Below are 121,896 nucleotides of genomic sequence, written 5' to 3' on the forward strand. Positions count from 1 at the left end.
TCTGCGTTACCTGCCTTTCTGAATAAGTGTTTAATGTTTCCGCATATTACTACAGGGAGGGGAAAAGGTAGGGTTAGCGCAATTTTCCAGTTCCGGACAACTTCCCGGCTCAGACAGAAATCATAAAACGCTGCCCGCTGTACGCAAACAACACCATACAATTTTTCCCTTAGAGTGAAGTTTCTTAAGGGTACCTTCCACGAAACAGCGCTTGTTGCAACCTTAGTAAATTGTGCGTCCAAATTTCTCATAGATATGCTGAAATAGGTATTGGTGTGACTTGACGCAGTACATTCTGCAACTTTCTCTATGCAAAATGACAGGATAACACACACAGGTTCAATGCAGCTGCACCTTATTAGGGGATATATATATATATATATATATATATATATATATATATATATATATATATATATATATATATATATATATATATATATATATATATATATATATATATATATATATATATATATAACAAAGACCTTTTATATTCTCTCTTGAAAATGCAATAAAGCTTGAAATCTAAGATCCTCGTAAACAGGCTACAAAAAATATTTCGACGCAAGGGGCTCTGAAATACATGGTGATCTTAATGTGACGGGCACTTTTTACGGCAGCCGTACATTCGCAGGCATATAGTTAAATGTTTGATATGCAGCTTTAAACTATATCATAAACAGCTTGGTTGTATTACTATTATATATATATATATATATATATATATATATATATATATATATATATATATATATATATATATATATATATATATATATATATATATATATATATATATACATTTTCTTCGATGGATGCAGGTCATCAACCTACCAAGCAGTAGTAGCAAGAACTTGAAAAGGTCCAGTGATTTTTCAATGCTGCTCAATTTTGCTTGTTTACAAACCTTTTTAACATGTCGCCTATTTAAGGCCAAAAGTATTATAAGCTACAAGCTTACCAGAATTGCTCCCCAAGCGTAGCTATCTGTCTATTCCATATGAACCAGAAATCCAAGAATCCGTGCAGCATCAGAAGCATAGGACGGTCTGCTCGGACATCTTCGCAACCTTTGGTCACGTAATGCATGGTGATGTTCTAGAGGGAATGCAGCATGGCCATCATGTAAATGTCAAAGCCTTGTGAGCTTGATACTAGAGCATGTTTTAGAGGAAATAAATAATTCTTGACACTCACAATCTGCAAGCGCAATGACTACAGCGTGAAGAAATGGCGCAGCACAAACGCTCGTGATGTGCCCTTTCTGGTCGCTGTCGTCTTGCCGCCTGTGTTTGATAAGCATGAACAAGTTCTTACGATCTCGGCTTTTCGTTTTTCATAGTTTTTATAGAATGGTACTTTTGAATACAAATAGCGCTACACTTTATTGCAAATCTCAGTATTGGTAATTATTCATGCTATTTTTATACACCTAGCTTCAAATATTGTCTTAGTCTGCACTGCGTCGCACGAGACGCCCGGAAGCGGGAACGCGAACTTTCTACTAGTTTTTCTTTATTTGTTCTTTTTTATTTTCTATTACGTGCAGATATAATAATAACACTGCACATGGTCTGCATTTATGTGTGTAGTTTTTTTTAAGGCGTAGCTTGTTTTGTGGCTGTTTTTTATCGCACGTATTTTTTGTGTCTTTTATCTTCGTTCACGTCGCATTTCTTGCTGTTGCCCCGCTGTTTTATTTAAAAGCTGATTTGTTGCTTGTAAAATGCCCCTGTGGGCTTTATGACTTTGTCGTTTATCATAAACATCACTACACGTGCAACCCTGCGCGGGTCAAGCGGCCAACAAAAACTTTGAAATGCGCAGCTTATATGGTGGCTTTTAAGGCGTCTCATGTTGAAGCTTAAAACGGATACTTGCAAGATGCCGCTATGCTTTTATTTAGGTCGGCGTGAATCACTTGTACTGTGTGACACGCATAATTTGCTCATCAATTAAAATGGTTCTCTTAGAGCTCCATGAGATTAATGTATAAAATCTGCGAAAAGCGTGTAGTGACGCCTCATTCGTGACAAGCAATTCAAGGGTGGCTTCATGGAGCTCTGTCCGTGCACTATGGCTCGATGTACGCTCAATCTAGCCCCCGCCCGCTAATACGAGCTCCGATAAGTTCGAACATTTTTCTAGTTTCATAGAGTTCCATCGAATTAACGAGTGTTTACTGCATAATAAAAATTCATAGCACGACGTCAGGGTATGACAAGCAAAAATGACATGTCACAACATTAAATCTCTGACGCGTATCAAGCACAAACCATGACCTTGTCACCTGCAGTTCAGAGTTCGTTTCATCGATCTCATATATGCTAAAATATGCTTCATATTAAGTGAGCGTGTGACGAACATAAATTATCATACAAAGAACATGACTTGCATCCCGTTTAAATTATGATTTTGCCACCCGCATCTATGTGTTGTATACGTTGTAGGCCCGTGTGCTCATATTTGGGTGCACGTTAAAGAACCCCAGGTGGTCGAAATTTCCGGAGCCCTCCACTATGGCGTCTCTCATAATCATATGGTGGTTTTGGGACGTTAAATCCCACATATCTATCTATGTGCTGTAAAGTGATTCTTTCGCTAGCTTCATATACGGAACAATGACATTGCATGACATGGGAGTGTAATACAAGTAAAGTAGAAGCCAGAATAATAAAAAAAAATTTCGCAGATCTTACGTACCTTGAAAATCGATCTCATGCGAAGCATTAGGATGGAAGGTGACTGTGTTGTAATTTTTTTATTGAGGGAAACGTTACGAAGTGGCGCTAAAAGTATACACAAACGCAGGCACAGACTTGCGTTGAACAGCTGTCTATGTTTTACATAACCAGCTGTTTACAGCCGCGTAACGACGCCAACAACAACGTGTATATTGGTTACCCTAGAAGCAGTAATTTGATATGAAACACTGGTGCTCGCGAGGAATGGTAGCCGTAGAGACTGCTACATGAACCAACTTCAGTGGATAAAGCCTAACTTCTGTTCACGTCTACTCCATGTGATGGCTATGTCATAGGAGTACATGTGTAATGTTTATTAAAATGTATAGCCAGAACTGCAACCTCAATCTGCGCTTTACGAATGACAGTTGAAAGTGTGGACTTGTCCTGGCACTAAGTAATTAGAGGCAAAGTGACACATGGTGGTCTTGAAAACGCTCTGTCCTGTCCATCTGTACCTTTCTGTTTCCGTATTTCACTTTGCGCTAGATAAAATGCAAACATTAGCATATATTTGAAATAGTAGTCAAGAGACGCGGTATGGCTTTGTGGTAGAGTACTTGATTGCCACGCAGATTTCAGGGGTTCGATTCCTGCTCGAACCCTCTGAATTCGTCGGGTCAACGTAGCCGATCTCAGTTTTTTTAACACTCTCTTGATAAAACTATTCATTTCCGTTCTTCTTGTTCCTGGGTAGATATAAACTGTCCATAGTCTGTGCGCATACCCGTGTACCTGTGGCACATAGGCGCCAACAGAATTCTGCCCCAGGGCTGGCGGATAGGGTTTCATGACGTAAGCGACGGGACTGTGACATTATTAAATACATGACCAGCGAGTCAAATCGGTCAATCCATCTAACCCTCCCGTAACAATTTCGGTCTACCCCAAGAAAAGGTGGTCCTTACGAGAGCACTCAGACGAATCGATAGATAGATAGATAGATATATAGATAGATATTGAAAGTGCATGCAGTACGCATAGAAATCCTTCACATTTATAAATCATGACATGCATGTTCGGCAAGTTAGGATCTCGTCACCGGTGTCTTTTTGTTCTCTTGGTGGATTAACTAGGCTTATATACAGTAAAAATTTGCATAGCATGATGTCAGCTCATTACGAGCACGAATGATTAGTGACAATCTAACTGTCATAGATGACGTATCACGTAAACATTGAACAAGCCACCTTCGGCTTTGTAATGCCACAGGCGTTTCGTTCATTTAGAGTACAATAAAAGAAGCCTGTAGCTTGTACGTTAACCCGTTTACGTTAACGTTTTTCCAGATACCTGAAAAAATTTGCGCAGGCGCGGCCTTCATGGAACGTACACTTTTACGGAACGTGAACCGCGCACCAAATATGCTTAATTTGTTCGCCCCTGTCTCATAAATCCACCTTCTTTCGAGGCTATTCGCGATATCAATTTAAGGACACTCTAGCCACCGAGGAAAAATAAGCCGATGTGCAAAAGATCGCTTCAATTGTTTCAGCAGGATTGCTTAAGCTCGATGACCTCGCATGGCGAAGTCGTAAGCGTAAAAGGCCCCAAGCAGGCTGTATAGGTAACGCCATCTAGCTGGGCTAAGATGGACTAGGTTATCACAATATTGTTATTGCGGAAATATCGTGCATTTTACTTTTGTTTTTATTGCCTTGTAGCGTCATAATTACGAATGAGTGGTCTTTTTAGCAATTTCTGCCTTCGAAAACACTAGGCGAAAAAAAAAGCGTATTCATTTCTGTGGTTGTGAAAATTGGTGGCACAAGATACCGACGCTATCACCCGATAACACTGCACCTTTACACTACTTGGCGTACATTTGGATACTTTACGCTAAAGGAAACTTTTTTTATGGTTTTGCTGCCGCGACAATCCAGCCTTATCTAAATCAAATATAGTTCAAATGAAGTTGTCTGCATGTTGTAGTTTATAAGTTTACGTACGTATACGCAACGGTTTCCGTATGGAATCTAAATCTTTCCTAAAAAATTCAGTGTTATAACACGGTAAACGCGATCTGGTATTGCGGTAACATGGTAACTTGAACATGTATACGTACCAGATAAACCATAATGTTTGCATAGAGAGGCACGAGCTTATGTGACTAATGAATAACATATAATGAAACGAATTCATAATTACCGTTCATGATCACCGCCTCCTTCACGATACGCCGATTCCCAAAGTGCGGGATATCTGAAGGAATTCTCGTGTATGCTGATGTGCTAACTTAACGGCTTTGTTGCAAACTCTGTTTCACTCAAAACTCATCCATAGCTGTTTGGCTCGGGGCTTAACAAACAAAACCTATCCAAGACCTATGCTGCTGTTACAAAATAGTGTTTTAAGAATAATAATTTTCTCTCCCATTTATTAACCTGGCAGCGTTCTGTTAAATTATCTTCATATTATCTCATTTATGGCGCTAACAATTTATAAAATACCTTCCCTAGTTCACAAAAAAATCTACAAGAACTTTGCACTACGCAACTCCATATTCAACGTGCCGCGTGCAAGCACCTGGCGAACAAGTAACTTCAACTTCCTTTCTGTAACAATGCTTCCTTTCTGTCTTCCTTTCTGTAACAATGCTTATGACGAACGATTGTTAGCATTCTTCAGAGCTGTCACCTGGAACTCTGTGCCTCTAGAAATAAAACCTATGGCTATCTTCAACATTTCATGTAAACGCTTTTTCTTGTCAAGGTAACTGTAATCACCTTCACATACGTACATTGTACATTGCTGAATTTTCTATCTGTATAAGGCCAATCATTTTCATGACCAATCGTGTACGTTGCTAACTTTTGTGCATGTTCTGCATTGGACCAGCTACTAGCCACGTAGGCTACCGGTCCAAATAATATGTACGCACTAATTGTACACATGTCTTAATAAGCTCATTCGGATATTGATTTAGGGACGCAAGTGTTAGTTCACTTTTGTCTGTTTTATGTATTTGACACACCCGTTGTAATGTAGAGGACAAAGAGTGTCTTCGGCGGGTGATACATCAATGAGCTATAATTATATGCATGACCCACCAAGGAGGCCTTGTAAGCACTGAGAATCTCGTGTTATCTTGGCCGACTGAATCACTCGAGAGCGGTACAAACATCTTTAATAAATGGAAGCAGCCGTTATGTCGCAAGTTTCAAAGAATAATGGAAACCTGTATGGTGAGCGTTTCTAAACTAAGTGTTTTAGTTGTGCACCTGTAGTGGAACAAATTTGAGTACAACAAAAGAATTTCTCCTGGAAGAAATTCGCTGTGAGAAATTTCTGCAAGCAGCCACAGTTGTCAGCGTTGGCTGTGTGGGGCAACAATTTTCTGCTGACTCATTTCACAGCAGGCGACGCGATATGTTCATAAAAGTATATACAATAAAAAACATATGTGCAAGACGTGATTGCGACCACAATCGCCTCGCGCTTATTCATAATAGAGATATTTTTTACCGGCATTCAAGGCCAGCTCAGAAGAGCTGCACTACGGTTGTAGAAAGTCGCGACACTTGCTAAAAAAAGGATCTCGGAAAGCGTGTTTCAAAACAACATTTTAGCGCTTCAAGCGATGAAGGCTCGAAGAAAAGGAAATGATTAAAACGCAAGTAGTTGTCATCTATTTTTTTTTTCAAATAAAAAAATTTGTGAAAACAAGACACTGCTGCAAAAAATTACGGTAGTGTAGACAAAAAGCTCTACAAGAACCTTGGCCAGACGGGCATTTGTTTGAACTGTCACGCATATTTGTAGCGTTCACAAAATAATGCTTTTTTGTAACGCATTGTGCTGCATTCACTTCATAATAATGTCATATGGCGACGCCATCAGTGGATGGTGATTTTTAACTGTCGTTCATTCCACCATTTAATTTTGCCTTTACACGTTGGATGAGGCATATAAGACTTTCGGCGTATTAAGGTTGCGTGTGCTGCCGCAGTACGGATTACTGTTGAGAACTATGTCGAGTTTTTTCAAACCCTCTGCTCTTGCTTTTGTTGACATGACGCTGGTGAGACAGTGAAAGAGCAGAAGCTGTGTTGTGCAGTGGTAAACCCTAGGTTACGTGTGCGGATGAATGTACCACACAAGACTAAAGACTGCCGTTTAACTAGGCTTAGTATAGTCTCGAAAGTTATAACGCACGGCATAAGGAATTCTCGCCTGACGTTATGAAATCCCGTTTTTCTGCCATAAACTGCATTATCCTGCACAATATCCACACAGCATATAGCGCTCTTAAACGGCACTGTGCTGCTGACAAAGATAGAAAGTTAGTTGAAGGGAAACAAAAAAAAAACGTAAGCTGCCCAGATGCGAATGTATGCTATATCTGTGTTCTAGTATATAGGAAGTATTTTCCTATATACATGCTGCATCCCTAGCGACACTCGGCTGACAATGGTAACGAAATCGCTGCAGTGCTCGGAACACTTCAACCCACCACGTATAATTGGTGGCTCCAGCTTTGGTGGCAGCTGGTCGATGTGATTCTGCACTTTATCTTGATTGGCGCGATTGCAGCAGTATATAGTACAGTGCGCTAAGTTGCCTGGAGCGTTTATTTCTCTTATCTAGCTGACGCCAGGCACGGTGTTTTTTGCGGCAGCCAGTGCGAGCTACTGCAACTGGCGCCGCTACTGGGTCAAACAGCGATTGTTGACAGAACCTCTCTTTGACGCCCTATATTTTCACCTGCCATTAATTACGCACCACCAGCTATCGTCCAGCGAATTGACAAGGTGGTCATTCGGCGCAACCCTTGTCGCTCTTCAGGGATGAACTGTACCGAATGAGCCACCTGGGCAAGCTTATGTCGTTGGCTCAAGTCAGCAGAACAAGGAATATAATGGTCCTTGCTTCTCACTACCACGGTGGCGTGAGATTTAAACGCACTCTTAAATCAATCAGCGACTACTTATTTTAGGGGCCGCAAGCATATATAATCCCAAAACCACCTAGTTATATTTCGCCGCCAATTATCCACACTACAACGTTTTCTACGCCTTTCTGTTACCCAAAGCTTTGAACTAGAAGAACCTATCCTCCGGCACCATCATCATCTACCTTTCCAAGACGACGTCGGTGATTGGAATGAATACTACAGCATTCTTCAACACCTAATGTTAACCTAATTGAAATCTAACCACCCTTTATGCGCGGTGCGTCACCCACAAAAAAGACGGGGTCTTTAAGGTAATAAGCTAGTCTCAAACACAGCGAAAGACTCACTAAGCGTTAATTAAACTGTCAACAACTCATCCAAATTTCAACTGTGTTTTTTAGAATTTGTGAGAGAACCATCTCACAATATACCTTTACCATCTCTCGTTCTGTTCTTCAGCCAGTCTCCTTCACACGGCGAACAGCAAAAATTTGTGCAAAGCGAAAAGAAAGGCGAGGCCCATATGTAACATAAATTGCATCCACTAGGAGGGTACACTTATAATTTAAAAAGAGGCACTCCCGCCGATAGGCGGTGCTCTTTCAAGCCACATGATACATTTGTCCAAGCGTAAGCTTCAGGACGAGGCTACTACAGCGATAAAAATGTATCAGCTAGCTCAGCTTCATTGAAAGCGAGCTTCTATCTTCTGAGAACAAGAAGAGGAAGTCAGCCTTGTTGGTGAAACGCAAATATATCGTTTACAATAATACGTACGAACTGCAAACGCAAAGGCATGTTAATGCAGGCATTGGGCTGAACAACAATGTATCAGAGGGGCTTCAATAAGTCACTTTTGGAAGCGCTGCTGTTATATGAAGCACAATAATAGTTTGAAATGTTCATTTGTATGGCCACGTTATGTCTTTCAATAAATACTGCTTCGCTTAAAGAGCCTTACTAAAGAAACGCTGAATTTCTGATGGTTTGAATGCAGTGTCATTAAAATGCATTTCGAAATGTTAGTACGAAGCATGAAAAATGAGTGTGGTCCACTCACGCACCTGTGGCTACGATGACATCTCGCTTATACCAAAGTGCGGAAATGTTCTTTACCCAATTAAAGCCACTGTCCTTGATAAGTCGATGTGGTCGGAAAAGCTTATGAGCTTCCATACTAGCAATCACACTTGTTACCTTTTCCACGGAAGAGTGCTCTCATTTACAAACTGTGACATGGTCGCCAAAAAATTTCGCAGATGGAATGGACTGATACGCTTTGCCTTCGTCACAATAGTCTCTGTTGCCTATTTTCGCATATCAGAAAGATACCTCGGATGGTTGGTCAGTTGAATCAGAAAGTTTATCTGAACATAATAAATGGATTAGAACAGATACTACGTGGGGACATCATGAGAGTACATGACGCATGATGCATTCAACTTATACTTGAATAACATTGCTAGAAACTTCAATGTCGCGTTCTATTGCAAATAAAATTAGGGCTCAAATGTGGTACGTACGGTAAGATTTGAGTATGCGTGCCTTCCATACGTGTCGTTCGTTAGGTCTGGTGGTTCTGTCCGGTTTTTAGGAATAAGTATCGATTGTCCGTGCAAAGCAACTTGAACCTTCACGTAAGTTTGCATCCAGATCCACATGCTAGATGTGATCGCAGCGATGATTATTTTGGCGACCGATGGAGACACCATGTTGTAACAGTGCAAGCAAGCGTTTCCTGGAAACAAATGATAACTGCAACAAAAAGAAAACAAATGTACGTATAATTAGGATGTTACTTCAGTGAGTTTAAGGTAAGAACTGTTCCTAGCTACAGTGGTAAGTAGATGAGAACAAATAAAAAAAAATCACAGCATACCCACGAGGTGAATGATGACGAATGGAACGAAGCTCTGTGCAGAAGGACGCATGGTCGCATGGACGGACGCACGGAGAGACATACAGATGCACGGACGGACGGACGAATGCACAGACAGACGCACGGGTAGACGCATGGACTAATGGATGGACCATGGGACGCACGGACGGACGGACACTCTGAGTACCAGCGTCTCACATCGTTTCACCACATTTTGGATGGATGCTATGAGCCTCTCCTTCATAACGGGCTGGTGATATGTGTGCCACCAGGCTCGGAAGAAAAAAAAAACGAAAAGAAATGTCTCTTTTTATGTTGGCCTAATGCCTTATCTACTTTGATTAAATTCATCCGATTATAACACAGAAAATTAGAAACTTGTGTTCCACCTCTCTGCCTTTCTGGCTGAATGACCTCATTCTCCCACTATTTCTGCCCTTTATCTCTACTGTTTTGCCACTTATACTCCAACAGTCTCTTCCTTACCTCTATCGCGGTCGTGTTCAGCTTCCATGTTTGTCCCTGAAACCCAAAGCCTCATGGAGGCTTTTACCCGCAGGTATACCCGGGTGGATATCGGCGCATTAAATCAGAACATGTTTCATCGCTCGGGGTGCTTTCAAACGCGTAGTCATGAAGTGAGATTCAGTAAAGAAGAAAAACAATACACATGCTGTTGCGGAATTAAGAGAACGATGCATCATGTTTTATCGTTTTGTTAAGTTCCCCACAGCATGTTTATTGTTCTCATATACAAGTCTCGCCATCCAGCGGACACTCTCAGGACTAAACGAGATACGACGGCATGGGACGCATGACCCACGGTGTAAGAAGCTTCGCCTCTAAAAGGAAAAACACAACCCTGACGTGTTCACTACGTCCCAACAAATGTTTGCTTAAAAACGAACTTTATGAATTATTCCTATTTGACGAACAAATGGGTGCCGAATTTTTGTTTAGTTAGGTGGAAGAGACGACATCTGTTTGATCGCGCACAACAGGTGGTGTTGGTCATGAAATGCATACGGAAGATACTTCACAATTTGGGTTTACGACCCGCCGCTGAAATATGGCAGTTCGACAATGCGTAACGCGCATTGGCATACTTAGACAGGTCATGTAACTGGGCTAGTTTCAATAGATTATCATGCGAGCATCGCGAACGGCGACAAACAGAAGAAGAAAGGACCGGAACAAACTCTTATTTTACAGCGTGAGTGGTTATCATGGCAAAACAGCAGCCAATTTCAGCGGAATTGCGGTCCGCCGGCATGCATCACATCGGCCGCGTACATTAAAAAGAAAAACAAAACAAAAGCAAAAACAGGGTTCATGCAGGATTTCAGCTCAAGAATTTCGCGAGGCAGGCACATGCTCCACCACAAAGCTATGCTAAAACTTGAATATTTTTTTTACTACATAAGCGTCATTTATGGCGAGCAAGCGCGTTGAAATGTAAAATATTACGTGATAGATGAATAAAACCAATCAAGGCACTACACTGTGTGAATTGCGTGGTGACTGGCTGTTTTCAACCATATTAATCATTACAAAGAGCTTGGTGAAAAGTCTTTGTTAATGTAATTTGGCGCGGACAACGGTTGGGGGAGGGAATTCGGGGATTCAAACTTTTTTCAGAATTTGCAATTTTTGTAGATTTTAGAATTTATACACGTACGTAAGGCACGAGGAAATCCCGCCTCCCCGAAAAATTTTTTTTTACGTTGCTGTCATTCACATAACAATAAGAATGTGTAATGCTATGTAGGTGCGCATAAAGTCATCAGAACGCACAGCAGATGACTATTTATGTCATTTAATGAGATTACTTACAGCGTAGTGAGCCCTCGCAACAGTTCTTGTAGTAGGTGTCGTAAGAGTGTGCGGCGAGCTTTATAGGTTTCGCCGCCAGCTCACGCTCTGATTGGTCATGTGCAAGTCCTCCAACCGTGCTGACTTTTGCAGCTCTGTCCTAACCTTTCACAGAGCATCCATAGTCCCACAGCGTCCCTGTCACGGCAGCTGTAATTCTTGGTTTGTACTGTACCACACAGTTTCAAACACTTATGTCAACCAACGCACGCCCCAAGAACGCGTGTTAACCTATCGAACACGAACTTTGGAAGAACCACACGAATGAACGAATGTTGCAGTAGATAGCGGTGGCTGCGAGGGGTTTAACTGCTTTACTGTAAATTCCAAATTAAACACGAAAAATCACCTGAGTACACCTTCCAGAGAGAGGAAGTGTCGCGAAGGCTGAACCCCCCCCCCCCTTCCTTTAATTGGAAGGACTGCAGATTCTCTTCGCACACTGGATATGCAGGTGACCTATCTCTAACTGGTCAAGCAATCTAAACTGTGTCACGTCTGTTCTTCAGCATACCAACTATATGCGCGTACAACATCAGTTATAATTTTTGCTCGTACTGATTTAAGTAGCAGCAGTGAAGCTAAATACTGCTTCACTCGGCTGGTGGGTGCCAACTGCTTTTGTACAGTAGCATTTCAGCCTGCATTACTCTAGAATGCCATGACAAATCAAGAGAAAGTGCATAAAAATAATTTTTGTGTCAAGTAACACTGACTTTCATATTAAAAAAAAAAAGCGAAGCTACGCTGCATGTGAACTTGGGAAGTATTCGTTAGATCGGCTGCTATATTTCTTTCTGCAATTGCTATAATCGTCTAGCGATCAATCCGGTACTCTAGAGGAGAAAATGAGCCACCGTGGCACATATGCAAAAGCCGCTGCTGCCCCTTGCATTGCGCAAAGCGTCGTTCCGGAAATCGCAGTAGGGGAGTGAATTTAATTGTGCTTTTTAAGTAGCAAGGTATATAGTATATGCCTACAGGGCGAAGCTAAATATGCATTTTGGTTATTATAGTCAAGTATTACGTGATCGTTAATTATATATGGCCTGACAAAAGCCGCTACTGCAGCGAAAAAGAAGCTGTTGGCCCGAAAAAGCTGTAATTAACTGATCATGTGTGTGCACGACATGGGTGTACGAAGCTTTGTATGGTTATACAGTAATCTTTATTATTAGAGCCGTATCGCACCCAAGAATCCTGAATTCGAGGTTGCTGAATTTTTTATATAGAAACCTAAAGTGACAAAGAAGCACATTTTAAATGCTTACGACGAGAAATCTTTATATAGGCGCCATACAAAGATACATGCTATCGTGATTATATGGACCGCTACTGAACTCAGTAGCATTATTTGCTGTTACATTTCAAATATTCTTGACCAATGTTCTCCCCAAAAGTCATAACTCTTGCTCTACTGGGCTACCCTTAAGGGAAGGCCTCCCAAGAGTTTCGTTAAACAAGAGCGAATGAAGAGGTTCAATTGCACACCTCAGGTGGGGGCACCGTTCCTATTGTTAAACGCATCCGAGTCCTTGGAGTGATTATCGAATCCAACGGGGTGAATGGTGAGACTGTAAACAAGCTCTCTAACAAGGTCACCAACGCCGTCAGACGTATCGAGCGAGTCACAAATAGAAGAGGTGCACTGAAGGAGGCCAGCCTCATTAGACTGGTACACTGCTTTGTCGTTTGTCACATCGCATACGTAGCTTCAATGCACAACTGGTATAAAGGCGAAAAGAACAAGACTAATATCATCATCCGCAAGGCATACAAAGTCCCTCTTGGCCTACCAGAATCTGCCAGCACTGAGAGGTTACTCCAACTGGGGATTCATGGATGAAATAGCGGAAGCACAGCGAATCTCAAACCTCGAAAGGCTTACTCTCACCAACGCGGGAGCACACATATTACAAGAGTTGGGCATCACATATCACCGACAGCATGTTAAGAAGGTGGACATACCTAAGCAAATTAGAGAGAAAATATACGTTGCCCTGGCTCCAAGAAACATGAACCCGATTTACAACCTAGGTCGCAGAAAAGCCAGAGGAACACTTCTACTGAAAAACTATTGCGACGATAAAAGCACGCGTTTCACTGACACCGCATGCTATCCGGACAGGCGGCGTTTAGCTATCGTTGTGATTAAGGACAACGCACGTAGCTAGCATGAAGACCTGACACCCGGAGATATCTCAAGAAATGGCAAATTCTCTGGCTATAACTGACCCTGAAACTCAAACTCTGCTCAATGACTGACGCTCAGCAGTACAAAATTTCGCTAAAGGTCAGATTTTCGACTGAAGCCCTTCACGTACCGGTGCATGCCAGCCATATTTCCCAGGCTACCTTGATCTGGATCCCGCCCATATGGGTGAAGCCTGCCCGCCCTTCTCCAACCTCAACAAGGTAGCGCCCTCCACCGCACGCGATGCAACAAACCGTGCAGGAGGTGATTGCCTTCTTGAAGAGTACGCGGACTGCGATCCGCTTACGAGATACAATGAACTGACCAAGGCGTTCCACTTGGCCCGCCAATGCTATCCTTCGCCTCATGACAATTTATTCAGAGCCCGAGCGGTTGCCTGGCGACAGTTGCAAACGAGCATTTATCCTTATCTCCTAATATGTCGCCGAATATACCCCGATATATAGCACCAACTTCTGTAAGGTCTGCCAGACAGACAAAGCTACGCTAACACAAATGCTCTGGGCATGCGAGGCTAAAGCGAAGCATATTATTCCCGATGTTCTTTCGGTGAGGTGGGAATCCGCTCTACGTAGCTCCAAGCTCGCCGACCAACTCTGGGCAGTCCAGCAGGCCCGTGAAGCGGCGGAGAGTCAAGCCCTTGATGTCCTTACATAGAAGACCTGAGCCCGGACCACTAATTTGTCGGACTATAAAGTTTTTTCACCACCACCACCATGCAAATATCTGCTAAAGCGATGACAATGAAACACTCGCCCGTGCTACTCCAATTCACGTGTAAACGGGAAAATATTACTCTGGCAAATACACTAACAACGTCGACACTTGAGCAGAGCCGGAAGACACTCACTTAAACTTTTAGGATAAAATGTGTGCGTGTGACTGAAAATTATTCACCATAAAAGTTGCTGGCTTTCTGGAGGTCATTTCCGGTTTCCTAACAATACAAACACCATCGTTATCATCATGAACCTGACTATGCCTACTGCAGAGAAAAGGCCTCTCCTATGATCCGCCAATCAACACGGTCGTGTGCTTTGCATCACCATAATATACCTGCGAACTTTTTCAATTTCAATGGCCCACCTAATTTTCTGTATTCCCTTCGTGTGTTGGCCTTCAATGAGAATCGAATCAATTACGAATAATGACCAGCGGTTACCCTGCCTACGTGTTGCGTGCCCAGCCCATGTTCATTTTTTCTTCATAACTTCAACAATTATATCATTAACCCTGGTTTGTTCCCTGACCCACTCTGCTCTATTCCTGCCTCTTAAGGTTGCATTTGTAATTTTCCGGTCCATCGCTCACTGCGACGTCCTCATTCTAAGCTGAACCCTCTTTGTAAGCCTCCATGTTTCTTCTCCGTAGGTGAGTACCGGCAAGATGCAGGGAGTATATACCTTCCTCTTGAGAGTAAGTGGCAGATTAACATTCATGACTTGAGAATGGTTGCCGAATGTGATGCACCCCACTATTATTTTTTTAGTTCTTTCACTCTTATGGCTCGGCTACCCGGTTGCTTCTTGTCCGAAGCAGACGTTTTACTTTACAACTTCCAGCGTTTCTCCACCTATCGCAAAGTGATGTTTTTGCTAAGACTGGTGCACATTACTTCAGTTTTGTGCATAATAACTTTCAGACCAACTCTCCTGCTTTCTGTGTCCACTTCAGTAATCATGAGCGGTAATTGGTACCCTGAGCGACTCATCAAGGCAATTTCATCAGCGAATTGTAGGTTACCAAGATACCCTCAATTAACTCTTATCCATAACTCTTCCCAACCTAGGCTCCGGAAAACCTCCTGTACACACGCAGTGAATACCATTAGAGAGACCGTGTCTCCCTGACTCACACCCTTCTTTATCGTGATTTTGTCGCTTTCTTTATGAAGAACTATGGTGGCTGTAGAATATCTGTAAATTTCTTCAAGTATGTTTATGTAGAGTTCTTCAATGCCCTCATTTAGTAGTGCCGTTTTACTCAGACGACACATCTGCTGATGTGTCGTCTGAGTAAAACGCCTTCTCGTAATCTATGAAGGCTATGTATAGAGATTCGTTGTATTCCACGCTTTTCTCTATTACCTGATTAATATTGTGATGAGCTAAACTGACGGGTAGTGGGATACTAGCAGAGGAAAGCCGCAGGACAGAAAACGAGGAAGACAGAGATATGTGGATATGCTGGAAAGATGGCTAGGTGCAATCGGCATGACCTTAAATGTAAATAAGAGTGCAGTATTAATATTCCCGTTAGCAGATCCCATCTCAATTTCAATATGTTATAAACAAGAGCCCATTCCGCAGGTGGAATCTCCTAAATATTTGGGAGTAATTTATATAGCAAACTTAAACTGGACTGCCCACATAGCATAGCATCTAAAGCACGATACGTCTTAGGAATTCTTCGTAAACTGAGCAGCCGTCGATATGGTCTACGCAGAAGCACAATGGCGATGATATATAAAATGTATATGTGACCAATGCTAGAATTTCGGTGCGTATTGTTCTCAGGTGGCCCTCCTTACAAAATAAAGCCTATGGTTATGCTTGAACTAGAAGCCTTGAGATTTTGTCTAGGGCTTTCTAGGTTTGTAACAAACAATGTTCTGTATTAGGAAGTACGATTACCTACGTTGCCTTGTTGTTTTCTTATCCGAACGGTTCAGACGTTTCTGTAATTTTATAGCCATGTGCCAAGACGATCTGAATATGCTTTAATAAATGACCCAGACACCTTTTTTCTTGCCCATTGGCTATGGTTTCGAACACCTCAGATTAATTTTGTCAAGAAACAACTAGATAGGATAAATGTAAAAATTCGAGATGTGATTGCGGCGAAGGTTACAAATCAAAATCTTAAGATGGAATTCGATGAGATTTTCTCCTCTAACCCCAAATTGCAATCCTATACGGTCCTAAATAGCCGACTGTACGATTATCTTGCACAAACAAAAACGAATATTATTATAGCCACAGATGCTTCAGTAATGTATGAAAAGACAGGTTTAGGGGTACATACTCCCATTGGCTTGACTGGTCTTTTTCATTGAGACTACCGGATTTCACCCCCGTTTTCGAAGCTGAATTGTTGGCAATAGTTCTAGCACTGCAAAAGTTACTTTTGAATGCCTATAACGCGATCATAATCACGGATTCTCTGTCAGTACGTACGTCGATTACGGCGTCAACAAAATCGATGGCCTTAAAGACGATCCTTATGCTAGTCCTCCTCAGCTGCAGCTACTGAAATTAGTATGGGTACCTGGTCATTGCGGCTTAGAAGTGAATGAAATCACTGACTCTCTAGCGGGAGCAGCATTGGAAGGTCCAGTACTATCAGTCCTTCCCTAAGTGGCCACTATAACTGCGCCAAGATACGGAAAACTTTCGCTTCGTGCAGACGCTATGGAAGCAATAATGTCAACACCAGAATTTACTCACTTGAGATTTCCGTGGAAAATTCATTGGTCTCCCACAAGACTGTTGAGAGCCATAATAACCAGATTTCGATGTCGTGTCTCCCCGTTAAATTTCTATTCACATAGGGCTGGTCTGGCGATATCACCGTTACGCAACTTTGTTCAGAGTCAGAAACAATAGAGCACTATTTTTTCTCATGTCGCCCATACAAATTGCTCAGAAAAAGACTTTTACACATCCCGTTCGCTAGCCTGGGGCTGAACTTCACTGTAGAAAATATACTTTCCTTTGGTGCTTCCCATGAGGGCTTCAACGAGGACGTATTTGATGCAGCTCGCAATTACCTTAGTGAAAGTGAAGAATTAAGCTTTTAATTGTGTGATTATTAGTCTTGCGGAATTATTCCAACAGAAACAGGCACTTTGTTTATCCCCGCTAATTTCTTTTCAAGCTAATGAATGCATTGTCTGATCTGAACGAGTGACAAACAATTATTACACTCCTTTGATTCTACCTAGGGTGTCTTTTCTTTTCTTTGTAGGGTAGTTTTGATATTGAATATAAAAAAAGTCTCGCTGAATTAAGTCATCGATTCCTGGCCGATCCCCCTGAGTGGGTATGAGCTATGGCTATGGAATAATCATCATCTTCATCAGAGCAGTGGTGCTGGTGGCAATGGTTGCGAAATTAATCAGCTCCAAGCTGAAATCGATGCCCTCGAATGGAAAAGCCGCTGCCTTAACCTTGAATTTCATGGCATTAAACAGGCAGAAAAGGCAAACTTGATTTACAAGCTAAAAAACTTGCCACACAACTTGCGCTTCCACAACTATCGGCAACGACGTGTCGTGGTTCACTGCCTACCGTCCAAGAAAGATAAAATCCCCGGCATTATCTGTCACTTTACCAAGCAGGCTGATAGGGTTCAGTGGTGGTTGAACCGAAAGAAATTACGTGACAGGAATGATGTGATCTTTATTAGGGAAAATGTGACCAAACAAACACGTGCTCTCCTGTTTGAAGCAAAAAACTGGGCCAAAAAGGCAATGTACAAGTATGTGTGGCACAACAACGGTCGGGTACTTGTTCGCAAAGCCGACGGTGAACAGGCGGTGGTGATATCTACCCTAGATAATCAAGATAAACTAGGCTAAAAGCCCTGTAATTTTCTAACTCAATGGCAGACACAAATGTTGAGACCTATGTTTTGCCCCAAGTGTGTGATCAATACATCGGGAAACCATTCCTCATATCATTTAAATGGTTTCACCTGAATATTCATTCTGTAATAAATAAGAAGCCCGATCTTTGTTTGTTCCTTGAACAACCCAGTTTTTCATTTGATGCATTATTATTGACAGAAACTTGGTGTACGAATTATCTTGATGTTTGGCGCCCTCTATCCTACAATACATTTTATTTAAATCGTTCCTATTCACGTGGTGGCGATATATGCATCTTGATTAAGGAAGCATTTACTTGTGAATTACTATCTGAACTTTCTGTCACTACACATGACTGTGAAATGCTGTCAATTAAAGTGCAAAACATGGTATTGACTGTCTGCTACCGTCCTCCCAGTGGTGCTAGAGCTCAATTTTTTAGTTATTTTGAATCAATTGCAGAGTTCGTAAACGAAAGTCGTTTTGATGTTGTGTTTCGTGGTGACATTATTATTAATATGAAGAATGACTCTCTCAAGGAAAAGCTTGATTTTTTGTTCTTGGTAAATGGCCTAGTTAATGTAAGTAATTTACCCACTAGAATAACTCAACATTCCTAAGCTTCAATCAATATCTTTTTCACAAATATTTATTCTGCAAATGTGAAAGCAGGTGTTTTCGCGTATGATATAAGTGATCACCTACCTATTTTTTTGTTGCAACCTACATATACGTAGCAAGAGTCCAAAATGAAAACATTTTGTCCAGAGAATTACAGAAGAAACTTTATCACGATTTCGTAGTCAAATAGAACACACTTCTTGGGAGGAAGTGTTGAGGTGTTGTGACGCAAATAGGGCGTACAAAACCTTTCTTCGTATTCTTAAACCTATATATGAAGCTAGTTTTCCGGCCATTTGCATGAAGCAAAGGCGGAAAATTCGAAAGCCCTGGATAAGCTCCGAGCTTCTTTCCGGAATCGAAGAGAAGAATAAATTGTACCACAGATTCATTAAAACTAAAGACTGTTTGCTGTTTCAACAATTCAAATCATGCCGTAATCGCTTGGATAAGGATATAAAGAAAGCTAGGCGTAAGTACTTTGTAAACTATTTCACCACCGCTGCTGGATGCTCTGAGCTTATGTGAAAAAGGCTAAACACTGTGTTAAATGTAAACACCACTCCTAAAAAGATTACAAAATCAGAGGTAAATGGTGAAGATCTCTCTAGTAAACTGTCTGCAAACGCTTTTATTAAGCATTTTGTTAGCTTTGCAAACATTCCCGTTGGGAAATACAATGTAAATAGCCTTCCTTACATTACGTACACATTTTTTTGAACCCTGTAAATTAGCCTGAAGTGATTTTATAACTCATCACCTAAATACCAGTAAAGCAAAAGACATAGATGGCTTCCGGATTAAACCCATAAAGCATGTAATTGATCTATTAGCACCTTCTCTTTCTTAAAATTTCAACCTGTGTCTAAACCAGGCTGTCTTTCCCTGCAGAATGCAAGCTGCACGTTTGACGGCGTTATTTAAAAAGGGTAATAAAAATGACATGGGTAACTATCGCCCTATATCTATTCTTCCAGTATTTTCAAAAGTACTTGAAAAATAATTTTGAATCGATTTACTGAATTAAAAAAAAACATAACTTTATAACACCATTTCAATTTGGTTTCCGCAAAGGTCTTAGCACTGAACTGGCGTTATTGGCTTAAAAATACTTGATAATAAAAGCACTTAAGGAAAGTAAATTAGTCCCAGGAATTTTTGTTGATTCGCTAAAACATTCGATCTTATAAATCATACCCTTCTTTTAGAGAAACTGTTACGCTATGGATACCGCGGCAAGGCGGCAGAACTCATAAAATCGTATCTACAACATAGTATTCAGCGAGCCGACATAAACCAGGATCTCTCTAGTCCCGTTGCCGTGTCTTCAGGTGTGCCACAATGCAGTATCTTAGGCCCATTCGTTTTTAATCTCTATATTATTTATATCATTTGCATAAACCTTGAGAGAAATTTATAATTTACGCTGATGATACTAGCATCTTTTTAATAGGGAATTCGGCTGATGAATTAATAGATGAAGCCAATTTAACCTTACAAATGTTAGACGAATGGGCACCTCAAAACAGTTTCAAATTAATACAAATGAAAGAAATGCTATTTTATTTCGTAGTAAAAATCAAAAAAATTATAGGTAATCAAACTTTCACAGTAAACGCCTCTCCTATCGCCCTCGCATCCAGCTTTAAAACATTAGGCGTCGTCTTTCAGGAAACATTATGCTGGGATGCACATGTCGATTGCCTAGTAACAAAGCTCTCTCAAGTGACAAGTATTGTTTACCGCAATTGTCATATACTGTCACAAAACATTATGGCTAATTTCAACAGTTTGTTTCAATCCAGACAGAACTAGTGTAATTTAGTTTGCGGCACCACTACACAAGGAAATCTACACAGAATACACGTCCTACAAAAAAAGTTCTTACGCACAATTGAAAATGTGCCAAGACATTTCCACACACTTGCGTATTTCTTAAAATATAGGATACTTCCAGCCACAACACTATATGATTACCGTTTGTGTAAAGCGTATAAACAAGAGTTAAAAACCAGATCATATTTTCTTATGCACCTTTCCAGGTTACAAGAAAACACCCCTGTATATGCAACACGTAAAAGGGAGTACTGGAAAATACCGACAGTGCGAACAATATATTGTTACGTTTAAAAGAGACTGGTAGACGTTGAAAGGGGCCGTTTATTAGGTCGTCAGGGGCAGCTCAGAAGCGGCCGACTGGTTAAGGATCCTCCTGATCCTCTTCTTCCTCTCTCGCTCTGGGCGACCAGTGAGTTCCCCGTATACGCTTCTTTTTCTTCGTGCATGTACGCAACATTCCTCGCCGCGCAGACGAAGGCCGCCGGACGAGTCAGTCGAGTTGTCGTGGCGTGTACAGTTTCAGGCGCGCAACATGAACCACTTGAGTTTTGGCAGCTCGTCGACCGCTCGCCGTGAGACGAGCTATTACATAGTGGACCTGTGTAAGTCTGTCGACTAGAGTGTACTAGAATGGGGGAGTGGGTCCACTGTGGCCGGCGGCAAGCGGTGCGGGTGAAGCAAAAACGGCGGAAAATTTGGTGGCGCTGCAGTAGCCTTCTCCTGAAGTGACGTCAGTTTCGGCGGGAGCGTGCGAGTCGTGCGGCGGTTCGGGCCGCACGACGCGCTGGCGGGGACGCTGAGCGCTCGATGTTGTCGTCTGCTCGACGCGCCGTCGTCTGTTCGATGCACCGTCGTTCGTGCGCTGTTTTCACAATTTGTCTCCTGGTTCTTTTTTTACACATTATTAGAGACAAAAACAAGTGACATGAAATAAAATGTATGCTTTTTTTCGTGAACGCGTAGGTTTGTATTTCCCTTTGAGCAAAGCCGTCTGGACAAAGAATACGCGGCAGACGGCACGTTTGCGTGCGCAGATATGTGTCTGCTGGTTGCATAACGGAGCGTTCCAAGCTGCTTCAAAAGATTAGAGGATGAGCACGTCTAGGCGTAGAAATTACTGTTGTGTCGTAGGCTGCCAAACCGGATACAGCAGAGTTAAAAACCAGCCCAAGCTCTCACTCTTTGGAGTACCTCAAGACGAAGAAAGACGCCGGCTATGGGACCAGAATCTCAACCGCGCTGATCGGCCCTTGCAAGTCACCGATGCCATTTGCGAGCTGCACTTCGAGCAAAAATACATACTAAGGCAATATGTACATATTATCGAAGGCCGAGAAGTATATATAGAGCGGGGAAAGCCGGAACTTCGCAGTGATGCTGTACCCATAATTATACCTCATCTCCTGAAGTGTCCTGACGAGCAGCCCACACCGGAGCAGTCAACGAAGAAGAGAGCGGCTTCACCACCAACCTGTGAAGACCAGCCGTCAAAAAGAACTGCGCTGCAATCAGTTGAGCCGCAACTGAGATTTGAAGATTGCGAAAGTGCGAGGCAAAGCGACAACGCATTTGAACTTGAAGACGTTGTCCGGCCAAACGACCACTGGGCAATGCACAAGTTTCGTCATTATGACGGAATTGCTTATGTTTCGGCCTCCCTAAGTCGTGAACTCGTAAGCATCGAAAAGACTGTGCTCATGAATTACGGTACCGACCGGAGTGAAGTGATTTGTCGGACATATGTTCGGAAGACGCTGATCTCCGAAAAGGTCGCCTATAACCTTGAAGATGCCAAACAAGTCCTGGACTGCGCAGAATCTCTTCACCCTTGCAGAGGAGCAGGTAGGGCGAAGGACTTCACCTATGACGTTCTTACGAAGAAACTGGAGCAGCAAATCTCTCATTCCGACGGCCTTGTCTTCAGTGTCACGTGCAAAGGAGCGGTTAAACAACAAGGTGAGTGCGGCAAACGTTTATTGAGACGTCACTTGTAATTGTACAATTAATCAATCAGTAACCTGTTTAATGCTAGAACATTTGTGTGGCCCCTAATTTTTGTAGTACTCATTAACATTTACGAAAGAATAGTTTGCCTACAGAAAGTGAAAGTGCATAAATTGCGTTTCAAACATGCATGGTAAAAAACTGGAAGCTCTTCATAATTTTTTTCTCGTATACTTCCAGGTTCTTCATGCATTTCATGCAAGTACGTGAGGAAAGTAATACTCACCAGAAAAAGCTACCTAAAACGAAAAGAGCGAAGAAACTCAGTCTCCACCAAACTGCGGGTCCTGAGTCAGAGAAACAAGCGGATGGCGACAAGGCTGTTGGACATTGCTGGTCGTCTCGAAGAGATGAGGGCAAACAATGCGAATGTCGCGGATAAAATACTAGAGGATAAAATATCGTCACTACCGCGAAAGCAGCAGGCAAGTGTTCGCGCTTGCTTTCAAGCTGCCAAACAAACCAGCAAGCAGGGCATGCGCTACAATCAGGAGTGGATCCTCGAGTGTTTACTCATGAAACTAAAGAGTCCCCGGCTTTATCAGCACATCAGAAAGAACGAAATTCTCATGATGCCCAGCAACACTACTTTGAAAAGATACTTGAGGTCATACGAGTCGGCCTTCGGTTTTAATCAAGCAGTAATGAACACTCTAAAGAAAAAAACCGCGAGCATGTCAGACCTCGAAAGACACGGCGGACTATTGGTGGACGAAATGAAATTGTCAGAACATTTCAATGTGACGGCGTCTGGCCAGATTCAAGGCTTCGTGGACCTTGGAGAATTTACGAAGCCCGAAGACAAGTACCAGCAATGTGATCACGGCATGGTCATCATGTTTGTGCCTTTCGCTGGAAAATGGAGCCAAATTGTGGGCGTTTTTGCGACAAAAGGAAATGTGAGAGGAGACATTTTATTGAAAATTCTCATGGAAGCTACCATCCTCGTGGAACAGGCGGGCTTGTTCGTCGACCACATCACTTGTGACGGAGCCCCCTGGAATCGAAAAATGTGGAAGCTAGCGGGGGTGTCGGCGTCATCGAAGAAAATAAATGGCGCCATACAGCATCCTGTCGACGAGATGAGGAAATTGCACTTTATCTCCGATTTCCCGCATCTGCTAAAATGCCTCAGGAATGGTCTTCTCCAGAAAGGCTTTGCAACACCAGACGGATTGGTACGTATAGATTCATGGTTGACATTTTACAAAGATTGTGTTTTTTGCATACATTGCATTACCTCAACCTATATTTCTAGGTGTCTGTGCATCCGGTTCGGGAGGCGTACCTTCTAGACAGAAGTGTTAGGACACTGAAAGTTATGCCCAATTTGACCGAGACGCATCTGGAACCAAACTCATTTGAGAAGATGAGAACCCCTTTCGCCTTCCAACTATTCGGTCCATATGTCCTACGGGGCCTGGCCTTCTACAAGGAGGACATCGAGAGAAGGTGTGGCAGCATCGAGGCAACTCAGCTGTTCTTCTCGTGAGTTGCGCCTACGTTCCAAATGAATTAAGTGTAATCGTAAACATCTCAAACGCATGATGAGCGCTCTTCTGACATACATTCTTTTTGTTTATTTTGCAGGAAGATCCAACGACTGATCACCGTGATGACTTCCAGGTTTCGGGCCGAAGCGCTGAGACCAGCTTCTACAGACGTGGCATTCCTGTCCAATTTTCTGGACTTCCTGAATGACTGGGAATCATTCAGTGACAACAAGCGGCACTTTCTCAGCGAGTCCACTGCCATAGGTTTTAGGGTCACTATAGCAAATACCCTTTCATTGCTGAAGTACCTGACAGAGAGCGTTGGATTCAAATATCTCATGACATCTCGACTTAGCACCGATCCCGTGGAACATTTCTTCGGCATCGTTCGCCAGTCAAGTGGCTGCAACGCGCACCCCTCTCCGGATGAGTTTCTAATAACCGTCAACTGCTTGTCCTTTTATAACTTGGCGCACAGTGTGGACAGCGCAAACGCAAACCCTGACATGATAAACGCTCTTGTCACTGTGCATGACAGACAGGGTCTAAAGGTCACGCACAAAAAAATTGATGATCTTATATCACAGGGAAAACTTGGCGAGGTCGAAAGCACGATTGCCACGATGCCAGAAAAGTTTGCTGACCACATCGATGTGACTTTGGAGAAGAGTGACTCGAGACTCATTTACTACACAGCAGGGTACGTGGCCAGAAAGTGTGTATTGAAGTTGGCATGCGTACAATGCAAAGAAGTGCTTCGGTTTGAGAAAGCTGTCGCGGTTGCTGAACAGCTCCCTTCGCAATTCACGGAGCAATGCGACTGGGGTGGACTTCTGTACCCCTCACGACAGCTGTATGATTTCATTGCCTCACTTGAAAACTTGTTTACTGAATGTTTCAGTGTTTCCATGTTGCACACAGATAGCATCTCTGACATCCTTTCATTGGTGAAAACTAATTTTCTGAACTCGAAAGCGGTCGGCTGTCCAGACCACAAAGATGCAGTGAGCACAAAGCTCGTTTCGTTCTACGTGCTCACTCGCCTTCACTTCTTAGTGAAGGGAATGAACAGGGAAAACGCTTCGAAACGAGCGAGAGCAAAACACTTAAAGCTTAGCAGGACAACATAGAGCCTGACGTTCCTTGAGCGACGGTGTCGAAGTCTTTCGATGATATTTATTTTGTTTTTTATATTTATGCGAAAAGCTTGCGCAGTCAATTTAAAATAAAATATTTTGCGCATATCACTTCTTTATTGGTGTCTTTCAGACTTCCTATCTATAGGTGAAAACACGTTCATGTTTCGAACAAATGTTTGCATGGACACGTACCGCAGGCACGAAGAGAAAAGGTAAAATATAACATATTTCATTAATACCTACAACGTATACCAGCACTAGATGCCGAACAAAAACTCATCATAAAACCACCGCGACGGACGTGCGTCCGCCCTATAAGTCATTTCCTACGAATAGCACAGTTGCCGTCCGATGTGACTAAACTTCCTTTGCCAACACCCTCACGTAATCGCAACAGGACTGGTTCAGTTTTTCAATAATATCACGCGTCCCTAACGAATAGCTGCAAATTTGCAGAAGGGTTCGCATACTTTAGCTTTAATTCTCGTGATAACAGCTGGTAACTTTAGTCTTGCATCATATTCAATTTGCTGCCGTGAGTCTAAATTTGCACCAAACGCAAACTTACTTATATATCCCAGTTATATTGACATTTTTAAAAGCATCGCAGTTAATGCTCATATTACACTTTCGATGCGTACGTTTTCGCAAAAGCCAAATTCAACTTACGCTCTTGATTGTAAACAATTACCGTGGAAATCACGGTACTTGCGTGCGTGACTACCTATACGAGCAGGGCGTTTCGCAATATAAACATTTAGATTTTGTTGAACTGGCGCGGAAGCACGGTGCGACGCCGTTCACGGCCACGCACGCACGAACGAAGCAACAACGCTGCGAGACTGCGCCAGACGCGCGAGCAGCACGCGAACCGCGCGAACTATCAGACTACCCACCCGTCGCGAACCGCGTGGCAAAGGGGACTTGTAACCATGGCAACCACGGCTAAGTCTTCAGGTGAAGGCGATGGTAGCGCCACCTGGATTTTCCGAAAAAAACGCCTCAGCGTGGAGCCTTCAGTGGACCCACTCCCCCATTCTAGTACACTCTACTGTCGACGATGACAAAAGGTCCATCGTAAGTGGCCAAAAACTTTTGGCATAACCCGCGCTTGCGCATCGGAGTCCACAACCACACCAGATCACCACGGCGATAAATCACTGGTTGATGGTGAATGTCATAGCGTGCCTTCGCTTTGTCTTGCGATGCCAATGTGCGTAGTCGAGCTATGCGACGCGCCTCTTCGGCGAGGCAGAGAGTCTCGGCGACAGTGACGTTTTCGTGGTCACAGAAAGGCAATATTGTGTCGATTGTGTGCCGGGGCGAACGTGCAAAAGAAAGGGCTATAGCCTGTAATCTCATGCTTCGCGCTGTTGAACGCGTAAGTAATGAACGGGAGTACGTCATCCCAGTTCTTGTGGTCGCATGAGACATACATAGACAACATGTTGATAATGGTGCGGTTGGTACGCTCCGTCAGCCCATTAGTTTGGGGGTGGTATGGTGTCGAGTGACGCAGGCGAGATTCACACAAACGGAGTAGCTCCTCCACGACATCCGCTGTGAATTGCCGTCCACGATCACTGATAATCAGGCGAGGTGGGCCATGTCGGAGGATGACGTACTGTAAAAAAACGACGAGACTTCACTGGCAGTTGCGGAGGGGATGGCTGCCGTCTCGCAGTAGCGTGTGTGGTAGTCGACGCAAACAATTATCCATCGGTTCCCCTTAGCCGATTTTGGGAAGGGGCCCAGAAAGTCAATGCCCACTTGTTAGAAAGGTGCGCTTGGAGTAGGCATCGGCTGTAGAAGCCCAGCTGGGCCAGTTGATGGACGTTTGTGACGCTGACATTGCATGCAGCTTGCCACATAACTCTCAACAGACTTCTGCATACCAGGCCAATAAAAGCACTCTTTAGTCCGGTGAAGCGTCCGCGCCAAACCTAAATGTCCAGATGTAGGGTCGTCGTGCATGACACTGATAATAACTGTTCACAGGCTCTCCGGGACCACTAAAAGGAAACGCGCGCCACTGCTGGAGAGGTTCCTTTTGAACAACAGTCCATCACGCATACAGAAACGGCGTGCACTAGTGGACGCGGATGCAGCGGCGAATAGTGGTGCAAGTTTAGCATCTTTTCGCTGTTCTGCTCTGAAACTGGAATAGTCCGGGAATGTAGGCGACACAGACGCTACAAGCTGGTCAAGGTCATCGGATTCACAATCTGTTGTGCTAAGTGGCATACGTGAAAGACAGTCCGCATCAGCATGTCGACGACCACTCTTGTAAGCGACGGTAAAACTGTGTTCTTGTAGCCGGAGTGCCCAGCGCGCAAGGCGGCCACAAGGGTCACGAAGGTTGACAAGCCAACACAACGAGTGGTGGTCGGTTACGACTGTGAAAGCGTCCGTACAGATAAGACCTAAACAAGGGTCACGAAGGTTGACAAGCCAACACAACGAGTGGTGGTCGGTTACGACTGTGAATGTGCGTCCGTACAGATAAGACCTAAACCGCTGAATTGCAAATAATACCGCCAGGCATTCTTGTTCGGTAACAGTGTAGTTTTGTTCCGGCCTGCTTAGGGAGCGACTTGCGTATGCGATGACGTGTTCGCGGTCGCCGTAACGTTGTACTAGGACGGCTCCAATACCTATGCCGCTAGCATCCGTATGAAGCTCTGTCAGAGCAGAAGGACTGAAGTGCTGAAGGACGGGTCGTGACGTCAACAAAAACTTCAATTGACGGAATGAAGAATCGCACTCCGGAGTCCACTCAAAGGAATTGTCCTTTCGTAAGAGGCATGTGAGAGGGTACGCAATGTCGGCAAACTTCGGAATAAAGCGACGGAAGTATGAACAAAGCCCCAGGAAACTACGAAGCTCCTTGACGTAACGCGGCGCATTGAACGCCTCAACTGCTGCTGTCTTCTGGGGGTCAGGGCGGATGCCATTCTTGTCAACAAGATGCCCGAGCACAAGCGTCTGGCGGTCTCCAAAGTGGCATTTCTTCGAGTTTAAAATTAGGCCAGCGTTTCGGATGCAGTTCAAAACAGTATCCAGACGAGAGTTGTGTTCACTGAACGTGCGGCCAAAGATGACGACATCGTCGAGGTAGCACATGCAGATGTTCCACTTCAAGCCACGCAGGATGGTGTCCATAAACCACTCGAACGTGGCCGGTGCATTGCACAGTCCAAATGGCATCACGTTGAATTCAAAGAGCCCATCAGGGGTTACAAAGGCAGTCTTTTCCTTGTCCTCTGGGTGCATCGGAGTTTGCCAATAACCGGATCGTAAGTCTACGGAGGAAAAATAAGAGGCCGAATGTAAGCAGTCTATTGCGTCCTCTATACGTGGCAGCGGGTATACGTCCTTTTTAGTCACGGCATTCAGTCGGCGATAGTCGACGCAAAATCTCCAAGATCCATCTTTCTTCTTAACGAGGATTACCGGTGCTGCCCACGGACTGGCTGACTCTTGTACCACTCCCTTTTGCATCATTTCCTGCACTTGGTCGTTGATAATTTGTCTTTGTGACGGGGAAACACGATATGGTTTTTGGCGAATCGGACATGCCGCGCCAGTGTTGATGGTATGGCGCGTTCTAGACAGGGGGATAGGGATTATTTTGCCCTTCTGCGCAAAGTCAAAGACCGAAACGTGCTTCAACAGCACATTCAATAACGTTCGGCGCTCGCTTGAGCTAGGCGACTTATTTATCGTTGCCATGAGCGCCCCATCCAAATTGTGACAACCAGTTCCGTCACGTTCTTCCGGCAAGTCTGTGAGCTCGACCACTGATAAGGTCACGTGTTCTTTGCTGACCGAAGCTAATTTCAAACCATTGGGTAGTGTCACGGGCTCAGAGAAACAGTTTACAGTCCATAGGCCAGTTCGTCCGCCATCAATCGACACCACACAATGGGGAACCAACACATTCTTCTTCACGCAGTTTATGTGCATTGGTTCATATATCATCATATTTTATTTCCTTAAAGACCCCACAAGGGGGTATTACATAAGGGGTGGATGTACAGGATATAAAAAACATTTGCCACATAAGGGGCTGGTATACAGGATATAAAACTTTTGCTACATTCAAAATATAAAATATGCTACATAGGTGTGGGTATATACATTGCCATAAAGTTTCACTGACAGAGATGAGTTATTACATTTTTAGCGAAAGTTGATGGGCAGGTGATTGTGACGACGTGATTTGGGAGGTCGTTCCAGTCCTTCACAGCACGCGGAAAAAAGGATGCGGAGAAGGTAGCAGTCCTAGTGCGGTAACGGGAGACTTGGAGGGGGTGGCTGGTTCTACGCTCGCATCGAAGCTGTCAGAGTCCGCGCCACGACAAACAACAGGAACACGTACGGTAGACAACGCAGGTATGAACGTATCGCCACAGACACACAGCGCAGTTTGGTCATTTGCCGGAGTGTCCAGAAGTTGTGAAAGTATCTGGCCACTCACGAAGACTTTCCCCGTGCGACAGTCTACAGTGGCACCACATTCTCGCAAGAAGTCCATGCCGAGAATGACATCATGTGTTGACCAAGGAATAATCGCAAACTCTGTTGTTATTATAAGGCCTCCCAAAAATACCTCAGCACTACACACATCAATAGAGCGCAATGGCTCTCCACTGACTCCACAAAACGTCGAAGTTTCATCCCAGGTAAAAACAACTTTCCGCCCTAACACATCTTTAAAGGAAGCACTTATCACGGAAATCGTTGCAACTGTGTCCACCAAGGCCATCACAGGCACATGATCCACCAAAACACGCACTTTGTTTTTCAACATACACACAGGAGGTATTTCTCTCAGTAGCACGTTTCCAGTGACCTCACTCCATTGGCCGCGCTGGCTAGTTTTCCGGTGGCGAAGAGGGCGCTTTGCGACGCAGCGGTGAAGGAGAACGATGAGCACGAGATCGCGGTGGGGGCGTTAAACTCCTGTCAGATGCCAGGGAGTGGTTGCGGAAGCTGCTGGGCCAATAGTTGTCATCGGGTGGTATGTGGGCCGGCCGCTGGACACGATGAGGCTGTTCGAAGGGTCGTGAAAAGTCAGATGGTTGGTGATACCGAGGAGTCACCCGACGGTTGCAAAATCGCGATATGTGGCCTGGCACACCGCAGGAATAGCACACCAGCCGAGGTTGAAACGTCGGTCGCTCGTCAATGAATAGAGCGTCATCATTTGCTCTTGTGTGACGGATGTACTGGTTGGGTGAGTCGTACCGAGACGTCGGGTGTCGAGGAGGCATGCGCTGAGAGCGTCGGTCATACCGTGACGCGGGAAGTCTGGTTGTCATCCTTGACTGTGGGGCTGGGCTGTACTCCACAGTTGCCGCGCTCATCATCGGTTGCCATGGGGTCAAAGGAGGCACATTCATAGCCTCACGTGGCAGACACATTTCCCGATGGTCAGCTGTCGAACACGACATTTCTCGGTGGGACAGTTCCTCACGAACAATCTGTCGAATTGTAGAAAAAAGGTCGAGGCCAGGATTCGTGTCCACACTGGCAATAGTTGTAACGTTAGCCAGCCGACCGAACTTGGGCGCAATTCGACGCATCTTGAGCGTTTCAAACGTTCGGCAATGCTGAATGACGTGGGACACAGAACTGAGGCTTTCTTTTCCAATGAGAAAATTATACACGTCCCCAGCTATCCCTTTGAGCAGATGCCCAACTTTGTCCTCTTCCGACATGGTAGCACAGACCACCTTGCGCAGCCTCAACACTTCTTCTATGTAAGTGGTGCATGTCTCACCTGGTAGCTGTGCCCGTTGCGACAGTGTTTGCTCAGCCCGCTTCTTTCTAGCAACCGAGTCGCCGAAACACGCCCTGAGCTCTTCAACAAAAAGATCCCACGTCGTGAGTGCGTCCTCGTGGTTCTCGTACCATACCAGTGCGGTGTCGGTAAGGGAGATCACTACGTTGGCTAGCATAGCGGCTGCATCCCAACCGTTGGACTTGCCCACACGTTTGTACTTGGTGAGCCAGGCGTCGACATCTTCTTCGGCTTTTCCTCCGAAGGGCGGTGGAACTCGGTAGTACGGAAGCGGGCCAGATGGTGCCGTCCTGGAAATACCTGCTTCTTCGGGCATGTCGAAGTCACTCACGGCAGATGGTGGGAGACCGGCAAGTCGACGGCTTCGTCGAAGCTGTGACAGCGATCGTTCCGTAGTTGAAGCGCTAACCCAGCTCCCCCACCACTCTGTTACGTTTAAAAGAGACTGGTAGACGTTGAAAGGGGCCGTTTATTAGGTCGTGAGGGGCAGCTCAGAAGCGGCCGACTGGTTAAGGATCCTCCTGATCCTCCTCTTCCTCTCTCGCTCTGGGCGACCAGTGCGTTCACCATATACGCTTCTTTTTCTTCGTGCATGTACGCAACAATATGGAAAACAAACACTCGGAAACAACTAACCAAAATTATTAAACAGAGTAATTTGTGAAGGGCTACAACTAGAGAACATGTCTTTTAAAGCCATACACAGTTATTTTGAACTCAAGACAAATAATTCTTGAAAAGCATTCTTCTGATGCCTCTAATATCTAAATCTTGCGCGCACGAATACTTAAGGTCACGTAGGAAGAACGTTATTGTAATGCGGTAATTTTTCTTCTTCTTTTTCTTTGTCTCTGCAAAAGATTTCAATTTTGTATAATTAGACATTATCGTTTTTCTTCTCTATATATGTCTTGTATTATATAATGCTGATTTGTGTTCGTTTCTTGTTGTTGCATCACTGCTGTTCAGCGCCAATGAGGGGGCCAGCGGCCTCGTCAAACTGTCTAAATGAGAGCTTTTTCCGCCTGCCCCGTCGTATCATTCATTGTATTGATGCGAAAATAAAGTCATTGTCATTGTCATTGTCAATAAAGCCGTGTTTAAGTGTATTTCACTTTTGTGTGTTTAGTGGCCGCTAAATCGGTGGCAGTGGTGGGATTCGGAAGCATGCAACGCCCGAAGGACGACTTGTCGAGGAATGCACTTGAGGATATCTTGGCAATGTATAACATCACATCACATCACATCACTTTATTTCCTTAAAGACTCCTCAAAGGGGTATTACATAAGGGGTGGGTATACAGTGTAGCCAGGTGACTTCACTCGGTAAGAAAGTTTGTTACTTTGTCCAAGACGTTTGATGGATAAGTAATGGCTGCAATGGTTTGGGACAGGCCATTCCAATCTGTTGATGCTCGGGGGAAAAATGAGAGAAAAATGTGAGGGTGCGAGCACGTGGGCGTGACACTTGCAGTTTATGTCCGCGGCGATGAGGTATGCGCGTAAGGTGAACGATGTAAGGTGGATGACAGAGATCACTGTAATGAAATTGGTGGAATAATGATAGCGTGGCAATACAACGACGAAGACAGAGATTAGACAAACCGGATTCCGCTTTCAGTGATGATAGCTAGCTCTGTAATAATAAGTGGAATGAATGAATCAAGCAGCACGGTTTTGGACAGCTTCCAGGGCAGATGCGAGGTAGGACTGGTGTGGGCTCCAGATAGCGCATGCGTATTCCAGTTTCGGTCTGATAAGTGATTTGTAGGCTAGTAGTTTTACGTGCGTGGGGGCATGATGAAGCTTGCGTTTCAGGAATCCCAGTGTTTTATTGGCAGATGCTACGATATTTGTAATATGAGTGCGCAGGTCATTGCATAAGGTCACCCCTAAATATTTAAACGAGTTAACGGCTTCAATGCGAACTCCAGAAATTGAATACGTGAAAGAAATGGGAGCAGAACGTCGAGAGAAGGTTACAGATTTACATTTGCTAGGATTCAGAGTCATTAGCCATTGCTGGTACCAGTCTATGACGTGGTTAAGGTCAGTCTGTATACCTGTGTCACGCGGGTGCGCAAAAAGCCTTTTAAGTAAGCGGTCTTTTACGAAGTTGAAAGACTTTTAACAAGCGGCGCGGACACACGGCAGCAACGATCTCTTTGTAGTGTTTTCGTTCAAAGACGCTAGCAAAAGCGAGCAGTTAAAAGAAAAGCAATGAAAATTAAACGATGTATCACGATGTACAAATTAAAGACTTGTTGCACTGCTTGTTTCTTCAAATAAATTTAAGAATAAGAGATGAAGTAACACCAATGTGAAAGTTTGTTGCACTAGTTAAGGAAGCACTCCCATAACTAGCGACGTGCACAAGTCTGTCTGGCACCACTTGGCTTTTATTTACCGTTTTTGTTTTTTGCTGCTCTCGACTGCTCTCGACACGTTATGGGCGACCGTACGGAAGAAAAAGCGAGGATCGCAAGCCTCGTGGCCTGCCTTCTTGCTCTGGAAAGCGAGGCAGACGCTGCAAAAGCCGCCAAGGAGAGGATCAAGCAGCAACTGCTGTTCAGAAATTCCTTGCTGTGCGCACTGGAGCTGTCGGAGAAGGCCTGTGATAGATCGATCTGGGCCTTCAGACGAAACGAGAGGTGGTTCGAGGGAACTGTACCTCACCTTGGTGAGCAGAACTTCAAGCAATATTTTCGAGTGTACCCGTCCACCTTTCGTTTCATTCTGGAGAGCTTGCGCAGTGAGCTCGAAAGACAGTGCACCAGCATGCGTGAAACCATCACTCCTGAGAAGCGAGTCGGCATTGCCCTATACAAGCTTGACCACTTGATTACGGGCAAACACACGACTGCCACGCTTTCCTCGCTTGTGCAAAATGGCGCGGCGCGAGACCGAGCGTCACCACGTGATATTTCTGACGTGTTGTAGCTGCTTACGAGAGTAGAAAAGGAAATAACCATTAAAAGAGTTCATTACACCTTCTGCAGGATATGAAATTTGTTTTTACAAAGAGTTTTGGTGACAGAAAAATAACCATTCCCTCTTTTTTTCCCAGCACTAGAAAATAGCTGCCGCCCACTGGTTTCGAGGCTACTCATTCGGAGCCGTAAAAGAGATCGACGAACTCCGTTTACGAAAAAGATCGCTTCTGAAAAGAAGTTCGCTCTGTGCCGTGTGTCTGCTGTCAGGAACTCCTTTTCGGAAAAAGACCGCTTACTTAAAAGACTTTTAAGTGCCCGTGTGACAGGGGTATAAAGCATGTTGGTCAAGAGGGTTATTTATAGTTTAATAAATGACGCAGTCGTCTGCGAACATTCTGATGTTAGCTGAAACTGTTGAAGGCAAATCATTATTATAAAAATAAGAACAGAAGGGGTCCAAGGACGAATCCTTGAGGCACGCCTGAGGTTACTGGGAGCGGGCAAGATGTCGTGCTATTTATAAAAACAGTTCGAGAGCGCTTTGTTAGAAAAGCCTTTATTCATTCGAGAATATTGGGATCTATGTTTAACTGACCAAGTTTTAGTATTAATCTTTTATGGGCTATTTTGTCAAACGCTTTGGCATAATCTGAAAAGATGGCGTCAGTCTGAACGCTGAGGTTAAGGTTAGTGTGTAAATCGTGAAGGAAAATGGCTAGTTGGGTTTCGCATGATAGACCTCTGCGAAAACCATGCTGTGAAGCGTGAAAGAACCGGAACGAGTCTAGATGATCCATGATGTGAGAGTATATGACGTGTTCCATGATCTTGCAAGGTACACTGGTTAATGAAATGGGTCGGTAGTTAAGTGGAGAGTTTTTGTTACCGGCTTTGTAGATTGGAAGGACCTTGCCCACTTTCCTATCCTCGGGTAAAGTGGCAGTGGCAAGAGACTGCGAAAATAACAAACATAGATAGGCAGCAGTGATGCATTTAGTATATTTAAGAAACTATGACGTGATTTCATCAATGCCCACAGACGAGGAGATTTTAATGTTCTCAATCCGAGAAACTATACCACAGACAGAAAGAACAACAGGTGGCATTTTCAATTGAATGAGGTCGGAGGGAACTGAATAAGAAAAAGGCGTATCATTCTCTATAGTAAAAACAGATGAAAAACTGTGATTAAATTGTTGAAAACACTCAGCATCGGACAAAACTTCATCGAGCTCATTCGTTAGGCCTACTGTATGAGCACTGTGATGATTAATTACTTCCCAAAACTTCTTAGGAATATTTTCTAATAGTTTGGGAAGTTCGTCATGAAAAAAGAGATATTTAGCGGTTCGAGTTTCTTTCAAATAGAAATTTTCAGCTGCATAGTATTTTTCCCACGCGTGCGCACTGTTTACGAGTTTAGCTGCGTGATAAACCCGCTTCTTTTTGTTTTCTAATCTTTTGAGCGTTCTTGTGAACCATGGTTTTTGAGAATTTGAGTGGAAAGTGACTTTAGGTAAGTACTTATATACAAGTTCATTTATTTTAGCTTTGTATACGGTCCAGTTGTCCTCAATGCTTCGGCTTTGAAAGTCCACTTCAAACAGAGGGTAAAACTGTATTAAATTGTCATTAATTGCTTGATAGTTAGCTTTATCATAAAGACGAATGGTCTTTACAAATGTTTGTGTGGAACTGCCGCAAACTGAAATATGGCTTAGATAACCTTATGGTCACTAATTTCTTTGAGGTAAGTAATGGATGATAAGCATTAGGGACTATTTGTTAGTATTAAATCCAAAGTGTTTGCCGATTCCTGCGTGATGCGTGATGGTTCAGAGACCATTTGTGTAAGATTGAAATTAGGGCCAACATCAATGAAGTTTGTTGCTTCGGAGTTGTTTATAGTGAAGACTTGATTACACCAGTCAATACTTGGGTAGTTGAAAGTCGCCAAAAGGTACTACACTGGCGTTACTGTGTGTTGTAAGAAGCTGGCTTAGCATATCATTCAGTTTCTCTGGAAAGTATGGGCTATTTTGTGGTGGTCTGTAACATACGCCAAGTAAGACTGTTTTTGTCTAGCCCGACATAAAAGCCATAATATTTCAACGTCAGTCACGACATTAATAACGGAGCATGAAAGCTTCCGACTAGCAGCAATGAGCACGCCTCCCCCTCGGGAGCCCTCGCAGTTTTTCCGGAAAATATCGAAATTTGGCAAGTCAGTGAGAAGTTCGACGTCATTGACATCATTAGACAGCCAGGTCTCTGTGAGTACCAACAGGTTACTAGCGGAAGACGATACAAGATTTGATATGCCCTCTGTTTTCCGTAAAACGCTACGTGTGTTTGTGAAAATGATAGAAAAGGATAGATCATTTTAAGGGGTGGTTTTTGCGTGACAGTGCGATTTTTGTTTACGAGGTGATTGCTAGATAGTGGATTCTTTTATCATTTGAGAAGATGAGTCAGAAATGTAACGGTGCGGCCCGATGTATAGCGTTTTGTACCGCGGAGAAAAGGGAGCTGCGTTAGATTTAGCAAACGCAAGAAGGTGTTTTCGCGCAGTACGAACTGCAGCAGAGAAGTCCTCTCCCACGCTGTATTCTGTGCCCTTGAATTTGCGACCACCGGAAAGGATTGCGGATTTAGTCTTGTAAAAGGGAAACTTAACTATTATAGGACGACGTCGGTTTCCGCTGAACTTACCTAGACGGTGTGCACGGTCGATTTCATTTGGGTCTACACTAGCGCCTAATTGATTGCGACAGATGTAAATGATTGATTGATTGATTTTTGGGGTTTAACTTCCGAAAACCACCATAGGATTATGAGAGACGCCGTAGTGGACGGCTCCGGAAATTTTGACCACCTGGGGCTCTTTAACGTGCGCCGAAATCTGAGTACACGGGCCTACAACATTTTCGCCTCCATCGGAAATGCAGCCGCCACAGCCGAGATTTGATCCCGCGACCTGCGGGTCAGCATCCGAGTACCTTAGCCACTAGACCACCGTGGCGGGGCAGATGTAAATAATTAGTTGCTCCGACTGGGCGAAGCTTTCTTTTGTGATTGTTTCAGGAATACCATAAAAAATTAGGTTATTTCAGCGCGAATTATTTTCCGCTTCATCCAGACGGGCTTCAATATTGCCAACTAAGCCAGCTGTTTGCGTACAGTCCGCCCTCAAGCTATCAATGTCGGTCCTGATTGACAGGAGGCTTTGGTAGTGGCTTTCCAAGTCAGTAAGGCGTTGGCTTACATTACTTATCGCTTGTTCTGTAGATAATAGCTGATATTTGAGATTCTTTACCTCTAAGATTAGTTGAGACTGTCCGTTGGTTAGTTTTCGCAATTCAGACAATACGGCAGATGTATCAAGACAAGGATTAGACTCGATATTTCCAGCAAGTAACAGTAAACATTGAATTGCATGAGCGATTTCACAGCAACAGCAAGACAACACCGTGCGCCCGGTAGGTGAACTAAAAAAAATTGCTTGTTCGTTTAGTATATCATCATCATCATCATCATCATTATCATCATCATCATCATCATAATCATCATCATCAGCCTCACTACGTCCACTGCAGGACAAAGGCCTCTCCCATGTTCCGCCAGTTAACCCGGTCCTGTGCTTGCTGCTGCCAATTTACACCCGCAAACTTCTTAATCTCATCTGCCCACCTAACCTTCTGTCTCCCCCTAACCCGCTTCCCTTCTCTGGGAATCCAGTTAGTTACCCTTAATGACCAGCGGTTATCCTGTCTACGCGCTACATGCCCGGCCCATGTCCATTTCCTCTTCTTTATTTCAACTATGATATCCTTAACCCCCGTTTGTCCCCTAATCCACTCTGCTCTCTTCTTGTCTCTTAAGGTTACACCTTCCATTTTTCTTTCCATTGCTCGCTGCGTCCTCCTCAATTTAAGCTGAACCCTCTTTGTAAGTCTCCAGGTTTCTGCTCCGTAGTTAAGTACCGGCAAGATACAGCTGTTTTACACCTTCCTCTTGAGGGATAGTGGCAATCTACCTGTCATAATTTGAGAGTGCTTGCCGAATGTGCTCCACCCCATTCGTATTCTTCTAGTTACTTCAATCTCGTGGTTAGGCTCTGCGGTTATTACCTGCCTTAAGTAGACATAGTATTTTACAACTTCAAGTGCACTATTACCTATCTCGAAGCGCTGCTCCTTTCCGAGGTTGTTGTACATTACTTTCGTTTTCTGCAGATTAATTTTAAGACCCACCTTTCTGCTCTCCTTGTCTAACTCCGTAATTATGAGTTGCAATTCAACCCCTGAGTTACTCAGCAATGCAATGTCATCGGCGAAGCGCAGGTTACTAAGGTATTCTCCATTAACTCTTATCCCTAACTGTTCGCATTATAGGCTTCTGAAAACCTCCTGTAAGCACGCGGTAAACAGCATTAGGGAGATTGTGTCCCCCTGCCTTACACCCTTCTTGATTGGTATTCTGTTGCTTTCTTTATGAAGCACTATGGTAGCAGGTGATCCTCTGTAGATTTCTTCCAGAATGTTTATATATACTTCATCTACGCCCTCATTCCGCAGTGTCTGCATGACGGCTGATATTTCTACTGAATCAAACGCCTTCTCGTAATCTATGAAGGCTATGTATAGTGGTTGGTTATACTCCGAGCATTTCTCTATTACCTGATTGATAGTATGAATGCGGTCAATTGTTGAGTAGCCTATTCGAAATCCTGCTTGTTCCTTTGGTTGATTGAATTCTAATGTTCTCTTTACTCTGTTAGCAATTACCTTTGTAAGTAGCTTGTATACTACAGAGAGCAAGCTGATCGGCCTGTAATTCTTCAAGTCCTTGTCATCTCCTTTCTTATGTATTAAGATGATGTTAGCGTTCTTCCAAGACTCTGATACTCTTCCCGTCAGGAGAGACCTCGTAAACAGGGTGGCTAGTTTTTCTAACACAATCTGTCCTCCATCTTTCAGCAGATCTGATGTTACCTGATCCTCACCAGCAGTTTTGCCTCTTTGCATGCTCTCTAAAGCTTTTCTGACTTCTTCTATCATTACTGGTGGGGTGTCATCTGAGTTACTGCTAGTTCTTATAGTGTTAAGGTCGTGGTTGTCTCGGCTACTGTACAGATCTCTGTAAAACTGCTCCGCTATTTTAACTATCCTATCTATATTGGTAGTTATTTTGCCTTCTTTGTCGCTTAGTGGATACATCCGACTTTTGCCTATCCCAAGTTTTCTCTTCACTTCTTTGACACTTCCTCCGTTATTCAGAGCGTGTTCAATTGTCTCCATGGTATACCTTCTTACATCGCATACTTTACGTCTATTATTCAACTTCGAAAGCTCTGCCAGTTCTATTTTGTCTGTTGTACTTGACACTTTCATGATTTGACGCTTCTTAACTAGGTTCTTCGTTTCCTGGGAAAGCTTGCCAGTGTCCTGTCTAACTACCCTGCCTCCAACTTCCACTGCACACTCCGTAATGATACTCGTCAGATCATCATTCATTGTATCTACGCTAAGGTTGGTTTCCTCACTAGGAGCCGAGTACCTGTTCTGCAGCGACACTCTGAATTCCTGTACTTTCCCTCTCAGTGCTAGCTCATTGATTGGCTTCTTGCGTATCAGTTTCTGTTGTTCCTTCTTCAAGACTAGGCGAATTCGAGACCGTACCAGTCTATGGTCACTGCATAGTACCTTGCCAACCACTTCCACATCCTGCACGATTCCTGGGTGTGCAGTCATTTTAAAGTCTATTTCGTTCTTATTTTCGCCATTAGGGCTCCTCGATGTCCACTTGCGGTTTTCTTGATTTTGGTAGTAAGTATTCAAAATCCGCAAATTATTGCGTTCTGCGAATTCTACTAGTAGCTCTCCTCTGGCGTTTCTAGTGCCGATGCCATAATCTCCTAGTGCCTGGTCTCCAGCCTGCTTCTTCCCTACCTTTGCATTACAGTCTCCCATCAGTATTATATACTGTGTTTTTACCTTACTCATTGCCGATTCATAGAAGCTGACGCTTCAGTTGAAATCTTCATAGAAGCTTTCAACTGAAGCGTCATCATGGCTTGATGTAGGCGCGTAGGCCTGTACCACCTTCATCTTGTATATCTTATTCAGTTTAATTATGATACCTACCACCCTTTCATTATAGCTATAGTATTCCTTTATGTTGCCAGCTATGTTTCTGTGAATTAGAAACCCCACTCCCAGTTCTCTTCTGTCAGCGAAGCCCCTATAGCAAAGAACATGCCCATTCTGCAGCACCGTGTAAGCCTCATCTGTCTTCTTTACCTCACTGAGCCCTATTGTATCCCATTTAACACCCTCTAGCTCCTCGAATAGTACAGCTAGACTTCCCTCACTAGATAAGGTTCTAGCGTTAAACGTTGACAAGTTCAGGTTCCAATGGCGGCCTGTCCGGATTCAGAGATTCTTAGCACCCTTTGCTGCGTTGCAGATCTGACCACCGCCGTGGTCAGTTGCTTCGCAGCTGCTGGGGACTGAAGGCCGTGAGTTATTTGGCGTATGCATGTGCGAGGTAGTGGCCAGATACTCCACCAGGGTGGCCAATCCTTCTCTGGTGAGGGAGTGCGCTCCCAGCGGTGGTTACCGTTGAGGCCACACCCCAGGCCTCTTAATGCAGTTCCATCAACACGCGGATTTTTTTTTTAATCCGGCCCGGTGCCGCGCAGTTCCCAACCGGAATAAATAAAAAGTAACAAGTACCTAAATATACCTAAGAAGGTAATCCAAGAATGTAATGAGGCTGGCTAGCAGCATTGCTTTTGCTTTCAAGTACTGTGGCTGACTTTGGCACTAATACATTTTTAGAGAGTGCCAAGGCATAAAAATACTGCTTACGACATATTCCTGCACTAAGAAGTAACAAATTCAGGTATCAATATTCTGGAAATTACCTTGAAGATTACCTTTTTTCATTCCACCATAATAAACTTGGTCCCTCAAAATCTGTTGTACGTTCTTCTAGGATATGGTTTCTTAATCTTTATGGCCTTGGGAAACCCCAATAAATTTTCCAGGGCACTGCGGGACCCCCATCTTTTTTTTCAGTGAGTAGACAATGATAAAAAAGGGGACGGTGTTGATCTCACTTCTCAATGGGTGTAGCCTTAGTATTACACATTGGCCTCTTATCTTTGATAGTGAAGACCATCACTGTTGATGTGGAACTCCTGATATAGTACACAGACTTGTGATGCCTTCGCATTCCTGCCCCGCAAGCTGCGTAAAGCGCCTATCGACTATGAACTAGATGCTTCAAGCACCTCGCGTCGTAAGTACTATGTTCACACAAACAAAAGGCCAGATGTACAAAAGAATGTTTTTCCCTCTGAAAAACAAAATAAAATAAAATAAATAAATAAGTATAATAAGTAATAAAAAGAAGGAACGGCACAGTCTCACAACTAAATGGCTATTGACTCATACACTGGTCATAAGGCTAAGCCTAAATGTTCGTGCAGCCATCAGCCATCAAGAAGCGATGCCTCTTGTGTGTATCAAAGTGCCTGCTATTGTTCTAATTAAAGAATCTGATATAGTGCAGCAGCAAATCAGTGTGCATGAAAATTGTGCCACATGAGTTCTGGCGTGCTACGAGTCCTAAATGAAGTGCCGAGGGGCCTGTTAATGGTGTGTCGACACCCAATATCCTCATCTGCAACTCAATATACAGAATTAACCAATTCATAATTGTGTTACAAAAATGTGTACGTGTTACAGACTGCACCCACGAGCATTAATTACCCACGCTCCACAAGCACTGTCAGCGTGGCTCCACATACTGTGCAACAAGTTACATGGCACACGCCAGACAAGTTTGTCTTCATTTGTTCTTCGAGAGGCGAGGATATGTGCTATCAAAAGTGCTATAAATTATTTAGAAACTGAAGGTTATGACCGGAAAGATTAAATTGCCTTAAGGGGTAGTAACGTGTGTCACATATGAGGCACGTGTATACTGTATCTCCTAGTATGTTAGTAATTCAGATATTGTCAGCATGGTGCAAATTGTCGACGCCATTCAAAGTAATACTCCTGCCACACTCATCGAGTTGAAAGGAACACAGCAGGAAAAGAGGACAAAATCCGGTGCATTAACAATACAAGTAACATGAACAAACCAAATAACATAAATTCAATGGGTGCATTTCAGGTATTCGTAGTGGTTCATCTATACTAAGGTAGCCACACTAGTTTATACTTAAAATAAAGAAAGCTCATCATGTCTGACTTCTACATACATTTACCATCTATTACCCACCTGCAGTTAGTGCAGTGCTTATACTGCCAAGATAGGCAACAGTTAAATATTCACTTCCTCTGCAATCAGAAGTGCAATAAATCTGTGCATGTCACAACTAACAACCATATTAATGTGCATTCAGAACGCATTTCAAGTGACCACGAGAACACCTCGCATTATTGTTGTGCAATATAATGAATAATAGTAGGCTTGTGCTAATAGTGAATTATAGGTTCGAAGCGAATTCGAAGCGAACAGTGATTTTGATCGAAAAATTTCAAATCGAATTCAAATAGTATATATGACATATAAATGATACATGATATACAAAGAAAAATAGGCATATCTATCACGACGTAACTAACCGAAGAATATTTTAAAAAATCGAAACAGGGCCTCTATGCAAATGCCTTTTTTTCTGCTCAAAGCAAGTCAAAACAACTTCAAGTAGTAGCAGGAGAACAGAATAGGGAGTATTGATTACTCACCTGTGCGGCATGTAGTCATGTTGCGGCATGAGTATGGCATGTAGTCATGTTGTTACATGAAACGCGTGTGATGATATTCATATTAGGGTCTGTCACTTTTGTTCGCCGTGCACTCATGTCATACCATACCAGTTTCGTAACATGTCATGTGAAAGAAACCACCGCAAGAGCAGCAAGATTGATTGATTTGTGTGGTTTAACGTCCCAAAACCACTATATGATTATGACAGACGCCGTAGTGGAGGGCGCCGGAAATTTAAACCACCTGGGGTTCTTTAACGTGCACCCAAATCTGAGCACACGGGCCTACAACATTTCCGCCTCCATCAGAAACGCAGCCGCCGCAGCCAGGATTCGAACCCGCGCTCTGCGCGTCAGCAGCCGAGTACCTTAGCCAATAAACCAGCGCGGCGGGGCTCGAACCCATTTAAGTTTCTTTATTTAGAAAGCTTTAATATACCTGCCTGTTTGAGTTGCAATTGTGCATCCTGCAAGACCAATTCTGAACTGAAGGATTGATACAGGTAGTTCGAAAATCGAAGAGTGATCTGCCACAACTGCGAAATATGAGATAGATGACTTCTGTGGTAAAGGAAGCTATTAACTTTCTTACACGACCTTTCATAGCAATTCCTGAGATCTTACGATATTGAATGCAGAACACTGTGCATAAATCATCATGTTTGTGTAGTGGTAGCAATTTTTGCGCCTTTTACCCATACATGCTCTTCACGTCTCCTACATTGTTTCCTACCATGAAAAACTAAGTACAGATACGCATAAAATGCCAGGAATCAGTAGATAGTTGTCATAAAGAGACAGCGAAATAAACGTGAAACATAAGTTGTCCGAAAAAAAACATACTTCGAAGCACCGCTGCACCATGCCACAAAAGAAAACACAATGAAATAAATAGAACAACAGAACAACGATAACAGGCCATGTATATGCTCATTTAACCTCTCATTCGAGAAAACAAAGTACGAACATGGTAATGCACTCGAAGCCGAAGACAATAGTGATAGCGTTGACGCTTCTGTTTACCTTCCTTGGGCTTTATGGTATACGTGGGAACGATGACTGGGGTCCCAGAATTATTCACCTTGTGTGGGAGTGTCTCCAAACGTACCTGTCCTCTCTCGACGTCTTATGCAAAGGCAAGAGAAATGTAACTTTAGGTTAGATTCTAGATCACGACAGAAGTAGAACTGTCACCTTTTTTGTGTTTTCTGTACCCAGACTGGGCGGTCAGTAGTAGTAAATATTCCACGACGGTCGCGTGTATTGAAGCATAAGAAATTTGCATTACCTTATGGAAATAGAAGCACGCACAAAGGGGGCTCTGTTTGTCACCTCATTGACAGCTGTAAAAGTCTGTGCAGCTTGCGTGTGCAAGCGCTTGGTAGCTCTCGGAAATAGCATTCCCAGCTTCGTGCCAGGTGCGCGCGATTCTTTGTTTGCAAATTGTGCTAGTGTGTATTGTTCTCACCACACAATATTTTCTCAGATATCATGCATGCCGTTGTTCATAAGCAAAGGAGCTCGTACACCGGCGTACTATATATTTCCATGTGCTATATCGTTTAGCTTGAAAAGATCTCCATTGTTACGATTTCTTGTAAGAACTGTGAAACTCGACTTTGCTGCATAGAGCACCACAGAAGTCATGCGGTTTGTTGCGCACCTTGCTTGTTTTTTTTACTTCTAAATTGATTACATTGAAGCGCCCCCACCTTCCTCCATCGCAGAAAAAAGTGTTTTGCGCAGCTAACGTTACTTTACATTACATCCGCGGAATCGGATATACTGTAATATTTACGCTCTTACCCGGGTCAGTGGAGCAGGCGTTTGGTGCGCTGCGACATCCCGAACCCAAGCCAACGGGGGGATTTAGATCCCGTCTCACGCCTCACCTTGCGTGGCTTTGTCGTGTCCGGGGTAAGCTGGATCCTGGGTGTTGAGCAAACGCTGAGTGATTGGATGTTTAAGGCTCCGCTAGATACAAGATACCCCTTTGTCCCCAGCTTCACACAGATGGTACCCCTGCGCTGACCGACCCTGGGAAAATCGGCAGTTCCCTTTTCCTGTCTCTTTTCGCATTTTCGTCTTTTTCTTCATTTTAAATGTATGCTGTCTTCTCTTTTCCGAATACCTCGGTGTTTTATGGCGGCTAAGCTTAATATTGTGCGGCTATTCTACCCAGGGTAAACGTAATTTGGTCATATATCAGTGGCGTACTGCTGGCGTAGAGCAGACTAGCTAACATGTTCTGCCACGTCCCCTTCTTGGGCTGCGTGGTGGGTGGTAGGCACCGATGCCGAAGAAGCCCCTTCATCATAACACCTTTGAACCCCCCCCCCCCCCCCCACCGTGACCAATTGTTCCCGCCATAAGGTTGCAACCCTCCCATAATACTATTTTCTTCACAGCGAACAATCCTCAACTAACTGCAAACCAATCTCGCTTTTTCTTTTGGCCAAGTGCCTGAACAACACCATTGGAACCAGCCTTCAGGCTACAAAGATGGCTTGTTGGGATATTTTATTTGAATGAAAAGACAAGGAGCAGTTAAAAAATTTTACAGCTCGTAGCTCTTGGCTATATCCCCGTATGAGTGTGTGCACATCTTACCCTGAACACAGTGAAGGGCGTTGTATCCGATGGAGACTTGATGACATTACGTGAAGATGAACTCCTTGATGGATGGAAGGACCAATGTATAGCACATTTGCAGCACATAACAATTAGACGCAAGAACACTGAAATTGCAACAAAGCACACAACACTTACTTTGAACTCAACCACTCTAACCCAGACAATCGTAACCGGCCATGTAAAGCTTCCTGTGCGTGCGTAAATTCCTAACCCGAGACGTTGTTTTAAATGTCAGCGATTTGGACATGGGTCTCAGACCTGCCGAGTTCAGCTCACTTGCGGTACGCGTGGCACACCAGGTCACGGTATGGGTGAATGCCGACACGTTGAGGTTCTCTGTGCAAACTGCGAAGGCAACCATCCCGCATACTCCAGAACGTGCCCAGCCTCGAAGAGAGACAGAAGAGAATTATCACCATAAAAGTTAATGATAATTTCACATTCCGTGAAGCGCGACAACGAGTCTCACCTTTCTTCGCACTAAGAACATCTTTCCCCGAAAAGGTGCAGCGAGGGGTGGCGACACCGTGGCCCTTGGTAGATATCTAGACCAGACCTAGAGAGCCCAGTTCAAAGCTACTTGCTCCTAGGTGGCAGCAGCCAGCGCTGCCCTGCCCACAATAAACCAGTCCACACCAGTCAGGGCAGGCCAATGAAGCAGCCAGGGCAATGCAGGGGCTAAGGGGGTCCCATCAACATCCTGCTCGGTGAGAAGAAAGACTTCGTCGACTGAAGCGAAGTATAAGCGACACAGAGCTTGCTTTCTGAAGTGGGCGTCCAGTGCCTCGCAGGAGGCTATGGACACTACTTCAGCCGAACGATGTTGGTAGCGCCGAAAAATGGCGACCTGTAGCGACCGCTCCAAAAAAGAAAAAGCACCAGTCATAGGGCCTCACAACGGCCCGGTAACATGAGCCACTCTCAGTTAATTTTACACTCAGCACTTTCTTGCTAGTTTGTAAGGCAGAAAATCATTTACTGGAAGGTTAGAGAGTACTCCGAAACCCAGATGCGGTCTAAGATCATCTCAGTAAGCTCAACCTGAAAGTGTTGCGTATGCAAGAAAAACACTTTACTCCTCGACACATGCACCGAATTTCGCCGCCAATACAATATTTTCCGAAATGACCCTGAAGATGCTGTCGTATCAGCGGGCAGAGTAGACATTATAGCTGGTTGAAATGTAGCATGCCAGCAGATGAAGCTCCAGACAGTCCTTGATGCAGTGGCCATTCGAGCTGTACCTTGTAACAAACTTATCACCTCATGCTCTCTTTATATGCCCCTACCCTCTGAGCTTAACAGATGCGACTTGCGATCGTTAACAGATGAACTCCAAGAACCCTTTTTACTTTTAGGTTATTATAAAGTACTTAGCGTCCTGTGGGTGATTCTCGTTGTTATGCTCGAGAACGTCCCATTGAAGAACTTCTTTGCTCGCTTAGCTTATGCCTCTGAAATACGAAGGTGTTTACGTATTTTACCCTGGCCAACAATTCGTACTCCTCGATTCTATATATGTTAGCATTTATCACCATCCTTTTTGGCCGATTTCCTATGAAGAGCTCTTAGAAACTGTTATGGGAGTGACAACTTTCCAATAATTCTGAGCATGCCGAACAAATACCAAGTACACCCGCTGGTACCGAGATGCAAGACCAAATCAGCTGAGTGGGAACAGTATCAAAGTTTACCCACATGACATGGACTAAAATGTCGCATCTGATCATAGACGACACCTTCACGCATTTCACAGCTTTTATTCTTGATGCCGCATCTAAGTGCATTATTGAAACGAGCACATTGATTTCGAACTGGCGTGTTTCATGGTAAAACGATTCTTGCAGAAAAGCTCGGATAACCAGAACAGAGCGTGGACGTCGCTTAGCGACCTTCCAACAGGGAAACATCTGCAAAATTTTGAGCAGGTAAAATTGCAGGCAAGGAAAACACGCAGATAAGCCAGACGAGCGAGCTGAACAAAGTTTATAACGAGTATCAGCTCGTACACTGATGAAGTAAAGTGTGAAACAAGGTCCAGAAAATTAAAAAGCAACAAACATATTATTTTCCGTTATAGTAAGTACCCTCGGGGAAAGCTTGGATGACCGAGCAATGTTTTTGGTGCACATTTGTATTATATATCGAGCTCCTTACACCACTCTGACACTTTACAAAAGTACAAAGCGCACTCAGAACAACAAAACCCAGAAAGAAAATCTACAAAAGATCAGGCGTACTACGAGCCAAACTGTATTAACACATCTCGTCTAGGTCTTGACTGCATAATGTACGTGGTGCTGAAGCACTAACCCTCCGCAACACAAGAAATCTCCTTTTTTTACAATGATTTATGGTTTTCTGGTGTGATTCCTTTTTTGATGAAAACTGTTATAGTTTCAATTTAAGCCAGGTATAGGATGCCTCAGCTACACAACATACAGGCATGTAGCGTTAACTTGCTGCAAATCTAAAGTATTCGAAAAAATGATTACGTGCCACCTACTCCACTTTCTAGAATCTAACAAACTGCTAGACCCATACCAGTGGAGGCTTAGGGAAAGCCAATCCGCCACCAATCATCTCACACGCATGGAGGCGCGCATACATGAAGCTTTTGTTCATAACCATTATTTCTATGTGTATTCCTCGACATGGAGAAGGCCTATGATGCGGCGTGGTGGCTCGGGAAATTGAGATACCTCTCACACATGTTCAATATCATAGAAATTTATCTGTGTGTTCGCACATTGCACGTTCGAGTGGGCAGTGTCTTTTCCAAAACATTTTTTCAGGAAACCGTAGCACAACATATGGCTTTTCAATTGTTTTCACTCAGCATTTGTGAGTGACAGGTTCAGCTTGCTCTTAACAGTTTCCAAACGGGCTGATGAAAATGGGTTCAAAGGGAACGCAGAAAAAGCACACGCCTCCTGTTTGCACGGAAAAAAGGCTTCCACTCTGATCCTCACAATATCATTACAGGTGAACGCCTACCCCTAAGCACAGTACATAGGTTGCTAGGTATAATTTTGGATGTGAAGCTAACATTTGTACCACACCTCAAACGGGTTAAAAATAAATGCATCAAAACAAGAAATATCCTGAAGGTACGGTCACACACATCCTGGGGCAGCGACAGAAATGGAATCATGAATCTCTATGAAAGACTCGTACGTTCACGCTTTGACTATGGGGCAATAGTCTATCATTCAGGCACGTATCTTGTGCTCTGAAAATGTCGGATTGTGTTCATTATTAAGGCGTCCACCTTTCGACGGATGCCTTTAGAACAAGCCCAGTTGGGAGCCTTTATGTAGAATCAGACGAGTGGTCACTTCATCTGCAGAGAGCATATTTGTTCTTCACGTGTTTCATAAAAGTGCATGTGAACAGTGAGTAGCCCACACATTCCACCATAAACGAACTGTTTGTGCTCAACGTTTTTGCAATCAGCCCACAATGGGGCATCTTTTCACTGTGCGTTAGCGAGTTGACTGAAGAAACAAACGTCCCGCTGCTTCAGCACCTTATCTTTCCTGCTATGCAAGTTGCGCCATGGCAGTGGGGCTCATAGAGTGTGACATATATCTCATGGAAGTACGAAAACATGAAGCCATCGCACATGTATGTACATTATTTTGTGAATTGAAGCACAAGTAAACTTGTCCAGAATAGTACCCTGACATTTCCAAATCGCACACTTCTCTATCCTACGCTGCAATCAACCCATTATTTTCAGATTTCGGTGATCTGCATCCCAATAAAAGCACCTTTACCGCAGAAGCTGAGGGTGGTAAAATTGCGAAAAACCACGAACAAAAACACAACAACATCGTCCTTTCACTTTACTCACTCTTATGCACATGTAGTCTACACACTGAAACAGCATGTCGTGGTTCTTTCGGTGTCAGTGCATTCCGAGGTATGGGCAATTGCATTGGTGGACCGGCTAGCTGCATCAGTCCATGAAAAAGCTGCTATTCCTTCCGTAGCTTTTTCTTCACTAGACACAAAACCCCTAGTGAAACGAAAACTCAGAGTGTACTGGCCGCAGTTGCGGGTCACACACACAAAATAAGCTACATTTTACAAGGCGAACCTTGACAACTAGCCAGCAGTATCCATGTCATGCCTTACACAAGTAACACTTACCTGGCTACGATTAGGACACACACGTTTGGGCTCAAAAACGGGTACGCCCGTTTTTGAGCCCATCTCTGCGTCTGTCCGTCCATCTGTCTGTTCTTCCATGTATCCGTCCCTCCCTCTGTCCATCTATCCGTCTATTTCCGTCGGTGCTTCCGTGCGTCCATCTGTCCATCCGTGTGTCCATCCATCCATGCTTTCGTCCGTCCGTCCGTTCGTTCGTGCTTCTGTTCGTCTATCTGAGTGTCCGTGCGTGGCTCTGCCCTTCCGTCCGTCCGTGTGTCCCTCCGTCCATGTTACCGTCCATTCGTGCTTCCGGGCGGATGAACGGTTGGGCGAATGGACGGACGGATGGTCCGCCCCACTTATCATTATTCACTCCATACTGTGATATGCTGTGATTTTTTTAAAAGATATTCATTCCTTAACGTGATTTACCAAGGCAATGGGCAGCACGATCTCTGAACGGAGACAGCTGCGGTAGACGCGTCACAGGAAGCACCCGTGTCATGCCCCTTCCAGACAAGAACGTTTCATGAGGTCTTAAGTACGTCTGACGAGGCGCCTAAAGAACTTTTTATTAAATGCGAAGCATTTCCTAGCAAACTTCGGTGGCTTTGAGCGTATCTATCTATCTATCTATCTATCTATCTATCTATCTATCTATCTATCTATCTATCTATCTATCTATCTATCTATCTATCTATCTATCTATCTATCTATCTATCTATCTATCTATCTATCTATCTATCTATCTATCTATCTATCTATCTATCTATCTATCTATCTATCTATCTATCTATCTATCTATCTATCTATCTATCTATCTATCTATCTATCTATCTAGCTGGCAACGACCTTTAGCTCCCCTGGCCGTTTTGATAATGGTATCAATACCAAACTTTGTATGGCATGGCATGAATGTATTAAGAACATATATGACTATTCATGTATGAAAATCATAACATGCATGTCATGAATGTGATGATTTACATTTCATGGTCTTGCAGCTCTCACGGTAGTTTCGCTCACATGACATGTTGCAAAACTGGTATGGTAGGACATAATTGCATAGCAAACACAAGCGACAGACCCTAACATGAAAATCATGACATGCGTGTCATGTAACAACATGACTACGTTCCACGCTCATGATGCGCTCGCGGCCGTTTCGCTAACGTCACATACATCAAGTTTTGTATTACGGTACGTGAATGGATGACGAAGGTATGTGACTGGTGCAAACATGATAATCATGAGATGCGTGACATGCAATAACATGACTACATGCCATGCTCATGATGCGCTGGTGGCCGTATCGCTAGCTTCACTTATACCAAATTTGGTATTACGGGAAGAGAATGGATGACGAAGGTGTGATACTAGTGCAAACATGATAAACATGAGATGCGTGTCATGTAACAACATGACTACATGCCACAGTCAAAACGCCAATACATTTCGACGTGACGCGGTGCGCGTTTGCGCCGGCATGACGCCGGCGTTCATTTCGTGGTGTCACTCCGGCGTTGCCACACCACAGGGCGCCCGTCCTGCCATATACTCACAGGCGCGCGCCGTGCTGCGTTGTTTTGACGCATGCGCGTTTCAGCGGGTGCAGCGTCTCTCGTCACGAAAAGAGGGGATGCAATGCAAGAGTTTTAGTACTGCGTACGTTGCGTGCGTGGCGGCGTTGCGTACGCAGGGACGCCACGTTATGTGTAGTGCGCATGCGCAGACCGCAACGCGCACGTATCGCGTTACGTACGCAGCCGCTACGTACGCCCGCATGAGATGCGTGCGTGCGTACGTATGAGGTGATCGCGCCGCTCTCGAACACGTTCGCGACAGCGCGAGACTTCGTTTTGCAAAATGGCGGCATCGAAGGCAAGCACCGGCCGGCTCTTCTTTTCATCGCGTATGATTTGGAGCTTCTGCGCGGAGTAAACGCGCACAACCCATTTCAAGATCCCTCGCGGTGGGGAGGCATTGTGAGAACATGAACCTTGCTTTGGGAAAAGTGTTTAGTGTGCGCGCCTTGCGTGAAAGGCTGGATCTTCTGATGGCACAGGTCCTCGCAAACGACCACGCCAGCCTCAGAAAGTGAGTACTCAAGTTTTGATACCTCACGATGTGCTTCGTATGTCACATGCGTACTTTTTAGAGCGAAAGCTTTACTGGCCTAGACGAGCAAGTTTCGCTGTGTATCTTCGCGCAGCGTTGAAGCGAAGAACGGATACCCTGTGACAAGCCGCGCGAGCCTAGAACAAACGCGTTCGTCGGCTCATCTGTGTATGTCACAAACCAGCGCCTCGATAAAGCGCGCGTGATGCCGCTTTCAATGCCCGCGGTCGACGATCTAGAAGAATCGGATGACGGCGCCGCGTGAGCCGTGACAAGTTACGTCGATGGAAGTAACTACAATGATCTTCGCTGGAGTCTGCGTCAGTGTTTCCTGGAAGAGAAACATTTTAATACCGTCCAAGAATTGTGGAGTGGATACGCAGTTGAATTTAAGGACTTTAATGTTCGAGAATATTTGTAATGCATGAGATAGCATTTGTAGCAAGTGATCTGTTCGTTTAGTTCCCGTTGTATGCACTGCTATAGCGCGCGCCGCGCAGGTTTCCGGGCTCGCGCCACAGCTACCACTCTGCTGTTAGATCGAAAACACAGAGGTACATGAGTATGTCTACGTATTCTCATCTTCACGTTATTCATGTATCGCACATATTGAATTCATTCTGATCCACTTTTTGATGCTGCCACGGTCGTTTCATATTTTAACCGCTGACTGTGTTACTTCCAGGTCGGGTACCGAAGAAAAGTACGAGGAAAAAGAAAGGCTGCTACAAGAGACATGCAGCCTCGCAAGAGACTTTGGCTACAAGATCAAAAGCCGTAAAGCGCAGCCCTCTGCGGGTCAAAGGGTCAGTGGGGTTGTGACTCGCGACACTGCCGCTGCTACGTTGGTGCCAGCGTCACAAGTCGCCTTCGGTACTTAATGACATAGACAACCGGTAGCTCTTTTGAGCAACGACATGAATACCAAATGACATAGGGCAAAGAAATCTTTGGTCAGGGTGAACTGGAGATCATTGGGAGGGGTCTTTCGTCCGGATTTGGACATATAATGAGCTGACGATGGTGATGCAAATGTGATATGTTCTGGGAAATGTTATTGTCCCGCTTATCTATAATGTCAGTCATTACACATAATGCTATATGAGTGAGGGAAAATGTACGTATGCGAAAAGTAACTATGCACAGGGGTAGCTCTTTTGCACGCTTTTTGCTACTGTCTACTGGTAGCATGGTTTCGCAGCTTTCATTAAGTACTAAGAACAAATGCAACGTTAGTAAATGATTGCACTTCACATATGGGTCATTGTGCAGTAAATGTTTAATAGGGGTAATGCTTCTGGAACTGTATGATTGAAACACAGTCTACTCTAACCCACTGCCCAGAGCCACTGAGTGCAGATGCATGTTTTGACGGCACATCTTAAAGTGCTGCAGACCTACTGGAGAGAATTTCACAGGGCACCGACATAGCTGTAACACCTGACCTCTCGGACGAAACCACGACCACTGCTAATAACCAGCGGCAAGGGGCATCAACAAATGCGGAAGACAGGCCTGATACTGAAGGAGCTGCCCAAGTTGTGCCTAGTAAGTACATGGCTGCATTTTACAACAAAATCTATTACTTTACTCATTACTCTGTGATCATTACCTTGTAGCGGAATAAGTGAACACACTTAACTGGTACTCACTCAACCACTGAAGCTGCGTATAGCACAGTGACATATCAACATTTTTGATATAGCTGGGCTCATGGCAACTCATACAAGAAATCCCACTGCGCATGCAGTCTGTGATTTGACTACAAAAAATCACTCGTGCCCACTTAGGTGAACAACAGGGAACGGACTCTGCTATTTCTTTATTGGGACTACCTTACAATCATATCATGTTCAACATATTCATGTTTCAACCGCTCTGGCCAATTGACCGCTACTGCGTTTGAAATTGATGGTGCTGAGTGAGTAGACTCCCAATTTAGGCAACAGACTACCATTCATATTTCTGTCAGTATCAAATTTTTTAACACCTAACAAAATTTAGTGTTCATTTTCTTTGTCACTGATGTTCATTGCTGCCTGGTTTGAAATAAATGATGCTGCAAACTAAATGCAAATAAATTTAAATTTTACAGGAAGACGCAGGGCTCAAGCAGCGACGGCTAGTGGGGACTACGAATTCATCGAGAAGAGGTGGAGACACGAGAGGGCCCTGAAAGAGAAGGAGCACGCGCTTCAGAAGGAGCGCCTGGCCGTCGAAAAGCTCCGAATTGAGCGAAAGCAAGAACGCTCCGAGAAAAGGCACGAGCTGAAACGAGACAGAACTGAAAGAGAGCTGCAACTGAGAGAGCGGGAATGAAAATTCATGAACGCCAGCTGCAAGCACAACTCGATGAAGCGAGCCAAAGAGAGCAGCTGTCGAGATTCAACATGGCTACTCAAGACACGACACTCAAAATTGCAGAAACGGTTTGTGATAAGTTGGCAAAGTAAAAAGCGTGTAAATAACATTCGGCTGTATTCCCAAGAAGGCAGACTAAATAATGTAATGGGGCTTCTGGCGGGGTTGTAAATCCAGCTCATGACGGTAAACTTAATTTTATTATGCAAACATTTCAGTGTTGCAGAGAAAACACTTCAACACTATGTACCTGAATTATTACAGTTGCACAGTTTTGCATTATTTTTTGTTTCTTGTAAACACTTTGTACTTGAAAATAAAGGAAGAAAAGCATTTCTTTTATGAGTACGCATGCTTGGCCTGGATTCTGAAACGTTCTCGTGGTGGTGGGCTCGTACTGTTACACAAAATAGTTGATTGAGGTTTATATAAGTTCAGTTGCACTTCACTTAATGACTGGTGGGGCTCAAGTAGTCTTGCAGGCAAGGTGACTGCACATCAAAATATGTAGACACTTGGTTACCATACATACAAGCATGACAGTTGGTCAGGATAACAGCTACCCTGTACATGCGTGGTACGGCCTGAAGTAGTATCTTCTGTTTTTTTAATGTCAACAAATGCAAATTCTGAGATGACTTTTCCAAATCCCCACTCAACAGACTGCCTGACCGCACTCAAGGATGAATTGAACTTTTGTTGGGCGGCTGTCAATGCTGCTCCTCCGTAGGGCTTCATAAGCAGTGGGCGGAGAGGATAGGCCGGGTCGCCGTATATAACAAATTCCTTGTCCAGTGTCAATGCTTCCAGCTTTTCATACAACTCACTGTCCCGAAGAATGCCTGAAAACAATCAGTTCCATATAGTTAATCATCCTTCAACGCATTCAACACAGTTCAACTACAAGAACAACGAGTGCCCGCATACTTTGTAGGATGCTTCTGCGATTGTAATGTAGTGGCTATATCTGTGTATGTGGAACTGACTAATGAACGGTCCGATCACGTTTCCTTGAACGTCATGTATAATGTTGTGACGGAACATAACTCACCAGCATCATGCCTTCGTCCCGGGTAAGGTCCATCCAGCTGGCAGATGAGCCCATTTAGACACATCAAAGTCTGGTATTTGAGCACATGTAGCCTCTTGGGCCCGGAAAAGTACAGGCGCTGGTCTTGCGAAAGTCGGCATATGGGGCGTGCTGTATCATCGATAAACGCCCAGCAGTTTCTCAGTGGAGCACCTTTACGATGAACAGCCTGGGTCAAACAAATATCAACATGAGAACAAGCACTAATGCGTTCAATTACGAAGCGCTAAAGAAAGAAAATATAACTTACTTCGCTCATAGCTTCCATGTCCGAATGTTTCAGCCACGGGTGAATGTTCATAATATTCAGGAGGCAACGGAAGTTCTTTTCGATGTGGTAGAGTACTTTGTTCGATACTCTCGACACCACAGAATAGTGACGTCCAAAATATTCTTGGAGGTCACACAGCCTGTTTGGATAGGCAAGTCTCCGGAGGCATATGCATAGGGCATCTGCGGCCGTTACCCTCACTCCCTGAGCACTAGTGATGTACTGCGGCATCTTCAGGGCACGCACGAACACTGGAAAGTCAGCTTTTTCGAAGCGAAACTGTCGTCAAAAACACTGACTCGACATTGAGTCCAAGTTCAGTAGGCCACCTCACGATGCATGCTCCCGCAGCATGAGTGCCTCTATGTCTTCCCAACTCAGGTGCGCCAGGCAGTAAGGGTCCCAAAGAATACTTGACATCGCCGTACCTACCGCACGGCCGGTGAGAAAGCGCGAACGTTTGGCAGTCTTACTCGCGCGGGCGTTCACCAAACGTTTAGAGTGGCTACAGCTGCGGTATCGTACTATGGCCTTTATGTGGCTTGAAATATGGCCATAATCTGGGTATAGCACTTGGATTGGCTCACATTGGCTGTCAACAATACGTACTTCTATTTTGATCTACCAGATGGTGCAACACGCTTCAGCTCATTACGTACGGGGGTACTACGGCGTACTAAAAGCCGATTAGTGGCAAACGACGCCACGTAACGCAAGGCGCTTGAGTGATGCGTACGTAGCACCATTCCGTAGTACTAAAACTCTCTGTTGTCTGGGTAACGGATCGGCGCGGAATGCAGCACGTCGCATTTCGCGCCGGTTGCCATCGGGCCGCGCTGACGGACGCTGGTCCCGCCTGGCGTCAGACTAAAGAGTGCTGGCGTTTTGCTAACGTAGCGTCGCTGTGCCCAGCGTGCACGCGCGTCAACGCTACATTGGAGTATATTGGGCCTTTCATGATGCACTCATGGCTGTTTTGTTAGCTCCACATATACCAAATTCGGTGTTACCTGACGTCAATGAAGGACGAAATATGTGACTGGTGCAAACACAATAATCCTGACCCGCGTGTCATGTAGGAACATGACAAAATACCACGCTCTTAGCGCGCATGCAGCCGTTTTGATGATGTCGTCAGTACTGAATGCTCATCATCATTTTTGATTGATTATGGGTCTACTTTTCGAGGTAAAAACTTGTGGCAATAAAAAAAATGATATGTTAACCTCTCACTTGTGTGATACCCCTCGAGGGGCCTTAGAGAAAAATAAAGCTATGTTATGTTATGTTTTGCTAGCTCCACATATACTAAATTTGGTATCACGTGACGTGAATAAATGACGAAGGTAACGACAGATCCAAACATGATAATCATGACACGGAAATCATGTACGGCATCATTTACGCCCACCTCGTAACGTTGTGCTGATTTTACAGTGACATATCAACAATTCTCATTCGTGCTTCGCATATCATCAATTCCCATGTACGTGGGATCTACCAAATTTTTTATGTGACAACCTTTTGCCACTCATTTTCACTGCACACATTACATGTCACACTCATGAGTTCAATACACATATGCTTGACGCGGCTTTAGGGCGAGGAAATTCCGGCCCTAATACAGCTACTGAACATATTCAGTGTTAACACTCGGCACTATGTACTGCCAATCTTTGGCCATCAAATGGCCTTTGCGCCAATAAACAACACCAATTGTCATCGTTCTAGCTAATAACGCTGTTTTGCTGTTTCTCCGGAATTGGCTGAAATTTTACAAAGCAACGTTGGCATTTATTAGCTTCGTGTTACATGACGTCACACTACTGTCATGATGACAACAGAATGTTCGGTGGCCCTGATTTCAATATGGCATCTTAGGGTGACGTTATGACACGATGGTGGTGTTGACGCCGACCGCTGTTTTTCTCAATCGCCTAGGCACCTAAGGCTCTCACTCTATTGAGAACATTAAAAAAAACACAAAGCCACTATACTCCATCTACACAGTTCGCTCTACTCCTTTGAACCCTACAGGGCTCTCAACCAAGAGGAATGCGAATCAGCCCCTTCACATGTATTCATCTATGACGTGCCGTTTGCTCAGCGTCTTCATGATATCTGCTCGCACGCTTGGAGCAAGTTAAGCGGACAGACGGCATCGCTGAAACAATATAAATGACTTCACCAATTGCAGCTGCTTCCATGCGCTTCGAACTTATAGTAGTCAACTCATAAGTTACGCTTGTATTTGCTTTATATAAGGTGCGTGATGCTTCGAGAGAACTGTATCTATGATAATATTGGTCTAATTCCAGTAGCCGTTAGAGAATTATCACCTTGTTAGGCTTAGCAGGCGATGCTAACAATAGCTTATTTAGCAAATAATGGCTAAACATATTTAATCCTTCATTGTCATCTTGAGGTGGTCCAAAGCCATAGGTCATTTCAGCATTTATTTGTTTGTACTAGCTCATTACACGGAGAGAAAGCTCAAGTTATGATCGAAACAGGGAGCCACGTCTGCCTGGCCCTGTCATGTTGACTTGTAAGCGGGACTGTCGGTGGTTACTTATACAACATTTAAAGGCGCACAACATCAATGCGAAAAAGAAAAGACATTGCCCCGCCGTGGGTGTCTTGTGGCTAATGTACTTGGCTGTGGACCTGCTGGTCGCGGGACCAAATCCCGGCTGCAGCGGCTGCATTTACGATGGAGGTGGAAATGTCGTAGGCCTGTGTTCTCAGATTTGGGCGCATGTTAAAAAATACCAGGTGGTCGAAATTTCCGGAGTCCTCCACTGCGGCGTCTCTCATAATCATATGGTGGTTTTATGGTGGTGAACCCCAAATATCAATCAATATCAAGAAAAGACATACCGCCCATCGATGTGACACGCGCCCAACAAGTGCAACTGGCGAAACCCTGCCATTTGTAAGCCACGCGGCTTTTCATCGAACCTGGCACATAATGATAAGTCTGCGACGTAGTTTGGTCTCGTGGTATTCATAGGCGCTGATTTGTTTTCGTTCAAACATCTATGCACCTCTTTAGCGAGAGAAAGTATGGTCTGCAGCAAAACTAGAGTGCCCGACGAGCTTTGCAGCCTGAGACGTGCACCTGAGCACCGTCCCGTCCACCATTTTGCCCTACCATAGCGCCGCCTGTAGTCGCTGGAATGATTGAATAGCTTTGAAAGGGCTGGTCGGTATTTCTGAACGGAAGGGATTACAGTAAGAAAATAGCAAGGTGACTGCTGCACATAAAAACAATTCCCATAAGACGTGCAATCTGCCGATTTATTATTTTCGTTGTTTCTTGAACATCAGATATTTGTTTGGGGGGGGGGGGGTTGGAAACGCGTCATTGTTGATAGTGCTGATGTTTATTCCTCCATGAGCGTAGGAAGTCTAGTGTGGCGTGGAAGCCACGCAATTACTTTCAAGAGCCAGTTGGTAGGCGCCCATGGCGTCGCAGATTCTTTGCATCTGAGCTGGCTTTGTTTGTCGATCGAGCCACTTGGCGTTATTCTTGGTACCGCATCTTTCACAAACCAGCGGATCCTCGTTGTGACTTGTTCAGTACAATCCCGCATGAGCCAATGACCTGCTCGGGGATAATACACCAACTCGGAATTCCTCAGCCATTCTTGGTTGTACGCTGTGATGCGTCTGGTTAGAAACTCGTCCTTCTCTCCCCAGAGTATCAGCGTAGATATGTTGATTTTGCGGTAAGGTAGTTTTTGAAGCTGGTCGCTGTCGTTGTTAAAGGAGCGGTAGTAATTCAGAGCCCCGGTAAGTGCTCCTGGAAAATAAAAATAGATTTGTTAGGTACACAACCAATTGAAACTAACTGCAGACAGACTCAAAAAACACCCACTGCACACAGCGCTTAAGAAACACACACCACATAAGCACTGTATGTGGTGTGTGTCTCTTGAGTAGAAGTCTGTGTTAGTATGCGACCGTTTCGAGGTATTGTAGAGTTGAGTTAAATTTACTTACAATATAATGAATCAACCATTGGCCCAACAACAACCGACTGCCGGAAGACTGCTACAGCAAGGCGAATAATGGCTGTTTGGCTAAATAAGTGTGATGTCCAATGGTGTGCACAGGGTCACATGCCAGCTTCTTTAAAATAAGCGTAATGGTATCACAATCAAGTTACAAAGACTATCTAACATGAAACTTTAGAATTTTTTCGCATGTTCATGTTTGTACAGACGCGTCCCTCTGCCTACTCCAAGAACTTCTTTGAATAGAACAACTTTAAAAGTGTCGTGCTCTTTACTCGTGCTTGAGAAACAGACGCGTCCTCTATACATGCTTCACAATTCAACATGAAATATGGCAGTGATAGTGCGTTGTACAAGCGCCCATTGCCATTGGGCGTCAGAACATACGATTATCAGATGACTGCGTGTTTTAAAGCCGGTCACCCACTACAAGAGGTACACAAACGCTAACAGAGCTTCTTGGTTCGCTAGATCGTAGATGAATAATAATAATTTAATTTGAGCGAAAGTGCCCGACACACTCACGCGCACACACACTATGTGTGTGTGTGTGTGTGTGTGTGTGTGCGTGTGTGCGTGTGTGTATGCGCGAAAACACACACGCTACTGCGCCTGTTCCTTAAGCCTACGTAGTGGGTGCATAGCAAGTTGGAAAAGATTTCAAGCGATACACTAGTTGCAAAAAAATGTATCAGGGCCATCCTTATATATGGTCAAAAAACAGCCAATAACCGCCATTGTTCATGAGCAGTTTCGTGAAATTTGCCAGTAGGCTTAGCACCTGGATCTCACAAAATGCTCACATGGAAATGAAACACGTATCTTCCGTTCATACTTTTTTTCACTCGCACGAGCAGCGTGTTCTTGCGTTTTTTTTTCGTTTGTTTCCACGCACAATGGCAGCTACGCCCAGCGTTGCTTAAACACTTCGTGTTTTTTTCCAGTGTGCCTGGCATTTATGCAACTCGTCAATAAGCGCTTGAAACACGCACTAGCAACAAGATATCGCTATCGCGTTTAAGTATTAAAAGAAAATCTTTAGGCCCCCTAATATTTTTTTTTTCACATGAGGACACAGAAAGGGAACACTTTTAAGGCGCTTCAAAAGGGCTGCTTTCAAGTTGAAAGAAAATGTAGGAGTGTTGCGTGATGGGGAATACACTCAAGCTCCACCGAGATCTGCGTACCACCGGCGGTATAGTGTATATAAATAGCTCACCTATACTATGCCACCCCAAGCATGCCACGTGGTGAAGTGTTTTAGGCGGCGCCCAACAGATCGAAGTGTCGCTGGTTCTAGTCCATGGTTGGGTACTTCAAATATTTTTCTTCTGAATAATTTTTGTGTCTTGATATATACACACTTATAAATATACGAAACATGACGGCTACTGCGAAAGTGAGCTCGAAGTGTCTATGTATTGGCTATCTAGATAAAACGTTGCTTAAATACTACCCGACTGTGTTTTGCAGTCCTGTAAATTGTGGCGGTCGTTAGAATAAGTTTCATAGTCAACTTTGTCAAATATAAGTACAATATTTGCGTAGTTGCTGCTAAATAAAGCAGCACAGGGGATTTTCATAGTGCGCTAGTAGGCTTTCTTACGCTGCTTATTTGCGGAAAGACTATAGCGGCAACTGTTCCGCTTAAAGTGGAGACGAGGTTCTGGCTGCACGTAGTGAGGCTTGTCTATTATGCGTGCTTATATGAAGTGAGTCTAGTCTACATCTTCAACGTTATCGGGTGAGCAAATTGCGTTAGACGTCATTAGTTGACAGACTTTTTAGCAGGAAAGCTAGCTTTACAATTACAAAAACGATGTATGCAACAGCAATTCTTCACCTTGAAGAGGCTCGTAGTTCCGTGGCATGTCATCTTGCTTGGCACGTTTGCGACGGCAGCACCTAATGCTCTACAACACTTTCCTAATACGCAAATTTCAGAGGCCACGTCTGAAATTATTTCGAGAAACTTGGCTAAGACTGATTTACACGTTAACATACAGTCCACTTTTAGCCGCCGGTGAAAGCTGTGGGGAAGCAGCCCACTGCACCATCCTGTGTTTTCTGTGTGGACAGAGCCACCTGCTTTAGTTTCATGAGTGCATTGCAGCCTTAGTTATCTGTACACTCATTCAAAAAGAGGCTGATGAAACTATGCGAATGCTTTTTTAGGATTGACTACCGTAAAATCTCAAGCAAGCAGGCCTACTCTTATAGTGAAAGCATGGTGAGAGAAAATACACCCTGGGTGAAAAATATTTCGAGATGGTTTTGGGAAGAGGGGGGGGGGGGAGGCTTGCTCAGGTTTGAAAGAAAACTTCAAATAGCGGCGGTAGAGCCGCCCGGGCTTCCAATAAAATGCGTTATTGAGTGGCTCTCAACAGAACCGACGCGTGCATCGACTGTCAATGAAGCAGTGGCAGGGGGTGGGAGGACATATGGAGACGCTTGGTCAGTCGTTGGTGCATATTTGAAACTTTTCGAAATGGGTAGGTGTGCTTGCTCGGAACTATACGGTAAGTTGTACGTGCCTAAATATATGTAAAGAAAGAACTCTCTACTTAAAAACAGGAAATTCAGCCGGTCTGCGTAAATCACTTACTTGCCATTCTGCGGGTGGAGGAGCACCGAATATTGAAAGACAAAGCGATGGAGAAGAAAATATATATGAAAAGTTGAAACTGAATAATTATTCCCCCAATTATCAGCGTTAAAGTGGATACCGCTCACTCGAGAACATGAAAATGATCTGTGTCCTCGGTTCCGGAAGAAAAGTGAGGACCTATAACCAAGCGCTGTTATTATTCCTAACATCTTCATTCTCATTTTTTTTTGACGGCATTGTTATAAAATAACAAAATCGTTTCATACCTTGCTGCGAAAATACATACTTGTGTGCGTATTTCTCGTTGGCGGTGAAAGACTTGTGCACCTTGTCAAAAAACCTGAGGTCTTTTAGCATCAGGTACTGCTCAGGAACTACCGGATGTCGGAAAGGAATTGTGAACCTGCAAAGAGCAAAAACAGTGCTTGTATTTTCTGCCTTCCAGTTATTCCAGGAGCCCCGAGGATGTCATCTTCCTGCGCGACTGGTATTTACTGGAAATAAATTTACTTTTAGGTAGTTTCCTGTTTCGGTGTATGCAAGACGCTTCCGCACCAAGACAGTGATTTTGACAAGACCGTTTTTGCCACAGTTCAGTTAGATCAGTTTAGGAAATCAAACATTTATAACGCGCAGGTGGCACCCAATGAAACGTTTGACATGCTCTAGCAAAAGGACATGAAATTATATATTAGTGGCTAACCGGACATATCGGTATTACAAGAAACCAAATGGTTGATGCTGCAGCCCACTCAGCCCATGAAGCAATGAGCGTGGTTTTAATTCCTTGATGAAGAACTGATGCGGCAACACAACTATACTTGCTGGCTCGAGATCTTACGAGCACGTTTTGGTCGTCTACCAGCGTCCAAAGGTGTCGCCTGTAAGAACTGGATCTTTCGCTCAAGCTACAGCTACCGTTGCATTTTCCCCGCTTCGATGCGACACTGTTATGTCGCCTCTGCTTAGCTGTTGAATTCACAAAGGTGTACTCCTTGCACATCGGTATGGCAGACACCTCTACATGAGACTTCTACCGAGATGGAGAAACCAAGGAAGAAGTCCTGTGCAGGTGCGCTTGTTACGATACCCAGCGATGCCAGCTCTGGATGGTTCTGAACCAATGAAACTCTAGGTCATTTTTTTTGTGCAATAGATTCTGGAGCCTTGGGTGTGTGCTTGAATAGCACAGAAAGCGACAGCACTTGAATACAACAAGTCCGAGTGACCACCTGTAGATTGTGTGTGCTCGCCCAACTGTGCTCGTGATTATGTGTATCTGTCTTCCTTCTCTTTATCGCTTTTATACACTGCATTTCTTTCATCAGTGCAGGGTAGCAAACTGAATGTGCGTCCGGTTAACTTCCTTGCCTTTCTTTCCATCAGTTAGTATGACCAACCTTTACCGGCGCATTGTGTGTAGCGCAATCAATGCGGGTGATACAGAGCGCGGAGCCAGTCCCCGCCCCGTCAACTAACGAAGCTGATCGGTTCCGCGAAGGCGAACGTGGGAGAGCTGCGCATGGCTAATAAAGGCAAAACCAAGGGTACGGCCGCACGCCCAGTCCCGCTCCGTTTTTTCTGTGCTGGCCCGGTTTTCGAGCGGTCCAGATGCAACGACAGCTTTTCGGTTTCGGCCGGAGGGGATGAGTCCGCAAGCTTTCTAGGTTGCTGATTGGATAGAAAAGACCGGTGGCCCATAACGTCATCGCGCAAGCCGGAGTCGGTTGTGAAACATGGCGCTAGGCTGAAGCGACGAAGTGAGTGGCAAGGCCTAGTCGGTAGTCGCGTAAAAAAAGCTTATTTGGGCATTCTTGCAATTCCCACTAGAGTTATTGATCATCCGCGCATATTTTCATCGAAAGGCAGCACGCCGGCGCAAACTTCCTGCTCTCGTCACTGGCTGCGATCGCCGATGGAACCCGACGGAGAGTTGTGTTTAACGCGAGGTTCGGAGACCGACGATTTCGTGTGTTTCGTGCAATCGTTCGCTTACACTTGGAAACCGGAACGTCAACATCTGCAGGTGTCATCTTCGGATGACACATACTTGTCGTCAAAAGTTTTCGATCACTGCGAGCAGCGCTTGTGATGTGCGCCGTGTTCGTGGTTCATTCGGGAGGAGTACTAGGTGATGACACAATCTGCGGTGATCAACTTTATCGCCGTCATTCGACATGTTCTATGGCGTGTTCGCTGCCTTGCCGCGGGCGATATGCTGTGGTGACCGCGTCGTGTCTGAAGTGCTCGATCGTGTCCCCAGTTGACTAAGCTTGCTCACGGGATACTGGTCGCGGTATGAGCTTGCGATGTTCTGTAGTGGTGCTAGACGCAAAAGTTATTTGGGGCATGTATGTGCTCGGAAATGTGCGGTGAATAGGTGTTGTCAGTGGAGCTTTATTGTGTATCTGGCTTCTCGATACAGGAATTCCATCAAACTTGACATATTTGCAAGATGTTTCAGCGCGCGAACAAAGGAAAAAGGACAGGGTAGACAGAAAGAGCGCTGACTTCCAACTAACTTTATTTCACAGAGTGGCAACAATATATACTGCTAAAATAACAGAGCAAAGAGGATGATAACAGAGCATGAAGGTAAAATGCAAGCCTAATCTACAGATCAGCAACAAAACACGTGTGACGGGTCCTCACATTGTCTCAAAGCCCAGCCAGTTAATCACATTCAGCCTGTGATAAAGCAATCGATGATGTGCTTACACATTTATCTCCTAGCAAGCGTATTTTTTCGGCTTCGATAATTTCTCGGGTTAGCTGGTCCTTGTGCCTTGCCAATATTGAGCACTGATCAAAGAGAGGGGTGCACCCACAATCTCGGCAATGAATGCCAAGATGCACTTGTACCACATTGTGCACATTGTTTAGGTGTTCTCGGAGGCGGTCATTTATGCGCCTGCCGGTTTGCCGGACATAGATGCACCCACACGTCAGTGGAATCAAGTATACGACTCCCACTGCGCATGGCACGTAGCGTGTCCTGTGCGCGACATAGCACGAGGCCGAATTTGCACGAGGTGCATTGACCCGTTTGCAAAGCCTCTGCGATGTTTCCGGTGCAGAAAAAAACAGAAGAACGTTGGCGTCTCGGGCAATCTTTTTTAGCCTGTGTGAGACGTCGTGCACGTAAGGCAGTACGACAGGCCGGCTCTTTCTGACACTGTTTCACTTATCCGGTTTGTTGCCTCGCTTCACAACAGTGACCAGCTAGTCCCCCATCAAAACGAGAACATGCGCGGGGTAACCATCTTTGGTGAGCCGCACCACTTGTAGAGCAAAGCTGTGGTGTACCATCTGGGGGCAGGACTTCTTTAAGGAATTGGCAAGGCAGAGGTCAGCAATGCCCCGCTTGACCAATTTAGAGTGAGCTGAGCTGAAAGACAGAAGTGGCTTGCCGCTTTTTGGTTCATACATCCAGCAAACATGTCGGGATTCTAGCAAAAGCTTCAAATCTAGAAACTTCAGGTTGTTATCAGTGGGTGATTGATGGGTTAGAACTAGTCGTTTCAGGCACTCCCGGAAAACAGTCAACACGTCAGAGGAAATGGTCTGAAAATTTTGACTATCGCATATCGACAACACTAAATAATCATCAACAAAACGGCAAACTTTAAAAACTACAGAGTCGTCAAGCTTGTTTGACAAGACACGATCATGATGGGCTAGAAATGTCACTGAGAATGGGTGCCAAACATGAACTAATACATATTCCACTTTTTTGTAAGTAGTTTTTGTCTTGCCATGAAACAAAAGTGGCCTTCAAATAAAAACTGATAATTTTAATAAGCTGCTGTTATGAATTCCAATACGCGTTTTGAACGCTGATGATCCTAACCTGTCTATGCATTCTTCTACACACTTAAGTAGTTGTTCTCTCTACACATTTAGGTAGCAGTATGTATTCTTGCCACTCTGTGAAATAAAGTTAGTTGGAAGTCAGCGCTCTTTCTGTCTACCCTGTCCTTTTTCCTTTGTTCGCGCGCTGAAACATCTTGCAAATATGACTGCGCACCAACTAGCCCAAGCTTCCACTCTTGTGAGCATCAAACTTGTATTTGTTGTCTAGTTCGCGTGTGAATTGTTTCAAGTTCTTTCCGCACTTCCACGCTTTGCTTTCATTCAGTGCTGTATTAGATACGAGCAAGAATGTTGGAGTCATAAATGACAACTTCAGGTAGCGTTTAAGTCTAACGTGTACACACAGAAAATATTACACAGAAAATTTCACTCAACGGAAGTCATGATGCGAAAGTCTTCTTGATGTTTCCTAACCACAAAGAAAGCGTATCGATTGTCAAGCGAAAAAAATGCCACGGTTCCCTGCAAATTTCCATATAGTAATTGAAGGCTATATGCATATTAAAAATACAGTATAACTAACCAAATCCTGTGTTCACTATAAAATCTGTTGACGTACAACTGTCACAACAACTTATGTCAAACTTTCATGGCGGTTATGATGATAGAAAAGCCAACCGAGTTGCCGAATTCGTAACTTTCAAGTACCTTGCAGATTGGCTTTTGCCTATTGTTATTGGCATATCTTTTTGCCATGAACATTTTATTTCATGCAAACAAAATTTACCCGTATTAACCAAACAGTTTTCTTAGGGGATTGTACCAGTGCGTCCTGATTAACAATTTAGTTTGCACCTGGTGCTGGATACCGTGTCCTGAAACTACTCATGCCAGTAAAATATTCCCATGAGCTATTTTGCGCTGTCGATGATAGGCTGAGAAAAGGGCACGGACAATAGGCGTCTTCAGGTGTGTTTGACTTAAAACATGACGCGCACATGAAGTGACTGAGCATAAGCTGAGGCGTAATCGCCATCTGCATAAAGGAAGCTAATATGGATATTATTGTGTTTTTAGTACGAGAGTTAATCAGCATTTGTGGAATTATTCATCGAAACACAGCAGGTCAGTGCTAGGTTTCGGATGTAATATCACCCATGGAAAGGCACAAAGTGGGCTTTCTACGTGAGTGTCAGGTGCTGTCGATTGTGTGTGTTTCATGATATTAACTTCTCAAGTAATTCCATGAATGTGAAATCTACATATGACTCATGCTCATTGAACACAAACGTGGAACGTATTGGATTGCTACTTTCGGTGTCCACAGTACAAAGTGAAATGCAATAGTTTCATTGCCTTTTCATTGCTTTCATGCATGTTATTGTTTCTGAACCATTTTGCTGTTTGTTTTGCTCTATGGTGACGGCATAGCTTTCGAGGGACCGATAGTGTCCTTTGGCGTATACCTGCAGTGGGTTGCAGCAGTTTTAGGTGCTGTTTTGTGTGTTGTGCAGCGTGCAATATATTTGTATTACTAATTAATCCTTGCAGGTAATCAGTCATGTGCTCTTCTTGATCAAACTATAAAAGCTCGATTTATCTGCATCTCTTACGTACTATTTCTTCGAAAAGTTACTTACCTGTGGGCTTCAAGTGCATCTTATGATGAGGTGCAACTACAAAGAGGCTTAATTTGCATATGCTAAGAGGTCTATACACTAATTGTAGGAATGTTTCAATTTGAATCTTGGGTGCCTTCATTTTTGATACGTGGACGTTGTGCAACTGTACAATATGCGTGGGTATGGTATTGTGTTCAGACTGGAACATTTCGCTCACTTAAAAATCATACCTTCTCGGTTATTGCCGGTGCTTAAATGTGTGGGTTTTTAGTACAGGTATTTGTGAAAGCAGATGACTAGTGAGCACATATTTGGTGAGGACGGTAAAGTTGATTTTAATGTTTTACATATCTTTGTGTTTTTGTAGAAAGCTATGTGTGTGTATGCATCCAATTAAGTCACTTGAATAGCTGGCCTAATACCCTTATTTTGAGAACAGAATGAGATGTGTTAAAATGATCACAGTCATAAAGAGCCCAATCTAGACAGTCATTTCATAGAAATTTTGTTCTTTCATTAGGTACTGTTTGAAAATTATGCAGCAGCCAAACTCGTAAAATATAAATGAAGCCTTTGTTGGATAAATGTGAGCCCCGTAAGCTAACATATCATCTGGGACATTATGCGCAAAAGCCATAGAATGTTTATAATGGACTGCACAGGGATATTGTGGATTATTCACCTTATGCTATTTAACAATAACCCAAAATAATTACTATAGTGAGCACTGTGGCAGGGAACGCGGAAGTGCGTGGCAAATAGCCTCAAACACCCTGTTGCGTGGTTCACGGCAGCAGCTGATGGAAACACTGAAAATAGTGTAAAATACCAAGACTTCGTTCGTAGGTGAACGGGTTTTTGGCACGAATACGCCTGAAGAGATCGAGCAGTGCGTCTCAACGCCGTCGATTATTCCAGTGAAAAAGTGCCAAGATCCTTGTGCCGCGCGCCATCTTAGTTTTTCTGTTCTTCTAGCGCGCGCTATGTTTTCTGTTTTTAACAAAGGGCACCATGGTTCTACTAAGCATTGCCACTGCCACCTTGCTAGTGCTGATACAAAACAGCAGCTTATTGTATCACTAGCTGCTTGTGAATTCATTGTGATAATGAGGCATAGTGCAACGACAGCCATTTCTCTGCTTACCCACTTGTGTTCTCTCTCACACTGCTCACAATAGTACACTGGGGCTCTTGCTCTCTGCCCCCATTTAAAAGTAGCCACCATCACCAGGAGTCAAACCCATTTCTCCATGCTTAGCAGCACAACACTTTGACTGCTAAACTACCACTACACCAACATTACAGTGATGAGTACAGTCGTAAAGAGTCAGATATAGCAAACAGTTATTCTAGGTTTTCGTTATTGGGTCACTGCACATTCCAGGACTGCTTAGGTGATTGGTTATGTACTGTGCTATTTTTACCCTGCTTCTAATCGGTATCGCCCCTTTTTCAACCACACTTTTTGGCAGAAGGGATAGAAAAACACTGATTTTTTCCTTATTTTCGTACTTGAATCCACATGTATCTATACAAAATGCAAAATGCTTTTTTTCTTGAAAATATGCAGAAGATTGATTTCACTGCAGCACAAAAAGTGCCGCAACGTATCCAGTCTTTAGTGCAGAACATGTCCAGCTGAAATTTTAAAACATAATGCGCAGAAACAAGCGAGCCAGTTATTAAAGCCTGTGGGGGTTTGTGTAGATCTATCAGCATCCTCTGCTGGTAAACGTTAAAAAGCAGTGATAATCTTAATAAGAAAATTTAGTAAAAAAACGCTATTCTGTGTAGTTGGAGCCACACTCTTAGCAGAAGTAGAATTCGTCATTGCACAAAGCTATGGCAAACATGCATTTTCCTTTTCTTAAACAGAGCTACAGCTATTTTGAATTTACAGTTGCTAGAATTCAGTCCTAAATATATCAAAATGCATGCTTTGAGCGTATTTTAAAATTTTTAGCGCACTGTTCGTTTAAACCACGAAAGAACTGGGATAACCTTTTCAGAGTATCTTAAATGCGGTGTCTTAAGCACTTCGTTCAGTGTGAATAGGACCTACTTGTTTCCGTAGAAGAGGTACAACTGTGTTGATTGAGCTCAGGTCGTCATTGTTAGGGGGAGTGTGGAAATGATGGGCGCCATTTAAGAATGTTGCACTTTTTCCCTCGTAGCAAGCCGCAATGTATTTTTCCCTCGTAGCAATGTATTGCAACAATAAGGTTTTAGCGAAACACAATAACAGTAAAAACAAAGATAAATACATGTCTTACTACCTCTCTGAAAAAATATTGCCCAAGCAATGTGAAGCTGTGAATGCACGCATTCATATGAATTAAGAAAGCAGGTGAGAAGTGGCGTCCCATAGTCCATCAGTACACATGGTAAGGTTTAAGCCGCAATACATGAAATACTTCAAACTATGTGTAGTGCCACTACAATTGCATTATGCCATGAGGCTGAACTTCATAGCTCATGCACCAAATTGTTGGAGTATATTATGGAAATAAAGAATCACTGCAGATGCTTCTCCGTGAGCTCATGTCCGTGTTCCTCTGCTCACACAGTGCCCTGTTAATCGCCGTTAAGTACACTTGTGATCAAATTTCTCAACATTGATTGTTCTAAAGAAAGATTTTCATCACAGTCCTTTCTGTATTACACGATGAAAATAAATTTGATTAGATTCGCTTCATGCTCACTCCCACTTGAGATTACTTGCTCACATTCATACTAGTGTCTACTTACTCCTCATGCACTCATACTGACTCATTTCTTTTGAATGAGTGTAACTTAGCATACTGACCAGTTCATATACCAAGCTATGCTCTAAAAAAAAGTTGTACTTTAGACAAGAGGTCCAGCAGCCTGAAGTGCCGATATGATGCATAGCCAGGTATTTTTTGTGAGACTTATTTTGAAATTGCGGTTCAAAATAAAGAGGTCAATAACTTCATGCTCTGAGGCTTGCCCCTTTCCAATACAATTGTTACCTAAAGAAAAAAGCGATAGCTTTTGTTGCTGTTCGGCAAGTTAAACAAAAAAAACTCAGCTGACCAGGGCTTAGCCAAATTTGTTGTGCTTTCATGCTGTGAATCAATAGAAAAACTACTGATTGAAGTTGTGCAAGCTACATGTCACTCATATTCTATTTACCCTGAACCATCAGGAGATGATGCCATCGCAGAATATGTATTTTGTGAGCATTCACTATGGTAATCAACAATGTTTCTTTGTGTATTTTGTGCCTATTATCATTTTGATGCTACGTGTTTTTGTGTTTTTTGTTTCAAAATAGTGAAGTAATGTTCAGATCATTTATTATGTACCACAAGCAATGTGTTTGGATTTGTAAGGCTAAGATTGTAAGGACTGCTTCACTTCATGCAGTGCATAGGTTATTGTTGCGATAACCCTCTTTCTGCATTGCCCTCGTGTGAAATAGAGGCAACGCATAAAAAATCAATCGGTAAATACTATCGCATCAGTAATGTGGCTTCATAACATGCACTGCATTGCATTTCTACTAGTTCAGTGAAGTACTCACACATAGTTGTGCTAGTTTGGGTGGCACAGCAGGACTTAGTGCACCAAAGGGGGGATGCAAGAGGTAAAGCCAATCGGAACCGATCTGTAAAATGGGCTCAGCACGAGACTCAGTGAAAAACCCCAGGGGCCCTCTGTCTTAATGTGACTATGTTACCCTTCAATGCCTTAGGTATGTGGAAATAGAACCACATACAAGCCACCTGATCTAGGATCAAGTATCTATGTGGACCTCATCTCATGTCACATGAACTCGAACGTTTACGCAAAATAGCGACAAGCCTGAACAGATGCTCTGCTCAGAAGCCAGTAAGATGCAAACACTTTCTTAACTGGTACGCGTAGTGAGAAAATCACTATTACTACTAGTACACGCAGCATCCGGCAACATTCGTCTTGCAATCACATAACAGGAGACCCAACATATGGCCATGAGAGATGTGGCTTTGCAGTCTGTAATTGGAAACCAATTGGCAACCGTCCAGCTGCAATAGCCAACAGGGCCCTGAAAAAGGGCTCGATCCACGGCTAAACACAGGAATTGTTTTTCGGACAGTGTTTATGTGTTGAACGGTTAACTTTAGCCGAAGGTGGTTGATGTGGTTGAAGTGCAACCAAAAAATTTCAAGCATGAAGAAGCTGTGAAGAACCCGCTCAACCCTCCCCTGGCCCTGGCTACTTCCATAGTAACCGAGCAGTCTTTATTTCAGCACCGTTCTTTTTCATCCTCTTACACGTAGTCTCAAACCATAGAGGTCAAGTTATTCTGACTGATTAATCACAGATGGATGTGAAGCAAAACCATGTTTACATTGGTGGCACAGACAATCCACATATCATTTCAAAATTTCACGATTAGTGTGTCATATGAAGTTGCAAAATTTGTTTATCGACACCTAATAAGTCAGTCGCTGTTTACATTTCGCTGAATCAAGTGCAGTAATTAAAACCAGAAGATGAGGTAAAAGCTTGTACCAACCAACGCAGGAGCAATACAGGGATATGTACCAACAAAAGCAAATAACTATACTCGCAGAAGGGGAACTAGTTTATGAGGTAACTACACAAGCGAAATACCAACCATCAACATGTACACTTGTACAAAAGATAGCATTACCACATATAGAGCTGCAATCGTATGCATAAAACACTAAGGGAAGACATAATGACATCGTAGCTGTATAATTGGCGAAAATGTGACACCAAATATATACAATTGAAATAACTTGTATAGTTGTAAAAACCACCTAATAAAGATGTGTTTGTTGAATGTGTAGACTTCAATTCGTGATCGTTCATATGCATCTTCGAGGCTGGACATGATAATTTAGTTAGGTGTGATGACCATCAGATTATTTTATTCAGACACAGTTAGTGTTCAAGTGGTGATTCGTTGAGGCATTCAAGCTTGCCTTGCCCTTCATGAAATCATTTGAGGGCTGGTGCATTCTTCTTGCCAAATTTCCAGTTTTACTTATGCAGCATAATGAAAACCAGAAAATAGTGAAGCTAAGGAAAGGTACAGGGGACCTAAATTGCATCGTTGTAAACGTATAATTGTCATATGTATGTGTATAACGCAAAGTGGATGGAAAGACAACTTGCCATCAACAGAAACTGAACCTGCCACCCTTAGATAACGCGGGCAATGCTATACAACTTGAGCAACGGTACAGCATGAGGTGAATCATTTAAAGGTTGTAGGTTTGGTGCTTGTCGGTAGAACTTGCCTTTCGTCCACTTTGTTGTTATGCACATCTATATCACAATGGCTACGATACGCTTAAAACAGTGCAGTTAACAATTCCCATACCTTTATCAGCTGACTTATCATTTGGTTTTCATCAAAGTTGAGATAAACAGGAAAAACGAGCCTTTGAATTCCCTTCTTTCAACGATTACATAGTTGGCTCCTGTAAAAAGTAATGAAATGGGCACTTCGTCATCTCCCTTGGTGTTTTCAGCTCACATTCAGATTCTCATCGATCGACATCTGTTGCAATGGGCACATTGTGAACTGCTATGTACATGTGGGTTGGAAATAACTATGAACAGTACAGCGTGCTCTTTTCATCACACTCTGACCTTGGTGTCAAAAAATTGTTGCTAGTATGGCTCTTGATTGGATCATGGATGACCCTAACTGCTTTTCATTACCATCAAGGCTACAACTGCTTGAAAAATAAATGGGAAACACTTGAGAATGTAGACGCAATGTTGCTCATCTTTTTTTCTATCTCTACTGTACACTATCATATGATTGCTGTCTTTTCTTGTGTCATTTCTTGTGTCATCTTTAAAGGTAAAGGATGCGTCGAAACATGTCTGTGTGCATTGTAGGAATATTTGTCTTTATGCTGTCTAACGCTGTTTACTTTTTGTTATGTCAAGTATGTGAATTGTGTGCCTGCCCATTGGTCTGTGTGAGAGTCGTAATATTGCACTACCTGTAATTACCTCCCCTCGCATTCCCAGTTTGGTAGGATGAGTAATACAGCACAGGTAAAGAAAAAATTGGGGAATTGAGAAAAATGTAAAAAAAAACTGGAATAGATCGATATATAGAAGTGATGGGTATTTTCAACGCAAATGTTACAAAGCTGCAATTTACAAACAATTAAATCTTACAAGCGAAAATCTACTTCAGCACAAAACTGCTGTGTTAGCCTTCAGATAAAATGTCACAAGGTAAAAGGGGGGAGTTTGGACGTTGTGCCGAGCGCGCACATGAGGCCCGGCCGCAGTTGGTTGCCGAGGCCTGGATTGTGGCAGTCACATCGTGCCGGCGCTGCGCACTTTATTAGAGCGGCCCGCGGTGCAGCTCTAAAGGAGTGGTGTTTCTGGCGGGGGGGGATTGAGATTTGTATCTGTTTGTCTCGACCTACATGTCTGTAACCACGCGATCTATGGCCTGATCGCCGTCAGCGTGCCTACTTGAAGAATCTGGTTTGAAACGTGTGCGCGAACGTCGTGTTCTAACGAGCTGAAGCACGGGCACGTTCAAGCACGGCGATGTCACACACTACGCACCTAGTGCAGATGGGCTGATCACATGCTAGATACGACAGCTTTAGCGAATATCAACAATCACACAGATCAAGGCCCCTCTGTAAAGTTTCTAGCGTCCACGACTGCAACCATGCAACTCGTACCGCTGCAGAACAGAACGTATTAGTGCACGTGCTTCGTTTATATTGAACCCGCATGGGCAATAGTATACGTTTTGTGTCATCTGCTGAATATAGTCGTCATCGAACACCTCTGTTTGGCCGAACCATTGCCAGCACTTCATGAAATTCGCGTAGGCCAATAAGCGTGCTCATGCATTCCGCTCGTGCGACCCCACCGTGAGCAGCCTCCGTCTCCAGACCAGCTGAAGTTCACTCGGTTCACGAGCGGAGCCGTCAAGGTCGCCCCCGTTTGTGACTAGCAGGGGAAGGCTTACTCAGAAGAGCGTCTGGCAAGAAGCAGGCCAGGCGCCGCCGTCTGAGTTTAAGTCATTGTTGGCATGCACGTGGAGAATGTGGCGGGGACGCGACCACTGGGCTGACCATGATTGCCGCACGGAGATGAGCATATCCTCCCCTGCTGTACGTCATTACGGAGTGTTGTTAGGATGCCGGGGCGCCTCGCTGTCGCAGGTACACCTGGTCAGCGCACAGGGCCAGACGGTGTAACCTCCGTGCTTAGGGAAGCATCTATGGAGCGACATTAATGAGAAAGTTGATGAAGCCCGACCCTGAGAACGGCTACCAACAGAGGGCGTCCGATACACGGCTTGGCATGGGAGAGAGTGTGACACGTAGAGAACCTACCTTTTTGCGTGTTGTATTTGGTAACGTGGTTTTTACCAATGCAGTGCCTGTTATGAAAACGTTTCTGGAAATGGTTGCGATGATGCGAGCCCCAGCGTGTGATTATCTTGTGTGAAGACCCTTTGTTCAACCGAGGGTTGAAAAGAGGATCTTGGAATCTTAAATGAGAGAGCGGAGGTTCGGGCTTAAAATCGGGAAGACGCCTGAGGCTGGAATGAAGCGTCTCTTCACCAGACTACGGCTCTTCCTTCGCACTGCCACCGTGCACTCGGGTCATTGACGGGACCCATTCAGAACCTCAAACATCTTCTTTAGTTAATGTAGAAGCTAGCCGAGCTGGGGGAAATTAACTCCAGCTTTCTTTCTCTCTGCATGTTTTGAATGTCAAAATCATATTATTAGTGTTTAGGAGGCAAAAGAATCACAACAATATGGCAAAATAGTTCGCATTGCATAGCATATCAGAAATCAAAAAGTAGTTTCAAATTTAGAAGGTATTCACTAGAATAGAAGATAGTCAACAAGATCATGCGAAGTACAAGCAAGGCTTGCCACAACACTGCGGTTTCACGAAACCTAATTGGCGGGTAAGCAAGTGCGGTGACATGTTCGGAGGAACCACATCACGAATGCGAGACAACGCGTGCGCAATATTTGAAATGGATATAGCAGGGCATAAGCGCACGATATGTGCCTATTGAACCCTCACTGTTAAGGCGCAAATGAACGTGAAATAATTTTCAGGAGATACTACACGTAACTGCTGCGGCAGCTTGGGCATGAATTCATTGAGTGCTACAATCACAGAATTTGAGGGGGTACCGCAAGAGCGCAGAGAATGTGTTCTTCTCCTTCACTGAAGAAGGAAAGGTAGGAGAGGGCATGCTTAACCGGCGTGCTACGTGAAAAGTGTGGAGGAAATGACATCATGGCGGCCATATTCACTGGGCACAATGGCGGCATTGCTGTGGTTACGTGTTGCACAGTGAAGCTGGTCTAGAAGTGAGTGGCCGCCGCTGGCGGCGGCATGTGTGCCTCCCCAGGTCTCGTGCTGAGCCGTGGCGGACGATATCTGTGCTCTGCGCCGCGTTATTGGTTACGCAGTGTTCTCCTGGCAGTTACTGTGCTCTTAGCAACGTTTACAAACCATTCTGTCTATCACGGGGTTTCAACGGTGCGTAGAACGAGTGCATATTCATGTGTCGTGCGGCGGATGACGTGGATGGAGCAATTAGTGCTCAGTGAAATTTTGTTGGGCACCATGACGAAGCGGAACGACGACGAACGCCTTGAAGGTCAATGACGGTTGGGCAGTGCTCCTGCTTGTGGCAACGGACAAAACTGTTGTGACCAGCAAGACGCAATGAGGACCATGTACGCATACGTGGTTTCGTGTTGTGTGTGTACAGTAACAACTTGAATCTGCGTATCAAAACACCTTTTCTGTTCTGTTTCATATACTCTCCACCAGCATTGCATGTAATCTCAACGTAACAACAACCGCGTTCAAGTGCCACTTGCACCGTGCTGAAAGTCACCATGGTCGCAGAATGCTGACACCTGTGAGTTTCACGCGGAACACAGACACAGTGACCAGACGCTGCGTCGGTTAGTGGCGAAATGCAACCGTAGAAGGCGCACGACCGATCTTGTTATCTGTACAGTTGCTGAATCAAAGACGTGAAAACACTCGTCGTTGTCAGTGCATCTATCACGCGTACTCTTGTATTTGCTTCGTTGTCGGGGAGCTGTTACTCGCTGTTAATACTCGGACGAAATGATTTAGCCGAAGGTGTCGCGCTGGCCCAGAGTGTTGCGCCCCGTTCCATTACTTTCAAATCGTCACAAGTGCGCTGCGCAGCTCACGTGCTTTTCGAGCCGGAGAGAGAGTCGTGCCTTCTGCTTCACATTCGGATGTAAACAAGAGAGGAGAATTTGCCCAGTCAATAAGACCGACTTGCGGCTTCATCGCAACTTCACAAGTGACGTCCGGGCCTCTCCTACCTTTCCTTCCTCCGTGCTCTCACCAGAGTTCTTTAACTCCATGAGGGAGTAAGGCAGGGTTGGCCGCAGAACATACTGTTTCGTTGAATGCAGAGTAAAAGAGACGGCGAACTCTCTGCTACTCAAGGAGTTCCCAATCTATGCAACTCTCGTGCTGATGAGGCGAGAATGGGATTTGACCCTTTGTATTTTCTGACCTAGCGCTTGCATGTTACCACTAACGCCACAAAGCAATGTAACTGTCTCGTAGCCATAGGCCTCTGAGCGTAAATGCCCCAGTTGTAAGTTTAATACGTTAAGTAATAGAATAAGCTTCAGTTATAACTGAAGCATGCTTGTGTGATCATAAACGTTTAGTTTTGGAAGTGCAACTACCAACACTTTGGAAGCAAGAAACAGCGGCAACATCTGAAGCGTCGACAAAAGTTAGTTTACTACACAAACAAATTTTAGCACATATTGTGAAAAAAGTAAAAAAAAACATTTACAGCAGGGTTCGAACTCACCCCATACGTATGACGAGGCGGATACTCTACCAATACGCCACGTTGTGCCATGCTCACTGCGTGTGAAAGAAAAAAAAACTTGAAAAATAAACACGCTCTTTCGCTTTACGGGTCGTACTTTGAACACATCGCGATTTTCGTTTCAATAACTAAACTTTGCGTCTTCATGATACGGGAACTGCTGGCGTCCACGCATTACATGCCAGTAATGCCAAGACTCCAAGTTTCTTTTAGAATTCGCAACATAGAAAAGAAAATATACAAAAATTACCGAGAACATGGGGCAGATAAATTGCTGTCGAGTGCACTGGACGTTACTCGTTTTTTGTGCTAGTTTATGGGCGCCGAAATTTCATATCGACTGCAATGCTCCATAAGTACGCGCGTAGTTGATTGAATTGGGCGTATTTTTGTGCGCAAGTGGCGATATGCTATAGTGAAGCGGCCGCGTTAGAGTGGTATGATTTGCATCCTTAAACCTATAGCTGGAACAACATAGCCGATAGCTAAAAAAACCTAGTTGCATGTACACGAAAATGTCTCATCGTGTTGCTTAATGAACGCGCACCGTACGACAAGCTTGTGTTCCCACGGATCAGTCAGCGAAGTGCCGACGAGTGCGCCCGGCGGCTGTCGCCGGTGGCCCGTGTGCGCTGCGCCGTAGGCCGAAAGCACGTCGCGTCGATGCTCATTGCTCCTTGTGCGCAGTGCGTACGCAAAAAACAATGGTTCATTACAGTTAACCGATGGCAAGGGTCTACTGTACAGTCATTCTTACCCCTCGGCGTAGCACATTCTTAAACCCAGAAGCACCGACGACATGTATGATGGACTCGGCCGGTAAGCTAGGCCTACATTGGCTGGGAGTTGTACGGGTCACATTTACTTGGACCGATGTCGGCGCAGGTGGCTCGTGATGGTTGACGTTTGAGCCATCCGCAAGCCTCTAATTGTTGTATTAAACTGTAGACGAGGTAAGCAAAACTATAAGCATTGCCAGAGATGCGTTTTAGTTGTGGTTTGGCCGACCAGTTTTGTTTTTCTGGCGTAATAGTACACGCCGCGGCAGCGCAAGTCGGATCGGACGCCGGATCGTAACGTTCGTAGATTATTTTTCGGGCGGCACTGCTGACAGATCGCGCCATCTGTGTAAGCGCCTTAGTACAACTCTCAGCCTTGCACAAGTGGCTTCGCCGTATTGAACCAATATAACAGGATAGCAGCTGATAACTGGAATTTAGTATTGAAAATCGCGTTGTATGTCATGCTGTTTTATCATAAAAGGTCGACGTGCCTACAAAGTGCCTAACGATCACCAGATAGTTACACATTCTAGATGTATATTTGCTCTTCAAAACGCGTAATATAAATGTAGCACCACCCGCACCAGAAAGGGGCTAGATATCATGAGTATAAATACCGGTTGCTGTGCATATGCTTCTCGGTAGGAAGCGCAGCACCTATTAAACGAAACACACAACATAGGCGCTTTTGTTGTTTTTTTCGTGTAATAGTCGCTGCGCTTCCTATTGTGTTGTGTGTTCCGTGTAATAGTTGCTGTGCTTCCTATACCAAGATGCAATCATATCAACTGGTCCGAAACAATTGTTCGCTGTGTGAATGGTTGTCCGTACCGTGAGAGGTATATGTTGGCTGTTGTTGTTTGCTGTGTTCCGTGCTATTATAATGTGTATGCCGATACATCGTCCTGCATATGTTACGTAAGCTTGAAGCAATATATGCAGTTCACTGCTTTTGCAAAATGCTCGACATATAAATATTTTGTAAAACGTTAGTCTTAGCGCAGCAGGAGTGATTCCAATCTTGGAGGGAGTTGATGCACAGCAGCCCTACCAGATTGTAAAACTGTAAGAGAGTAGCGCAACTCCCGCTGAGAGTGCATGAACTCTATTTCAGAAGCGTGACTACTCTGGTGAGAGAGCTTGTTCACTCTCGTTCAGCCAGAGTACCAGCACTCTGTCGACAGAGTGTACTTACTCTGTGTAAAAGAAAGTTCCCAGCACTTCTGAAAACAGAGTGAAATATGGGACAAGCTTCTACTCCCGTAAAGGGAGTTGCCAGCACTCTCTTGGGGCTGTAAGTGTATTCGATATCAATTTCTGGGGCATTTTTACAGCGAATATGTCTGCCACTTGAAGTTGATCGTAAGCACTGTTGGATGACATAATTTATTATCTACTGAAGCCTTTTACTGTGCGTACAATAACACTTCTGTTTCACTACCAAGAAAAATTCTTACTAACTATAGGCGCTGCGCGGTACATGTTGGACGCGTCACCACATCTGAAAAAAAATGCCACTTTTTTATGAACAGTTGATTCGCTGTTATCTAATTTAGGTAAGCACCTGCAGCAGCTTTGAAGAAGTGAATTGAGCACTATATACAAACTACTCAATTACATTTGCGGTATAGGTCTTAATTCTACTACATTCACAAGTATGATAGAAGGGTAAGGTGTGCGTTCCTGTCTGACTGCTCACGCCGACGGAATTAGCTCTTACCAGGACATCCTCATCTGGTTGAGACTTCGGAACAGCTGCTTCGTGAAAGCCAGGGGATGCATGCCGTTGATGATTACCATCTTGTCGATCATGTTTTCGTATAATGTTGCGAAGCAAAATGCGATCATGCCGCCCAAGTCATGCCCGACGAGGATGACACTTCTCTTGCGTTGAGGGTCTTGGGGATAATTGCAGGAAAACAACATTTGCAGAACAGCTGTTAGAAGCAGTACTTTTGGTTAACCACTTTCGCTGCAAATTTCATTTAGAACGATGTTGCTTTACCTTGGCGCAGCTGCGTTTGATATAAACACGTTCGAACACGGTCACTGGTACTTCACGCTACTTCAGTTGAAAAAAAACTTGAGCATTATTTAGAGTCAAATAAAAGTTACGGCACCTTACTCACCTTTTATGTTAACCTGGAAGGTTCTAGTTGCATAAGCCATCCCTCAATTAGTTAACAAGAAACCAAGGTAGCAGTATTTTAACAACACGTACCGACTGATGACATTTTGCTTTAGAAAGGAGGTTTTATTCGTCGTCATGGCGGGGGATCAATCGGATACGTGTTTTTTAGGTGCGCGTTCAAAGCGAAAATTTTACTTTCTAGTGGCGCGTCATCCATATTTGCCCCTTTTTGCCTGTTTTTTCACGCCTTTTATTAAGGTTAATTACGTTGTTTGACACTATCAAAATAATTCTATGGTGTTTCTTTGTGTTAGCAGCGATATTTTTATAGATAAGAGCTCCAGCCCCAGTTTTGTTTCTGTTCGATGAGCCATGATATTACAGAATGTGCCATTAAACACGTTTCTATTCAATCAACACCTTTATTTGGTTTGTGATCACTTGGGTCGTTGCTTTGTGACAAGACAAGAGCATGTTCAGCGCGGCAGGTCCAACAAGTGTCATATTCTTCTCACATTTTCTTAAGCTGGTTCTCGTCGTACGAATATACCTGAACAATATAGCTTACTATAGAGTTATATTTTAAATCTAACAACAGTGCACACTTTGCGAAGACGGGGGAAGAAACACGAGACACAGGTGTCTTTGCCTCGGTTTGTATATGTGTCTTCGGGAAGTGTGCACTGTTTTTCTTTGTGATAATGACCTGTCATCCAACTCGAGCTGCGTTATTCAAAATATGCTTACTTATTTTGTGAAGTAGTCCTTTCACATCCTCAATGAGGTTTGTCATCAGGTAGTGCCCGCTGTCGTTTGGCCGTGTAGTGTTGCCATAACCACGTAGATCAGGCGCTACAACGCTGTCAATAAAGTGTTCGATAAAAAAATTAAATGCATAAATATGTTGTTTATTTTGGGCGTGTTTATTAGGCACTCTGAAATTTCCGAAGCAGATGTGTCTGAATCTTAGCATATGGTTTTCTACGATAAATGCTCCGGAAGGATACATGCCTTTTCACGCCAATATTAATAAAAAAAATGAAAGCTGGGCCATCACCACTTCTTTACAACAATGAAACTTGCAAACTCAATGCATGTCCTTCCAGCGAAACCGTATAGCAGGAGGTCATCAGAAGCACGGTACTCTGAAAGCAAACCCAGGCTATCTGAGGGCCCAGGAAAGGGCGAAGTGTCATGGCGTTTTGTCCTCTACGAGGGAGCGGCCAGTGGTTACGACAACCGTTGGTTAGGGGGTCTTATAAGCAACTCCTCAGGATGAATTAGAGCTCATTGTCCGTCTGAAAGTGTGTCTTTCTGTATATTCTACCTCAGTGTAGGTATGCAAGGATATGTCAAAGTTGCTATTCTATTGCTATTATTATTTTCGACTGGCCTCTTTCTGGTGAATTCATCGAACACATACGTAGACGTACTACGCCACACTGGATTGTTTTGAAACTCTGGATTCATAGGGCGTTGCAACATTTTCAAACGTAATGGTTTTAGAGATTATAACTTGTTCATTTTACGTATAGAAATTAACAGAATGCTGGGTTACCGATAACCTAGATAACTAAGACGAATGGTAAGAGTGACATCTTGTGCACGCTCTTATCACTTTGATGCCCAATACAATGTTTTGTCCCTAGAGTACGTTCTTGCAAAAGAGGTACGAGCTTAGGGCTTTGTCTTGCACTGGCGCTGAGATATCACACCAATGTCTGTGTAATAAAGTAGTGGTTGATTACGAAAATATGTCTGCTCTTTCTGGACTATAGAGTGGTGGGCAAGGAGCGAATTTGCCTCATGCCTGTGAGTTATGAAGATCAAGCGTTGTTGTTCGATGGAGCTAACCGAATTTCTTTTTACTGTTGACGTCCACGACTTTAGTGGTATTCGTATTTCGTTTCTGCATTGTGGTGCACTCCCAGGGGAGGCTGTGGCTTGTCTAAACTTCTTTCTCTGTTTCTTGGACGGCAACAGCGGGCCAGTCCACAAGCAGGCTGTCCGCCGACGCTGTTTCTATGCCCTTGGGCTTTTCACAGCAAAATAAAGAGAAAAGTACAGCATCCGCGTTCGTGAAAATTTGCTCCTCCACATCGTACAAATCAACCACCACCTCGCGTTCACCTCCGCGCGCAATGGGCTGACAATACGCTCAGTAAATAATTGGAAAGTTCTTCTAACACGACTGAGAATCCTTGTTGAGCCTGGTAAATTAAAATAAGAATTCAACTATAGAGACGTCACGTTGTGGATAGCTGGCTGACTAAAACGATAGATGTACACACTCGCCGTCAACCTCTAATATATTATCACCAATATGACCAGCGAGAAATAGAACACTCGCGAGCTTTAGGCCAACAAAGTGACCAGACAACATAGAAGATACTGTCAATGGGAAGACCATGCGATGGTAAGCGCCAAACAACAACGGATGAACAATTTTGTGTGGGAAAGGACCCATAAATTTAAGTCTGAACTCGGCAGATTAATCTATATAAGCATTACCTAACTGCACATTTCGCGCTATATAAACAGGTGTGAAGGAGGCATTGTCGCAGAAATACGGATGTCGGCATTGTGTGTGAGCGAGAAATTGCAATACATGCAAAGAAATGCTTTCTGCATGGCAGTCAGGTTTCCTATGCAGTTGTCAAAACCTTACGAATGTTTCATGTAGAGCAACAAGTTGCATTAACACGAGTAGTGCTCCGTACCGGAAACTTAAAATCGCATAACATCATGTGGATAGCTCAACAAGTCGGCGCTTGAAATCTCCACAAATTAAACAGCGTTTAAGTGTAATTAACTATCATTTAACTGTAAACAAAGCTGATTGCGGCGCAGGTGCGCTTATTACCTAGCTGACGGTTCTTGGTAATTCAAAAATGTGCAGAAATGTTGATAATTGCACAATCGGAACTGTGCTGGGTGCGCTAAATCAATCTGGGAGTTTAAACCGGTCATTGTTACACGCAAAGACATTCCTTTCCTCGAGGTGTGGCTGAGATTCCCATTGGGAAGCCAAGTCTGCCTCGCAGATAAGAAGGTGATGCGAACAGGCTTCCCATTTCGCGTCGCGTGTTTGTGCTCTACACCAGATATGGTACTGTACTTTGGTTAGAAGCTGGTGATAAGAACATACCAGAAGTCTTCTGCAAGCACTGGTATCTGCCTGTTCCAGACGTACCAGAAATCAAGAAATCCATGCAACAGAAGTATAACAGGACGCCTCTCAACATCACAGCCTTTCGTGACGTAATGCATAGTAATATTCTGAAAACAAAGATTCAATTAAAGAAACAGTCGCTAGAGTGGTTGCGTGCAACTAACCGAAAACTGTGCGAGGAAATAGCAAGGACAAGAAAAGAAAGCGAGAAAGGTGAAGAGACGCAAACTGTTTATGTCATTGTGTTCTGTTCTCGACCAGAGTTCAGTTTTCCGCAGACTCTCGTTAATATGAATTACAATACCTTTTTTTAGTTATAAATTAAAGTTTAAAAAATTGCATTTGTTGGAAGAACAGCGGTATAGGCTTAGCCGTCGTGGTTTTAATAATTCACCATCTGCTTACAGTAACTACTTGCGATCTTCATAAGTACAAATAGGTGCTAAATTGTTTCATAAGCTCCGTTGAATAACAGTCATTCAACCTTTCTGATCACTTTTATTCGCATTTGTGAGTATTTTGAAATTCTCTTCAGCAACTTATCACAATTACACGACACGTTATCGACACAGTAGGCAACTTTACTTAAGCCACCCTAGTCTCTTGCCGCCCTAGTCTATTGAATCGAAATGCTCGAGGGTACTTAGACTGGAGTGCACGTTAATGAACACGAGCTAGTGAACATTTTCGGGGCCCTCTACTATAGCGTCCCTCATAATCACATTGTCGTCTTTGGATCCGAACGTCAACAATTAGTGGGAAAATTTCGCTTGTACGTATACTTCTTTACCTTACCGTGCTGCCGGATGTCGCAAGGAATCTGCGCAAGCGTGAGCCTTTGCAGAACCTAGTCTTCTGCACAAAGTAAACTAGTCTCCAGATAGGCTTCACGTTTACGGTCCTATTTTGCAAGTCTACCTTCGTTCATCGCTACTCTTCAGATCCGCTTGCGGAAATTTTGGCTACCGAGTCAAAGTAAGACAAAAGGCGAGCAATCACCTTGTCTGTGCCAGATTAACGAAACTTTAGAGTAACATAGGACAGCGCCACCATGGCCGTGAGAGGCCTCAAGTCCCTGACAGGCTAGAAAGGTGGCTATATCTATCGGGGCAGCATGAACCAGGCAAGCATGAAATTTTTATTAGGACAGACACCATGCATTGTATTGCTAGTGCAAATACCTTGCGGGCATTACGAATGAATTTTCTTATTTCAAATTCCCCGAAAACAGTTCACAAAAACCCAATTTTAAATACCACGGTTGCAGAAAAAGTCAAAAGATGTTGAAATCATTGTTCTGGAACCCGGTATTGTTACCACTGTGCACGCTAAATCACTCTCATGAATTTACCGCAGCAGTAATTCATACTTGTTTGATTAGATACAAATAAACGTTTTAAATACAGTTGTCAACTCTCTTTAGTGATCTGCGCAAGGGTAAAGATTAATGTTTACGTACGCAGGAAGGCCTTTAGATATGGCGAACTGAAAATTTTTAAACCATGCGTAACACGGTAAACGCAATTTGGTATCCGGTAGCACGGTAGCGTAAAGAAGTATACGTACAAGGTGAAGGCCCCTCATTTTGGTCCGCAGCCACTTCAGAGTTACGAAAACACAGTGAGAAAATGTTAGGCCTAGTCCTGACGGGTATACTGCTTGACTCTTCAACTGTTTTTATTTATTCTACGTTGTCACAACATCATAAGAGTCACTAATTAAAAGGCTGAAACAAAAAACGCTGTCATGGGATTCGTATTTTAGCGGACAGAATGATTACGTTGCGTTGGTGATGGCCACGTACCAATAAAAAGGACGATGTTATTTTCTGTTTCCTTCGCTTTATCAAAACAACACTCACACATAATACACAACAACCAGTATAAAATGTAACTAAGCACTTTTAGAGCAAACCACAAGAACTCACACAGATAAGCAAGCTAGTCGAAGCATAATCAAAACAGTCTCACCGGTGAGTGTTTCTACTGACGCGAGAGACGTCTAGGCGAACAGATGCGAGCACGGGTATGCCGTGGTTGAACGAATTCGGCGAACAGCAGGGTGAGGCTAAACTGTATGTACGACAGAGCAAGTAGGTGCCATAGACAGGGCCGATCAAATCAGGCCGTCATCTCCTCGAACACGCGGACCAAGGACCACAGCCAAGCACTCAGGCCTACGTCCAACATTGGACCAGGTGGCTGCGGTAGCATCCCAATGGCTCCATCGACCATCGAAGTTTGAGGTCAAGCGAAGCAGGTCACTCCGACTCTTGGTCAAACCACGACCGTGGCGCTGGCGAACCGCCTCGACCGGGCTTCATCCCCAATTAACACCACCATGCCAAGTGCATTCCACTCCTTGGATCACGTCCCCGACGTCTCCTTGGAGCTACTGGGTTGCCGCGTGGAGAAGTGATTGGCCCCTGAAACCTTCGTAGTAAGTGCTGATTGGGCCACATTGCTTTTATCTTGTTGACGTAGTGCCCTCGTACGTATCTTCATCGTCGCCGTCTTTACTGGGTTTCTGCTTGTGCGTGCGCTCATTGTCTTCTTATTTTTTGTGTCGCACACTTTTTCAAGCCACTCACCGCGCGCACTGCACTCATCAAAGAAACCAATATTCTTATTCGGAGACTTTATTCCATGGGCAACGGAAGACTCGCGCTATAACGATACCGTGAATCAAAGTCGTTAGTTTTCGAAATATGCGAATGAGACACCTTTTCTCTTCTTAGACGCTGCACGTAACATCTGCCTGATTTCTGGCACTCGCGTGAGGTCTTAGAATATACACCACCACTCGAGTCATGCATACAGTCTGATTAGACAGAACTATAACGACCGATAGCGATCCAGTACATATTGAGTAGTACGTTCCCCTTGAATGCTAGAAAGCCGTCTCTCAATTCGGCGCGCTTTTGGTGACTTGCTTGTTCGGAGTTTTGGTGGGTTCTGAGTGCATGAGTCCCGGCCATAAAGCGATTTATTAGCGGCTTATAGCGAGCCATAACATAGGTAGCAATTCTAGCGGAAAAAAGTGCATTTTGTGAAAACGAAATAAGCAAGCGTGTCGACATAATGCACATTTTGCGTCACTCCTGTGGTTAGTTAATTGATTACCTTGGTTGGCCTTTCTCGCGAAATATGTAATTGTGCGCTCTCAGAGGAGTTTTAATTTTGCTGCATTTCCTGGCTGCTGCAATTCTTACGTGTGCTTTCCTGTAGATTTTATCATTTTCCCGTGCTTAGCGTTAGGCTAGCGGCCTTTTTAAGTTGGTAATTATGACGATAGCGTTATTTGAACGTACCACCGACACAACTTCATTACGACGCACTGGATCTCAACATCAAGGATCATGAATGAAACCGTGCACATGGCATGGACGCACAACTGGTATTCTGAAAAGAGGAACTGTACGTTACGAGATGACAGATTACATACCATTTGTTCTGAATACTCGTGTCGTCCGAAGGACTCACTGTAAAAGTCGTTCGGTATGGTGCGATTGAGTGGCTTCAAAACTTTTTCACCGTGAATTGCGACCTGAAGTTTCACATAGGCTTGCATCCATATCCACATGCTTGTGCCAAGTGTGAGAAATAGTGCTTTGCCGATAATAGGATTCACCATCCTTGTTAAAGCGCGCCGACGATCCCGTAAAGCATATCTGTCAGAAAAAAATATGACTGGGATGGCGTAAAAAGCATTCTCTCTACGCCAAGAAACCGTATATTATTGAATAGGTAAGCGGAACGCCTAAAATCACATCAACAGACACTATGTACCTAATAGAATTTATGTTTAAGACTGCATACGCTTAAACGGAGGCTTGATGTTGACACACAATGAGAGGAAGCGATGAAGGCAAGAATGGCATGAGAACATCGAGTGCAGTTTCCTTTTTTTTGTACTGTACGATGTGAAGAAAAAAATTACAATGATGGTCTCTTAGCATAATTTTTTTCTCATGAGCACACAAGAGAAACAAACGAATCAACAGACGAAGTGTCAAGAAAAACCAGGTGCTGTGTACTTTCTTGCTTTCTTGGATAGACATGGAGATGTAAAGAGAGTATCCTGTTGCAAGCAGAAATGTACGGCGATTGGCTCAAGAAAGTCGTAGTCGCGGTTGCGCGTATATTTAGTGTGGCAAATACAACATGTCTGCGAGAAACACACAAAATGAGTAAAAAACCTGCTGCTTGGCTATACCGAACTCTACATCATAGCGGAGGGAGCATGCAGTACCTAGAAATACATTATCTATTTTTAGACTCCTACGTCTGACTTGCTGATCAAAGGCTTAATGCACCCAATATTCCGCCTCTTTACATCTGCACCCATAAACCCCCAGATTTGTATCACTACAGAATAACTGTCCACATGTGCCTTGATAACAGTTTAGAAGCAGTGCCTTGCTGCCTCTTAGCGTTTCATATTTAGGCGAAGGCGAGACCGAAAGATGAAGTATTTGGTACAAATGCTTCTTATAAACCTAAAGCACGAAATGCGACAATGCTAAAGAATAAGGGCACGGCACCAGCAGTAGTGTCTTTCTCTCCGTCTGTGCCTCGCCTGAAGTTTTTGAGTTGTTGTATTTTTCCGCTTCATCTCTCTCTTTCTGCTCCTATTCATTGTAACTAAGCGCCTTCTTTCAATCAAACACGTGCCTTCAGAATATTTTATTGCCTAGTGCGTATATAAAAATTTCAAGGTGCATTAAAGCACAACAGCCAAACCAGAACAGCCACAGAACACACTCGAATTTGGTAAAGAGCACTTTATGCGTTTCTGAAATACTCCATCAACTACTTTTCCACAATCCCCATCATTTAGCATGCTTGCCGAGAACCTCAGATTTTTGAAGTGCCCAGTTTCTTCAAGTGCTTCGCTAAACCACCCATTTTTCCTTACAATCATTTCTACAGAGAACTGTTGTGGATAGCTCGTATTATATTCTTGTGATCGCTCGTAATGTTCGTCTCCCGTGAAATACTCCTCTAATGTGAGGGTACTCAACTTCCATGTGCACGCTTTCTGTTCGTTGTATTAACGACGAAGAGGAAGCCATCCTCGTGCTATCTTTCGTGCTGAAAACAGGAAAGATGGCAAGATGGTGGAGCAAGATGGCAGATTGAGCGCGTGTCTTCACATAGTTTCGACGCAGTGGCTCGCACTCATCTCCGACGTGTACTTTGCCCCGCGTAGAGAATAAGGGTGTGTACTGCGATCGCACGCCTTTATTTTGCAGTAGGGAGGATCGTACGTCTTGGCTGGCCTATGGGCTTCGCCGGAACAATTCTGTTGCATTTACGGGGCGCACAAAGGTCACTGCACTTGTTGTACAGTCTCCGTTTCTGAAAACAGCGCGCTTTTCAGACTCTGCGAGGTAACAACTCACCGCTTATTCGCGTTCATTTGTACCCGTTAGTACGTTTCGTGCTCATTTGTGCGTGAGAAGCGCGGGGCACGTTTCTATCTGTTTGCTATTCGGCGCGTGAGCTTCCAATTCGTTGTCATCGCATTCATTGCTTCGCCTTTGAGGCAAAGCTGAGGCTTTTTTCTTTCTAGCGTTTTAATATATATAGATACTTATATATATATATATATATAGATACGGTGAGTGACGCTGACGCCGGCGGCAAAATACAGCCGAGAGTGTCCATATATTTCCTATCGCAATAAAAATGACGAATTTACACATTATAAAACTGAACTTGCCTTACCCAAAACTAGTTTGCTTTTCAAAGAACACTGTGATGGTGATGATGATGATGATGATGATGATGATGATATCTAAACCATGGCTCGTACCCACAAAGGGAGATTAGCCAAGAAATTATTATGCGCAGGCCTTTCTGGTAACAAGTAATCTTAATAAATAGAAGAAAAAGAGCACCTACCATCAGAAAGAACGCAATAATTGTTGTTACAATTCCGACCAGACACTATTGTCTATATCGTGAATATAAATCACAGTAATGCCATAGAAAATAAGATTATATGTTTTGAGTTTGCACACAAATGCTATAATAATAATACATATACAAGTAGGAATAAAAGTCGCATTCATTGTGTTTCAGGAAGGCAACTGCCAAAGCATCAAAGGCGTTCTTTTGGCTGAAACCTATGTCCGAGGCAACAAATTTTTATTGCAAAGGTCATCTGTAGGCTAGCAATCGGGATTACGATCAGTCGTTTTCTTAACAATCTGTAACAGCGACATGACAAAAAACAGTGATCTATTCGTTCAATTTCTAAATTTAGGTTTGAAAGGGAGGTGTCGCCCGACCAACCCTGTGTGAATATATATTCAATGGAGGCAGATGACATCGTAATCTAATTGGCATGACTTCCAGTACTCAAGTAGGACACCACTCCGTTTTGCAATGAAATTGTTAATGTGTAAATTTTGTGCATAATTTGATTGATTCTTTGGCATCTACATGGAGAAAAAGTTAACTATACATTACCGCAGGCATATTGGCTGCTACCGGAAGGAAAAAAAAAACTATTGGCCCATTCAATGCTGCTCGAGATAGGGAGCCTGCAAATTGACCAGGTACCCATAATACTTTAAGAGCTTAAGTTCTCGAGAAATTAGTCTTTGAGACAGCCGATTTAGATTCAGCTGTAAGCGATGTGCATACTGAAAGGGACTCTTGAGTTTTTGTTGCCGCATGGGTGTATGAAGTTAGTTTGCGTAGTGCTTATGACCCGACGTAGTCGGCTATTGCGCCTTAGTTAAGACGAGTGTTCGTGAACTGTAATACTGATCACACTGATTTCCGCAGTGCAATTTCCTTCGAGAATAGATTTCCGCCGTGCAATTCCCTTCAAGAGTAGTTTGGTGCTCATGACTGGGTTTAATAAGAGAACTTCAAATTTAGTTAACACCCTTATAACGATGCCTATGTTTACATCAAAAAATTGTATTTAAAACTGGCGCCGTAGTTTTTCATCGGGCGAGAAGGAAGGGGACTAGAGAGTAATAACCTCGGTTCAGTTTTTATGGTTCACAGAAATAAAAAGGTACTCATAGAGTTGATAATTACTTACGCTGCACTTATCAGCTGTTTTATGTATGCCGAGGGAGTTGTAGCCGACGCTCCCATCAGGCAGGTCTTGCCGTTTGATGGACAGATACTGAAATGACAACGCAGTAGTTTACTCGGTTACAATGAATTAAATACCCCTTTCCTAATTATCATGTGTTTATTATTTTAGAGGCGTAGCTCCCAAAAGCGTGGGTCTGTGCATCTCTTGAGGTATGTAGTCTGTAGTAATAGTAGTAGGTAGCCACTTCTAGTTTAGTTCTTGGAGTGTTCACTAGATGGCGGTAGGTAATGCGAGATGTTGTTTATTTTTGTTGATTTATTTGTTTTACCCTCAGGGCTAAATGGCATTACAGAGGGGGGGGGGGTGGCTTATTTACAATAAAAGATTTAAATGAACAAAAAGCAGTGAATATGGTCAGATCATTCAAATAAATCTCTTAAAAGTACAATGTCTGGTAATATACTGTATAGTAATACATGTTAGGTAATACAACACCAAACCTAATAATAAAATGTTAGCTATGGCAACAAACAAAAACTGATTACACAATGTCAGCTAATGAATTACGGAAGAAGTTGTTATGGCTAATAGCAACAATGTCAGCGAGACGTCTGTTCCACTCCTTTGATATGCAAGGCAAAAATGAATTGAAGAACGTTTTTGTTTTGCAATAATGGATGCCTACTTTGTTGATTGATTGACATGTGGGGTTTAACGTCCCAAAACCACCAAATGATTATGAGAGACGCCGAAATGGAGGACTCCGGAAATTTTGACCACCTGGGGTTTTTTAACGTGCACCCAAGTTTGAGCACACGGGCCTACAACATTTCCGCCTCCATCGGAAATGCAGCCGCCACTGCCGGGATTCGAACCCGCGACCTGCGGGTCAGCAGCCGAGTATCTTAGTCACTAGACCACCGCGGCGGGGCATGCCTACTTTGTGACGGTGGTCAATGCGGCAGGATATGTGCTGTAAGCGAAGTAGTAGTTGGTCATGCAAGACGGGATGATGGTATATCTTGTTAAACGAGAGACTTTTCTGCGAGATGCTAAGAAAAGGAGTGCAAAGCTGTTTTTATGATTGCAATGCTCGCGGTTCTGCTATAAGTGGACAATATAAAACGAACGGCGTTATTCTGAACAAGTTCATGGAGGTTACCAGACTATTAAAGGCGGGGTCCCACACGGGTTTAGCATAATACAGTTTAGAGCGTATTTATAAAGCAGCAGTTTTAAACCATGTGGAGCGTTAGAAACGTTACGTCGTGAATAGCCAAGCATGCAGTGATCATTGTTAATAATGTGTTTAATATGAGGTGACCAGTGAAGGTTAGTTTTTATGTGAACTCCAAGATACTTATAACAGTAAACAGAATCCAAATGAATGTTATTAAGATAGTAAAAAGGTGAAGTAGTGTAAGTTATTGATATACGCATGATTTGACACTTTTTTATAGTTCACGTCCATTAGCCATTTTTCACACCATTTTTCACACCAGATATAGAGTTAAGGTCAGACTGCAATGTAATAATATCATTATCGCTGGTGATTTCTCAAAAAATAACACAGTCGTCAGCAAATAGATGAATGTTAGATAATACAACTGATGATACTTCATAAATATAGATGAGGAACAGCAGGTGGCCTAAATGGACCCATGCGGAACGCCAGAATGAACTTCCCGAAAAGGAGAATTATGGCCGTTTGCAGCAACTAATTGTGATCTGTTAGTGAGAAAGCATTCAATCCACATTAATAGGTTATCGTCCCGATTTAGTTGGTGTAGTTTGTAAAGTAGCAGTCTATGAAAAACGTTGTCGAAAGCGTTTGAATAATCTAGAAAAATACAGTCAGCATGGAATGTTCTATCAAAGATCTGATGTAAGTGATGAGTGAATGATATTAGCTGTGTTTCACATGAATATGTTTTACGGAAGGCATGTTGTGCTGACGTGAAAAACGAAGTATATTCTAAAACGTTCACTATGTAAATTTTATATGCTCAAGCATCTCACAACAAATACTGGTTAAAAAAATGAGACGATAATTGTTCGATGAGTGTTTATTACCACTTTTATGGAGTGGAAAGACTTTCCCAATTTTTCATTGACAAGGAAAAGTAGAAGTATGTAGTGGCTGTTGGAAAGTTTTAGTAAGTAATACGGAACTGTAGGCGCCAGTACATTTTAAAAATTATTGTTAATACCATTATAATGAGGAGATGAATTATTTATAGGTTATTGAATGAGGCGTAAAACTCCGAGAGTTTCAATAATGACGGAAGACATGGGTGAATAATTGTATAAAGTCGCGCTAGGTAAATAATTAATTACGGTTATATACGAAGAAGTCTTGGATAAAAGAATCGTTAAGAACAGCAGCGCAATGAACTTCACTAATTTCGTTACCAGATGAGTCAATCAAAAAATATGGTTGTCGAATAGGGGGTAATAACTCGCAAATATTTCTTTGCATTACTTAGTGACATAGACGGCAACGCTTCAGTAAGGAAGTTGTATTTAGCGGATTTCAGAGCGGATATGTAGATTGCTGATGCAGATTTAAAGGAAGCCCAGCGTGGGTGGTTAGTAAGTAAATATTTTGATGCACTATAAAAACGTTTCCTTCGGTTAGATAAGCGTTTGATGTAAGCGTTGTGTGATGGCGCACGCGCGTTAGTTGTGATGGTATGGCAAGAAATATACTTATTGGTTAGTCAGTAAACTTCAGCTGCAAACATACCTCAGTTAGACTGCACTGAACTGATATCAGAACTGCTTAAAATTGTGTGTAGAAAAGTTGCTAGCTCACAGTTAATCCTGTCAAAGTATGCTTTTTTATTGTCGCGTGTCGTTTTCTTTTTTATCTCTAATAGGACAGAGTGCATTGAATGAAAATGAAAGCAATGAATGATCACTGATAGGTGCACAGGTTATAGCGGTAACAAAGTCTGTTCGATTTGTTAAAATGAGATCAGGAATGCTAACACTGCTAGTAGTTGCCGTAGTCGGTAGAGGTACTACTTGTGTGAGGGAAAACATTGAACATAGGTTAATGAATTCACTCGGTTGTGGCAAAGACGGTAATGAGTAGGGTACGTTTCCGTTCCATATTATACTAATAAAGTTAAAAACTTCGAGCACCAACAGAGAATGTGATGGAAATAGTGAGCAAACTATATTATTTGCGTCGTGAAGTTCATCGACAAATGCTGAAGGAGAAGACGAAGAACAATAGCATAACCTAATATTATCTTATAGTATCCGATGGCTACTATAGCCCAGACTAGCTCTAGTTCAGTGTTAATATGAATACAGAAAGAAGGAATGTCTTTTGAGACCACTAGAAGAACGCCGCCTCCCCTACGCTATGTCAGATCACAACGGTACACGTGAAAATTGTTTAGAGAAGAGGTTTATAACTACAGCTCAAGGTGCTAGGCTAGAAGGGGACGAAGCTATTGAATACATAAGAACAAGGGTGACAGAAAAATATCAACAAAGTGCTTTATGCACCACAATAGACAAAGATGAATCAAGTGGCGCAATGTCTCCATTTTCACAACGAGAGAGGGAAAGGGCTGAGAAGAGGGTTCCCAGTAGTACATCAACAGGCCCAGGTGGCATTACATTTATGCTGATAAAGACATTAAGTCGGGAGTCTAAGCAGGCTTTGAGAGAGGCAGTGAGCAAAATAATAATCGAGGGTGAAGTCCCCGATGGATGGAAGCTTAGCAGGATGAGCATGATCTATAAAGGAAAAGGGGACAAAGCTGACATAAACAACAACCGTCCTATAACAGTGACATCAGTGGTCTACAGGCTGGCGATGCAGATTATAAAGGAAAGACTGCAGGCGTGGATAGAGGATGAGGGGGTGCTGGGGGAACTGCAGAATGGGTTTAGAAAATAAAGGAGGTTGGAAGACGTTCTGTTCTCACTGACGCGGTGCATCTAAATAGCAGAAAAGGAACACAAGCCTCTGTGGCTAGCATTTTCGGATATGAAGAGAGCGTATGATAGTGTGGTTCAAGAGGACTTGTGGGCAATACTGGACACACTAGGTGTGGAAGATGGAATCACTAATCTTTTAAAAGATATCTATAAAGGTAACAAGGCAGTTTTAAAGTGGAAAAAACAGGTATCCAAGCCTTCAGAGGTAAAACGGGGGCTTAGGCAGGGGTGTCCTCTGTCATCCTTGTTATTCATGAAGTACCTATAGCAACTAGAGGCCAAATTAGAGGGAAGTGGACTGGACTTCAACTTCTCTTGCGTCAAACAAGGAAAACTCATTGAGCAGGCACTATCAGCATTGATGTACGCAGATGATATAGGGCCAATGGCCGACAACAAGGAAGATTTGCAGAGATTGATTGACATCTGCGGTAATAAGGGAGATAGGTTAGATTTCAGATTCAGTAAGGGAAAATCAGTCATGATTTTAAATAATAATGCAGGTAGTGAGAATACGTTAAAGATAGAGGTCACGTTAGAGATAACAGATAAATACAAATATGGGCGTATGGATAAGCATTGGGACCGAGTACCTAAGGGTACACGAAATATACGCGATGACTAAGGGTAACAGGAAAAGAGCGGTGATGAAAAACAGGGCACTGTGTAACTCCAATAGGTATGATGTTGTGAGAGGAATATGGAAAGGGGTCATGGTTATTGGTGTGACGTTCGGCAATGCGGTCTTGCGCATGAGATCAGAAGTTCAAGCAAGATTAGAAATTAAGCAACGCGGAATGGGTAGGCTTGCCTTAGGAGCTCACGGGAATACACCAAATCAGGGAGTACAAGGTGATATGGGATGGACATCATTTGAGGGCAGGAAAGCTAGCAGCAAGATAAAATTTGAGAAGCGTATAAAAAAACGGGAGAGGAGCGTTGGGCTAGGAAGGTATTCAGCTACTTGTACATGAAGAATGTCGATACAAAATGGAGGAAGCGAACCAGAAAATTTTCTGGTAAATACTTAAAAAACAGCAGGGGGCAAAACCAAAAAGAATTATTGGTCAAGAAAAAGGTGAGGGAAGCAGAGAACGATATATGGAGAATTGGCATGACTAAGAAGTCCGCACTAGAGATCTATCGAACTTTAAGTAGGAAATTGCCAAGGAAAGGATGTATGATAATACTCGGGGTAGTTCTCTACTGTTTGAGGCCAGGACGGGAGTGTTGTGAACTAAGACATATCGGGAGAAATACGAAGGGGTAGACACAGTATGCAGTGCGTGTGGAGAGGAAGAATAAACTGCCGAACACTTGATAATGTTCTGTAAAGGGCTTCACCCTATAGTTAAGGATGATTGCGCAGAGTTTTGCAAAGCACTGGTGTTTAGGGACAGGGAGGGCAAAATAGACCTTAAGCGGGTAGAATTAACTACAAGAAGGTTATCTGATTGGTGGCTAAAGTCAAGGCACGAGTGAAAATTAAACCATTCAATGCAAAGTACCAGTCTTCAACCTCACTATTCAAAGAAAAAAAAAGAAAAATCTAGTGGTTAATTCACCAAGTATCACGGCTTGGTGGCGTTAGCTGCCTAACCGTAATACCTGGTGAACTAACCACTAGATATACAGCAATCGGTGGCGACAACAGCAATCAGTGGCGATTGCTGCTGTTGTCGTCGATGGGGATAATGGACCCTCAAAGTGCACCGAAGGGGCGTCAAAGCTCGGCATGTGTTGATTGGCTACACTGACGAGATTCGTTGTCGGTAGCGGCGCACCTACATGCGCCAAGCCAGCTGAGCAGGTTGATAACCACGGCAGGATAATCTCAAGGGAGGCCTGCATGGTGCAGAAGTCGTGGCTTAGAGCTGTGCAAAGACCCCTGCTCTCGTGCCCACTGAAGGTGGCGTCCAGGTGTTACTTCTTAAACAGTCGTTGGCGATTGCTGCTTTCGTCCAAGGGGATAATGGACCCTTAAAGTGCACCAAAGGGGCGTCAAAACTCGGCATGTGTTGATTGGCTACACTGACGAGATTCGTGGTCGGTAGCGGCGCACCTACATGCGCCAAGCCAGCTGAGCAGGTTGATAACCACGGCAGGATAATCTCAAGGGAGGCCTGCATGGTGCAGAAGTCGTGGCTTAGAGCTGTGCAAAGACCCCTGCTCTCGTGCCCACTGAAGGTGGCGTCCAGGTGTTACTTCTTAAACAGTCGTTGGCAATTGCTGCTGTCGTCCAAGGGGATAATGGACCCTTAAAGTGCACCAAAGGGGCGTCAAAACTCGGCATGTGTTGATTGGCTACACTGACGAGATTCGTTGTCGGTAGCGGCGCACCTACATGCGCCAAGCCAGCTGAGCAGGTTGATAACCACGGCACGATAATCGCAAGGAAGGCCTGCATGGTGCAGAAGTCGTGGCTTAGAGCTGTGCAAAGACCCCTGCTCTCATGCCCGCTGAAGGTGGCGTCCAGGTGTTGCTTCCTAAACGGTCGTTGGCGATTGCTGCTGTCGTCCATGGAGATAATGGACCCTCAAAGTGCACCGAAGGGGCGTCAAATCTGGGCATGTGTTGATTGGCTACACTGACGAAATTCGTTGTCGGTAGCAGCGCACCTACATGCGCCAAGCCAGCTGAGCAGGTTGATAACCACGGCAGGATAATCTCAAGGGAGGCCTGCATGGTGCAGAAGTCGTGGCTTAGAGCTGTGCAAAGACCCCTGCTCTCGTGCCCACTGAAGGTGGCGTCCAGGTGTTGCTTCCTAAACGGTCGTTGGCGATTGCTGCTGTCGTCCATGGAGATAATGGACCCTCAAAGTGCACCGAAGGAGCGTCAAAACTCGGCATGTGTTGATTGGCTACACTGACGAGATTCGTTGTCGGTAGCGGCGCACCTACATGCGCCAAGCCAGCTTAGCAGGTTGATAACCACGGCAGGATAATCTCAAGGGAGGCCTGCATGGTGCAGAAGTCGTGGCTTAGAGCTGTGCAAAGACCCCTGCTCTCGTGCCCACTGAAGGTGGCGTCCAGGTGTTACTTCTTAAACAGTCGTTGGCGATTGCTGCTGTCGTCCAAGGGGATAATGGACCCTTAAAGTGCACCAAAGGGGCGTCAAAACTCGGCATGTGTTGATTGGCTACACTGACGAGATTCGTTGTCGGTAGCGGCGCACCTACATGCGCCAAGCCAGCTGAGCAGGTTGATAACCACGGCAGGATAATCGCAAGGAAGGCCTGCATGGTGCAGAAGTCGTGGCTTAGAGCTGTGCAAAGACCCCTGCTCTCATGCCCACTGAAGGTGGCGTCCAGGTGTTGCTTCTTAAACAGTCGTTGGCGATTGCTGCTGTCGTCCAAGGGGATAATGAACCCTCAAAGTGCACCGAATGGGCGTCAAAACTCGGCATGTGTTGATTGGCTACACTGACGAGATTCGTTGTTGGTAGCAGCGCACCTACATGCGCCAAGCCAGCTGAGCAGGTTGATAACCACGGCAGGATAATCGCAAGGAAGGCCTGCATGGTGCAGAAGTCGTGGCTTAGAGCTGTGCAAAGACCCCTGCTCTCATGCTCGCTGAAGGTGGCGTCCAGGTGTTGCTTCCTAAACGGTCGTTGGCGATTGCTGCTGTCGTCCATGGAGATAATGGACCCTCAAAGTGCACCGAAGGGGCGTCAAATCTCGGCATGTGTTGATTGGCTACACTGACGAAATTCGTTGTCGGTAGCGGCGCACCTACATGCGCCAAGCCAGCTGAGCAGGTTGATAACCAAGGCAGGATAATCGCAAGGAAGGCCTGCATGGTGCAGAAGTCATGGCTTAGAGCTGTGCAAAGACCCCTGCTCTCGTGCCCACTGAAGGTGGCGTCCAGGTGTTGCTTCTTAAAGCTGTCGGTGACGATTGCTGTTGTCCTCGATGGGGCTGGTTGATCCTCAAAAAGCACCCAAGGTGCGTCAACAAAAAAAAGAAAAATTGGAGGAAAAGAACGGCAGGGAGGTTAACCAGCGTATAGGCCGCCGGTTTGCTACCCTGTGCATGGGAGGGGATGAGGGAGACAAAAGATAGAGAGGAGAGAGGGAAGAGAGATAAATACAGCGCATTCGGCAGCACACGCGCGATGGTGCGTCAAAGCTCGGCATGTGTTGATCGGCTGAACTGACAAGGTTCGTTGTCGGTAGTGGCGCACCTACATGCACAAGCCAGCGAAGTAGGTTGATAACCACGGCAGGATAATCGCAACAAATGCCTGCACGGTCAAGAAATAGTGGCTCAGAACTGTGCAGACTACTGCTCTCGTGCCCACTCTAGATGGCGTACTTGGATTGTTCACTAGATAGCGGTACTTGTAGTTGATGAATAAATGCGAGATGTTATAAAACTAGATGACGGCACATGTAGTTGATAGTGAAACATGCAAGATGTTATATTAGGAATGATGTAACATATGGTGCGTCTCATAGGTCTAAGGCAATCGTTCTATTTAGTGCAACGTTGTACGCTAGGGGGAGCGTTGTAATACAATTAATTTGCTGTTGAAACGCCATGAAGCTGTGCGACACCGCTATTAAGATCGTGCCGTACGAGAGCGGGAGGCACAAGCGGCACGGCATACACACACAGCGTTTCTCACGTCTTTAAATGATGATCAAGTTGGCTAATTAAACAGAAGATTCGCGATTTACTGATGATTCCCTCCGGAGCTTCGCCCACTTTTCATCATTCACCCCTTGGATATGTTGTTATTTTTAATTTGAAATGAAATCATATAATTTACCGCTGATGCACGAAGTCTGTGCATCGAAACGCGTCATCATTTGTCAATTTTTAACAACGTAACTTTCTAAGCCGGGCGTAACGTGTCGGCATAATCCAAGAACTGGCATTTAGCAAGGAATATTTTTGCTGGTATTCTTGAACGTGTCAGTTACGTAGGACATCGTATAGGTGCACACATTGCTATCCCGGAGATTGCAATGCGAGTTTCAGAGGTAAGCTAGTTATAGGGAAGGCACTTTGACGCTCACTGATGATTCATATAGACGTGCAATAGGGCATTATGGCTTTTAACTGGTAAGCTAGTCATAGATGGAACCTACAAACATTAAGTGAACATTCCATTTGTGTCCCTGATAACACGAGGAAGATCCAGTCCCGGCAGAGCTTCGTCTTAAGTCATTTTTAGGGGCGAAGCTCCTTATGTTGTGGGTCATGCGTCCGCGATGTATATGGTGGTAGTAGTAGTAGTATTAGTTGTAGTAGTAGTAGTAGTAGTAGTAGTAGTAGTAGTAGTAGTAATCAGCTGTAGTAGTAGGTAGCTGTCTCCCGTTTAGTCCTTGGAATCTCCACTGAATGGCGGTACTTCCATATAAATGAATATATGATCAAAAGATGCCAGACGGCGGTACTTGGATGGTTCACTAGATGAATGGACGGGAAGACAGACAGATGCGCGTACAGACAGACGCATGGATGTAAGGATGGACGCAGAGATAGACAGTCGAACGGATGCACGGATGCACGGACAGACGCACAGAGGCTCAAACGGGCGCACTCACGAATAGACAGATGCACAGATGGTCGCACGTATGACAGACGGACGGGCGGATGTACAGTTGGACTCACGGACAGACGCACGTACAGATCCATGGGCATACGCACAGAAGAACGTAAGTACAACACACGGACGAATGCATGGACAGATGCCCGGACGAATGGACAGACGAATGCACGGATGGACGCATGGAAGGACGCACGATCGGACGCATGGATGGATAGCGCTGATAGTAGCATGGACGGGCACACGGACGAACGCAGGGACAAACGCACGGATGGACGCATGGAAGGACGCATGGACGAATGGATGAACATAAACGGGTGGACGCATGGACGCTCGAACGAACGCACGCGCGGACGGAAGCACGGACGGACTGCATATGCTGAATGGATATGCTGCGATTTTCGTTCTCGCATTGCGCCCGCCGCGCGACCGAATGCCAACTTCTTCCTTGACAGGTGCCTCATACCGAGGGGCTACACTTTTACGCCTCACTGGAGGCTCGGCTTAGCCGTGGCCTTTGCCTGACTTCATGAAAGCTGCATGTATCCCTTACAAAAAGGGCGAATCTGCTTTGAAGTTGCGTTGCCGCATTGAAGCTTTGATCATCTCGTGAGTATATATTGACAAAACGGGCAAATACTTGAGTGAAGCTTCTGTATTGAGGGTTAATGAGGTACAAACACCGTCTAGACTAATATAGCATCATAATTCGTAGATTAACTTAAGTACTTGATATGACTTGCCAAACATAGCATAAGTTGATCTAAAATAAACCACATGAGAACCTTAGCCTAACCCGTTGAATACTAGCAATGATAGTTGTGCTGTGCCTTTTAACAGCTACGCCATTCAAAGCTACTCGTGGTCTTCCTTTATTTAAACTAGAGGTATAGGAGCAATTAGTCAAGGTGCTCAGGTCATATACCTACGCATATGGACGACAGAGCTAATTGTGGCTCTGATCTAAGTACTTGAGCCAACATTCGCTGAGATACTGTGAAACTAAGGCGCTTGTACTGCGCGATTCTTATCCTATTCGCAAGTTTCGTCGCCTACAGCGGGCGCATTGGGTGATTCGACATGGCACCCATAGAGAGTATCAGAATGCGTCTTTCACAAGACGCCAACTGCGTCTTACACAAACAGCTACGTCTTTCTCTCGGTTTCACAAACAGTTACCTCTTTGCACTCGACATCTTTCACAAGACGGTGAGTGCGTCTTTCACAAACACTTACGTCTCTCTAAAGCATATGGCCCCGCCGCGGTGGTCTAGTGGCTAAGGTACTCGGCTGCTAACCCGCAGGTCGCGGGTTCGATTCCTGGCTGCGGCGACTGTATTTCCGATGGAGGCGGAAATGTTGTAGGCCCGTGTACTCAGATTTGGGTGTACGTTGAAGAACCCCAGGTGGTCAAAATTGCCGGAGTCTTCCACTACGGCGTCTGTCATAATCAAATGGTGGTTTTGGGACGTTAAACCCCACAAATCAATCAATCAATCTCGAAAGCATATGGCATGGCCTAAGCTGCTCATTCCCGGTGCGCTGTCTACAACTGTGCAGCTCGACTTACTGATGGCATACTGCCTGCAGCCCAAGATGTAAACATGCGTTTCTCACGAAGCGAGTTGTAGCGGCGACCATGAGCTGGGGCTTGACGCAAGCAAAAATCAGATATTCTCGTTTTCTTACCTACGTTGCTGCAGAAGTAGTCAGCGCTGATAAAGTGCGCGCTGCACACTTTCATCAGTGCTGTGATGGATTTGCAATTCTCAACTTCACTATCCATTCATTTTCCTCGCTTCATCTCTTGGGAAGAAATTAAGGCTGACTGTCATCGATGCTCTGTTTGTACACTGCGGCACGTAGCATATGCGATTGCTTTTGAAGCCTTCAAATTTAGGCATTTAGTGGCTGCGATGACGACTCTAACAACACAAAGCAAATGCATCCAGGAGTGCCGCCGCCCCACCGACCAATACTATTTAAAAACATTGCGCGGGTGGCCGCAGGGCGGCGTGACACTCTGCGAAACTTGCGAATATTGCCGGGTTTTAATCCATGTCTTTTATGCTATTATATAATAGCATAACTACCACACACCGATGGTTTCCATAAGCTTTTGTTGTGCACAAGACATGATTGATTTTTTGTGACAGATGAAAACAAAAACACATAAATACAAGTACGTTGAAGCGAAGTATTCTACTATAAAAAAGGCGTCCACTCTTAATCTTCGAGGCATACATTCACACGTTTTACATAAACATAGTAACAGAGCGTGCGCTAACATTCATAACAATTTTTGTTTAGTTTTTACTAAAGTGTTCATGAATGTTATCGAAGCGGACTGCAACGGCGCCTTTATGAAATTCGAAGACTCAGTCGAATAATGTACGCTGCATACGTCCATTTATATAAAATAAGCGAGCACTCTGATCGGCTGTATTTTTTCGCAGGGAAGGTTTATGCGACTATACTGCGTTTAATCACTTCGGTTCAGAACCAGCAACACTACGCGTTGTAAGAAAGCCACATGCTTCCGCCATGAAACATATTCTCACATACAAATGCCTTAAAATTGATAGGGTCGGCTAAAATGGGCGTTTTTTGGTGTGTTTTACGCCACAATTATACATGGTATGTTTATTCTTCTTCGCCTATGTCTCTTGGGCCTTTATTTATTTGTGTCGGTTTCCGCCGATAACATTGTTTTCGAATCAACAAGGCAGCACCTATGCAGAAGAGACTGCCCGCTTTGATCCGTGCTTGCTCTTTCTACATGCCCACTGCTCTGACAGCAAAAAAAACAAACGGTGAAATTAGCCATCGATTTGTTTCATCTCACTAGGGCACTAAAGCGTCAGGCACATTTTGTCAATATTAGCGAGATAAGCTTCTTACTTAGCCGCACCTACTGACCCTAACGCACCGAGGCAGTGATTGGACTGCATCGTCAGACCAAGAATGCTGTTCCTCCAAGTATCGGACATACAACCTCGCACAGCAATTCGTGTGCGTCGGATGCACTGGTCGGATCCTCCTTCAGTGAAAATAAAGAAAGATGGAAAAGAAACGTTGAAGTGGAAGACGTGAGGGAACGCGTCGACTGAGAAACAGACATACCAGAGCCACGAAGAGCGTAGGAGAGAAACAGCCACTAAGTGAAGTTATTCGCTCGCATAAGATTCTACTGATCTTGAACAGAGCAACAAATTCACGCTTCTTCAAGGTCCTGGTGTAGTTGATTGTTTGATTGCTTCACTGCCATTTTGAGCTAATAATGTATAGCTATAAAACTACAATTCGTTGAGCAGACGCCGTGAATACAGTGAGTAGACGACACGGCGCGAATGAATACACGTGGAGTGGCTAAGTGCCCTTCTTATTGGCTGAGGGACCCGTAGCTTCCACAGTGCTAAGGGAACTTCTGAAACAGAGCATAGACGCCCCTTTCCAACATCAGGAATAGACACGCAAAAAATATAACCGAATCGCTCAAGAAACACTTTTATTTAGACTCAGCGTGCACGAGCTGGTACGTGTTAGAACCTCAAGTTCCCCTAATTTTTAAGGACGAAAATACGGAAAAGTAATTTGGTTGAAAAAAATTCTATCCTCTTCATTTATCTTCACTTTCCGTCACACATTACGCCTTCGCATTTTCAGATCCGCCAGGAGCGGATACTGAGCAAACCAGTGTCTTCCAAGCGTTCAGGTGCTACTCAGGTGGGCAGAAACTATAGCTGATCTTCTGCGTATTAGAAATAAAGTCCTACAGATTGCAAATATGTACTTTTATTGGAATGAAGCACCACATCGAGCACGTTCTTTCAGTTCAACGTCGATCTTCAATGTGCTTTCCTTACCATCACGTGTGATCTGCTTCTTCTCTCTTTTTTTGAAATCTCAGTGAGACGCAGTGGCCATGAGCCATTCAGAGCAGTGGATGAAAGATCCCAAATTCGCAGACAAAACCGCTACGTAGTCTTAACGGTAATGACAAGTGTGTGATTTTCGTCCCCTCAGATTAGTGCCCACAATTCTTCCAGGAGCTCAAGGCGTGTTGGATCGGCCGAAATGCAGTACACTGGATTCCTACAATACGTCAGTGATAAAAGAGGGCGTTTTTTGCATTTGCTTTGAGGCATTCGCACTTTGCCGCAGCAAAGTAACTCTATCGTGCGAGTACAAAGTATGGGCTCCCATGGCGTCGTATCTTCATGGTAGCGGATAAACCTCATTAGGCTTAATCTGGTTCAGTCGTCGGTATTCCATTGATAAATGGAGTGCACCGTCGTTTTTCCGCGCCAGTCTGATCGAAGATACCTAGGTGCTCTTGGATACTTAGGTCACGCCAAGGTTCGGTACATTATGAACGTGTTTGCGTACGACAATGCGGCCTTCGGCCAACCGGCCCACCGTGATACCTCATAGAAGCGCTTGCACTAGGGAAGGATGTCCAGTACCAACACAGTGAAAAATTGACATTACGTGTCCCATGAAAAACTTGACCTAAGGCAAAAGAAGCAAGAAAATTGGCAAAGTTGCGGGTAAGAACTTGTTGATCTGATGATTTGTGTATGCTGGACATTCATTCGATGCCGACTTCGTGAAACAAAATTTCCTATTGATGAAAAGGCAGCTCGTGTGACATGTGTGGCAATGCTGAATGACAATTAGTCATGGCCTAAGGCGAAATAAGCATGAATATTGGCAAAGATGTGGGTAAGAACTTGTTCATCTGATGATTTGTGTACGCTTGACATTCACTCGTTACAGACTCCGTGCAACAAAACCTCATATGATGGAAAGGCAGCTCGTGTGACATATGTGGCAATGCTGAATGACAATAATCCCGGGATTTAGTTTAAAGTGCCATTATAGCAACAACAGTGATGACAGTACTCTCATTTGCCGGTTTGATGAAGGCAGGCAAGTCAGCGTCGGGAATCGCAATGTCTACTACGTCGTATATCCCACCGGCTATGGATGCGTTGTCAGTCGATGTAAATGGGCGCACATTGATGCTGCCTAGCACAGTCACTTGTTTGAGTTGTTTAAGCGCATTCATGAGGAATAAGTCTATGGCGAGTATATTTCTCGAGTATATTTCTCGCGTATTTACTCTGATGTCCTTAATTTCATTAGGCACTACACGTTACAAAAAAGCGCACAGTGCTTGTCTGTTCAGCAGTCACAGGTTTCTTGAAGACTCTTCTGGCACGAAGACGATGACGTGTGGCCAGCGTTCATGCCTTGATTTCATAGTCGCTGTACTCGCAGAAGTGTACGAGGCTGTGTTGACGATCTTTCTTTTCACCCAGTTGCTCCAGCCAAGAATGAAATCATCGTCGGATAAGTCATCTTCCGAGGTGGCTGAGTACAGCTCTGTCTCCACACTGTCACTGAGTGAATTTCTTCTCTTCCTCGCGGTGGTCAGCCGAGATTACTGCTGGCCAGGCGGTCCTCCGGAAGGCCCCGCGTCCATGGCCACAAGAGGCGGAGCCGAGGAAACAGAAAAACCTGAAAGTTTCATCGAAAAAATCAGAGAGCACAGAGAGAAGCAGTTGAATACCCGAACCTGCTCAGATTTAGGTGCACGTTAAAGAACTTAGGTGGTCTAAGTTTTCGGAGCCCTCCACTTCGGCGTCTCTTATAATGATATTGTGATTTTTTGACGTTAAACTGTACAGTCGCGGCCACTGTTAGAAGGAACGCGGCACGCGTGGCCGCTCTCTTCGGGCCACCAAGCGGGCGCCGCGCGAAGTATTGCGGCGCAAGCGCAATCAGCGCCTGAGGCGGAGTTGGCTGCGCGTCGTCTGCTACGGTGCCTCCCACTTCGCCGCATGCGCTCTGGTCCAAAATACTGTAGCTATGGAGTTGGATAGAAAGTATTTGAACTGTGTTATCTCGGCGCGCCGTTCATGCTACACCCAGTATTCGGCTTCGAATTTCAGACGTTCGTCTTTGTCGCAAAATGAAGTTGGTCGCTGAAATTTCACTTGGTTACAAAAGGAAATAGAGCACGTGGCATAAGATTAACAGAGTGTGCCTTAGATGCTTTGCATGTCAAACAGCGCATTTAGACGACGAAATTTACGCCCACTTTTGATAAAACTCTGCTCGTTATGAGTTTAAAAGGAGCTGCATGTGTTCTTAGTGTGGCATTTCGTCAAAGCAATACCTTCCGGCATGGCCATAGTACCTGAGAGTGAGCGCTGGGAAATCGTCGAGCTCTATTTCAAGGGCAGGTCGCAGCGAAAAATCGCCGAAGCGACGGGAAGAACGCTCAAGACAGTCAACAGGATCGTAAGAACATTTAAATCTTGCCGCCGGATCAAGGATGCTCCGCGGAAGCCGAGGTCTCGAGTTACGACTGAACAAGAGGATGCTGGGATCGTTGCGGCGGCAGCCGTGAAGCCAGGTCTCTCTGCTCAGCAAATCAAAAATACCCTCGACTTGAGAGCATTCGTGACAACGGTCAAGCGACGCCTCCGAGAAGCGGGTCTGAAGAGCAGGATTGCAGCCCAAAAGCCTCTTCTTCACGCTCAGAACAAAGAAAAACGGCTGCAGTTTTCTCGACCGCATGCGCAACGTTCAACTGAGGAGTGGAAGCAAGTCGTCTTCACAGACGAGTGCACGTTCACTACATCGTGCGACCAGCAAGCCCGTATTTGGCGCCCTGACAGCACCCGGTAAGCTACACGAGAATGTGTTTTTGGAAACGTGCTTTTCCTAAGAAAAAAATGTCCTTCCAGCATGGACTTCCAATTTTGTACTGTGAATACGTTTAGATGGGTGTGTCATTCCGTTTGCATGCACACATCTCGAGACTCCCGGATTCTTCCGTTTTCATGATGATTATTGATTATGAGGACGAAGAAGCGTGTTTTGAATAGGAGCTACTTCTGCTAACTCCGGCGTACTTCAGTTGTAATTTAGGTCTGTTGATCAGTTTTCGCGGCTCTCTTGGAGGGGATGGATGTAGACCACCCCGGGCGCCTGCCGGCACCAGTGGCGTCAGCGGCGGCCGCCTCCAGGAAGCGGATGGGACAAGCGAGTGACAGCGACAGTGAAGATACTCATGCTTACTATCTCAGCATTGAGGACTTTTCAGATGACGGTTTCCAACCTGTGCTGAGCCGCAAAGCGAAGAGGAGGAACATGAGGACATCCTCATCCTCAACTATTCAAACTGTAAGTGAAGCGCCAAAAACGAACGCTTATACCATCCTGTTTCTGCCTGCACTTCCTACCGTCAGCATGAAACGCCTTAACAGACAGTCTGTGTTGAGGTCTCTGGAAACGCTCGTGCCAAATGAGATCACGGACATAAGAGTGAACGCCAGAAAGAATATACTGGCTGTGGACGTTTTGCACGCAAGTGCGTTGGGCGTTCTGCGCAGTGTAACTGACTTGGACGGCAACTAGGTGCGCTCTCATGTCCCTTGGGATGTGTTGTAGTAACCGGCGTGATCTACGTCATAGATGTGGCTATTTACAATAATGGCTTACAATTTCTTGTCAAGTCAACAACTGATACTGCAATTGTTGATGTCACCCAGCTAGGCAAGTCTCGCTGTGTGAAGATTGCGTTTAAGAGCACATCACTCCCCTCTTATGTGAAGGTGGGGTACTTCAGGCATGCTGTGCGGCCTTTCATTCCAAAGCCTCTTCAGTGCCGTAAATGCATGAAACTTGGACATGTGAGCAGCGTCTGTGAGAATTCAGTGGTATGCCACCGCTGCGCCGAGCCCCATGAAGCGGATAAGTGCGTCGCAACTGTCAAAAAATGCTCTAATTGCAATGGATCCCATGAAGCCACATCGAAGGACTGCCCGCGGATTCAAAAGGAAATTGCCATTTTGAAGGAGATGGTGCGCGATCACTCATCTCATCGAGAAGCCGCAGCTAAAGTCAAAAGGCGTCGTTCCCGTCGACGTCGGTCTTCAAGGACGCCCGCTATCTCCTTGACACGTTTGCCAGATCCCTCATCAGTACCACCTCCCTTGCCTCCCAGACAACATGCCGTGGGAAAGGCTGTAAAGGACAAAGCCAGTCAGCATATTCTAACTGTGACCTAGTGGCCTGCACTTCAAAGGGAAGCAGCTTCAAGCGAACCGAAGGAGTTTCATGACGGCCAGTCCGCGATCCCGGTTCGAGATCTTTCTAACCAAGACAGGCAAGTGACTGCAATCGTGCAATCATTAATTGCCACGATTCCCACGCTACTGAGCAGCATACAATCTCCGTCTGATAAGAGTGCACTGCAAATACTGGATGCACTGAATCCAGTTCTTGCTAACTTCGTATAAGCACAATGGCTCAACAAAATCTCATCTTCCGCACTGAAGTTAAAAGTGCGTCGATTTTTCAGTTGAATGCCAGAGGCATGAAGTCCTGTATCTCGGACTTTCGCCAATTTATCCGGGCCAATCAATTCCCTATACTTGTCATATGTGAACCAAACATATCAACGTCTTATAGATTGTCCGGTTATGAAGCTTTTTGTTCAGCTGCTTGCGAAGAACGAAGTAAAGTAATTGTTTACATTCGCACAGACTTGACTTATCTTTCGCACCCAATAAGCTCAAATGACGACAATCAGTACGTGTGTCTTCGTGTAAAGAAGAATGCAGTTTCGTTCACGCTTATTGGTGGATATATATCTCCGTCATCGCGATTTGACTGCGACAGAATAAAAGACATCTTAATGAGGACCGATGGCCCTTGGATCATCACCGGTGACTTCAACGCCCATCACATGCTTTGGGGGAGCACTAGGATGAATGCCAGGGGCCGGAACATTGTTACATTCGCTTCCGATTACGACCTTTCCATCATGAACGATGGTACCCCCACGTATCTGCGGGGTCTCACGTATGGCAGTTGCCTTGACCTGACATTGGTGTCACGGTGCTTCTCTCACAAAGTTAAATGGTTTTGCGATATTGAGACTCATGGGAGTGATCACATACCCACCTACGTGACGATCAATGGTATCATAAAAAATTTCTCTTCCGGTGTTGTAATTGGCACTGACTGGTCGATGTTTACATCGCGTGTTGAGGACGCTTGCGAAGAAGGCCTCGCCTGCAGCCTGGAAAATACCATAGCGGAAGCTATGCAAGTGTCCAAATGTAAATTACCATTTTCGTCTAAAATAACACAGTTTGACATCGAACTGGAAAGATTACGAGCTATACGAAGGCGTGCTGAACGACGATACAGACGCACAAAATCAATTTACGATCTGAGGGAAGCAAGGCGGCTCCAGAAAAAGATTCAACGACGCGTTTACAAGCTGGAGAGTGAACACTGCAAAACATTCTGCGAATCTCTAGACCCTCATAAACCGCTTTCATATATCTGGAGAACAGTTCGTGGTCTTCGCTCCTCTCCGCAACAACGGCACCCTTTTAAAGCTTTGGCACTCTATCATGGAAAAACAGAACTCGAGGTGGCTGAAGAATTTTGCACGAGAGTTGCCGGGAATATTATGAACGAGAGCATCGACGCCGTGATCGTTCCTGAGACGCGATTACCAAAAATGGACATTCCATTCACCATGGAAGAACTGGAAGGTGCTTTAGTCGCTTCTAAGTGCATGTCATCGCCAGGTCCTGATGGTATTACTTATAGTGCGTTGGGACACATTGGACAAAAAGCCAGAAAATAACTTTTAACATGCTTCAACAACTCCTGGCTCAGCGGCAGTGTTCCCCGAGAATGGAAAATAAGTCGATTAATACCACTTTTGAAATCGGAAAAATCACCGTTGGACTTGACAGCGTATCACCCTATTGCCCTCGCAAGCTGCCTCGGAAAAGTGATCGAAAGAATGGTTCTATTTCGTCTCGAGTGGTACTTGGAACGATACACCAAATACCCTTCTTGCATGGCAGGCTTTCGTCGGGGCCGCTCCTCCATCGACTGTGTGCTTGACTTATCGACATTTGTACAACAAGAAAAAAGTCGCAAGCGCATATCAGTGGCACTCTTTCTTGACGTGAAGGGTGCATATGATAATGTAGCTCACGATGCCATCCTCACTTCTCTCGCAGCAATGGGCATTGGTGGACGAATGTTTCATTGGATAAAATATTATATAACTGGCAGGTGTTTCTTTGTGCAAACATATGAGGGTACAACTGCTGAACACTACACCTACTGCAGAGTACCTCAGGGAGGTGTTTTAAGCCCCACATTGTTCAATGTTGCCCTCATTGGTCTGGTGAAGGTTCTGCCAAAGGCGGTGTGCCTATCCATATACGCCGATGATATTTGCCTCTGGAGTGCTGCAGTTACTCGCCCTCAGGTGCGTGCATGAATACAGCGGGCAGCAACCCTCACAACAGCCTACCTTCAGAAACAAGGCCTAACTATATCAACTGTGAAGTGCGCGTAGATGGCGTTTGCACGCAAACCAATGACGCCATACCCTGTTTACATCAATAGACAGAGTGTCAAATATGCACGGACGCATCGTTTTCTGGGCATAATAATCGACAGAAGTCTTTCGTGGAGCCCGCATTGTGTGTATTTGAAGAAGAGACTGCTATCTATTGTGCATATAATGAAATTAATGTGCGAGAAAGCATCGGGAACTTCTGTGGCCTCCATGCTACAGCTGTACAGGGCCCTATTTCTGGGTCTATTGCACTACAGCTTGCCGGTACTGACTAACACTTGCAAATCCAATACTCAGTCGTTGGAGAGTTTGCAGGGTCAGGCACTGCGTTTCTGCCTAGGACTGCCCCGTTGCGCTTCTACTTATGCCACAATCATGCTTGCCAAAGACCATCCGGTCAGGACATATAGAGTTGTGGATTGCCTGAGAGCGCACATTCGACATGTTAGCCGTGCCCCCGACCACCACTTGGCTCTTCTACCCTCCAGAAAACCACGTGCTACGTTTTCAGACGTCATAGCCAAGCACCTAAACAGCATTCCATCTGGATATACGCCAGCTGCGAGAATGGCATGTTCTTTGTGGTGCCTCGACCAGCCGCAAGTACGTCTAGAAATTCCGGGAATTAAAAAGAAAAGCAATTACTCCAGGGTAGCATTGAAGCAAGCAACACTGCTAATATTACATGAGTTGTACTTAGACCGAACGCAGATATACACTGATGGGTCCGTCTCGTCCAGCAGCTCATCAGGTGCCACTGTATTTCCGGCTGCAGCAATGACAATCAAGTTTAAGTTGTCGCATATGATTACATCTACGGCATCATAGCTTGCTGCTATAAGGGCTGCTTTACAATATCTAGTTCAAGAACGTCCAGGAAAATGAGTCATATTCTGTGATTCGAAGACAGTGCTTCAGAGTTTGCAGTCTGCCATACGTAGGAGGAGTCAGGACCAATTGGTACAAGAAATAAGACATTGCCATCATGAAGCTCTAGCACGAGGGCATGATATTATATATCAATGGCTGCCTTGACATATCGGTATTACCGGAAATCAATTAGCCGATGATGCAGCCCGCTCAGCCCATAAAGGAACCCGTGTAGTCCCTATTCCTCTATCAAGGAATGATGCAGCAAGACAACTTTACCTGCTGGCTCGAGATCTCACACGCATGTTCTGGTCGTCTACCAGCTTCCAAAGGTGTCAATTTTATTAACTAAATCTTTCGCTCAAGCTAAAACTACCATCACAACTTTCCCGCTCCGATGCGACACTGTTATGTCGCCTTTGGTTGGGTGTTGCATTTACAAAGGTGTACTCCTTCCGCATTGGTAAGGCAGACACTCCTACATGCGACTACTGCGGAGTTGAAGAGACCATCGAACACGTCCTGTGCAGCTGCGCTTGCTACGACACACAGCGATGCCAGCTCCGGATGGTTTTGAATCAACTTGAGCCCGGAACATTTTGTGTGCAGAAGATACTAGGACCTTGGGCATCTGCCTCAGTTGCGCAGAAAGCAACTAAAGCACTGCTAATTTACCTAAAGTCAACAAACCTGAGCGACCGCGTGTAAACTGTGTGTGCTCCCCGAGTGTGCTCGTGATTGTGTGTACCTTCTCATCTCTCTGCAACCTCTTTTCTCCCCTTTATCCCTTCCCCAGTGCAGGGTAGCAAACCGGATGTGCGTCTGGTTAACCTCCCTGCCTTTCCTTGCATCTTTATCTCTCTCGCTCTCTCTTATTGATTATAAGCTTTAACGGCCAACGCTACTCAGGCAATGCGACGCGTCGTAGGGGGGGGGGAGGCGCTCCAGAATAATTTTGACCACCTAGGAATCATTAACGTGCACCCAAATTGTTTAGAAGAACGCAGTGACGACTTGTGAGACTGCAGTTAATCGTAAAGGCATTTCAAACTTTGCACGTTTAAACATAGCTTGGACAAGTTCGTAACGGCTTCAGCTATCTGTACGTTTCCTTATTTTATGCGTTCACAATCGGTAGTCTAGACACCCAAATGTTCTTTTCTTTTTTTCCTTTATGCAGGTACCAGCCAAAGTTCTTACAAAGAGTCTCGAAAAGCGGAAGGTCAACTATAGGTGTTTGGGGCGTGATCACAAAACACGGTCTCGGACCTCTTGTGAGAATCGATGGTAAGTTCACAGCGAACAAGTACTGCGAAATCTTGACCACAGTGGCCCATCGCGTACTTGCAAAGGTGCACTTCTCCGGGGCTGGTCCTGTATTCCAACACGACCGTTCGCCTGTGCACACTTCGAAGAAAGTTGAAGCCCTACTACGCCAGCTCAACATCGCCGTTTTCGAGTGGCCGCCCCAGTCACCCGACTTCAATATTATTGAAAATATTTGGGGCCAAATGAAAGCGGCACTCGCATCCAAGTCCTCCATGGAATGTCAAAGGACAGCCTTTGGAGAGCAGTCCACGCTGAATGGGAACGCCTTAAGCTGGATGCCACCCTTGTGGATTCGTTATACAGTTCCCTGCCACGTAGGATGGCTGCCGCGATTGCCTCCGGGGGAGATGCAACCAGGTATTAAAATTCGCCTTCGTCATTAGTTCGGACATTGCACCCTGCTGCCTCGATTGTCTCCGAAAGGAAGGAGATCACCATCTAAGCTTCATTTGCAGCCGTAGTCTTGGCTTCATCGTATATATAATAAATCTGAAGCACAGATTTATCAGTATCTCTTGTTTGTCGTGTGATTTTTTTTACTTCCTTAGCATGCCAGTTATGAAACCCACCCTCTGTGATCAAACGGAACTTTTAGAGGTAAAAGGCGCAGTTATTATTTAGGCGTACAGCATGCCTGAGCGCTTTCATAACTGCTTTATAATAGTATCTATTGACGCGCCATTGCTACAGGGTTTGTGTATTCCAAAGCGCGCGCGCAATCCTGGTTTCGAGGCGAAGTGGGAGGCACCGTAGCTGACGACGCGCAGCTAACTCCGCCTGTGGCGCTTATTGCGCTTGCGCCGCAATAGTTCGCACGGCGCCCGTCGTGGCGCTCCGCGGAGCGCGGTCACCCGCTCCGTGTTCCCTCTTACAGTGGCCGCGACTGTACATTTCAATCAATCGAAAGAGAAATTGCCAAAGTTAGCAGTGGTGAACAATCGCAGAAGGCCATGAAAAAATGCAAGCATCGTACTGAAGCTTTTGCGAGTATCAAGTGGAGTACCGCGTGGTGCAGAAAAAAGAAGTCCCACTTATCTATAGTAAAATGCTATGCGATGTAGAAGGCTACAAACTTGACAAAGTTGAGTGTTATAACGGTGGCGCACTTTAAAGGCCTGCGTTGTCGTATCTGTCTACGTCATATCTGGCTTGACGTAGCGCCAACAAAACTACATATATAGCCATTCAAGCGCGTTCTAACGTAGATAAGTCTTCTTTCTTTCCTTGTTCAAGCGTACTGATGGTGGAATTGCCACGCGCGTTTTTTGCTTCAGCTTCGCTGCACTTGGTTTTTACCCACAGAGACTGTCAGCAATGCTCGGCGTAGATCTCGCCTAAGTGTTTCAGAAGCTTCACGGTCGCTCTCCACAAGTTTGTCGAGGTTTGGTGGGAGACGCGAGCACTCAAATTTGTTCCTCAGATTGCGTGACCTCGAGCGATAAGGCTGGAAAGTTTGACGCTTGATGAATAAAAAACGGAGCGTCCCGATGATAATCACTTTTTCGACGACCGACGCTATGTGCGTCATATAATTGTATGGTGTAGATTGCTGCCTGTATATGAGTTTCCGTTCCATGGTCAAAAGAACAGACAAATAGACAGTTTGACCTTGAAGTATTCTACTGTTCCCTTCGTCCACGTAACGACCACGTGACCAAAATAACGCGCGCGACGCCACATATAGCATAGACATTTGAGCACGTGCTCTCTCTCTCTCTCTCTCTCTCTCTCACACACACACACACACACACACACACACACACACACACACACACACACACACACACACACACACACACACACACACACACACACACACACACACACACACACACACACACAAAACGCTTCTTTATCTAGTTTTTCGAGCGCCTTCATCACTTTACAAGTAAACAGAAATAAAGAAAAATAAACACTCCAGGAAATGTGGCTGCTCTCTCTGTAATAGTAATCGGTAAAACATGGAAGTGAAATGTGTCTTCACAGAGGTTGTAGATTGTTTATTGTACAACGTTTAGCTACGAAGGGAAATGAATGAATGCAGTAGCAACGCACTGTTATGTTACAATAATATTCATGAATATGTGGGGTTGAACGTCCCAAAACCACCATATGAATATGAAAGACACCGTAGAGGAGGGCTCTGGGAATTTCGACCACCTGGGTTCTTTAACGTGCACCCAAAGCTGAGCACACTGGCCTACAACATTTCAACATTTCCGCCTCCATCGGAAATGCAGCCGCCGCAGCCGGAATTTGATCCCGTGACCTGCGGGTCAGCAGCCGAGTACCTTAGCCCCTAGACCACCGCGGCGGGGCTATGTTACAAAAATAACGGCACGTAGCTCGAAAGCTGCGGCGCACTCTACAAGCAAAAAGGACACACGAAATTAGCATGCACAAAATAACACCTATCGCTCGACAATTAAAGCTTCAGGTCTAATGCAATGAGGGAATAAAGGGGCTAAGAAGTAAACGTGAGACAAGCCCAAACTGACAATAATAGTAACTCGAGTGTAGTGTCGCAAAATCACGATATGATGTTGAGAGACTACGAGGTGGAAATTTGGATCAAATAAAGTTGATTAGCTCAATGCCCGGGCTCGCCTGTGCCTAAATGTAAGCACAAGGGTGAGTGCGGGCGTCATTCATACATGCCTAAGTTTTTCAACGTGGAATTCGTTACTGCTTGCAGTAAGTGACCTATCTCGTCTCACAAACGCCGCATGAAATTTGTTAAGTTTACCGTTTCTTCCGTCTTTTTCTTTGCACGCAGAACGCGCAAGAAGTGTGACAACGGTCAGTGTGATTAGTTCTATGCAGTGATTGTTACTTTTTTTAAAGCACAAGACTTCAATATTGCGGTAACGACCCCCATATCGCTGTATATACACTTGCATGCTTTACTTGGAATCCGTTTTTATAAGTCGCAAAGCCCCGCTTTTCATGTTTGTCACGAGTTGTGATTATTAATATTGCGAGTAGTGCAAGCTCATATAAAACTTGATGCACGTCCAAAAAATTGAAACTTTATACATGGTGCTACAGATTTCGAGATAAAAATACTGATTTTCGGTGTGCGCTCGCTGATGCATACTGATGTTGAGGTGGTGTAACCAAACATCACAATATCAGTTATCCTGAATTTACCATTAGAAGTACGACCTTTCACTATGCATCTGACAATAAAGAAAGTACATGCGAAGCTGCGTTATTGTCAGGACGCTCTCTTTCGAAACTTTCCTACCCTAAAAGCCCAAACTCAGAACTTACGCAATAACCCGCCTTTCACTACGTGTCTCTCGTTCCACATAAAGAAAAAGAAATGACTACCATAACTATGAATGACAAACTTGCTCGTCTTCACACATGCGTCTGTGCATATACCTACCAAAAATGAATACATAGAGACAAATTAAGTCACACTACAAATACAAATCTCTAAAGTAGCAGCACACAGGAGGCACAGAGCAGGCACATAGCAGCACAGGTGCATTCCATGTGCCTGCCATCCTAATACGAGTTACGCTTCAGGATTTTCTCAGAATCACCCTGCAAATAACAGCATTCATTGTGTATTGTCCGTCCCACAGCAGATGTTGATCACTGTGACAATTCACGCATTTTTGAAGGTATACGCTGAATAGGCCCCTGCAGCTATGGACTTCATTTATCGGCGAAAGTTGTCAGTTGTACTTATGAAAGCAGACACAAGAGCTCAATAATTGAGAATATATCATTCCAGTGGAACCGACGAGGTATCGCTTACGTGATTGGGTGTCTAGAAAGGCGTGTTAATTTGTACTGAGCAAGAGAAATATTGAAAGACCTCACGGTCATCGGAAAAAGCAGGTACCGGATAATTACCAACTAATGCACGTGCTAGTATTTGGGACTCTGTCGCATGAAACCACTTTGTACGAATAGAGAGAAAAAAACAATAAATATAGCGCAGCTCGCACGAAGTTGCACATGGCTGGGTTACAGAGCAGCTGATGATCGCGCCGAGGAATCGCTTAGCTACTGGTACAGAACGCCTGGGCTGCATTGACTGAGCGTGTGCCAGTTCATAATGCTAATTTTCTATGCACTACGCATGCAAAACCTCTACCATGAGAACTCTGCTGAAGAATCTTGCGCGTCAAATGATTATTCTATGAGCGACGTACTGAAAGATAGTTTGAACATTCTGACACCTATTTTTGTTCACATCGTCAAACTGCGTCTACAAATGATCATCTTCACAAATGAATGATGAAAACGAGGACACTTTGAAGATTAGAGCAATTGCCAGCAACTATAACAAAAAATTAATAAAGAAGACTTGAACAAACGACAGCCTTCGCACCAGAAGTGCGGTCTAGACATGACTCCTTAATAAGAACGCTGTCACCACCTTGGTGGTACAAAGAACAGTAGTACTCACCAAAAGAACGCTCTTTGGTTCCGGGATTGGGAAAAAGTGATACAGCGTAATCCTAAACAGTGAGGCCAAGGTACGTGAAAAACAGGAATTTTTTTCGGCAAGTCACGTAATGGAACATATGGGACTGGCGTTTGCAGTAAATATTGCGCGTAGGAATAAATTTTAAGTAGCAGTTCAGGTGCCCACAAGCAGACAATGAAAAAAGATGGGGAATTGTGGACTTCGACTGTAAAGAATTGCTCTTTGAAATGTTTTATGCATTCGTTTTTCCACTTCTTTGCTGAAAATGTTAGCCTATTTTTACGCAGCTGCTAGAATGAACAATTACGCGCTTCCAAGACAGTCGGCACAGATGTTTAGCAGAGCTGCGTCTGGGCTTCACGACGCTGATGAAACGAACTAAAACACGAAACAACGACGTTGCGACAGAGAGATAAAAACTTTATTATTTATATATACACAGGGAGTAGGAGGAAGATGGCCCGGTGCGGGCCATCCCTCACACACGCTAGGTGGGCTCCTCGTTACACGAGTCCATTGGCATCCAACGCAAGTCGAGCTCAGTGGACCAGGGCTTTCTGGCTCGCCAGGTCGAACAGCATCGCAGGGCTGCCGCTCAGTCTTCCCGGGTGGGGTTTGGTTTTGGGGAGAGGTGCGGACTCGACTGGCATGCCCACGCCATGTGGAAGATGTCACAGGACTTCTCCGCACAGTGCGGGCATTTTCCTGTACAAGCAGGATCAAGATATTCGAAAACTGCCGGGCACAGCAGTGTTTTGGTGTAAAGGTGGAGGAGTAAGCGTTCTTCTGCCTTTGTAGATTTCCACTGTCATAGAATTGGTATTAAGTTACACGTTCAGTAAGAGGTACGTCACAAACTAATACTTTACATCTATAGCAATTCAAGTGTAGCAGTGGTGTTAGCCAACCAACAGTAATGATTGATATGTGTGGTTTAACGTCCTCAAACCACCATATAATTATAAGAGACGCTGTAGTAGAGGGCTCCGGAAATTTCGACCACCTGGGGTTCTTTAACGTGCACCCAAGTTTGAGCACACCGGCCAAAAGCACTTCCACCTCCCTCGGAAATGCAGTGGCCGCAGCCAGTAGGCCACCAAGAATAGGTCGCCAATGTTTGAAACAGCCTGCCGCAAACTCATCTGAATAACCGAACAAGCATCGCGCTCAATGTAATAGCGTAGAAATTGTAATTTTGTCTAATTCATGAACAGACAGATTCACTAGCTGCTACCTACCCAAGTAACGCAAAATGTTATGCCACCGTTGAATGACAGCACCCAGATGTCAGTCAGCAACGTTGTCTAAAAGCGCTTAACATCCTTTTTTATCACATGATAACGTTGCTTGTAACATTCCTGACAATATGGCATCGTTCAGGGTCACATTTTCAACTTCACGGCAATCTTTTCGCAACATAACAACGTACTATCAACACAGCAGCAACGTGGTGGCAGCATACCAGCAACGTAATGTCAACATTGCTGTATGACGTGTTGACTTTTATGCGACGTGCGCAGGAGATACGTGCGTTATTAATAAGAGGCATGTTCACTTGTTGCGAAAACCACCCCGAAGCTTTTGGCTAAAAAAAAGCTCTGGTATGGTGTGAAAAATTGCAACGTTATCTATGCACAAAAACTGTTTGCTACTAGCACTTTATCAACACCTTCGTACATGCATAAACAAGTGGCGTTGGAACAGCCAATCTATAAAAACGTCAAAACACACTTGTGCATGTCCGTAAGACCAAAAACACACTTTTCAAATCCCAAAGCTTCCAACACATGTGATATACATACTGCAGTTTTTAGAGCATCAAACTATGTGGTTTTGCTTTGTGTAAGCAATGACTACAATTAGTGAGCATGTGTTGAGGGTGCAGTATTTTCATGTGCAGAATTGCAACAACCACGAGGACATGCAGTCACACAGCTTAGGCAGGAAAAAACATGCCGAAGAGCCTGAATGCCAAATGAAAGAAAAAAGAAGACATTTAGTTACGAAGATTACTTACTTCTTGCTTACTTTTCGTTGTCACAGAGCAAGAAATGAATGGGAGTGTTACAAAACACATTTTAAGCATTCAGTAATAAATATGAACAAGGCACGTTGCAAGTTTCTTTCATATTATGTCAACTGCTGGGTCGTATTAAAGAAATACAGTTGCAAAATGAAAACACAGCTTGTTTATGCAATATTAGCAAAGGTTTGACGGAAAAAGCTTTTAGCTATTGTATTTACAATAGCAGTGGGAAAGTGAATAGGCAAGGAAGAAAACATTGGTGAAACTACTGTGTTGAATACATAGAAGGACACGAATACCATAGACAGTCATTGCCTTGTCGGTAATTTTCCAACAGTGATGCATGCATTGTATACAGTGATGATGGCCACTGCTGTTGACTGTCTATATCACGATTTCATGAACAGAGACAATATAACAGCGTTGAAAAACTGGCGCATCCCACTCAGGTAAAGCTTGTTTTGACGGAGCCCAAAAGGTTCAAAACAAGAACTTGTTTTCACCAAAACAGAAAAACCTGCCAATATCTGTGTAGCAAAACATGTCGCACATCAAAAGAAGCTTATCAGTTAGAAAGCAACTGAACTTAATGATTACTGCCTGACACGCATTCAGGGAAAAGCGGCTCATTAAATGTGGCTGATTGATTACATAAAAAATACGCCTTTGAAAGTTAAGGTAGCCAACACCCGGTCAGAAAAAGCGAAATACGATCAGTGGAGCAGCTGCTCAGTGTGATTCGGGCAAAACAAGGACCTCCCAGCCACAACAAAGCGAGAAATATTGATCACGAAACGAATACACAAAAGCATGCATCTATTTTCTGTTCAGTTCATTACCAAGGTATTGTCCTTTTGTCCATTGGATGAATAAACTGCATTGACACAATTATTCTTCTTCATTCAGTCCAGATTTTAATAACTTGTATCTAGAGGTGAGCTCAAGTTATCTTTAGATTGTTATGCACTGCTCTGAATAACTGTCTAGTATTTTTATTTATGCATTTCTTGCGTTGTGTGTGCCACTAATTTTAGCATTTTAACTTTTTTGGATTTGCAGTGAATACAGCTTCAAAGATAATACTTTGTAGCGAGTGGTTATGCGCATCTTTGGAAAAGTGGCAAAGTACTCTCACTTGTTGGCGGAAGTTGTTAGGAAGGAAGTTGACTTTTCGAAGGTATTCACAACGAGTAATATGACGGAATACCCTATTTCTTACAAAGATATAACACCATAAATGTCAACTAAGGATACACATACAATCATACTTGTGGGCCCAAGAACAGCAGCAGGCACAGAAATGCAATCTTTTAGAGTAGAGTGACAAATGCACACCAACCTGCATCACCATCAGTGAAGCAACTAACAGCCATACCGCCACAACAGTTCACATGCCCAGTGGAGTTCACAAATGCAAACTGAGCACCATGTTGTAGTTACCAGTCTTTGCTGGAGACTTCGCCAATGTGGTTAGACTTGAGTTAACAAGCTCGCCAAGCCAGGGTACGTCCAAGAGGGATCGCAAACAGCAATTTCAGGGTGATGGCTGTGACGACCATGGAACCATCCATGATGCGAGGCAATTGTTGGCAATGAGGGCCTGCATTATGAAGAGGAAGTTATTAGACCCATACTAGTAGCTTGTAAAGCAAGCAAAATAATTAAATAGGAACACTTCTCTAGAAAAATGCAAAGAATTGGCTGACAAAATCTGTCTGCAACATCGTTTGAAAGCTGTGCGAGGACTTACAGAAAGCTATGTAACAATTCAGTGGTGAAAAAACAGTGGTTAGGAAACTTAAATAGTGCAGAGATGAAATTTTCGAACCTTTATTGAGCTGAATGATTGGCTTCTTACTCATTAATGACGCCAAAGAATCAACATTTCGAGCTTATATACGGTCTTATTTAGGTTCTTCAGCTCCAGCATAGTCAGTCTACCTAGTTATTTTCAGGGTGGCAATGTTCGTTGAGTTAGTTATTTTAAATGATACACAAAGAAAATTGTCAGTAGTTGCCACACGTTATGGTGCTTACCAAACAGATGGCACTCCTAGCGTAGTATTCCTTTTTGTCACTCCACCTCAGCTGCTTTGGTGGCAAAGTAAAATAAATTTCTGCTGCTCATTTTCTTCCTTCGGCACGTGCATATGTACCTAAAACAAAACAAAAAATTGTCATGAAAAACATCAACATAAAATTAGCATATTTTATCAGCATATTTTTTGGTACACCACAGTATGCAGCAGAGTTATAACTAAGGAGCCGATGTGAAATTGTAACAAAAGAGAGCTCAGTTCTTGAATAAAAATATAGACTTATACCTAACACAGCAAAATATAGCAAAAACTACATAGACATTTTGCCAAATATGCAGCTGGAATCCTCAGTATGCCCTGACACCAAATGAGCGGAGGTTACACAGTTTGCTGCAAGTCTCGTTTGGCGCTTAGTATGCGGCCGCGGTTGTTGTCGAGCGCCAAGTTGTCACACTAATGAAACACGACTCGAGAAGATTTCTCGTGCCCCACTTTTGTTCGCGAGCTAGCGTTCTCATTACTGAAGTCGAAGGGAAGTCGCGTCGTCGGGCTGCGTTCGACGAGTTTAGTCTTGTAATGCGTGGCATGGGTGGCTTTTGCGACGTCCATTTTGTCCTCTTTGAGCCCTGTTGGTCGCTTCCTGCCTATTCGACTCCTGCATGTGGTGTCGCATACATCACTGATGAGCACTTGCAGTCATATAGATGTAAAACATGGTT

At 44.3% G+C, this 121,896-nt stretch overlaps 2 protein-coding genes, 1 long non-coding RNA gene and 1 pseudogene across 10 annotated transcripts in view; all 4 read right to left on the minus strand.

Moving 5' to 3' along the window:
* The window catches only part of LOC119167611 (AB hydrolase superfamily protein YfhM), a 73,398-nt gene extending 29,232 nt beyond the window's left edge, over window positions 1-44,166 (minus strand). Inside the window, exons 1-3 of the mRNA XM_075866033.1 lie at window positions 44,105-44,166; window positions 9,165-9,396; window positions 965-1,101 (exon numbers count right to left, since the gene is read on the minus strand). Of these exons, the coding sequence (XP_075722148.1) occupies window positions 965-1,101; window positions 9,165-9,353 (326 nt within the window). The 5' untranslated portion in view covers window positions 9,354-9,396; window positions 44,105-44,166. The remainder of the gene's footprint in view (window positions 1-964; window positions 1,102-9,164; window positions 9,397-44,104) is intronic.
* A 10,010-nt stretch (window positions 44,167-54,176) lies between these two features.
* Window positions 54,177-58,632, minus strand: LOC142765295 (uncharacterized; annotated as a pseudogene).
* Window positions 58,633-58,724: 92 nt separating this feature from the next.
* On the minus strand, window positions 58,725-117,292 carry LOC119167612 (AB hydrolase superfamily protein YfhM). 7 transcript variants are annotated; one of them, XR_012884151.1, is made up of 9 exons: window positions 117,092-117,291; window positions 90,547-90,633; window positions 86,929-87,154; window positions 83,461-83,591; window positions 81,060-81,172; window positions 79,902-80,079; window positions 77,379-77,434; window positions 62,339-62,475; window positions 59,115-59,250 (listed from the first exon to the last, which is right to left on the minus strand). XR_012884151.1 is itself a non-coding variant. In XM_075866035.1 (9 exons), exons 2-8 carry the CDS (start codon window positions 90,600-90,602, stop codon window positions 72,884-72,886), a joined length of 843 nt encoding a protein of 280 aa, XP_075722150.1. In that variant the 5' UTR covers window positions 90,603-90,633; window positions 117,092-117,292; the 3' UTR covers window positions 62,349-62,475; window positions 72,867-72,883. The 7 variants fall into 7 exon arrangements, 5 of the variants coding, with proteins under 5 accessions (XP_037275014.2, XP_037275013.2, XP_075722149.1 ...); XR_012884152.1 differs by having other exon boundaries at window positions 59,116-59,250; window positions 62,359-62,475; window positions 117,092-117,292; XM_075866035.1 differs by lacking the exon at window positions 59,115-59,250 and adding an exon at window positions 72,867-72,966 and having other exon boundaries at window positions 62,349-62,475; window positions 117,092-117,292.
* A 219-nt stretch (window positions 117,293-117,511) lies between these two features.
* Window positions 117,512-121,295, minus strand: LOC142764788 (uncharacterized). Of its 2 annotated transcripts, XR_012883885.1 has the most exons (3): window positions 121,176-121,295; window positions 120,579-120,738; window positions 117,512-117,817 (listed from the first exon to the last, which is right to left on the minus strand). It is a non-coding gene; the product is annotated as an uncharacterized LOC142764788 (long non-coding RNA). The 2 variants fall into 2 exon arrangements; XR_012883884.1 differs by having other exon boundaries at window positions 117,512-120,738.
* Window positions 121,296-121,896: the final 601 nt, after the last annotated feature.

Source organism: Rhipicephalus microplus, chromosome 6, assembly GCF_043290135.1.
Source record: "Rhipicephalus microplus isolate Deutch F79 chromosome 6, USDA_Rmic, whole genome shotgun sequence".
NCBI lineage: Eukaryota > Metazoa > Arthropoda > Arachnida > Ixodida > Ixodidae > Rhipicephalus > Rhipicephalus microplus.

Bases quoted from the DNA above. Each gene is read 5' to 3' on its own strand.
- LOC119167612 (XM_037419116.2), bottom strand. From the start codon at position 90,602: ATGGGAGCGTCGGCTACAACTCCCTCGGCATACATAAAACAGCTGATA. The intron at 83,592-86,928 runs GTATGTAATCTG...CTTTGTTTTCAG, and splicing joins ACGAGTATTCAGAACAAATG to AATATTACTATGCATTACGT. The intron at 81,173-83,460 runs GTATGTTCTTAT...CTTTATTGACAG, and splicing joins GTGCTTGCAGAAGACTTCTG to CGTTGTAGCGCCTGATCTAC.